This window comes from Pelobates fuscus, chromosome 10, assembly GCF_036172605.1.
Source record: "Pelobates fuscus isolate aPelFus1 chromosome 10, aPelFus1.pri, whole genome shotgun sequence".
Lineage (NCBI taxonomy): Eukaryota > Metazoa > Chordata > Amphibia > Anura > Pelobatidae > Pelobates > Pelobates fuscus.
The window spans coordinates 71,932,627-72,076,805 of NC_086326.1; the positions used below are offsets into that span (position 1 = coordinate 71,932,627).

A 144,179-nucleotide genomic window follows, 5' to 3' on the forward strand; every position below is an offset into this window, starting at 1 on the left:
TGGTATAGACCCTATCCCAGCACAGTCCCCCCTCCTATAGCTGGTATAGACCCTCTCCCAGCACAGTCCCCCCTCCTATATCTGGTGTAGACCCTCTCCCAGCACAGTCCCCCCCCTCCTATATCTGATATAGACCCTCTCCCAGCACAGTCCCCCTCCTATATCAGGCACAGTCCCCCTCCTATATCAGGTACAGCAGCACAGTGCTCCCTCCTATCTCCAGCTTTGCCCAGAGCCTCTGCCTTCTCCATGTGACAGCGTTTGTTATTGTTGACGTCACGAGGCGGCGCCGCCATTGGTGGAGGACGCGTCACGTGATGCGTTTCACTCCCTTACCATGGGCGACTCCTACTTAGGCGGTGGGAAGATGGCGGACCCAGGTCGGTTAGATTTCAACCACACCGGCGCCCCGTGCCATATCCCGAAAGGAAGCGGCGAGCCCGGCCCCAAAAGGCAACGATTGGAGGCCGGTGAGGGCGGGCCGCCGGCTGCCGCCGAGAGCGAGGCGAAGGAAGCTCTCCCCGCGGTGTCTGCCCAGCCGGGAGGAGGGGAGGCCTCTGCAGGGCTGTCTGCCAAACCCAGAGCGCACAATAGCTCCGGGCTGCAAGGCCTTCCTGGGGACCAGAGACAAATGCTGCTGCTGATGGTGCAGGGGGAGGAGGAGCAGGAGGAGGAGGAGGAGGAGGGGGCTGGAGCACTGGCGAATGGTGAGCTCACAGACCAAGCCATTGATTATGGAGGTGGGTACCTGTCACTGATATCACAGCTATTTACTAACCTGCGGCACTACAGGCGATATAAGTTGGCGTTTCAGCTGAATGCACTGACTCCTGATTTACCAGTAACAGCTGCCCTTATCACTTGCATTGCCAACACTTTAACTTCATGATGCAGGTCACTCTGTATATTGGTCTTTTTCTGTGTTGCAATAATTCACAAAATCACTCAGTCCTCCTCATTTTAATTCATAGCAATTAAAATGAGAGATGCATACACCAACTCTAAGTTTACCAAGCTGTCTATTTAAGTTCTAAGTTATTCTGCCCTTTTATTATCTTTACATACCTTATTCTATAAAAGCATGTTTATTGTATACCTTATTCTATGAAAGCATGGTGTTTTATTTTAACTTGATGCTGCAGGTCACTATACTGGTCTGGTCTTGTAAAACCCTGTTACATAGCATTCCGTTCTATTGTATGACATGAAGTTACAGGTGCATGTACAGTTGGCAAATTTAATATTGGTAGCACTTGTTTCATAATTTGGTGAGAGAGACTCTAGGGTGGTTATACATTAAGGCAAAAACAGCACTATTTGTATTTACTTTTAAAGTTGGGCTGATTGTTCTCATGACCTTTGGACAAGTTGGGATTCTTGGGCATAATGCTAAAACTTGTAACCCATTTCATCCTTCTTATTCAGGACTTATTCCTTAGAATCACAAATTGTTGTTTGTTTTTTTTTTTGCATCTGCACATCACAAGGTTACAACTACCTGTGATGCTCCTTTTAGCCACCACTGTATTAAAACACCCCTTTCGTTGTTTGAAATGATGTACGGTACGGATGCGTGACTTGACCACTTGATACAAATTGATTACAATTTTGTTACAATAGATGGCCATTACATATAAACTCACTATAAAATATTCTTTCCCAGTATGTTGCTACAGTAGCTTGTATGCAAACAAATTTACTGTGCACATTATCTGTTTCTTCATATTATTAAATATTTATTTGTGATTGTGTTTGATTTAGACTGCATTCACAGTCAATTTGTATAGCAGCAGAAATGCTGTTTACCTTTTACCATATGCACACCATATATAATAGCAAGGTCAGTACTCAGGCTGAGAATAATACAATTGTGTGTTTTTATAAAGGATTACTGTAGGGGGGGGATCTTTCTCCCTCCTAGATTTTATTGTTTAGAAATTATTCATAACTAGGGACGGTGGATTGATTCTTGCTGCACTAGGCAACAATACATTTTGCCACCCCCTCATGAATGCAACTACATTCCTCCAGAGGTTTATTAAATAAAATCTGAATTGGCGTGAAGAGACATTTAGGGAAAGAGACACACTGAGTAGACATTAAAGGGAAACTACAGTGCCAGGAAAACAAACTTCTTATCCTGGCACTATAGCTTCCCCCTCTGTCAAGCGCCCCTACCTCATGGTGCAGAAGGGGTTACAAGCCCCTTCTGTCACTTACCCGGGTTTGGCGCCGATGTCCCTCCATGCTGGCTCGGGTTCATCTTCACTCATCAATGGCCAATTAGGATTTCCCCATAGGAAAGTGCTATACAATGCTTTCCTATGGGTTTTTGCGTGACGCTGGACATCCCCATGCATAGCCACTAGAGGTGAAGTTATCCCAGTTGCAATAATTACTTTTGCAGGGTTAAGGGTCCTGGGATAGTGCATCCAGACCACTTCAATGAGCTGAAGTGGTCTGGGTGCCTATAGTGTCCCTTTAAGTGAAAGCAGATGCACGGTGAGAAATTTCAGAGAACTAAAACCACCTGGGAAGACGTTTAGGGAAAGGATAAAGAGACTGTTGATATATTTAGGAAACATAGACTGGGAGACATTTAGGAGAGGGACATAGTGAGCACACATTTAGGGAAAGAAAGACACTCTTACTAACACACACACGCACACACAGTGTCACTTGCACACTCTCATTAACGCACACACAGTGTCACTTGCACACTCTCATTAACGCACACACAGTGTCACTTGCACACTCTCATTAACGCACACACAGTGTCACTTGCACACTCTCATTAACGCACACACAGTGTCACTTGCACACTCTCATTAACGCACACACAGTGTCACTTGCACACTCTCATTAACGCACACACAGTGTCACTTGCACACTCTCATTAACGCACACACAGTGTCACTTGCACACTCTCATTAACACACACACACACACAGTGTCACTTGCACACTCTCATTAACACACGCACACACAGTGTCACTTGCACACTCTCATTAACACACACACAGTGTCACTTGCACACTCTCATTAACACACACACACACAGTGTCACTTGCACACTCTCATTAACACACACACACAGTGTCACTTGCACACTCTCATTAACACACACACACACAGAGTGTCACTTGCACACTCTCATTAACACACACACACACACAGTGTCACTTGCACACTCTCATTAACACACACACAGTGTCACTTGCACACTCTCATTAACACACACACAGTGTCACTTGCACACTCTCATTAACACACACACACACACACACAGTGTCACTTGCACACTCTCATTAACACACACACACAGTGTCACTTGCACACTCTCATTAACACACACACACACAGTGTCAATTGCACACTCTCATTAACACACACAGTGTCACTTGCACACTCTTATTAACACACACAGTGTCACTTGCACACTCTCATTAACACACACACAGTGTCACTTGCACACTCTCACTAATACACATTCTCTTACTGACATACATTGCAACTTATCCCTCTCACTAACATACACACAGTGTCACTTACACATTCTCACTAACAGTGTAACTTTCACACTGTCACCATCACACACTCTCACTTGCACACAAACTCACACCACTTTACATAAAGTCACACTTTATTTACACACAGAAATACAGCAATTTAACACACACACACACACACACACACATAAATTTACAACCATTCATACAATAAACAATCCTCCTTAGCCTACCTGGGTGATGTTAAAAAGAGAAGGGGACTAGCCTGCAGGATGTTGTTCTTCTTTATGCTGGGGGAGCAGGAGAGCCGTGCACTGTGAGCACAGGCTGCTTCCTCTTCCTCTCAGAGAGTTTCCGATGTTTACAGGCAGGAGACAGCCAGGATACCAGGTCATGTCCCGGCTTCCCCTGCCTGCAGGAAGCGGTGTGCTCTGCTCGGGTGCCTGGGTTACAGCACACCCAGTTCCCTGAGCAGGAAAGCGGGAGAGATGAGTCCAGCAGATGAATGGCTGCGCTGGGGGGTGGCTAAGGAGCCGCTCGCCCAGCACAGCATCCCCAGACAGCAGCAAAGCAGCCCACCAGGAAACTTCCCGGTGTTCGCCCACTGCAGGTCGGCGCCCCAGGCGAATGCCTTATTTGCCTTATGGTAGCGCTGGCCCTGTTCATAATGGGTATTGTACAAGCAATATTCTGAAGGTAGCTTGCATAAAACAATACAATATACAGCAACGATGACAAGAATGTAGATTTCTCCAGCTATTGCAGAACTGCAGCTTATGTGAAGCTACCATATTTTGTCGGTAAATCAACATAGAGATGCAGTTCTGCAATAGAAGGGGATTCTCTTTTTGGCCATCACTAATATAGATGCATACACCAACTCTAAGTTTACCAAGCTGTCTATTTAAGTTCTAAGTTATTCTGCCCTTTTATTATATCTTTTACATACCTTATTATATAAAAGCATGATGTTTTATTTTAGAAATTTTTGATCACTTGCACCATGCCTCATGTAAGTTTGCACAAACCTAATTCAATGAAGACTATGGCTGCTTCATTAAAATGATACTCTTGACGTACTTGTATTGCTATCCTTGTTATTGTTTATGATGGTTTGCTTTATCTGCATCTATGTTCTAAATTTTCAAGATATCTACTTATTGATTTTTTGGGGTTTTTTTTCAATCTTTTCTTCTGTCTTAAATTCAGAACATGTGTCAAGAAGAGCCAAAGCACTTTAGTTTTCCCTTGTCTCAGACTTGCTGATAACACAGTCTGTAAACCTGTTTTTTGCCTTTTTATGTCTTTTAGCAAGCATTCATCTAGATGATGATCTGGCCGGTGGCTTCCATTCTTGTGACAGTGATGATGAAGAGGATAGGGCTTCACATGCCAGCTCAAGTGACTGGACTCCAAAACCTTGCATAGGTATACATTTCAATGCCAAATCACTTTTTTGGGAAGAGCGGTGATGCCAAAGAATAAGTGAAAAGTTGACATCCACATAACACACACAATGATTTAAACTGTTTTTCTGTATACATTCTTACTGCATGTGGATTCTGTACATTAAACATTTGTGAATCTCTAGAGGTAATGTGACCCCTTGTGCTGATGAGCTCAGGGGGTTCCATTGGAAATTGATCAGAGGTTGTAATTTGCTGCAAAAGAAAAAAATAGAACATAATTTATTTTTACTTTGCTATAAACCAAGCTTCACATTTGTATGCCAGAGACTTTAGCAATAATTCTTTTATATTAAAGGGGCATTATAGGCACCCAGACCACTTCAGCTCATTGAAGTGGTTTGGGTGCACTGGCATAGGTCAATAATTACCTTTTGAGGGTTAAGTCCACCTCTAGTGGTTGTCTGGACATCACAGCTGAAATAAGATAAATGACAGAAGGGTTTTTTAACCCCTTCTGCACTATAAGGAGCTATAGTGGCACTATAGTTTCCCTTTAATATTTTGTTTATGAACAACACAGAATATTTATCTTCTCCACTCTCCCAATTAGGAAGGTCAAACTTGTCAAGAGTGTGAAAAAAATCCCATTGGTGACTCACTGTGTAATACGTTTTCTATAGTCTTATAATTCCTGTTCACTCTTAACGGGACACTATAGTGAGCAGAACAACTACAGCTTATTTTGTTCTGGTGAGTATAATCATTCCTTTTGGGCTTTTTGCAGTAAACACTGCATTTTTACAGAAAATGCAGTGTTTACATTACAGCCTACGGATACCTCCACTGACCACTCCTCCTGTGGCTGCTAAAGGTGCTTCCCTCTTCATAGAGACGCTGAACTTTCCTCATAGAGATGCACTGATTCAATACATCTCTGAGGAGATGCTGATCGACCAGGGCTGTGTTTGGTTAGAGCTGACTCTGCCGTTGATCTGACTCCTTGACCTACTCAGGCAATCCAATGCTTTCCCATGTGAAAGCATTGTGATTCACTCAGAACACCACTTCTGATTATGTCAGCCAAGCAGGCAGGTCAGGGGTAAAGCCAGCAGCAGACTGGAATAAAGTTAAGATTTTAGTATATTTAGGGGGCATGGAGAGGCTACATGGTGGTTATAACACTAGGGTCAGGAATACATGTTTGTGTTCCTATTAGGTCAAATAGCTGGACTGTGGAAGTGGCTGCACGATGCATACTCGATATTACAGTATATTACCTAGAACTTGTAGTAAATGTTTACTGCTTTGTACTGCCACTCAAAGTTCCCTAGGCTAGCAAATACTTCAAATGCATAAGTTCCTAAATTCATGACTTCTGTTGTTTGTTTTATTTTCAACACTTTTGGGAAACATGCGTGATGCTATGGAAACAAAATACACCTTAATCTGTTTTTTGTTTCCTTAGTTCAGACTTCGTGTAGTATTTATTATTATTATTATTATTATTATTATTATTATCATTATTATTATTATTATACACTGGATACCTGATATTAGAAAATTTGTCATGCAGGCCCGTACACATTCGTTCAGCGACATCTGATGATGGGAACCGATCCCAGGACAATTCTTAAGGATCTCCTACCCGATTCTGTAGCACCGCCAGATCTGGATGATATGACTTTATGGCAAATTGTTATAAACATACTGTCAGATCCCCCAAAAAGGAAAAAACGTAAAGACATCAATACTATTGAAGATGCTGTACGACTTCTACAGCAAAGCAAGAAAATAATGGTTCTTACAGGAGCTGGAGTATGTATATATTTAATTTTTTTTCAAATATTCATACTAAATTTTAACGTGGTTTTGTTATTGAGAAGGTAATACCTAGTAATGACTAACCCCTGCTACAGTACATGATCTTGAAATGCATTTCCCATGGTGCTTTGGCTGCAAGTGCAACTTGACCCATGTAGTTCAAAACCTTTTTCATGCAAAGTAGTGGTCGACTGACATTGATTTTTTTTTTTTTTTTATTTTTTTTTTAGAAACGATACCGATAGCCGATAACTTACCGATATTCTGTACATTTACCATTTAAAAAAAATAAATAAACTATTTCTACACAAATCTACTGTTAACTGAACATGTTTAGTATTCTTTATTTTTTTTGCAAATCTTTATTTATTTATGTATTTATTAAGGTAAATGCACAAAATATACATGCCAGTCAGACTTTTTCTGTTTTCAAGAATATATGTGTGTGTGTGTGTAGTGGATGCAGTGAGAGTATTTGATTAGTGGATGCAGTTTGTGTAGAGTGTGTGTGTGTATGTAATGTGTCTTAAAGGGGGGGGGGGCTTTTTTTTTTTTTTTTTAAATATTTTTTTTTTTTATTTTGTTTTAGTCCCCGTTCTCTGCTTCTTACCTGTCCAGGGAGGGGGGACATGACATTCCATGTGTGACACAGCACACTCTTACTTGCCTTCCCAGCAGCTCCCCTGTCTAACTCTTGCGGCCTGTGTGCCGCGCAGAGCGTTGCCATGGTAACCCGTGCCAACGCTCTGACAGCCGCGGGACTCACAAGAGTTAAGATAGGAAAGCTGAAGGGAGCTGCTGGGAAGGTAAGTAACAGTGTGCTGGGCCCCCCAGGACCGCCACGGGCACCCCAGGACCCTGGTGGCGGCCCTGGTCTGCATTATCGTCAATTTCGGTATCTTAATTGGCCGATACCGATATTGCACTTTGTGTAAAGTAAACCATAGCACACCATTGTCATTATGCAAACGTTTTCTTTAGTACAAACGTAGCAAAAGTAAGCCCTAATAAAGTGTATAATATGAATATAGTATCACCATTGTGTATAACGACTTGTCCAAATTTACACAATATAACTATAAATGTTAACAAAATTTAATATGTACAGAGGTGTGCAAAGGTCTTGCCACACTGCCTCTCCATGGTACTAAATATATTTGCATAAAAATAAAACACATAACAATAGCAAATAACGGAAATGTTATACCTAATTAAAGGAAATTTAATATAGACTTCAAATCTGTGTTTTTTGTGAACCATAAGTCACTGGAGAGAAAAAAAGCAAACATAACAATTCTGATCATTTTTCACTTTTTAAATCTACATTATATATTTTTATATTTCCTTTGGTCTAATTTTATATAATTTTATTTTCTATTGTTCTATATTGTTTTTTATTTCTATTCAAAGATGCTGAATTTTGCACTTCTCTGTACATACCATATAACTTATATAATTGAGCCAGGTAAGTCGGTTTTGTTTTATGCTATGATAAAAAAAATGTATAGTATGTGTACATTGTCTGATCCTATTTACTCTGCTTTGATCCTAAGAATTGCTAACACTCCTTGGTAGGAGAGAGGAAAGCTACTTCACTTTCATCTTGGGATAAGATTTTTTTATTTTATTTTTTGGTTTGTTTTTTTTTCTAACTTACAACACATACTCCTAACCTTCTTTGATATGAGCCTAAATAATACTGAATTGTTGCTGCCTGAAAAAATGAGTTGGCTTACCTCTTGTTCATAGTATTTATTGTATACACTCTTACTAGAAAACAGGTAAAAGTATAGTTTAGTGCTCTTGACACAAATGTAACCTTTCTGAGGTGTATTCTCTTAAGCCATGGGTCCTCAAACTCCAGCCCCCCAGATGTTGCTGAACTACAACTCCCATGATTCTCTGGCTATCTATGTAATTCAAAGAATCATGGGAGTTGTAGTTCAGCAACATCTGGGGGCAGGAGTTTGAAGACCCATGTCCTAAGCTATTTCACAGACTGATCTTGTAATATTTGCATTCTGTTTGTATTGTGCTATGGTTGTGCTGGCACCTTATGATTATATTTTCCTCCTTCCCTGTAGGTTTCAGTTTCATGTGGCATACCAGATTTTAGATCAAGAGATGGAATTTATGCACGCCTCGCAGTAGATTTTCCAGACCTTCCAAATCCTCAAGCCATGTTTGATATCGAATACTTCCGGAAAGACCCAAGACCATTTTTTAAATTTGCAAAGGTTTGTCCTGCCATTTGAAAGTCCATTTTAAACCTAAAACACAGGTAGTCTCAATAGAACACAAAACGTCCATGTAGGACCTTGTAGGTAATACAAATGTAACAGGGCAGGCTGTGAGTATTACAAAAAATGTCACCAAATGCATCCACTGGCTGTATAGCTAAAATTTACATTTTTATCAGGAGGGCAGTTCCTGTGAGACAGGCAGCAAAGTGTGGCAAGGCAGAATTGCATTGAATGTGCAGCATCTTGCTGTTTCTGCCTATATATGTTTTTTTTTTTTTTTTTTTTAATTCTTTATTTTTGCATGTGCATATAAGTTACAGACAAGCTTGCAGGGCCACGACAGCAACTGCAGGCATATTCATGGCATTTCAATGAGTGGCATTTTGAAACAGCACATTTTTATATGAAACAGCAAGTTTTGTTACATTCTAGGCAAGCATATGACATTCCTAGGTACTTCTAGGTTTAGTACTATATTTAGTGGATTATCATTTAATTGTCAAGCTAGGACAACAACATTACTATCATATCATTAGGCTTAGGCAGTCGCTATGAAACAATGTTAGATTAGATTAACCATGCTATTTGAGGCTGTCGCTTATAAACATGTTATGCAGTATAGTACACAAAATAGGCTATAGGACAGGGGTAGGCAACCTTTTAGCAGCACTGTGCCGAAATATGATTGTGATGTCCCATAGCGTGTCGGTCCTATTTCTTTAAATTGAGGTGTGCATGTTGCCATATACTGCTTGTGTTATTTATACTGCAGTTGCTTTGTATCGTTGTATTTGTGCGTATATGAGCTATTATATTATATATGTTCATTAATAGTTTTTGGTATCATGTATAATACCTATGAATTTGAGCTGTGTATGGGGGCTGCTTGTGGAATTGTGTGTGGATGGATATGTCACATAGTGTATTTGGTAGTGTGTGTATGTGTGGGGCTGTTTGGGGTATTGCATGTGAGAGGCTGCATGTGGGGTTGTGTGCATGTATGTGGATTGTTGGTGGTGTTGTGTTTGTGCGGACTGTGTGTGTGTTTGTATTATTTGTATGAGGGGAGGGTTATTCTGCAGCTCTGAGGCTTCCCTGGGTTCCAGTGAGGACCAGGCTGGCCAGGTACAGCTCAAGGACAGAAGCTGCAACAGGAAGCTGTGGGCTGCTTTACTGCAGTGTGGATTACCATTCATAAGTGCTGGGAGGAAGTGATCTGAGATCACTTCTTCTATGTGCTCCAATCAGGGGCGTATTAGCCGCGAGGCAAACAAGGCATTTGCCTTGGGCGGCATTTTCCAGGGGGCGGCAAAAAAAGCCGCCCCCAAATGCCCAAGGCAAATGTCTTGTTAGCCTTGCGGCTAACAGACATGCCGCCGGGCTGCTGGGCGATCGGGCGGCACTGCCGGGCGGGCGGCCGGTCGGCGAGGGAGCACTTCCCCTGAGCTGTCTGCTCAGCTCCCTCGCCAGCCGCAGAGTGAGGCTGGGAGGCGGAGCCGGAATATGACGTCATATTCCGGCTCCCAGCCTCACTCTGAGGCGCGCGAGGGAGCTGAGCAGACAGCTCAGGGGAAGTGCTCCCTCGCCGGCCGATCGCCCAGCAGCCACTGGACCACCAGGGAGGAAGAGACACCCCCCCCTCCCCAGCATTCCCAAAGGTAAGGAGGCTGGGGGGGGGGGTGTTAAATAAAAAAAAATGTGTTAAAAATAAATTTAAAAAAATGTGTTAAAAATAAATAAATAAAAAATGTGTTAAAAATAAATAAATAAAAAATGTGTTAAAAATAAATAAATAAAAAATGTGTTAATGTGGGTGGGTGAGTGTGTGTCTCTGTTAGTGTTTGTCTGTTAGTGTTTGTGTCTGTTAGTGTTTCTGTCTGTGTCTGTTAGTGTGTGTGTCTGTTAGTGTGTGTGTCTGTTAGTGTGTGTGTCTGTTAGTGTGTGTGTCTGTTAGTGTGTGTGTCTGTTAGTGTTTCTGTCTGTGTCTGTTAGTGTGTGTGTGTGTTTCTGTTAGCTAGTGTATGCGTATCTGTCAGTGAATGTGTGTGTGTGTGTGTGTATTTTGAATGCGGGGCGGGGGGAAAGGTTGGGTGGGTGTGGCGCGGGGGAGGGGGGGCGCCTGAGTTTTGTCCTGCCTAGGGCAGCACAAAACCAGGATACACCACTGGCTCCAATGCATAAATTGAGGATTGTCCATCACCACCTTTTCGTATTATAGATATCTGAAGTTTCATTGGGACTCCTGACAGGCCAGAGCCTGTTTGGCTCTTGTAGCCTTGAGTGCCGTGCAAAGGCACCTTGAGTGCCGTGCATGGCACTAGTGCCGTAGGTTGCCTACCCCTGCTATAGGAAATGCTCTGTATTGTGGGTTTAAGGGTACCAATTGGAGCCTAATCACCGTTGTACTCAGGGTTACGATTTGTTTAGCTGAAGTATGCCTGGCATATAGTAATACGTTCTAATAACAGTTTAGCATTTAGTGCTAAGGCTGGCATGAGAGAGTACATTCCTTTCAGTTATTTATGCTGTAAGTGCCTAGCTGCATAATGACAATCATTAACGTAAAATAACAATGCAATACTTAAAATAGGCATATATGTTACGGAGCAAAATCACAAATCATCGCTTGGATCTGAGCTAGTCTGGACATAGTTATTCTCATGTTACGTCTGATAGATTACCAGTGACATCTCACCCCACCAACCCCCTTGTGAATAGGCTAGGAATCTGAGAGGGAAGCAGCAATGTCGGCATACACTCGTGTGAGTCCAGTTAAAGTAGAGAAACCTTAGCGGTTGCGAGCACCCAGCCCATAGCGTCCTGGTCTCCCTATTGTCAGCCGATGCCTTTTAGGTGGTGAGTGGGAGCCCCCTGTGCCGGTCTGTGCTGCCGTGATGTGGGTTGTAGTCCCTTCAGTTCGGCAGTGTGTGGCTTGGGTGTCTCAGCGTGGTTCGGCGTCAGTGTCGGTGAGTGAGCTGAAGCTCTGATAGTGGGTCTCTTCCGACTGTGTGTTGTCATGCTGTAGCCGTAAAAGGTGCATCCAGTGGGACTCTCTTGTGAAGGTGCCGCCTCTTGCCGGATCTGCCCGCATGTACATTCTTTTCAGGGGGAGCGGTGTGGGCCGCTTCTGGGCCTCACTGCCGGTTTTGGCGCCAGCATCTATGGTCTCCGCCATCTTGACTGCTGCGCCTTGGTGTTGGATCCGGGCGGCCCTGCTGCTGCTCCCAGAATGGTCGGGGCATGCGTGGGGACCGGGATCACCCCCCCGGTCCATAGGGGGGGGGGGGGGGCAAACGGGTCCACGTTTCCACGGTAAAAACAGGAGTAATAGGCGCTCACTAAATAAACTAGAGGTGGGCAGCAGTGAACCGAGTAGGAGTTCCCAACGCCTACTCAGAATAGTGAAACAAACAAGGAAAAAAGTGGTAAACCGCGCCCAAACAGTACAAGTAATAATGAAGATGTATACATACAAACTGTCCTATAATAAGGGATGTATGGAACCTTCAATAGAAAAATACAAAACAATAATAGTGCAGTATATCAAGCAAGTGGGAGTAGTTGAAACTTATATAGAAGACTAACTCACACTTTGCAGAGCTACTCAGAGCTCTGCTGTATAGCGCCTAGACGGTACAATCCCCGTCTCAGGATGTCAAGTGATGGTGCAGTGCAGGGTCCAATCCTCCACAGTAGTATATGGAAAAAATAAAGATAGGATCCAATAGTATAGTATGTATAACAAACAGTGTTGGTAAAAAAAGGAAAAATATCCTACTTACAGATTTCAGAGCAAATATCTTGCTCTAGTATTTACAGCATATGGTGGTATAATCCCCACCAACGGATATATGCCAGGATTCAGGAAAATCAGGAACAGCAAATAAAGTAGTAAAAACTGTAACTTTATTTAAATATAAAATATGTCTATAATAGAACAAAATCTACTTAATGCGTTTCGCCCAGTCTAGGGCTTCTTCAGAAGTATCAAGTCCAAGTATGGATAAAATCCGCTTATATAGGTGTCCCTGATTGCTGAAATTTGGTCCTGGTGTGATTCCGCTTCCTACTTCCGGGTCGCGCACGTCGCCCGGAAGTGACGTCATCGCATCTTTCCGTGGCATGCTGGGACATGTAGTCTCCCTTCGTTTGTGTTGTATGCAACACGGAAGTGGCGTCAGTATAACTCCCAGTGCTCCATGGGGCATGTAGTTTGTATTGTCCTCCTTCCCATATACACGATTTCGTCACCCGGAAGTGACGTTTCGCAATACATAGTAGTATGGGAATTGTAGTTCGGCAAATTGCCGATATAGGGTACAGTATATACAGGGGAAAAATACAAATAGAGAATAAAGAATAAATAAGTAAGCATAATAATATATCAGAACCTCTGTGATATAAATTAAAAAAGTAACCAAAAAACAGAGATTATAAATATATGTATGGATATCAGGCATAAAAATATGGGCATGTATATAATTACATAAGGGGTGAACACTATTATAGTAAAAGAAACAACAGGGGCATATATCAAAAAAGTGGCCAACATATTATACATTAAGTAAAAGTAATATATTCAAATATATAAAAAAGGAGGATGATGGACATAGTTTTAGAATACCATGCATAAAGTGAACCATGCATAAGAGTTCTTAAAGTGGTACTCAAGAGGTGGTGTGTGGACAATAGAACAAGTAAAATAAAATAATATACAGAGATATATAGTAAAAAATATAAAAAAATATACAAAATATATAATAAAAATACTATAAAAAGTTAAAAAGGTCAAACTCTGCATTCATTATATCACCACCTCTCCAGTGTTGAGACAATTTCGAAATACCCATAAATTTTAGGTGACGTGGATCATTGCCATGTTGCTCAAAGTGTGAGGATACCAGGTGGGTTTTTAGCCCTTTTTCTATGTTGCGGCAATGTTCTCCAATTCTGATTTTTAATGGTCTTATCGTTCTTCCTATATATTGTAGTCCGCAAGGGCACTCTAGTAGGTAAATGACATTTTTACTCATGCATGTAATTGTGTCTTTAATATTGTAACTTTTGTTTGTATTATTTGATTTAAAATTATAAATACATCGATCGGTTTTACTAGTTTTTCTGCAGGCTACACAACAATTACATCTAAAAAATGCATTTTTGTGTTTCATAAAATTGTTTATTACTTCAGACTTTTTCTGTTTTGTGTAATTCTGTGTGAGATGCATTCTCAGATTAGGGGCTCCTCTGAATATAATTTTTGGCCGATCTGGGATGATTTTTCCTAGTATAGGGTCTTCCTTCAAAAGGTGCCAGTTATTCCGGATTAGTCTTTTTATTTGTTTGTTTTTATTATTATAGTCAAGGACAATAGGCAGTGTAAAATCTATCCCATTATTTTTAGTGTTTTCTCGACCCTTGTTTTGGGTTAGGAGATCTTTTCTATCTAAACTTGTAATATTTTCCAAAGTTTTTTCAATTTTCTCTTGGTCGTAGCCTTTTTCAATAAATTTATTCATCATCATATTCGCCTGGGTTTTGTAAGTACCAACATCTGAGCAGTTCCTTTTTAATCTAAGGAATTGGCTTTTGGGAATACTATCAAGCCAACTCCTATAGTGGCAACTGTCCCTTCCAATAAAATTGTTAACATGAACTGGTTTAAAATGAGTTTTTGTATCATGGATAAAGATATCCAAATCCAGAAAAGTTACATTTGTCTTACTAAAATCCGCTTTTAAAACTATACCATCATTGTTAGTGTTTAAAAAGTCTAAAAATAATTTGGCCATAGAAATAGGACCTTTCCAGATAAAAAAAGAGATCGTCAATATAACGGAAATAGGCGACCAGGTTCTCCACCCAGCCATGCCCGCTCCATACCATTCTCTCTTCCCACTCCGTCATGAAGAGATTGGCATAGCTGGGCGCGAACCTGGTCCCCATTGCTGTACCATTATTTTGTAAGTAAAACGAATCTTTGAACCAAAAATAGTTGTTGTTCAAAATTAAAAGGATACCTTCAATTATAAAATTTATCTGTTCTTCTTTCATCTTATTGTGTCTCTCTAAAATGGATTTTACAGCTTTGCAGCCTCTTTCATGTTCAATTATAGTATATAGGGACTGCACATCACAAGTTATGAGTGTATAGTCCTCCTCCCACTCTATTGTTTCTAATTTATTAAGTAAATCCATAGTATCCTTAAGATAGGATCGGGACAATTTAACATAGGGCTGTAACATAATGTCTATATACTCCGACATATTTGATAAGATAGAATCTATACCGGAGACGATAGGTCTTCCTGGAGTTTTTTTTAAGGTCTTTATGGATCTTTGGTAAAAAAATATATGACCGGTATTTTTTGAAATTTCTTATTTAGGTAATTGTACTCGTCTATATTAAGTATATCCTCCTCCTTGCCTTTATTTAGAAACGTTTCTAGCATATTTTTAATATCTGAGGTAGGGTCTCTTGTGAGTTTGACGTATGGTTTTTGTGTCATTCAATTGTCTAAAAGCCTCCTCTTCATACATTTCTGTAGATAAAATTACTAGCCCCCCCCCCCCCCTTATCCGCTGGTTTTATGACAATAGTATCATCTTTTTGTAAATCTTTAAGGCTTTCTCTTTCCTTCTTTGATAGATTATTTTTGTCTCCTATATGTTTATCGCTTAGATTCCTTATACCTTTAGACACCTTTTTTTCAAATATGTCTATTGCACTGGACTTAAAGTTTGACGGATAGAATTTACTTCTATTTTTTAGAGAGCTTTTGACATATTTGTCTTCTCTCGTATTAGTCGTACCTGCAGCTTGATTATTAGTCGTATTGTTTTTACTTATAAAAAACCTTTTTATAGTAGCATTTCTTACAAACTTGTTTATATCTATGTATGCTAAAAAAGGATTAAAAGTTTTTGTGGGGGCATATTTAAGACCTTTATTTAAAACTTTCAACTGTATATTCGTTAGAGGTTTGCCTGATAGATTAAAAATTCCTTTATTTTCATCCTCATGAACCTTTATTTTCATCCTTTATTTGCTGTTCCTGATTTTCCTGAATCCTGGCATATATCCGTTGGTGGGGATTATACCACCACATGCTGTACATACTAGAGCAAGATATTTGCTCTGAAATCTGTAAGTAGGATATTTTTCCTTTTTTTACCAACACTGTTTGTTATACATACTATACTATTGGATCCTATCTTTATTTTTTCCATATACTACTGTGGAGGATTGGACCCTGCACTGCACCATCACTTGACATCCTGAGACGGGGATTGTACCGTCTAGGCGCTATACGGCAGAGCTCTGATTAGCTCTGCAAAGTGTGAGTTAGTCTTCTATATAAGTTTCAACTACTCCCACTTGCTTGATATACTGCACTATTATTGTTTTGTATTTTTCTATTGAAGGTTCCATACATCCCTTATTATAGGACAGTTTGTATGTATACATCTTCATTATTACTTGTACTGTTTGGGCGCGTTTTACCACTTTTTTCCTTGTTTGTTCCACGTCTCCACGGGTCTGGCTCCTGTCTGAGCACCGATGGGCAGGATAGCGGGGCAGCGGCCGTCTGCTCCACTCACCGCCGGAGTAGGCCTCGTTGGCGCCAGTGAGGATTCATCCACCAGGGGACTGAAACCGGTCGGGCCAGCCTCACCCTGGGTCCGGTACTCTCCACCCGATGAGTTTCACCGTCTTTTGTCAGCTTTTTATTATGCCAAAATAATCAGATTTCTCGTTCTTTTCGTTAGAAGTTTCAGGAGCTGGTCTGACATGTGACCATCTCGCTCGGCGGCCTGGCCCCGCCCCCTATATATATTTTTTTATGTTGACATCCCAGCTGAATAATTGGCAAGGTTTGCGTAGAAAGCTGGAATATGGCTCCTAGGGTGGAGCCTTAGGTTAGGTGTCATTGGGTTTTGCTTTGGGCTCAAGTGCCCTGTGTTTGTGGAAGCTAATACCACTGGTCATTTCACCAGTGGAATTCAGTGTATTTCTGTAGTGCATCTATGAATCTTGAGTAAATATTGACTGAGGCCCCCTGACCTCAATAGGATTTTTTTTCTCAGGTTGGATCAGCGCACAAAAAATACTTTAGCGAAGCAGGAGGCATACAGGTAAAAATAATCCTGCAGAGTGGGCACTTGAGCTCAGAAATCCTCATTGGTGGTGTAGAAGGTCTCTAAAATTAAATAAATCACATAATTCCATGATTAGCTGGGTGTGAGGATAAAATAGCTGATGTATTGTGCGTATTATTTCTTTTTGAGAAAGCAGTTGGGAATCCTGCCACAAGGAGTTATGTCTAGAGCAGCCGTTTGGAATAAATGGGTTATAAATGCACCTTATTATTCATAATTGCTCCCAGGAAGGTAATTGCTTTGGACAGCCTTGGAAAGAGTAAGTGGAATAGGGTGGTGGAATTGATCTTTACAATGTGTGAATAAACAAGTGAGTGCTCTTCTTCTATGCATAAAATAAAAATAACCTTAACATCTCTAAATAAAATGGTAATTTGTTTTTACTTTAGTGTATATTTTTTTTTTTTTTTTTTTTAATGATAGAAGCTCTGTAGGTAATGGGTCCACTTTGCCTGACAATGCATGGAGTGCTTATAGCTGTCAATCGAATTAAAAGCTGTCATATCGGCTCATCCTCCTTGTGCAAATTAATACTGGAATATTTTATGTGACCTTTTGAATCTGTTTTGAGGGTAATCCCCCATGATTAATTTAACCTTTTACAAATTTCTCCTGCAATTAAGAAATTTGCTTTAAGCAGCGTTTGATTTTTCAGTATGTATTTGAATTAACCATCTTCAAACACAGATTTTTCTTCACTTCAGTCTGTGCAAGTCATGGTTTCAATAATTCAAAAGCATTGACTTTTTTAAAAGGGAAATTGTGGGTAAAGCATTGTATTACATAGAAAATGCATGGAAAAAAAGTGGGGGGAAATTAAAATCAAGTTGCATACCTTTTTAAGGGAACAATAACGCTATAGTGTGCTATTACACTTCGACCTTTAAAACGTTTTACTTACTGTCTGCTCCTCCTTCAGTGACATTCTCCTGTAGATGTCACTTCCACTATGAAAAACATTGCTAAATCTACTAAGCGGCAATATTTTAGATTGAAGAGCTAAAATGACCGGGCCACTGCACCCAAACCACTTAATTGAGATGAAGTGGTCTGGGTGACTTTAGTGGTTCTTTAAAGTTTCCTTATTGTTTATTACAGGGATCATCTTTGCAAAGAGTCAATGCTTCTCATATTTTATATTTTCTTATGAATCACTTACTGTTTAGAGTGGCCTTTGTAAAGCCCAATAGAGATGTTATTTGTAAACTTGTTATCCAAAAGCCATAGTTTGCAAAGCAAAAAGCCGTGGTAATCAAGGTTATACAAGTCAAAAGGAATAAGTGCCTCTCTAGCATCTTTATCTTCAGTATTTCTTCCATACAGCATGATCAAAATTTGAAAGAGTTTGTAAAGGTCTGTGACTTGGCAACAGGGCCAGTAGTGCCTGTTCTGTGGAATGACGACTGCTCTCGCTGTTGATTATGCCAAGTGCATATAAAGTGTTGCTCCTCAGTTTCATGCATAACACTGCGCAGCTACTCTGAATTCTAAGAATGCAATGTATAGAGGCATTGTTATGCTCGTTCAAAAGAGCACAAATTCCACTACAGGTATTCGCTAAGATTAAGATTGTTACTTTGCAAAGATATACAGATTGTTGTACTCAGAAGATGTTGTTGAGTATAGTTCAGATCATTTTATTATAGTGGGATACATGATATTTTAAAATGAGCAAAAAAAAAAATACAATCTGTATGTAAAAATTGAAAAATAAAAATGAATACCAAAATCCTTTACAAAAAACGGTTTAAAAATGGCACCTCACCAAAGCTCAAAATATATCATGTGATACTCCCCATAGTGGCCACTTTTGCAAATGGAATGCATTTATTGAGTAATTGAAATATGTGAGCTACTAAAATGCACCAATTTGGCATAGAAAAAAACTCGAGGGGCAGAGCCTGACCTTTTACCTGAACAGACGTGCAGTGACTGAGCTCCTCAGATTGTGGCAGAATTTGGGGCATAAACCCCAGCTACTGCACTTATACATCTTCTCACAAGCGTAATTCAGGTCAGGGGCCCCTGGGCAAGCAATTTGCTATATTTCATGTGGTTTTTTGTTATTGAATGCCCGAACAAGCCTTTTGCGGCCTACTGTGAGCAAGGCTGGGGAGAGGCGGACAATTTTCTCACCTGCTGATTCGTATCAGAGACCTGCAGCACTCCTACCCCCCCCCCCCCCCACTTGGACTGGTGGGGGTAATCCCAGTCCCCTCCGGACTGTAACCAGCGGCTGTACATACCTCTACTACAGCATAAGAGCTGATTCAGACCCGCTCTCGAGTACTCTAAGATGGCGACATCCTTGCACACTGACCCACATGGCTGTGGGTCAAAGTCTGTGGAAAACAGATGCTGGCCCTCATACAGGCATGGGGCCAGAGAGTGATCCCACTTTGGAGCTACATCTCTTAAAGGGAATCAACACAGTAAAGGAGGAGACTATTTATTTAAAAGAAGAAAAACTACCACAACAAGAGGACATCGTCTTAAATTAGAGGGACAAAGGTTTAAAAATATCAGGAAGTATTACTTTACTGAGAGGGTATTGGATGCATGGAATAGCCTTCCAGCTGAAGTGGTAGAGGTTAACACAGTAAAGGAGTTTAAGCAAGCGTGGGATAAGCATAAAGCTATTCTAGCTATAAGAAAAGGCCAGGGACTAATGAAAGTCTTTTTAAAAAAAAATTGGGCAGACTAGATGGGCCGAATGGTTCTTATCTGCCGTCACATTCTATGTTTCTATGTTAAGTGCCAAAGGATGGGGTATTGTTTTATTCAGAAGAGTTTATATATTCTATAAACAGGAAGGAATATCTAATATATTACACTCTGTGGTGACTGTAGCCAACAACGTTGTTCCTGTTACAGCACAGAATTTGATTTGAATATATTTATTTGTTGTCAAATGGGAGAATTTAAGTTTGGTGTTTTTATTAGTTTGTTTTTGTGCCTTTTCATTTATGCTTCCAAAGTCCTAAATTAAATTCTATAAGAACTTAATTGCTGATGACTATACATGCTTCATGGACATTTTATAAACCCTTTGAAGTGATTAATATTGGTAATCTTTCTGGTTTGCTATTCAGGGTGAATTATTTAGATTGATTTTAGATTGACAGAGCAATCATTTTCATCTTACTCTTTAAATATTATTACAGTGTAACTGTTTGTTAAATTGATAGCATCCAATGACTTAATCTTGTATCACAGATAAGGTAATTTTGGCAAAATGTATCCAGGCAAGATCAGTGGCGCTGTTAAACCTTTATGGTACCTATCATTCTTCATCTTTCCTGTCCAGAAGACGTTATTTCAATGCTGGGCTTTTAATGTTGACCCATATTTGGCAGGCAAATGCTTTATCTAGAACCACCTGTAGTGGTTTTGTTGTGTGTGTGTGTGTGTGTGTGTGTGTGTGTCAAACACAAATATAAGAACCTGGCCACGAAACAACCTGTTTGTCCATTTATTATCCTCTACTCAAGTAAAGGAACAATTTATAAAAGCAATAAAATTCAAAATGATTAACATTTTATTTAGGGATGTGTCCACAGAACCTTCAGTTAGTAATGTTAGTAATTTCATTTCAGATTCCAGTGGGTTAAAATTCAAACACAAAATAAATAAATTTGTGTAATTTTTCAAATCTCTATGGACTGCATTGTATGTAATGTTTTCTGATAATCGCTTTATTTTTGTGTCTTTACAGGAAATTTTCCCTGGACAGTTTCAGCCATCTCTCTGTCACAAGTTTATCGCCATGTTGGATAAGGAGGAAAAACTCCTCCGAAATTATACCCAAAATATAGATACACTGGAACAAGTTGCAGGAATTGAAAGAATTATACAGTGTCACGGTGGGTATTTTAATTCTTACACACTGTAGAAAATCCAACTGTGATGTCCCTTTTTTTCTGTCATATGGTGGCAGTAACCTCTGGCAGTAACCTCTGGGTTTTGCTCCTCCCTGTGGACAAGACCTTTAACAAGCTTTTTTAAAAGGATCCTCCCCCTTTAGGTATAAATACTGAACCCGCAAAACCTACCCCAGTCTTCTTTCTTGTCCCGATAGGGATGGACAGGACTTTCGTTGATGGTGAGGCACACGGGCTGTTGTCTGGGGGATCCGGTCCGAGAGCTGCCCGGGTGGTAGGCTGAGTGGCCCATGCTCCGTTGTCTTGCCGTTACGGAGTGAAAGAGGCTGTTGGATTTATGCCGAGAAGGTTGCCGGCAGAATGCTTCCGGGAGGCGGAGCTCGCTCTGAGCAAGCGCACAGCGGTGGAACGCACGCCCTGGTGGTGATTGCGTTCCACCTAAGCTTCCGGGTGCGCAATGACGCATGCGCAAACGGAAGCTTAAAGATATACACACACAAAAAAAAAAAAAAACGCGAAATTTGAATGTAAAAGCTGTGCTGGTACCCACTGACAGCATGGATGCAGGTCAGAAGTGGTACGCCGTGTCACCTGCCCCCCCACACGGCTCAGAGGTATTTTGAGGTAAGATTGATAAAGTAATCTTTACTTTGAAATACTTTCTGAAGAAGAGTTTGGATTCTAAGTGCCTCCATTTATTTTTTTCCAGGCTAACCCCCACGCCTAGAAAGGCTACGGTGAAGTCCAAACATATTGTTTGCAGCGAATGTGCAACTCCTCTCCCAGACGGGTCTAGGAAGAAAATATGCAGTCAGTGTACTGCAAACTCTTTGGAAAGAGAAAAGCAAAAGGATATGCAATCTTTCCTATCCTGGTTCCAGGAGAACTTGTCCCATACCTTGGACTCGATTAAAGAAAGATTAATAAAAGAGAGAATTTCTTCATCTGAATCATCTTCGGGAGAATGTTCTTCTTCTGGCGAATCAGTGGATTCAGGTTCCTCGTCAAGCGAACCAGTGGGGTTTCCCCCTGAGGCAATCCGCAAATTTATTAAAGAAGTAAATCTGACAATCCTACCTCAGGGATCGGAAAATCCAAAGAAGGGCTTTTCTGTCCAACAGAGCCTAGTTGAATTTGTATTTAGGGAATGGAAAAACCCGGAAAAACGTGCCTTTATTTCCAGACACTTCAAGGATGTCTTCAGGCTGGCTAGCGACGTTATGTGGGAAGATCTCCCAAAGGTTGATGTTCAGGTGGCACAGATTGCCAAGAGAACCACTATCCCTATAGGAGAAACTGCAGCGTTAAAGAATCCTATGGATAAAAGAGCCGAAACCTCGTGTAGGCGGGCTTATCAGACAGCTGGTTTCCAATGCAAAGCCTTACTGGCAGGAGCTGCAGTAGCCAGAGCTAATGAAGTGTGGCTAAAATTTGTGCAGGAAAATTTATCGTCTGGTCATATTGAGGATCTAAGTCACATGTTTCAGAACATGCATTTGGCGAATGAATTCCTTTTGGATATGTCGACTGAGGTGCTTAAATTGGCCTCCAGGATTATGGGTTTGTCTTCTGTAGCAAGACGTGCCCTATGGTTGAGGTCTTGGTCTGCGGATACAGCGTCAAAAGCAGTCCTTTGTGAACTTCCTTTGGAGAAGTCTAAATTATTCGGCGCCCCCTTAGAGGAAATCATAAGACAGATGTCTGAAACCAAGAAGGCACTTCCTCAAGATAGGAAGTCCTCCTGGAGACCGGGGTACAGAAATTACCAATCTAGGGGTAGGAGATCCTTTCAAGAGAGACCACATTTTTTTCAAAGAAAGGAAAAAAACCGGAAATTTGAAAGTAATGAGGTCAAAAGATCTTTCAGAGACAAGGGGAGACGTTTTTGAAGAGGTGTGGGAGGACGGCTCCAATATTTTTTTCCGGTGTGGGAACAGACCACGGAGGATCCATGGGTTCTAAAGATTATCCGAAAGGGACACAAGATTATTTTTCTGGAAAAACCAAGATCAAGGTTCCTACTTTCGACTTACCAGTCTGCAAAAAAATCTCGAGCCCTAGATTATCAGTCCAGGCTGCTTCTACACAAAGAGGTTATAGAAAGAGTTCCAAAAAAACAGGAATTTCGGGGAGTCTATTCGAGACTATTTCTAGTTCCAAAACCGGACAACTCGTTTCGGCCCATTCTGGATTTGAAGAAAATAAATCAGTTTATCCCCTATCACAGATTCCGCATGGAATCAATCGCATCGTTTTTTCCTCTATTACAAAAAGGCGATGTGATGGTAAAGATAGACTTAAAGGATGCATATCTTCATGTTCCGATAGCCACCGCTTCAAGGAAATATTTAAGATTTGCAATAAGAAGAAGAAGAGGTCACATCCTTCATTTCCAATTCAGGGCCCTGCCTTTTGGTCTGTCGTCCGCTCCAAGAATCTTTACAAAGATCCTGTCTCCTCTAACTGCTCATTTGAGGGAAAGGGGTATTTCAATTATCCCATATTTAGACGACTGGCTTCTAGTGGCTCATACCGAGGATCAACTACACAAGGATCTGCAGGTCACTATAAGGTTTCTTCAGGACCATGGCTGGATCTTGAATCTAAAGAAATCAGTTTGCATTCCGACCAGAGTTATAGAGTTTCTCGGTTTCGAGATCAATTCAGACTCCATGTCAATTTTCCTTCCCAAACGAAAGAGGAAACAGATCCGAAGAACGATTTCCAACCTCCAAAGGATGAAAACTTGTTCCTTCAGAGAGGCCATGAGTGTGTTAGGCCTTCTTACGGCCACCTTCCCGGCGGTCAAATGGGCAAGATCAAAGGTCAGGCCCTTACAATGGAACATCCTGACTTCCTGGTCAAAGAAGGTGGAAGATCTGGACACAATATTCCTGCTGTCCCCACAGGTGAAGACGCAATTAGATTGGTGGAAAACCTCAGAGTGCCTTTTAAAAGGTTTATCCTTTCTACCAAAGGTCTGGCTAATAGTCACCACAGACGCTTCAAACTCAGGTTGGGGAGCCCACTTAGGCTTCACCATGTTCCAAGGAAAATGGTCTTCCAAGGAAGCAAAGGAGTCGACAAATTTCAAAGAATTATTGGCGGTTCTGTATGCTCTTCATCACCTCAGACCTTGGCTACTGCAAAGAGCGGTCAAGATACAGTCAGACGCAGAGAAATCTAGAAGACATCGCAGCGGTTTACATAAGAGGCAGCGAAAATGTAATAGCCGACGATTTGAGCAGAGGGAAGTGGGACCAAAAGGAATGGTCTCTACACCCAGACGTATTCAGAATCTTGACTGGAAAATTCGGAGTCCCAGAAGTAGATTTGATGGCAAGAGAATCAAACAAAAAGGTTTCCCACTTCGCCTCCCTTTTCAGAACGGATCAACCCAATTGGATAGACGCTCTATCGATAAAGTGGGATTTTCAGCTGGCTTACATCTTCCCTCCTCTGCCCCTGATCCCAAAGGTCCTCCTCAAGACACGTACGGACAAGGCGAGGATATTGGCGGTAATCCCTTATTGGCCAAACAGAGTCTGGTTTGCGGCCCTAAAGAAGATGACTATCGACTATTGGGAGCTTCCCATTTCAGTTCATCTCGTTGTGAACAGGAACCTACCCTTGTAAGTACTGGAAATGTTCAGGTTGACGGCTTGGCTACTGCAAGGCTGATCCTTCGGAACAAGGGCTTGCAAGATGAGAGAATAACAGTCTTACTACACGCAACTAGAAGATCAACTTCTAGGATATACTTCAGAATTTGGTCCAAATTTCTTCACTGGGGTAGGGATCACCGGGTCTCGATATTACAACCGTCTATAGATAACATTCTTCAGTTTTTGCAAGACGGCTTTGACGCAGGCCTGGGAGTCTCCACTCTCAAGGTTCAAATCTCAGCTTTGAATTTTTTTCTTATTAAGGATTTGGCAGCCAATGTTTTCGTCAGAAGTTTTTTAGGTCCATCAGCCTCAAGAGACCTCCTAAACGATCGGTCTTTCCGACGTGGGACTTGTCCCTAGTCCTTCAGGCCCTTAGTACTAACCCGTTTGAACCCTTGGAGGAAGTTCCTTTGAAAATTTTGTCCCTTAAGGTATTGTTTTTGGTAGCCATCACGTCTGCCAAAAGAGTGGGAGAACTTCACGCCCTATCCTCCTCAGATGAATTCACCATTTTTCATGAGGACAAAGTGGTTCTTTACCCAAGACCATCTTTTCTTCCAAAGGTTTTATCTTCAAAAAATGTTAATCAGCCTATTGTTTTACCTTCCTTTTTTAGTGCGCCCTCATCTCTTCAAGAGCACAGATGGCAAAAGTTGGACGTCAGAAGAGCGTTATGTATATATTTAAACAGAACAAAGGAGTTCAGAGTTTCGGATCACCTGTTTGTTAATTTTCAGGGTCACCAAAAGGGCAAGGTGGCTTCCCGTGGGACCTTATCTCGTTGGCTTATTCAGGCTATCGATTTGGCATATTCTTCCTCAGGTCTGCAGTCTCCTGCTACAATCAAGGCCCATTCTACTCGAGCAATGGCTACCTCATGGGCAGAAAGAGCACTTGCATCTCCAGAAGTCATTTGCAAGGCGGCATGCTGGTCGTCCTTCAACACCTTTATCAAGCACTACCGGCTAGACATATTCTCTGCCTCTGAAGCTGCTTTTGGGCGTAAGGTGTTACAAGCCGTCGTGTCATAGGTCCCGCCCAGAGGGATTCTTGCTATATCCCAGAGGTTACTGCCACCATATGACAGAAAAAACAGAAATTTTTACTTACCGTAAATTCTTTTTTTCTTAATATGGTGGCAGTATTATTACCCTCCCTCTTTATTAAAGAATTTTTTGCATTGGATTGTTTGCTTGTTCTGGTTTTCTTTACTTGTTACGTACTGGGGTAGGTTTTGCGGGTTCAGTATTTATACCTAAAGGGGGAGGATCCTTTTAAAAAAGCTTGTTAAAGGTCTTGTCCACAGGGAGGAGCAAAACCCAGAGGTTACTGCCAGAGGTTACTGCCACCATATTAAGAAAAAAAGAATTTACGGTAAGTAAAAATTTCAGTTTTTTATATTTGAACTTCTTTGTTGCACCCCGAGCATATAGTTGCCCTGGATTTCTCATATCTGGGATTAATTGTATGGTTTTTGTCAGGGCTCAAAATTTCCACTCTTCACTGGCGATTTGCCATCAAGTAGAAATTCACCCCTGATGAGTGTGCATCGACCCTCAAGACTTGCAGTGGCAAATACATTTTAGAATTTTAAACCCTGGATTATGAGACTTTTTTTTTTTTTTGTATTTTGCGTGGTGAATGGGTGTGTTGTGAGGTCTGCTAGTACTGCAGCACTAACACAGAGTGGGCATTCTGGTAGGTCGATGTTTTTGTTTTTGTTTTTTGATTTTTTATTTTTTTTTTTCTAATATCAAGGAATTGGTGCAACACAACTTGACTTTCACAACTGTAGATCTCCATTAACTAGCACCAAGCCTTGAGCTATGGCAATAATTGTGCTGGATATATAAATTGCTTGGCTATATAGCAGTTTAAGAACTTGTCAATGGAACTATGTTTTCGATGTTGACACCGTTGGAAGCTGTTGGTAACCTGGCTTCATAGTGGGGCACTTTGCAATGATTTAGTGATTTTGTAATCTGGAACAAGTGTTCTCTATAGTAGACCATTGATTAAACAAATCTACATTGTAATATCCTGTATCACAAGAAAAATAAAACGCATTTCTCATTTTCATACATCTGGGGGGAAAAAGCATATAGTGCTTAATATGAATTTTGTGCCTCTAACCAAAGAACCTACCATGTGTTTTAAATTAAATACATCTACTTTTATTTTAGGTTCTTTTGCTATGGCATCTTGTCTAATATGTAAATACAAGGTTGACTGTGAAGCTGTCCGAGAAGACATTTTCAATCAGGTAAAAACACTTTCAATTATTTTGTAGAATAATTTATTTTTCTCAAATGTATAGCTTTTAGCTGCTTAATATTCAAGACAAGATATTCAAAATACAGTATAGTAAAACCATTGATGGGAAACAAGTATTTTTGCTAAACAATTTCTGAATTTTTAACAAGAGCAAGGTCCTATACTTAGAATTTGCATCTACCACATTTACAAACCACTCTTTTATTATTTATTTTTAATAATTTAACTTAAAATATTTTGCTAACTTTTTATTTTATAGATCGTTCCAAGATGCCCAAGGTGTTCAGCAGATGAGCCTCTTGCCATTATGAAACCTGATATTGTGTTTTTTGGTGAAAATTTACCAGAGCAGTTCCACCGAGCCATGAAATACGACAAAAACGAGGTTGATCTCCTTATTGTTATTGGATCTTCATTGAAAGTAAGGCCAGTCGCTTTAATACCAAGTAAGTATTGTTGAGTATTCATGAGTAACACTCAGATAATTCACTATAACAACAGTTCACACTATAACATACATAAATAACACATATGAAAGTATTGTTACTATGAATAATGGGACAAAAAAAATATCTAATTCTGAGACTGGTCATATGAGCTATTGCTATCAAATAAGTTATATATTTATGTACCAACATCATATCAGCATCTTGGATTACCCCTATATTAATCATCTGTACTTGTAATTTTTGCTGGTATGGAGAAATAAATATAAAAAATACGCCCTCCCAAACCTTTTTAAGCCAGTGTTGTTGTCTAAATGGGTTAAGTCCTAACATTTGGTGGATTTGATGTGGTACGCTATTTCCAAGAAAGAAGCTATTCACTATGCAATGTCTGTGGGTTATTCACTGTAGTATTTTATGCTTTGGTAGGCTTAAAGCTGCTCTGTCTTTTTTTTTTTTTTTATTGCTGGATCTTAATACTGGCCCCGGTGGGGGGGGGGAAAGGGGGTGTAATATGCCGCCATTGGTTTTTTTTTTTTGTTTTTTTTTTTTGGCATTAGCATGCTGGCAACAGACAACAAGGGGGTTAAATAATAATCTATAAATGCCATAGACTGGCCGCCTCCATTTTGTTATCCTTTGTCCATGAATTCTGCAGTCCTCTCGTCTGTGGGATTCTTTTAACTGTGGGTAAAATAACTTAACTGAAATTCAACTTCTCCTCCCATTGCCAAATTTTGCCGATTATCATGCTACCCATGAGCAAAAGTAGTATCTTAAACAAAAAATTAGACAAATAATTTAAAAGCAAAACCTGCAAAGTAATAGAGCCGCTTTAACACGTAGATGCCCAATCATAAAAAAACTGTTTAATTACTAACCTAAGTCAGAAACCTATATTTGCAATTCCAGTGTTTACACACTTTCAAGCCAAAAAAATCTGTATCAAAATATTTAAAAGGGGAAAAAAAAAATTCAGAATATGAAATCATATTAAAATTGTATCTAAATAATAAATTATTTCTAAAGCTTATCGAACAATGTTAAAAAGATGGAAAAAAACAGGGGCTGCAGACTATTCGGCTAAACTGAGTGGGCTGCACTCAAAGACTTAAGTATTGTAACAAATTGTTATAGCAGCTAAATTACATGAGGTATTTAGGAAGAAAGGTTAGATAACTTTGTGTATTGTTGCTATTATTATATTTTTTTCTTTCATTTTAGGTTCAATCCCTCATGAAGTGCCTCAGATTTTAATAAATAGAGAGCCATTGCCTCATCTTCATTTTGATATAGAACTGCTTGGGGATTGTGATGTTGTTATAAATGAGTTGTGTGAGAGACTAGATGGCAAATACAAACAACTTTGTTCGAGTTCTTTAAAACTTTCACAAATCACAGAAAAGCCTACTCGTCCTAACAAGATGCTTCCTGTTCTACCAGAGACTCTTCTATCTTCTTCCTTACACACGGGGTATGATTCAGGCAACTTGCTTCAACCTGATCCCTCACTGACTGAACCCAATAATAACTGCAAATTGTCAGAACCCAACAAGACCATGGAATGTTCAAAAGGCTGTGTTGTTGAAAATACTGCGACACTTAATGAAGAGAATACAGAAAGTCAAGGCACTCTTTCACAATCTGAACTTTCTGATTCCACTGAACGAGAAACGCAGCCTAGCAAAGAGGGGCAACCCGAAAAGTCTGAAAAAGAAAGTAGTGATCCATCCAAGAAGACAGTGGCAAACAAACTAGCAAAAGAGCAGATAAGCAAGCGCCTTGATGGTAAGACTGGTTTGGTTACAAAACTGAACACATTATAATTAATTGTATTTTACTGTTTGTATTATTCTTCAGCAGGCTGGGAAAGCATTTGTTCACCGTGCTTTGCTCAAAAACTGTTCTAGAGGGGACCAACAGCACCACCAGCCTGCTGAAGAACATCTTCATATTTGGACCTCTATCTGGTTCAGCTATAGAGGTTCTGTATTTTAGAACTCAGTTGTCAGATCTCTGGGCCCAATGCCTTTTTTTCCAGGCAGAAGGTAACGGAATATACCTCTGCACACTACTTGCCTCTTTGGATTACTCTCTTATACTACTTCAACCAACATAAAATTATGTGGTCAAGATCTGACAGTGTTCCAGAGTTATGAATGAACATGTGGAAGTTCCAGAATATAATCCTGTGTAAGAGACACTATTTTATTCATGTAATATTTTTTAGTAGGACTGCAAAATTCTCTCAAACACTAATGTTTGAGTTCAGTGAAATCTCCAGAGAATAACAGTACCCCCCATGTACAGGTTTTATGGTGTTTTGAACAGTTAGAGAGTCGGATATAAGGCTTGCAATTTCATTTTTTTCACATTGAAATTTGCCAGTTTGGTAATGTTGCCTTTGAGACTGTTTGTGACTAAGTGGCTACTATAAAAGACTGGACATACCCCATTTGCAATACCTTGGGTTGTCTACTTTTGCAAATAGTATGCCATCATGGGGGTAATTCTCATTCCTGGGCTACCACACTGTCTCAAAGATAACATTACTAAACTGGCAAATTTCAATGTGAAAGAAATTAAAAATGGAATGTTATATTTAACCCTGTAACTTTCCAAAACACAGTAAAACCTGTACGTGGGGGGTACTGTTCTAATCGTGAGACATTGCTGAATACAAATATATGCATTGAATGTTTTTTTGTTTATATGTATTTGTGTGTTTTATATACATTTTATATTTTCTTTTTATTTTCAGGTACACAATATTTATTTTTATCACCGAATCGCTACATTTTCCATGGGGCAGAGGTTTTTTCAGATTCTGATGACGATTTGTCATCCAGTTCTTGTGGAACAAATAGTGACAGTGAATCTTTACACAGCCCGAGTTTACAAGAGCCGGTCGAAGAAGAAAGCGAGAATGAAGATTTCTACCATGTTAAATACGATAATGACTCTGATACAGAAAATAGGGTAGGCTTCGAAGATGAAGCCGGAACAGTTGTCATTTATGATGACGATTTAGCTAATGGTGGTTCGTCTGAAAAGGTATAATAAACACTTTCCTTGACCTGTTTTGTGCTTGAGAGTTGGCACTCTGTGGTACATAGTCTCTGGCACTCTAAAAGTTATGTTCCGTTAACACCAGCATTAAACAAATTTTAAACCTGGAGATACAAAGCATGTAAACTTTGTGAAATGAGCGCATGTGAAAAAAGTTATTTAAAAAAACAAACGTCCAAGAACAGATTGTTATAAGAAATATTTGTTTTGTTTTGTTTAAAGGAAGATTTTCTATTGACACTATACCATTCTGTCATTATTTTTGTATCGTTCTGCTTGCTCTTTTTTGTTTGTTTGTTTTCACAGTGCTTTCTGGTAAAAATGCAGATACAGTATTGTGGTTTTTAATTTATGCATAGTTAAATGTTTATTTTCATTCAACGTTTCTTGTACAAGGTATTTAAAATGAGGTTCATATTAAAGGAAACAGCTATTACAGGCCAAAGACAAAGTATGTCTTTTTTTTTTCTTTTCTAACAGGATATCACACTGTGATAGAACGCATTTTTACATATATTTTTTTTTTTCTTGTTCTTCCATTTTCTTGGGGTTTATTTTTTTGTATTTTACACCTTCTACATTTTCTAATTCAGTTATTTGAATTGGTTTTCTTTTTTTATTTTATAATCTGTGTAGTAGGAGTATTAAAAATATAACATGATATTTGCTAAGATGTTTCATGATTTTCTGCCCTTTTGATAGACTGGTATCCATATGCCTCATCAATACAATTTTTAAAAGCGTAAACAATATGATTATATATAAATAAATGTATGTGTTTCCTTAATGTCAATGTGATGCAACTCTGGTATAAGGAAATTAAATTGAAATGTCAACTTTTTTGTTTGTTTGAGAAAACGTGCCTAATTTATTTTTATTTTGGTTTAGATTGTCTTTGTCGGTGGAAACCAGTGTTTTGTGGTAGAATTTGGCTCTGTTTTCATTTCAATGAAAATTCTATCATGATATTAATATGCAATTTTCTTGTAGTAAATGTTGATATATTTTTAATGTTTTGTAATTGTTATTTATAATGTTCCATTATTTTCGTGTACAGTATTACATTTGAAACTTTAATTTCTTTAGGACATTTTATTATTTAGCAAAATATAGCTCACCGACTAAATATTTCCTTTTTTTTTATATATATATATATTTTTTTTTTTATCTAGAAGAAAAGCTACAAAGTTTTATTAACTGTCATAATATATTCAAATTCTTCTAAACCATATAAAAATGTATCCTCATTTTGTATGGTTTTTCTTTAACGTGAAAAGCATGATTTTTAAACCTACAAAAATTTGTATTGTTTTAGCAATCAATAAATTAATTTATTAGAGAAAACAAATCTGTCTATACTATGGTATTCAATAGTCTGAAGATGGCATTTTGCTGTTATTCAGCTCTGTTCTTTGTAGTAGAGGACACTGTGACATTTCCCCGATCTAACATTTACCAAACGTAAAACCAATACTTCTAGTATGTTTTATACTGGTTGAACTACATTACAATACAGCTATCCACTAATTTCCTCCTATCTTATTATATAGTAGCTTTAGCACATATGCAGAACTTTAGCATCTACAGCTTATCCTGTCAATGATGTTTAGATTGGTATACGCTACATTTAAAATGAAACTTCCACCATCCATGAAAATGAAAAAGGATGACATTTCTCCTGTTATAGTTTAAGCCCAAAGCTACAAGTCGTCATGCAAAAGAAAAATAGGCTTTTCCTACCATGTTTACTATGTCACATTAAGCATGACTGCAATGGTGACGGTGGAACGGACACCTTGCATGAATTATATATGTGTAAAAAAATCAAAGCAGGTCTTAGCCTGATCCTCACGGCTGTCAAACTCTTTTCTAGGTTGCCTGTGTTTTAGTCTGACTTCACACAACTTGGACTGAGCTCTCTCACTCCCAGAATAGGGCCAGACCATGTGTGGACTGTCTATCCCAAATGAGTTAAAAATGCAGCAACAACAATGTTGTTATTTTGAGGGATTGAGTTCGTGTCCCACTGTCTTACCTTAGGGTGTCAAATATATATATTTTTTTTTTTCAATTTGTATTTTATTGGAATTTGTGCATCTAAAAAAAAAGAACAAGATTAGTGTATGAAAATATAGGACAAGTTGGTACAATATCACGACAGATCGTGGGTTCTAGGTCTCAATTGACACTATGCTAATATACGTAGTCACATGGTGAATGTGGCAGAAAAACTACTGTATGTAAGTTGCTATTATATCAAGCAGCTTATATGAACCTATTCTGCAATGGTATTAGAGAGGACAGGAATATAGTGGTATGCTAGCTCTCTCCCTATGACTTCTATTGGGCAACATAGTTTGCTCAAACTAAATATATGTACAACCAAGTAGGAATAAAAAAAACAGGTAAACAGATTTTGGACCGCACACAGTGCATATTCAGACATTGTCTGATGATATGCAATAGGCTGGTAAGAGCATTCTATATATGCTTCGTCTGAGTTCCTGGTGTCAGAGACTCCTCTCTTTGTGCAGCGGGTATGTGCAATCTTTCTAGCATTGCGCCAAGGTGAGTGTGGTATCGCCCCACAATGTTATAAGGGAGACTTTATTTCCCCAGCGGTACTTGCTCGCAGCCTCTCGTAGTCTATCAGGGGACAGTTGCTTAGTCCGCAATACAGCGAATAGGAGGTCACCATAGATTGGAATTGTGCAGCCTTAAAAGTGAATATTTCCAAGCTCTCTGTAGTGGGACATGATGGCGGAGCGCACTGCAAAATCCCTGGTCACCACTAGAGTCTCTCTGGGTGCTCCTGATTGAGTGACAGCAGCTTTGCTCACTCTAATGGTGAGGGGAGCAGCAGTGGTTGGATGGCACTCTCCTTAAGCATTCTCTGGATGAAAGGCAGCAAGGTGTCCCCTGCAACATTCTCTGGAATGCCTCTGAGTCAAATATTACGCAAACTGTACCTGGATTCCAAAGATGTGACTGTCCAGCTGAGTTTGTGGATCTGCTGAGACAGGTCATCCACCTGGCTTTGTATCCCTTGCAGCCAGCGAGCTTCTTCTCTTGACTCTACTGCATTTATCTTCTGCCTGAGCACCACCAACTATGTTTGCGCGTCTTTAAAGTCTGCTTTCCAAACCTTATACAAGTCCAGTTAGAGGTTTTTAATATTGCCTTTAGTGGCCGGAGAGGGGTCCTCATGAAAATTCCTGCTACACTTGTTAGAAGCGAGGGAAGTGCCTCGCTCTCCTCTTGGGATCCTCCTGAGGCCTCATCTTCATACCTTCAGAGCCATCATGGCGGTGGTGCTGAAGTAGGCCTCTCAAAAGAGAAACATATATAGTTTTGTGATTTCAGAGTGGCGGAGTTTAAGTATGTGCCCTATGTTGTTATCTGTTCGGACGCTTTTGGGTGCTTTTGGGTCAATTTTAATGTCTTTAGTCCATAGGCTAGGATGGAACTACTCTAGAACACATCTAGGCAGTTACAGTCAGCCACGCCCCAGGTTTTAAATTTTTTAAAGTTTTACCACCGGGCACCTGTCCATGCTCACGTGTCACTTCTCTGCTCGGCCAACAAACTGAGCAGTGAAGAGCATTGTGGAGAAGCATTAAGAACTGAGAGCATTCACTGACATACTGTTACTCTCTGTAGGCAACCAGTGAAAAATTTGATTAATTTGTTTTCATGGAAGAAAGTCCCTTTTAGATATTTGAAATGTCTTGGCATGTGTTCATACACTGCTCAGTCGCTGACTTCACTAAATAAGCTGAACTACCAGAAGAAAAGCAGCCTCTGTTAGAAGATATCTAGGCAGACCCATAGTAAGTATATAATTGCATACTTTTGCAACATTTTAAGGAAATAGTAAAACTTCTTTTTCCATCCTAATAAAAGTGTTGCTACTCTAGATATTGCAGTCATCCATGCCAGGTATACGTGCTTTAGAACGTGGTTTGATTGCTGGGGCATTTGATTAGGAGTATACACCTCTACATTTCAGGTAATTACATGCAAAGCACAAGCTATGTCATATTTCCAATAAACACAAGTAAAAATGAAAGTTGAAGCAAATATAACATGTCCTGTTTCACTATTAATTATTTTAATTTTCAGTAATTTTCATGTGTATTAAGAAACAGAAGGCTGTGTCATGTTGTGACTACTGTATACATGTGTGTTAGGGTTATAAACACCTCAGAGTATCTGAACCCAAGTAACTGCCATGGACTTTTGCTACAACCACAGATATTTTCCTCTCATATGGTGGCAGTACTGCAAACAAGTGGTTTGTGCCTTCTGCTGTGGACAAGAAGTCCCCCCCCCCCCCCCCTGTACCTCCAAGGTTACCCAGTTCTTCTTGTCCCGGCAGACGTAATGAACAGGCTTCTCCAGACATAGATGTTTAAAGATCGGTGCGTAGGCACAGGTTGGTGACTGGGTGGGTGAGTGCCTGAAAGCTCTACACGTGGGAGCTGAGCGGCAGAGGCTTCCATTGCGTTACAGAACGCAGAATAATTTTTCAGGCCACAAGTTATCAGTTAAGAGCAGAAATCTCTGGTTCTGCAATACTAAAAGCCCAAGGTATGTGGCTACAAGCCGTGTAAGAGGCCCTTATGGGAAAGTCAGAAAAAGACCCAGCTCAGGTGTTGTATCTTGGGAAACTTTCAAATGAATTTCAATCAGATGTCCCTGATGAGATACTTTGATTATCTCCACGGATAATGGGCTTCTCCTCAGTGGCCAGAAGAGCCTTGTGGCTCAGAACGTGGACTGCGGAATCAGCTTCAAAATCTGCTTTATGTGAACTACCTTTCGAGAGGAACTAATTATTTGGCACTCCTCTGGAAGAAATAATTAAACAGATGTCTGAAACCAAAAAGGCATTGCCTCAGGATTCCAAATATTCAGGATCTCATGCCAACAAAAGATCTCCGTTCAGTGGACAGCGTCCCTTTCGCTACCAAGAGAAATTAAGTAAATTTCGCAAACAGAATTGAGACGCCAGATTCAGTGATCAAATTAAAGAAAAGATATTGACGCCAAAAGAGTGGGAGGTAGTCTTCAGTTCTTTACTCAGAAATCATAGGACACGACAAACAATTGGATAATAAAGACCATATTAGAGGGATACAGAATACATTTTTCAACGGTAGCAAACCCGTTTTTTTTTTTCTTTTCTTCTTTCAAAGTATCCATTACAAAAGAAATCAGAGGCCCTCGTAGCAGATACCCTGCTTCCTTTAAGCAAGGGTGTTTTTAGAAAAAGTACCCAGACATCAAGAATTCCAGGGAGTTTTCTCTCACCTGTTTTTAGTTCAGAAGCCAGACAAGTGCTACCGTCCTATCCTGGACATCATAGATGTAAAGGTATGCATCCTTTATCAAAGGTTCCTTATGGAAAAATGTCAGTCACACACATCCTGCAGAAAGGAGAATTGATGGCAAAGTTAAACTCCATGTTCTAATGTCTGTATTTTCTCAAATTCCTAAGCTTTGCAATATAAGCTGGAAAAAGAAAGATTGTACACTTTTAGATCAGGGCCCTACCTTTTGGCCTATCATCGGCCCCTTGGATCTTTACAAAGATCTTGGCTCCTCGAGCAGCAACCTTATTCTAAGAGGTATGGCAATAATTCCTTAGCTGGACGATTGGTTCTTAAAAGCAGAATCAAAACATTGTCTTCTGTTAGACCTCAAAAACACAACGATGTTTTTTTTTAAGAGAGCACGGTTGGCTTTTTTAAACCTATAGAAATCTCAGATGATTCTTTCAACAAGGATGGAATTCCTGGGACTTCTGGTGGATTCATGGTCCCTATTTCTTTTACTTCCTATGTCAAAAAAAATAAAAATAAAAAGGCAATTTCAAGCTTGCAAAAGAAAGAAGTTTGCACCATCAGACAAGCCATGAGTGTCCTGGACCTTCTCACCTATGCGATCCCAGCAGTTGGATGAGCACAAGCAGAAATTAGACCTTTTCAATGGAACATTCTAACAGAATTTTACTTACCGTAAATTCCTTTTTCCTTAGTATTGTGGCAGTTTGCTTAGTATTGTGGCAGTTTGGCTGTTTCCCTCTTCTTGTTTTGGTATGGATTAAATTATATTCGCAGTATATGGTCCCCGTTTGGTTCTTTGAATGACTGGGGAACCTTGGAGATACAGGGATTATAAGAGCAGGCGGGATCTCAATTAAATATTTAAATTTAGAGGGGGAGCTTTTTGTCCAGAGCAGAAGACACAACCCACTTGTTTGCAGTACTGCCACTATACTAAGGAAAAGAGAATTTACGGTAAGTAAAATTACTTTTTTTGCTTTCTTTCTCAATCTCTATTCAGCGCTGGGAATACTCAATGAAGTCACACCACTCAGATGTAGTATCAATAAGCACTCAAAGGTTTTAATATATAGTAAATCGTATATATAAAACACAGTTTGTCTAGGGGTGTATACATCAACGGCAACATTAACCGATCATGCAAGTCTCAAAACTGAAAACATAATTTTTCCTATAACATTTTGCAATGTTGTTAGTTTCCTGTTCACTGATGCAAGTGACAGGATGAGATTTAGGGACCCAATTAAGAATTGCAGATGTTAAAAAAAATCCTCAATATCGTGGTCTTTTCCAGCATGTTATTTGTGTTACTTGTTTACAATATTAGAGCTATGCTACTGTCACTTCTTATGGTTGCTAATATTCATTAAAAAAATGTCATAACATAACAGATTACTGCAGTATTTACGTATTGTCATTAGTGATGTACCGAACTGTTCGCTGGCGAACATAGCGTGTTCGCGTTCGCCACGGCAGGCGAACACATGCGCGGTTCGATCCGCCCCTATTCGTCATCATTGACTAAACTTTGACCCTGTACCTCACAGTCAGCAGACACATTCCAGCTAATCAGCAGCAGACCCTCCCTTCCAGACCCTCCCACCTCCTGTACAGCATCCATTTTAGATTCATTCTGAAGCTGCATTCTTAGATAGAGGAGGGAAAGTGTAGCTGCTGCTCATTTGATAGGGAAATGTATAGCTAGGCTAGTGTATTCAGTGTCCACTACAGTCCTATATATAAAAACAAAATCTACAGAAAAGAGAATAAAAACTCATAGAGTAGTATAGTCAATATACATATATACGCCAATATTACAGGTTACACTCACAAAATTAGCTTGATAGTAGGCGTATCTCAATAGTGTAAGATGATATGAGGTCCCCAACACGAGAGCATGGGCATGTAGGAGGAAAAGTAAAAAGAAACCAAAAATAAGTGCAGATGGTAAAAACTTATTTTCTTGCGCTGTGATAAATTGCACTTACAGAAATGTAGTGATATATAAGCATATCATAAGATGTATTCCTCAACCATCCTCCTTCAATCGTATCAGTAAGAAGATGAAGAATATAAGGAATATGCTTTCAAGCTTAAAATCTATTTATTAAAGCCAAAAAACAAACAGTAACAAAATAAAAATAAATACACTCTCACTACAACAGCCCAACCCTACGCGTTTCGTCCGTCTCAACCGGACTTCCTCAGGGGTAATCACTTAAGGAATCTCCCGTGCAGTGTGACCCTTCCTTCCTCCGGCGACCTGTACTGGGTGTCCACGCTACTAGACCCCCGGTATAAGCAGAAAGTGGCTGAAATGTTACCAAATTACAACAAGTCGGAAAGAATGCAGCATTTGCAAAATAAATTAGAAAGTATGCTTTACACAGCGTATAAGGGTGATGTCACAGCACAACGGGAATCTAACAGGGGAAGAGGTGAAAGTAATCCTCCTCCCACGATCACGCCGGCAAGGACAGGACGCTTTAAAGACATGTTGTTGATGGAGGACAGGCGGAGCTTTTTAAGTCCTACGCATCGCCACAGCCCTTCGGGATCCACCCTCAGAGAACGACTCGACTGACAGGTAGCAGACTACCTCGCCTTAACTGCAGATATCGACACTCTGAGGAGCGATGAACCCCTTGACTACTGGGTGTGCAGGCTTGACCTGTGGCCTGAGCTATCCCAATTTGCGATAGAACTTCTGGCCTGCCCCGCTTCAAGTGTCCTGTCAGAAAGGACCTTCAGTGCAGCAGGAGGTATTGTCACTGAGAATAGAAGTCGCCTAGGTCAAAAAAGTCTAGATTACCTCACCTTTATTAAGATGAATGAGGGATGGATCCCGAAGGGACTGACAGTGGGCAATACATTCGACTAAAAAAGGCCTGATGAGATGAGCTGCCTTAGGCTTAAAATGGTCCACACGCTGCTGTATTTTACCTCTGAATGCCGGTTGACTTGCGTGACTTATCCGCCACCAACTAGGGTTCAAGCCGCAATGTTTTAGGGCACTTTCTGCCTGGGAAACAAACATCAATTTTTCTGGCCGCTACTACAGCAGCGGCTGCAACAATACCTAATTTTTCAGGCATGTGTACATGCCTAATTTTTCGGGCCTCTGGTGCTGCACTGTGGCTTCAAAAACCAAACCAAAAAAAAGGCACATAACAGGGATTAAACTGATAGGAGTGGTGTGTTAAGTAGTACTATTCCTATCTGGTGGCACATTAGATTGCACGCGCAGTGCCCCAAATTTGAAGTAGGAGGACCGACCAAGCATCTTTTTCCATCTCCCGGTTACTAAAATCGATGCTATATACACGTCCCCTGATAGGGTGCCATCTCGTTATTCTCTTGGGCGCCAGCTCGCTATTCTCTTTTTCACTTCACTAGGGACACGTTACTGCACTATGGGCACTTAGACCCACTCTTTGTCTTGCACAGTGTTATTCCTAGCCAGCATCTGTGATGGGAAATCAAGCAGTCATCTAAACATTTAGATTGAGCTTTAGCTTAGAACACCCTTGAAGGTGTTTAAGGAGATTAGGGCTAGTTTAGAGGATTCTGCTTAGACCTCTCTGAGTCTTTATAGCCCTTCTACCTATCCAGCATTTCTGGAAACTAGCTAAGAGAAAGGGTGTCTGTGTGTCTGTGATACATTTAACTTTATATCACCTTATTGGCACTTTTTATGACCGCATCACTCCGGTCTCCATACTCTCTGCCTATACCCATCTATTTAGAGGGAATTTCCTTGCCCCTGGCAATATTATATAATAGGTAATAGTATTACCATTATTACACAATTAGCCACTATAGGGGAATGAGTATAGTATCCCTTTGTTATTTATAAATGATACAATAAAGACTTTTGTCCATTACTCAATTTACTTTAACAAAGAGTACTAACCACGGTATTAGGAAGCATTACTCTGCTTTCCCTTTCTCCGTCTATTATACACCTATGCTCACTAGGATTTGTAGGTATCACTTTATTATAGTTGTCTAACCTTTTCCTATGACAGTTTTAGATCTCCTTCTTGGGATGTTTTTTTTGTTTTTTCAGTTTATTAGCATACCTGGGTACAAGCCCTTGGTGGGGCTGGCACCACCACCTGACCACATTTCCTTGTTTCTTCCACTCATACCGCTTTTTCCATCTTTGAAGGGGTTTGGCGAAACAAGGAAATAGTCCTCTACTCGTAACAGGGATTAAACTGATAAGAATAGTACTACTTAACACACCTTATAATAACGCAGAGAGAGGCAACGCAGAGAGAGGAGTCTGAAGAAGAGGAGTCAGAGGAGGAAGGTGGCTTTGAGGAGGTGGAAGACCAAACACAGCAGGCGTCCCAGGCGGCTTGTTGTCACCTTTCGGGGACCCTTGGTGTTGTACGTGGCTGGGTGGAGAAAGAGACCTTTAATGACATCAGTGAGGACAAGGAACGGATATGGCTAGCTTGGTATCCAACCTTGTGCAAATGGGGAGTTTGCGGTTGTGCAAATGGACTGTTTGCGGTTGTTTGCGGTGCGTTAAACGGGGAGTTTGGTCTGTCACTGTGAAGCGGGCGTAACCCTTACACTACCTGATCGATAACATCATACAGTAAGTCCCCCCCTCATTATTTTTATGCCCCCCCCCCCCCCTTATCCTTATTTACTGAATATTACCCTGTATAACAATGTTTGGCATTTAGTGAATATTCCCTATTCTGCTCTGTGTCAGTGTGTATCAGGGTCTCTGAGGACAGGTGTCAATCCATATCTGCCAAGTGACCCTATGTAGGAGGAACAGTCCCTATTCTGCTCTGTGTCAGTGTGTATCAGGGTCCCTGAGGACAGGTGTCAATCCATATCTGCCAAGTGACCCTATGTAGGGGGAACAGTCCCTATTCTGCTCTGTGTCAGTGTGTATCAGGGTCTCTGAGGACAGGTGTCAATCCATATGTCAAGGTGCCAATATGTCATATGTATGTTAGGTGATTTATGCCCTTTATGAATTAAAACCAGACTCTGCATCAACTGTGTAATTTTCCATGGGAGTTTTGCCATGGATCCCCCTCCGGCATGCCACAGTCCAGGTGTTAGTCCCCTTGAAACAACTTTTCCATCACTATTGTGGCCAGAAAGAGTCCCTGTGGGTTTTAAAATTCGCCTGCCCATTGAAGTCTATGGCGTTTTCGCGAACCGAAAATTTTTTGTTCGCAATATCACTAATTGTCATATGTTATTCTGTGAAATATTTACACATGCTTGCCTGTCCAACTATGCACTGCAAAAAAATAAAGAATTATAAAAAAATAAAACATAGACCGTTGGTTACCTTTAGGAATACTATCAATAGGCTTCACAACATAATATCAACTGTGGTACAAAGCGCCACCTCTAAAATGCACATCCTGTTGAGAGGAAGTATTCAGTACGACTTTCTGAAGAGAACAATAGGCAAAAATGATAATACTGTCCTGTCACTGGTCTCCAAATTCCAAGAGGTCAATTATAAGAGGTTAAATCATTGGTATAATACCCTCAGCTACTAAATGAGATGTCTACGGAATATTTGAACCAATGCTTTAGATGCTGAGAAGACCCAGTCTGCCTGAAGCCATATGAAGAGACAGGTCTATAATGAACCAATTCTGCTCCACAGAGACATTGTAGTGTAGTACGTTCCGTTAATGTATATTTAAATGGACATTGCAGCCGGTTTTGTGCGCATCTATTTGTTACTCTTTTTTCTATGATCATTATTGCATTTATACTGAGATTGATCATTTCTGGAAGAGAATCTATGATTAAAGTGGCAGTAACCCTATAACTAAGTGTAAAATTACTCCATTAGAACATTTACTGGTGCTAAATCTCTGGACCCTTTAATCAAAAATCTTACAAAATTTGCAGTGTTTGTGGTTGTTTTTGTTTTGTGTCATTAGAAACCGATTTAAGGCAAGTTTTTCTGGCTTCCGGTTCTTTCTTCAAGTACAAATTTAAAAAATTAGAATTTTGAGTTTAGGGTGAGTTTGGTAACCCAATAACTGCCAAAAAGATTAATCAATCGATTATTGGTGCAAGATAATATACCCCATGGTTTGGTCAACGCATTTGACGTTCCAGTTACATTTCACACTATTCACCCTGAGGTTCTAATTCTCTAATATCAATCGACTTTGTGTATGTACAAAGGTGAAAGCAAGTGCATCCTTTCCAGCTTTAGCAGATAATTCTTATGCCAGAAGCCTTTCAATGTTTTGGAAAAGCTAAAAAAAAAAAAGTACAGTTTTCTGGCACATAGTCAAGGCCAATTAATATCAATTATTATCAGTGCCAAGTCAACAGCAGTTCTCTGAACAACTCTGTGCACCAATTTAGGGACTAATTCTTAAATTCAATTTATTCTGTTAGAAAATATGAAAACACTCCAGGTGTTTAGTTCCACAGTGAGGTTTTTTTCTTTATGAAGTATTGAATATATTCAGGGTCAACATATGAATCTATCTTCTACAAGAAAGTTTTCTCTGGAGTCAAACCATTCCATCTGTCATAATTTGGAATCTGAAGCATCCTATGACTGACACACTAAAGGCTAAATTTATTTAAAGCTTAGTGACACCGTGTGGTTTATTCACTAAACAGACTGTAGTGTATTTAAAAAAAAAAAAAGTGCTGATTTTAAAAAAATCTACTAATGTCACTGGCTATTTATGTAATACAGAGTGTAATTTCAGTCTCGCAAGTGGATAATCCTTTAGCAATTTTGTGAAATGTTATTAATTCATGGTACTTCTTCAAAGAAAGCAATTGGCTTACAGGTGTGTCATGTGTTTGGGTATCATCTAGATTGGACAGTGATTTCATTACCTACCTTGTCCTGTGGAGTCATTAGGTCTGCCTTAACCGTAATATCCTAAAGAAAATTCTATGCTCTAAAACAGTGGTTCCCAACCCAGTCCTCAAGTACCCCCTAACAGTCCAGGATTCAGGGATTACCCAGTTGTATTTAAGGTGTTTTTAAAAGAAAAATTTTAGACACAACAGGGTAATTCCTAAATCCTGGACTAGTAGGGGGTAATTGAGGACTGGGTTGGAAACACCTGCTCTAAAACATTGTATAGGTTTTTTAAGTAAAGTGGCTTTAACCCCTTAAGGACACATGATATGTCTGACACGTCATGATTCCCTTTTATTCCAGAAGTTTGGTCCTTAAGGGGTTAAATAAGATGTCAAAATGCTCAAAATTGGCAGAACGGTCACACTTTATGGAGCTCCGTACTGACCGGAACGAAAAACGCAATTTTTTGGTGGAAATTACGCCCAAGACCGACCGAATCTATACACCCCTAGTAGGTGAGCACTATGGGCAGAAAAAACAAAAAACCCAAACCGGGGAAAAGCCCTACTGTCCGCGATATCGGAGAAATGCTGCGCACCACACAGCAGGCCGCACAGCAAGCCGCATGGCAAAAGATGGCGCTGGGAGAAGACAGCTCCTTCTACTCCTCGGATGGCACCCCTTCAGACATCGGTGAGGGACCATTCAAGGGCCCAGCACCGGGCTTGCCACCCGAACGCCTACTTGCACAAGCCCCGACAGGAGCACCAGTGACGGCGGATCTGCTCAAGAGTATGTTGGCAGACCTGCGTAAAGACATCGCTGCGGACATGGCGTATTTTAAGAATGCAATTGAAGGTGCTACGGCTAAGATCACCCTCCTAGAAGCCTCAACAAGCACCCATGATTCCAGGCTAACCGCTGTCGAACAGCAGATCGAAGACCTACAGAGGCAACAACTGGTCACATCCGATAGGATGGACAACATGGAGGACCAGCGGAGAAAATACAATCTGAAAATTCGTGGAATCCCAGACTCAGTCACCATCACTGACCTCCCACACTATATCAGGCGTCTGACCGCAGTCCTCCTGCCGCCTAAACAGGTGAAATCAATAAGGCTGGACGGGATGTTTCACCTTCCGAAACCGAAGACGGAACCCCCAGCGGCTACTGCAGACTTGATTATAAGATTCCAATCCATACAAGAAAAAGCCTTACTTCAGAACGCTGCTCGAGGGAAAACCCCCTTAATCTTTGAGGGATCGACGTTATCACTGTTCCCGGATCTCACACGCGCAACCATCACCTGGAGGAAATCCCTGCAGCCGCTCCTACAACAGCTACGCCTCAAGAACGTGCAGTACTGCTGGGGTACACCGAGGTCGGTTTTGCTCACCCATCAGGGGACAGCCTGCAGAGCGCACAACTATCCGGAATTGGAGGCCCTCCTGCTCAAATTGGGCATTGTCGACCAAGCTGGAACCATAACCACGGGACTTTCCCACCTAAACCCTGCCAGGATAGCAGAATTCATTCCACGCCAATCCCAACGGTCGAATGCCGCACAAGACCCAACTTGAGAAACAGAGGAGGTCGTGGACTTTCCACAACGCCTATGGAAATTCCTCCTTTCACCGTAATGGACTGACCCCAGTTGGGTAGTGTAACACCACCAAAAACCGTAACTGTTGACTTATTAGTTTCGTTTCGTTAATTATTATTTTTTATCTTTTCTCATGATTTTCACCACACTTTATCGTTCCTGATACCGTTTCACTATTGGCAGAGCAGCGCCTCTCTAAAACGATCGGCAGAGTATTCATAGCCGCTGAGGCACTAAGGTTCAGGGCTAGCTATGATCCACCCGGCCGCGCTAATGTTGGCACCATTCCCCCCCCCCCCCACACTCCAGGAGTGGATAAAACTTCTTGTTATGCACGACACCGCGGAAACACCCCCATAAGATAGAGAAAAAGCTAACACAAGGGACTGCGCTAAAGCCTCCCTCGGTGTCTACATCCAGTGTCTCCTAGCATTCACCTGATGCAGCCACTCCTCTATAAGCTTGCACCCCCGAGAATGCCTTCCTCAGCAGGTTCCTATACCTCCTAGGTCTACACACATAGCTTTGAATACGCTCTGATGTGCACCGCCATCTTTTTATTTTGACTTATCATTTTTTATTTTTAATGTTTGTTATTCTTACCCCCTTAGACTAACACATATGTATATTGTATTGGTGTACTGCAGGGGACTTGTCTTCCAACGGGCACTAAATTTCTCACGAATATGCCTCGCTCTGGCCCTGGAAGGCCCTTTACCGACATAATGTTTGATCTCTTAAACTTGCATATCTACCAAAAAAAAAAAAACCTCAATCTGCTGCCTTTTACTCTGATGTATTATAACTGTGACCTGCAATATACCTCTGACATGTTAATAACTGTTTATTGTACTTCTGATACGTGTGCAGACTGAACAAAATAAAGAATTAAAAAAAAAAATGCTCAAAATTGTTCTGGCATCTGGTGACAAAAATATTGAAAACCCTGAGACTCATAGGATTGAAATTGGGGACTTGGTGTATGAGAAGTCTATTTTGTCATAAAAATTTGACTTAATCTCTATGTCTTCAATCTGCGATAGGTATTTTATGCAAACTTTAAAGATGTAGACTTTCAGTTTAAATTAAGATTTACAATATAGAGGCGATCATTTATTTTCATTGAATTTTATTGTATTTGTTATTGTAACATTTGCTCATTTCAGCAGGTCCTTAATAAAAATACAGAAGTTCAGACTTCATTTTATAGTGTTTGCCCACCTACACTTTCGTCACAGTTTTATTTATACCTCGGAAATCTATAGACCATTCTTTTACAAAATTAATTCTAATACTTATTACCTAAAAAAAAAATGTACAATAATCCTAAAGGGACACTATAGTCACCAGCAGTGGCGTACACACAACCCATGGGGCCCCGGTGCGAAAACTGATCCGTGGGCCCCCCCGCGCGCGCACTTACGCTGCGCGGGCAGGGGCCGCAACACATGGCGGCGGGCACCGGGTCGCAGGGCTGCGACCTGTGTGACCGCGGTATGTACGCCAGTGCATGCATAAACACATACACTTTAAGGACCACTACAGACACCCAGATCACATCAGCTCAATGAAGTGGTCTGGGTGCCAGGTCTCTAGTTTTAACCCTGCAGCTGAAAACATAGCCGTTTCAGAGAAACGGCTATGTTTCACTGAGGGTTAATCCAGCCTCTAGTGGCTGTCTCATTGACAGCCGCTAGAGGATTTTCTGCGATTCTCACTGTGAAAATCACAGTGAGAAGACGCTGAACGTCCATAGGAAAGCATTGAATAATGCTTTCCTATGGGCGGTTTGAATGCGCGCGTGGCTCTTGCCACGCATGTGTATTCGGAGCTGAGAGGCGGAGAGATTCCCAGCGCCAAGGGAGTCCGGCGCTGGAGAAAGGTAAGTGCTTAAGACACACACACACAGACTCTCATGAACAGACGCACACATTTACTGACAGACACACACTCAGTGACAGACATACATACACACTCACTAACAGATGCACACAAACATACTCAGTAACAGACACACACACTAACACACACTCTAACACACACACACACACACTAACATACACTCACACACACTAACATACACTCACACTCACAAACACACACTCGCTAACACTAACATACACTCACACTCACAAACACACACTAACATACACTCACTAACACACACTCACAAACACACACTCACTAACATACACTCACACTCACAAACACACACACACTCACACTCTAACACATACTCACTAACACTAACATACACTCACACTCACAAACACACACTCACACTCTAACACACTCACTAACACTAACATACACTCACAAACACACACTCACTAACATACACTCACACTCACAAACACACACACACTCACACTCTAACACACACTCACTAACACTAACATACACTCACACTCACAAACACACACTCACACCCTAACACACACTCACTAACACTAACACACACTCACACTCTAACACATACTCACTAACACACACTCACACTCACAAACACACACTCACACTCTAACACACACTCACTAACACTAACATACACTCACAAACACACACTAACATACACTCACACTCTAACACACACTCACTAACACTAACACTCACAAACACATTTTTTTTTTAAATCCCCCCAGCCTCCTTACCTGTGGGAGAGCTGAGGGGATTCCCTGGGGTCCAGTGGTGCTGCTGGGCTCCTGGGGGGCCGGTCACCCGGTGGGCAGGCAGGCTGGCGGGCGCGCGAGGGAGCACTGTCTCCTGAGTGCTTCCTCTTCAGCTCCCTCGCGCGCCGCGTACTGATGCCGGAGCCGGAAGATGACGTCATCTTCCGGCTCCGGTATCAGTGCGGTGCGCGAGGGAGCTGAAGAGGAAGCACCCAGGAGACAGTGCTCCCTCGCGCGCCCGCAGTACCGGCCAGCCGGATGACAGCAGGGCCAGCCTCGGGGGGCCCGGAGGTGGCCGGCTCCTGGGCCCCCCAGGAGAAGAGGCTGGCCCAGTGACATACATACCGGGTCGCAGGGCGGCCGGGCCCCCTGGTGGGCCGGGCCCGGTCGCAGCCGCGACCCCTGCGACCCCGGTATGTACGCCACTGGTCACCAGAACAACTACAGCTTATTGAATTTGTTCTGGTGAGTAGAATCATTACCTTCAGGCTTTTTACTGTAAATACTGTCTTTTCAGAGAAAATGCAGTGTTTACATTCAGGGACGTATTAGCGGCGAGGCAAACAAGGCATTTGCCTTGGGCAGCACTTTCCAGGGGGTGGCAAAAAAGCCGCCCCAAATGCCCAGACAAATGACTTGTTAGCCTAGCGGCTAACTGATAATCCATGCAGGCGGGCGGTGCTGGCGAGGGAGCACTGATTAGTGAGCTCTCTGCTCAGCTCCCTCGCGCGCCTCAGAGTGATGCCAGGAGCTGGAATATGACGTCATATTTCAGCTCCCGGCATTACTCTGCGACGCGCGAGGGAGCTGAACAGGAGGATCAGTGCTCCCTCGCCGCCTGCAGTCACCGGCTAGCAGCCCAGCAGTCCCCCTGGACCCCAGGGAAACGAGAATCCAGCATTCCCAAAGGCAAGGAGGCTGGGGGGATTGAATTTAAAAAAAAAATGTTAGTGAGTGTGTTTGTGTGTGTCTGTTAGTGAGTGTGTGTCTGTTAGTGAGTGTGTGTCTGTTAGTGAGTGTGTGTGTCTGTGTCTTAGTTTGTGTGTGTCTGTTAGCTAGTGTATGTGTGTCTGTCAGTGAATGTGTGTGTGTATTTAGAAGGCGGGAAGGGGGTGAGGAGAGAGGGGAGTTTTGTCATACCTAGGGCAGCACAAAACCAGGATACACCACTGTTTACATTACAGCCTAGTGCTAACTTCACTGGCCACTCCTCAGATAGCAGTTAGAGATCCTTCCTGGGTTATGGCTTCCTAAAATGCATCCAAACATTCAGTATCTCCTCCCTCTGCATGCAGACACTGAACTTTCCTCATAGAGATTCATTGATTCAATTCATCTCTATGAGGAGATGCTGATTGGCCAGGGCTATGTTTGAATCATGCTGGCTCTGCCCATGATCTGCCTCTTTGTCAATCTCAGCCAATCCTATGGGGAAGTATTGTGATTGGATCAGGCTACCACTTCTGATGATGTCAGCAGACTGCTTGTTTTTCTGAGTCTAACAGCATGCAGAGTTAGAGCTTCAGGCTTGAATACAGTAAGATTTTTTACTATATTTATGGAGGCATGAGGGGCTCAGGGGGGCTAGATGGTGGTTTTAATACTACAGGGGCAGGAATACATGTTTGTGTTCCTGACCCTATAGTGATCCTTAAAATCATCGTATTATTTATCAGTTTTACATACAGTTACCAGAGCAGGTTATGCTATGACTGTCACAAACACAAAGGCTAACAAGTACCACAGCGTTCCTGAAATATTTTTATTATTGACCAGTGATTGTGCATGCCATCATAAAAACCTGATCTCTAAGGATCCTATCCAATGTCAAATGGATAAGGACAGCCTTATATAGAGCTGCTGATACTAAAAGAGACAAAATATGCTGGTACCCTATGTAGAGAAACTCACACTAATATAATACATGCGTGGCAACGATTATATTTTTATTACAGTATAACTCACATTATTACAGTTCCAAAAGGATGTTTTTACTGCAAAACGAGCCCATTTCTTTAATTACATCACTGTAAATTTAATGTAACGTAACTACCACTTAAATGTATCATTCACGCTTTGCTAAATCACTGTAGCAAATTATAGCAATGGTACGTAATTATAAATTGTTTAATGATCTATATTAATGAGCTGCCATTTCAATGTAAAATCCAAATGCTTATGTTAAAGTGCTTAAGGATTACAGAACAAAAGGTATATTAAAAAAAAATAATAGAGCTAGGAGGGATATATTCTAGACTTGTGCATTCAGATTCAAATGAAAATTTGATACCCATATGTAAGGATGCCAAATTAGGGAGCTGTTTAGTAGGTAACTCCCTTATTTATAGGGCAATCCCATATACGAATACCAAATTAGGGACCTATCTACTAAACAGCTAAAAAATAAAAATTAGGTACATGTTGATCTTTCAGTTGTTTAGTATATAACTCCCTAATCCGGTATCCTAATGTAGAATTAACATATTTAAGGATAACATATGGGAACTATCTACTAAACAGCTCCCTAATTTGGTATCCTTAAATATGGCTATCCCACATAAGGGTACCAAACTAGGACACTATCTACTGAAGATCAAAATTAAGAAAAGTATGAGAATGCATCATTTGATTAATCCAAATTAAGAAGTTAACCAAAAGTTTTAGGGGAAATTTGGACAAGCTGAATGAAGCAACAAACTAAATTTTATTTGTCCAAACAAAAATTTTTGTTTGGATGAACCCAATGTTTTCATCATGAAGAAGTCTAAAAATGTTGTGTTTTGATTCGTGTTGTTTTTTTTAAACATGTACTGGAGAGCATGTGTAATAAAATATTATATATTTGCATACAGAAAGTATTAAATTAATACTTAAAAATATATATTAAAAAACAGAAACATGATCAGCATAACCCAATACGTCAGGAATGGAAAGCACTCAAGGAACTACAGAAAAATAAATCTATTGTTCTAAAACCGTCTGACAAAGGTTGGTCATAATGTCCAGGGAAATGTACATTAATTAAGCCATGCGGAAACTCAACGATACAGATGTCTATGAAAAATTACCTCTTGAACCCACAACTAATATTGAACAGACTTTGTCTCAATATCTGACAAAGGGATTTGATTCAAAAATTTTAAGTAAACGTGAGCACGCCTTTTTAAATGTCACACACACCCAAAAATCCCTGTAATCTTGTTCCTGCCCAAGATCCATAAAAATGAAAAAACTCCTTGTGGCAGGCCAAATGTTTCAGTAATTGAATCACTTTTATCTAATTTATCTGAATATATAGATATTCTCCAACAACCCTCAATCAAAATGAAGTCGTACTTAATTAAAAGATTCCATGACACTCCTTTGTTTCTTAAATAATTTCTCATGATATCCCAATTTTATTTTAATAACCTGCAATGTACAATATTTGTACACTATCATTCCTCATAAGTAAGGTTGTGAAGCAGTTGTAAAAATGTTAAAAGTGGACATCACTTCCTGTCCTGCAGAATCTGCTGAACCCTGGCAGACAGCAGGGTTACCCCAGGGGGCGGGGCCTGAAAATCATGGAGGTGAGATGCATCTCGAGTGAGCTCCTCCATTACCTGGCTTAAAGACATGTCTGACAAGCGTAATCAGCCTGATTAGAAGCAAATCCTGCAACACTGGGGCCCTCCAACCTACCTGATAGGAGTAGGAGTGGATAAAGAGCCGCAGGGAGCTTTCGTACCTGCATGTGGTGGATGCGGCCTAGTGCTCGCCAGGCGGGAGAGGCGGCCGATCTCCCAGACCGGAGGGGCCCAGAGGACGCTATTTGCCAGAAACAGCCCCGTTCTCCCCCCCTTTGGACCGGTGGGGGTGATCCCGGTCCACCCCTAGGTGGTAAACCAGCACAGGAAGACTCGCAGGGTGAAGTCATCCAAGCTGACAGACACCACTACGACCAACGCAAAATGGCGGAACCCGCGTGTTTACCTAACTCCAGCACAGTATGGTTGGACGTGGGGTCCAGGATGGATAGCCTCTTTGAAAGATTCTGGCAGCGGTTGGAAAGCAGACAACTCCACCGTGCACCATTGCAGCAAAAGAACCTCCCACAAGACCTGCAGGCTCCAGATTGCCACCGTGAATCTGTCAGGGTACCTGTGGTCTCTACCTCCGAAAGAGGTAGAGACTTAGCTGTTCCTCCATCCAGACGGTCTGATGGCTCCCTTCCCCGCGGTCTATCCGGTCATGCTAGGCCGGCCGCGAGGGAGTGACTGCCTTTTACAGCATCTAGGCAGGAAGTAGTCATCAGGACACTCCCCCGGAACAACCTGTCAGTCAATGGCTGCAGGACCAATCAGGACGTCTTGGGGGCGTGGTTACTGCTCTGAACAGGGTATTTAACAGAGCTTCTTTCATTAGCTCATTGCCCTGTCGTGGTTCTAGCTTGTTCTAGTCACTCAGTGCTTGTGTATTCTATTATCCCTTTTGGTTTTGACCCGGCTTGTTTACCTTACTCTGCTTATCTCTGTTACCCTTGATTCGGCTTGTCTCTCGCTTACCTGTCTTCTGTTACCCTCGACCTCGGCTTGTCTTTGACCATTCTATACTGTACTACTTACGTTAGTCCGGCCATTCTAAGGTCCGGTATACGTATCTGGCTACTGTTTGTACTCTGCGTGTTGGATCCCTGTCCCGATCCTGACATTACGACAGGGCCAATGGATCCTGCAAGTACAAACAGTCAGCTGGCTGCTCCTGATCCTAGGTTTGAGGCCATGGATCACAGAATGGATCAGATGGCGCTTGCGCTACAGGCTCTATTAGCTTGTGCCAATAAACCACCAGAGGAGATACGTAATACCCCTGTTTCTCCTGTCGGTTCAGGTCTAGAGGTAGCCACAGTGGGTGCTTCTTCTCACATTACCCCCCCAGTACGCTATGGTGGGGCTCCTGAGAAGTGTCGTGGTTTTTTAAACCAAATTAGTATCCACTTTGAATTGCAACCTCGCTCTTATCCTACAGATAGGGCAAAAGTAGGATTTATTATCACCCTACTCATTGAGAAAGCTCTGAGATGGGCCAACCCACTATGGGAGAACGATAATCCATTAGTTTATAACTATAACGCATTTGTAGCTGCTTTTAGAAGAACATTTGACCCTCCAGGTAGAAAGGTTAATGCAGCCAGATTACTGTTGCGCCTGAGACAGGAGAACCGAACACTGGTGGATTATGCACTAGAGTTCAGGTCTCTGGCGGCAGAAATCAAGTGGAATGAGCAGGCGTATATGGATGTATTTTTGAATGGCCTATCTGATGTAATCCTTGATGAGGTTGCTACCAGAGAACTCCCTGAGAATTTAGAGGATTTAATTTCGTTCATCTCTCGTATAGATGAACGTCTAAGAGAGAGACAGAACACTCGAGAGGGGAACCAGAGACCTTCTTTTAGGTTAGCTCCCGCTGTTCCAAGTCCTGACTCCACGATATCTTTGCTTACTGAACCTATGCAGATAGGGTATACCCGCCTCTCTGAGGAGGAAAGACAGCACAGGAGAAGAGAGGGTTTGTGTATGTATTGTGGAGCCAAGGGTCATTTACTCTCGAACTGTTCTAACCGCCCGGGAAACGCTCGCACCTAAGTCTCTCTAGAGGACAGGCCTTGGGTGTTTCTATTTTGTCCTCTACTCCTGATTATAAAGATCACAGGCTTCTGCTACCAGTTTCCTTAACTTGGGGGAAGGAAGTAGTAAGGGCTATGGCATTGATAGATTCCGGTGCTGCTGAGAATTTTATCGACCAAGCCTTTGCTAGTAAGAACAATTTCCCATCCCAGCTAAGGGAGACACCTTTGGCCGTTGAGGCCATAGATGGTAGACCACTACTAGACCCTGTTATCTTTCGTGAGACCATACCCATTAATTTAAATGTGGGTATCCTACACGTGGAGAATTTATCTCTTCTGCTCATTTCGTCTCCTTCCGTTCCCATAGTTCTGGGGTACCCATGGTTGAAAAAACATAACCCTATTATCGATTGGGAGTTAGGAGAGATACTCTCGTGGGGCCAGGGCTGCCAGGATCGGTGTTTGTGCAAGGTTTCTCCATTAGCTAATATTAACATACCGGAGAATCCTACTCAGTCCACAGAAAGACAAATACCAGACCTTTACCTAGACTTAAGGGCAGTGTTTGACAAGAAGAATGCCGATTCTTTGCCTCCACACAGGTCATTTGACTGTAAGATTAAGCTTCTACCCGGCACTATGCCTCCGAGGGGCCATGTATATCCTTTGTCTGTTCAGGAAAACTCGGTTCTAGAGGAGTATATTCGGGAGAATTTAGAAAAGGGATTCATCAGGAGGTCTTCTTCTCCGGCCGGGGCTGGGTTCTTTTTCATTAAGAAGAAGGATGGCACGCTGAGACCTTGTATCGATTACCGAGGCTTGAATAAAATAACTGTCAGAAATGCCTATCCTATCCCACTGATTACCGAGTTATTTGATCGTCTTAAGGGCTCCAAAATCTTCACCAAGTTAGATCTCAGAGGGGCTTACAATTTGGTGAGAATCCAGCAAGGTCACGAGTGGATGACGGCATTCAATACCCGGTATGGCCATTACGAATACACTGTTATGCCATTTGGACTATGCAATGCTCCTGCAGTATTTCAAGATTTGATTAATGAGGTACTTAGGGAGTTTCAGCATGATTGTGTTATTGTTTACCTGGACGACATACTAATACACTCTAAGGAGATTGAGACTCACCATAGACAGGTCAGAAAGGTATTACACAAGCTGCTGCAACATGGTCTATATTGCAAATTGGAGAAGTGCAGTTTTGATCAGTCTCAGGTAGACTTTCTTGGATACGTGATTTCTGGGGAGGGTTTTAAAATGGATCCTGTAAAACTTCAATCTATTTTAGACTGGTCCTTGCCCAAAGGACTCAAGGCTATCCAAAGGTTTATTGGTTTTTCCAACTACTATAGGCGCTTCATTAAAGGATACTCCTCTATCATTGCGCCTATTACCAATATGACCAAACAAGGGGCTGATACTAAGTTCTGGTCTAAGGAAGCTCTGGGTGCTTTCAAGACTCTCAAGGAACTTTTTGCCTCGGCTCCCATTCTAGTCCATCCTGATACGACTCTGCCTTTCTTGCTCGAGGTCGATGCCTCTGAGACAGCAGTTGGGGCTGTTCTGTCTCAAAGGTTAGGGGTGGATAAACCGTTACACCCTTGTGGTTTCTTCTCTAAGAAATTTTCTGGGCCTGAGAGCAGATATGACATCGGGGAAAGGGAACTGTTAGCAGTCATTAAAGCCTTAAAGGAGTGGAGACATTTGTTGGAGGGGACCCTACACCCTATTACGATTTTGACGGACCACAAAAACTTGTCCTATATTGGGGAGGCTAAGCGCTTATCCTCTAGACAAGCTCGTTGGTCCTTATTCCTGACTCACTTCAATTATGTACTGACTTACAGACCTGGTTCTAAAAACTCTAAAGCCGATGCATTATCTCGCCAATATGAACCTTCTACTGTACCTGAACCAGTTCTTTCTTCTATAGTTCCGAAATGCAATATCATTGCTAATACGAATCTCAGGATTCATTCTCCATTACTGGCCGAGATCATTAAGTTGCAACATCTAGCACCTAAACAGACTCCTGCGGGCCGTCATTTCGTTCCTCCTGCTCTTCAACTGGAACTTTTACAGTGTTTACATAATAGCAAGATGGCGGGACATCCTGGTATCCGCAAAACTTACGCGTTGATCTCTAAGGACTTCTGGTGGCCTGCTTTACGGAGGGACATTGAGGAGTTCATCGCTGCATGTGAAGTTTGTACTAAAACCAAACAACCCCATACGCTTCCATGTGGATTCCTGCAACCCTTGGAGGTTCCAGAAAAACCATGGTCCTGTTTGGCCATGGACTTTATTGTCGATCTACCTATCTCTAAAAGACAGACTGTTATCCTCACCGTGGTTGACAGGTTTACTAAGATGGCACACTTCATTCCCCTGCCTAAACTCCCGTCTTCTCCCGAATTGGCAGAGATATTCGCTAAGGAGATTTTTCGCCTACATGGGATACCCTCTCAAATTGTATCGGACAGAGGCTCCCAATTTGTTTCCCGCTTTTGGAGGTCCTTCTGCTCTCAACTTGGTATTAAATTAAACTTTTCTTCTGCCTATCATCCTCAGTCTAACGGAGCTGCTGAACGTACCAACCAGAAAATTGAACAATATTTACGATGCTTTGTTTCTGAACACCAGGACGATTGGGTCGGTTTGATTCCTTGGGCGGAGTTTGCACACAACAATCTCGTTTGCGATTCTACTCATTCAAGCCCCTTCTTCATGAATTATGGTTTTCATCCGTCTATTCTTCCTTCGGATTCCCCTTCCCAGGGGGTGCCGTCGGTTGATGTTCATGTTGCCAATTTGAGGAAGTTGTGGGATCAAACTCGACAAATCCTTGTGCACAACTCTATGTTGGTCAAGAAACACGCTGATAAACGTAGAAGGGCGGCTCCGGTCTTTGTTCCAGGTGATAGGGTATGGCTGAGCACGAGGAACATCCGTTTAAAAGTGCCCTCCATGAAGTTCGCTCCTCGTTATATTGGTCCCTACAGGGTGCTGACCCGTATCAATCCAGTTGCGTATCGTTTAGCTCTTCCTAATACCTTACGCATCCCGAACTCGTTTCACGTTTCATTGCTGAAACCACTCATATGTAACAGATTTTCCTCCACAATAGCCCCTCCTCGCCCCGTTCAGGTGGAGGGTCAGGAGGAGTATGAGGTTAACTCTATTATTGATTCTCGAATCTCCCGGGGGAGAGTACAATATCTGGTTGATTGGAAGGGATATGGTCCTGAGGAGAGGAGTTGGGTACCTCAGGAGGATGTTCATGCTCCCCGTCTCCGCAGGGCGTATCACTCTCGCTTCCCATCTCGTCCCGGTTCATTCCGCCCGGTGGGCGTATCTGAGAGGGGGGGTACTGTCAGGGTACCTGTGGTCTCTACCTCCGAAAGAGGTAGAGACTTAGCTGTTCCTCCATCCAGACGGTCTGATGGCTCCCTTCCCCGCGGTCTATCCGGTCATGCTAGGCCGGCCGCGAGGGAGTGACTGCCTTTTACAGCATCTAGGCAGGAAGTAGTCATCAGGACACTCCCCCGGAACAACCTGTCAGTCAATGGCTGCAGGACCAATCAGGACGTCTTGGGGGCGTGGTTACTGCTCTGAACAGGGTATTTAACAGAGCTTCTTTCATTAGCTCATTGCCCTGTCGTGGTTCTAGCTTGTTCTAGTCACTCAGTGCTTGTGTATTCTATTATCCCTTTTGGTTTTGACCCGGCTTGTTTACCTTACTCTGCTTATCTCTGTTACCCTTGATTCGGCTTGTCTCTCGCTTACCTGTCTTCTGTTACCCTCGACCTCGGCTTGTCTTTGACCATTCTATACTGTACTACTTACGTTAGTCCGGCCATTCTAAGGTCCGGTATACGTATCTGGCTACTGTTTGTACTCTGCGTGTTGGATCCCTGTCCCGATCCTGACAGAATCACTCTTACCAGTGAAGAAAGCCCAAGTACGGTGGAGGCGCAAGCAACACAAGCAGCGAAGCTCACCAAAACTGAAAGGGGCACATATGCTGAAGACCGCTCAGACCAAGCCCAAGCACAGGGACAAGCCTGAAAAGCAGCGGAGAACCCGGTTCCTGATGTAAGTCCTGATCAGCCGACATTCATACCGCACCAAACGCCTGAAGCACTCCTTTGGGGAACTGGACAGTGCTCTGCCAACTAAAGGCATAGGGTGACTGGGGATCACAGCATGGTTGTAGTGGAGCAACCACTACTCTATGCATGGTTGTAGTGTAGCAACCACTGCTCTATCGTGAAGCTCCCATATCTGTCATGGCTAACTCAACAGGCCAGGAGAGCCCTCAGACCCAGCACGAACAACTTGCGGGCACGCAACTTGCGATACAGGTGTGGGTTCCCTTTGGCACTCAGTGTAACGTACCAAGGCACGGTGCACACTATCCATTCAAGATGTACCCGTATTCCTTCAAGCACTGGACTTACCATTTACACCGATACTGGTATAGCTTACCACAACTGGCACTGAAACCGCACTTACCGCAGTGCCCAAGATGGCAACAGACGCCAAAGAGAAGAAAGCCAGAACAAGCTGAGGCGACATCTAGAGCAGTTACACCAAAAGGAAGATCTGCTCTACAATACTGAACTCTAATTCCCTAAAATATCCACTGTTGGACTGACGGAGAGGAGCATACATGGCATACAAACCTGGTGACCTATTTTTGCTATAAAGATGATTTATTTTGGATTTGAGAAGGTCCTGAGTCTTTAAAATTGTTTTTAAATCATCTTAATGTTAATGATTAGAGGTATTGTTTTATATTCTGAATACAGTAAAGAAGCTGTCAGTTTTTTAGATCTACAAATTTGTATTCAAAATGGCAACATAAATGTTACAACCTTTTATTAAGAAAGTCTGTACAAAAACAGTAATAGACCCAATCTAATTGCCACTTATAGACCCTGGCTTGAAGGCATCCCAAAGAATCAAGTTCTGCAACTTCGCAGGGGTTGCTCTCATTTAAATGACTTTGAAGAACAAACCATAATTTTAAAAAATAAATGTATTGATAAAAATTACCCTTTGAATAATCTTAATACATTGCAAAATTAATTGATTGGCACTCGAATTAACATTTGCGCACCATGTGATTCATTTCAATTGTTATTTACAGTCAAATAAACTTTGGTTTTTGATAAATGTTATTTACAGTGCATTTCTTATTATTTGTATTTTATTCATAGAGATTTTGTAAATCTTCTGTTTTCATACTAATTTATGAAATACCCACAAATGTGGTCAGATGTCAATGACATCATTTTGGCGCCAAATTAGTTTTGTTTGGAAATCTTATAAACACGCTTTTATTTCACTTGATAAAGCTCTGTGTGGCAAAACGTGTTGTGGATTATTTTATGCTCTTAAAGCAATAAAGTATTTTTGGCCATTTGTCATTTAGTTGCCATATACTTTAAAATGTTTATTTTACTTCTTTTACTACCTGGTATCCTGTTTACCAACTTTGCAGACACTGGGAAAAGAATCCTAGGTGGGGATTATACCACCTGTGCCTGATTCATAGAGCCGTTCGCCTGCTCTAAATAATATAAGTAAGGTTTCTTACGAAAACCTTCCCTCTTGATACCTCACAATTTACAAAGAAAGAGATGCAAAGGAGTAAGGTTGCGCCTTATAAAAATTGGAATATTCCAAAATAGTAACAAAGATAAAATATCAATAAAAATTATAAAATGCAAATAAAAAAAGTGGATAAAAAAAATAAAAAATAAATAAAGTCTTAGAAAGAACAGCCAAGCTTAATAGAATCAGACGTTCTTGACGGTTAGGTTCTTGTAGTTCCAGAAGTACATGCAAGACATAAGAGGAAAGACTCCAATGGCACAGTATATAATGAGGTATGTATATAAAGCTGAATGGGTATTATTCTACTCACATTTACCAGAGCTATGTCCAGCTCTGGTGTGTATAGCGTGAAGTGGAATGATCCCCATTCCTCGGATATGTGTGCAGGGCCGGCGTGTCCATAAGGCGGCGCAGGCGGCCGCCTTAGGGCGCACCGGCTCTGGGGGCGCAAAATTCCAGTGACCGGCAGGAGGGAAGTGCTCCTTCCTGCCAGGTCACCTCCTGGATCCCCCGGCACGGCGTCCGGCTGAACTTGATTGCGAGGTGGCGAGGGAGCTCTGATCTCTCTGATCTGCTCCCTCGCGCGCCTTTTGCTGATGCCGCGGGAGCCGGAATATGACATCATATTCTGGCTACTGCGGCATCAGAAAACAGCCTGCGAGGGAGCAGATCAGAGAGATCAGAGCTCCCTCGCCACCTCGCAATCAAGTTCAGCCGGACGCCTCCCAGCAGCCCCACTGGACCACCAATGAGAGACCCACGCCAGCTCTCCAGGTAGGATGCCTGGGTGGGAAATTTAAATTAAATTTATATTATTAATTACTGTGATTGTGTGTGTGCATGTGTGTCTGTGAGTTTGTGTGTGTCTGTCAGTGTGTGTGTGTGTGCATGTGAGTATGTGTGTCTGTGAGTTTGTGTGTGAGTATGTGTGTCTGTGAGTTTGTGTGTGAGTATGTTTATCTGTGAGTTTGTGTGTGAGTATGTGTGTCTGTGAGTTTGTGTGTGTGTCTGTCAGTGTGTGTGAGTGAGTGTGTATGTCGGGGTGTGTGTGTGTGTAAGTATGTGTGTCTGTGAGTTTGTTTGTGTGTGTGTGTGTCTTTCAGTGTGTGTGTGTGAGTGAGTGTGTGTCTGTCAGTGTGCGTGTGTGCATGTGAGTATGTGTATCTGTCAGTGTGTGTGTGAGTATGTGTGTCTGTGAGTGTGTGTGTGTCTGTCAGTGTGTGTTTGTCAATGAGTCTGTCAGTATTTGTGTGTCTGTCAGTGTGCGTGTGAGTGTCTGTCAATAAATGAGTGTGTCAGATAAGTGAGTCTGGCTGTCAGAGACGTATGTGTGTTTGTCATTGAGTGTGTGTGACTGTCAGTGTTTATACACCCCTGACTGTAGCATGGCCAAGCGGAGTGTACCGTGGTACAGGAACTTCTGTTTACTGTACCTGGCAGGACTGACAGGTAAAGCTCACTGTACCGGGATTCGCTCCGCTCAGCCAAGCTACAAGAAAGGTTGGAGGCACACCAGGAAGGGGAGGGGACCACTATGGGGGTGGGTGGCGTACCAAGGGACAGGGAGAGGAGGAGAGAGATACCCTGAGGTACAGGAAAAGGAGGGAGGGGGAGAGGAACACTAAGGGACAGTAAAAGGAGGAGAGAGGGGATAGGAACAGTAAGGGTCAGAGAAGGGAGGGGACCATTAAGGGACGGGGAGAGGGGCTGGATGTGAAAAACACACAGCGGGGCTTGAGAAGGAAAGAGACACACACAAAGGAGCTGGGAAGAGTAAAAGACACAAAGGGGCTGGGAGAAAAGGAGTCACACAAAGGGTCTGGGAGGAGTAAGACACACAAAATGTGGGAGGATGTAAGAGTCATACAAAGAGGAGAGATAGGAGACACACCAAGGCAAAAATAGGAGATAAAATACACTAAAGGGAGTCAGATATATAAAGACGGGATAAGAAACACAAAAGGGAGGTTAAGAGGCACACAGGTGAAGATGTTTTTTGGGGGGGCAGAAAAATGCATCTTCGCCTATGTACCCAAAATTCTTTGCACCGGCCCTGTATGTGTGGTAGATAGTATCTCCAAAATTGGTAACAATTCCGGACCGGGAAGGAGAAAAATAGCAAATATAGCGCTCACTGTATCAAATAATAATAATTAAAAAATTCTGTAGAGGAGATGTACTCACATTTCTTTGAGCAGGCTTACTGCTCGATGAATAGGGCGCTGGTGGTGTAATCCCCACCTAGGATTCTTTAATCAAAGGATCTCCCCTGTCGGCCTCAGCACATGGGTAATGCTGTGGGGTCCCTATACCTGTGGGGCCACCAGGAAAGTGACCAGCGTGCCCATGCGGAAAGACGGACCTGGGCTGGTATAATGACAAAATGCTATAGGCCTGTGTTTATTTCCAGGGCTGGTGTTTATCCCCAGTCCGGCACTGATATGGTGTGATGTCCCTGTGTTATGCTTGTAAAAAAAGTGTGATTTGCCTATGTTGTACTTGCAATAAGGTGTAATGGCCTGTGTTATGCTTGTCATAGGGTGTAATGTGCCTGTGTTAGGCTTGCAATATGGTGACAAGCATTCCACTGGCACATCACCATCATCACACAAGTGTAAATATATATGTATGATTTTAGGCGGATAACAGATTCATTAGAGCAAACCCTATCATTGGCGTTATTGGGAAAGCATTGTATGAGAAGATTTGCGATTTAATGTACACTAGCTGATGGGAGTTCTCCTTGTAGTGGTTTCATATAGAGAGAAGGGGCTTTGGGTGACTGGCAGGACTCTGTTCCTAAGAAACCTCAGGAACTTTCAATTCCTCTTTATTCACTTTTTTTTTTATAGGACATGGAGGATGAGAAAACAAAATACAATGCTAGATTTATTTCTTTAGCTTCCCTTTACATGGTGGAAAACGTGGATGTTTTTTCATGATTGGGGGGGGACGCCGATACAGTTCCTCGTCAAGGGCGCTAGAGACCCTAGGTACACCTCTGCATGCAGACTGTGTCTGTCACAACAAGGAAAGATGTGGCTAGGGCTGCAACAAAAGAAAAAAAAGTTATTTAACTAAATGGCAGTGAATTGAGAAGTGAGACTTAAGAGGTATGAGTTATACACCAAAGCTACTTCATTAAACTAAAGTTGTTTTGGTGACTATAGTGTCCCTTTAAAACTGGATTGCCACCTCCATCCTGAGGATTGGTAGGTCTAAAAGAAATACACATTTATAACCAAAACTGATCGCTAAGTAACGGGTACTAGAACGCAAGTGATACACACTGCAACATTACAGAACTCGTTCCTCAAGAGTTCTAGGACTCACCCAAACCCCAGGGGTTTCCCTCCCACCATAAAATCAATACAATAACAAAGCACATACATGTTTCGACAAATGAGCTTAGTAAATGCCACATCCTATAAATCCATTCTGTCTGAATGCTGTGAAACGATTTTTTTCTGCAGCCCATCCATCTCTGCATGCTCTTTTCCAAACAGTCCCCACCCCCTATAGTTAGAGGCAGTTGGTTTGGCCCGTCAGTTATAAATACCAGTCAGTGCAGCTGCTCCTCAGCCTCCTGCGAAGTTTACCTCCAGCTGTCTGCGACGTGACAGAGAGACATGGCTTCTTCTTGGAGACTCTGCCAGCTTTTCAGCAGGGCTGCTGCTGCTCGCAGGACACTGTACCTGAGCAGACCATGCCTGAGAGCAATGAGTGTTGGGGGTGGGTATCTCTGCCTACGTGTGCTGCCTTGCTTCGTGTTACTTTGTTATTCTGGGGTTAAAGGGTTAACATGTAAGCTTTAAAATCACAGTAAGTTCATATGGTACACAGCTTGTCCTGCACTGTAAACACACTGTATCCCCCCCTGTGCTGCAATGCAGTGTGTGCCACTATGTATCCCAGTGAAGGGCAGAGCTGAGGTCAGTGCACTTGTCTACTTCTAATACTTCATGCACTCTGCACGTACTCATACTCCAATAGGCAGAGTGCTAGGGAGACACCCATTCCTTTATATGTCCCTTACAGGCTTTATGACCTTGGCCTCCAGCTCAGAGCTGTGTGTTTGTGTGTTCAGTGTGGTTTCACAATCTGCAGTGAATAAAGTGATCTGTGCCAAAATGGATTCAATCTAAAATCTGCTGCTTTTAGTTGATTTAGCCTCTGGGCCCATCCTTCTAACTATTTTGTTTCTCCTAATCTGAAGTTGGTTAGTCACGAGTCAGTGGCCACTGGCCAGCATATCATTAAAGTTTTCATAGTGCACAAACAAGTGTTGAAAAGAAAGTGATGAAATGTACAATATGCCTGCATTATCTTTGTGTACTTTTATTTAGTTTTTTTGTTTTTTGCTGTTTTTTTTTCTTTTTCAAAATAAAAAAAGTAGCATAGAAAATTGTCTGCCATTAGTTGTGCAATTTCTTCCCCCTCCGCATTATTGATGACTGGATATGCTGCTGAGAGGCTCCGCATCTGATAATGTCACGATTTTGTGACGTTATTATAAAATATAATGGATTTTTTTGTGGATATAGAACCTTCAGACATTTGTTTTATGAAATATTTTGCTAGGAAGGATACATTGAGATTTCTCTAGTACTTACGAATGTCCTTATGCTTGGTCTTGTAACTATCTTTTTTTTTTTTTTTTTTGTCAACTGGAACCCCTAAAAGACTGGCCTGCATATTGTTCTAGGGCTGTCGTTAACTGGTTCAGGAGGTGAAGTTGGATCTCCTTAAAGGGACGGTCACTGCCCAAATATGAAGAAAATATAAAAATCACTTTAGTAGATACACACCCGATGAAAACATGCATATATTTATTTGACCGTATATTGCAAAACATGTAGATTTCTTGTTTTGAAGCCTTTGTTAACCCTCCCCTTCTAATCCCGGTCAGACTTTGTGGCTGTCCAATCAGACTATCCAATGCAGCTCACTGAGAAGTCTTTGCAAGGCAGGTGCTCTGGGAAATTGCAGCCTCTTGAGTTTAGCTCCACTGAGCTATCCAAACCTGAGGTGCCAATTTCTTTTGAAATCTGCACTTTTTGTAAAATATGGGGAAAAAAGGGACACGCTCTAAACACATAAAGCACTTTAGGAAGCCAACGTGCCTCTAGCATTAATCAATGCTTTCCTATGTGGATTCCGGTGACGCTGGAAGTCCTCTTGCACAGCATGAGGATATCCAGCATCATTTAGGCAAAAGTCTTCTAAGCACCCGTAAGTCCTTCTAGTGGCTGTCTGGTAGACTGCAATAATAAAGAAATACAGAAACTGCAATAATTACCACTGTAGGGTTATGGGACATCAAGGTGGATTTCTTTTGATACCCTATTTATATTTATAAATCAATTTATAAATAAGCTATTTAAAAATGAGGTGGGAGGCGAACAAACATTGTGGTTTTTTTTTTTATTTTTAATTTCTACACAACGAGTGCAACTAAAGGAACAATACCCAAATAGATGTATTGGTCCTGATCATAAAAATATCTGATTTATATGTGGAAATTTCAGGAAAAATATTGGCTTTGAAAAGCTTAAAGGGACACTATAGTTACCAGAACTATAGCTTATTGTATTTCTTCTGTTGAGTATAATCATTCCCTTCAGGCTTTTTGCAATAAAGACTGTCTTGTTAGAGAAAATGCAGTGTTTACATTACAGCCTAGGGATAACTCCGCTGGCCGTTCCTCAGATGGCTGCTAGAGGTGCCTCCTGGGGCAATGCTGCACTGTGTGCAGCACTGACATTCAGTGTCTCCACTGCATATCGGAGGAAATGCTAATTGGCCAGGGCTGTTTTTGACTTCTGCCCCTGAACTGCCTCCTTGACGGTCTCTGCTAGAGATGTCCCGAACAGTTTGCTGGTGAACATAGCTTGTTCGCGGTCGCCGCAGTGGGCGAACATATGCGATGTTCGGTCCGCCCCCTATTCGTCATCATTGAGTAAACTTTGACCCTGTACCTCAGTCAGCAGACGCATTCCAGCCAACCAGCAGCAGACCCTCCCTCCCACCTCCATGACGAATAGGGGGCGGACCGAACATCGCATATGTTCGCCCGCCGCGGCGACCGCGAACAAGCTATGTTCGCCGGCGAACTGTTCGGGACATCTCTACTCTCTTCCAATTCAATGCTTTCCAATAGGAAAGCATTGTGATTGACTTTGATAAATACTTCTGATGATGTCAGCCAATGAGGCAGATCAGGGGCAGAGCCAGCAGATGCAGACTTGAATACAAGTAAGATTTTACTATATTTAGGGCGAAAGAGTGGGCTAGGGAGACTAGATTGTGTTTTTTACACTATAGGGTCAGGATTACATGTTTGTGTTCCTAACCCTAAAGTGTTCTTTTAAATGAGCACTCCAACAAAATTCTACACCATTTAGATTTATGCACTCCATTTATTCAATGAACCAGAATGACGCACCTTCTTTGCTGTGGCTGTCACTTCTCCCCTGATTGGGGTTATCATTACAAAAAATCGCAGCTAATCCAATGTTTCCCCACAATGTTTCGTAGAATTATAACGGAAAACGTGGTAGTAGACATAGAATGTGACAGATTCAATAATGGTCATATGAAAATATGTAGATTTGTGATTATCGTAAAAGAAATCTAGAAACATAGAATGTGACGGCAGATAAGAACCATTGGCCCATCTAGTCTGCCCAATTTTATAAATACTTTCATTAGTCCCTGGCCTTATCTTATAATTAGGATGGCCTTATGCCTATTCCACACATGCTTAAACTCCTTTACTGTATTAACCTCTACCACTTCAGCTGGAAGGCTATTCCATGCATCCACTACCCTCTCAGTAAAGTAATACTTGTGGATATTATTTTTAGACCTTTGCCCCTCTAATTCAAGACTGTCCTCTTGTTGTGGTAGTTTTTCTCCTTTTAAATATGGTCTCCTCCTTTACTGTGTTGTTTCCCTTGATGTTTTTATCATACCCCTCGTCTCGTCTTTCCTCCAAGCTATACATGTTAAGATCCTTTAACCTTTCCTGGTAAGTTTTATCCGGCAATCCATGAACCAGTTTAGTAGCCCTTCTCTGAACTCTCTCTAAAGTATCAATATCCTTCTGAAGATACGGTCTCCAGTACTGCGTACAATACTCCAAGTGAGGTCTCACCAGTGTTCTGTACAATGGCATGCGCACTTCCCTTTTTCTATTGCTAATACCTTCCCTATACAACCAAGCATTCTGCTAGCATTTCCTGCTGCTCTATTCATGCCGCCCTCTGAAGTCCTGAGCGCACTACAGGCTGGAGAGAGAAGGCGCGCACACAGTGCCTTCTCTCTCCTGCACACGTCAGACGTATTTTAATACGTCTGACGTATTATACAGGGCCTTTTTAGGGCCCTGCATGATAGGAAGTCCCTCTGGTGGCCGTCTGAGTGACGGCCACTGGAGGTATTCCTATCAATCAATGTAAACACTGTATTTTCTCTGAAAAAACAGTGTTTACATTAGATTGCATGCAGGGAGCTATAGATCATACCTGAACAACTACATTAAGCTGTAGTTGTTCAGGTGACTATAGTGTCCCTTTAAGTCATCAGAAATAATTATCCCTAAATCCCTTTCCTCAGATGTTGAGGTTAGGACTCTATCAAATATTCTGTACTCTGCCCTTGGTTTTTTTTTTTTATATTTAATATTTTTATTGTAACATAACTGGGTTATACATATAGGTATCAGCTTGGTAAGTTACATTTTTAAGTGCATACATATATGGTAGGAAAAGTGTTGTACACTTATACAGAAAAACAAGATGCATGATATAACATTATTCCTGCCTATCTTTTTATAATCTGGGATCAATTGCACAGTATGGTGCGGACTGTGGAGAGTCATCAGGTGAACTCGCATTAAATGGGAGGGAATGAGAGTCCCGAGAGAGTGGAATATACCCTGCAATTATGATCACTATAGAGCGATGTGGTGGAGTTAGAACAGAAAGATCAAAAATTAAAATTAAAAATTAAAAATATAGCAGTTCTCTGCATGGCATAAAATAGAGTATGGGTGGTCTTAGGGCCAACTTTAGCCTTAGCATTAAAGTGGTTAGGTGTACGTTCCCGCTACGGTTGCAAGCGTCTAGTGTCCTTAGGTGGTCCTGGTGTCGTGGCTCGCTTCTGCCTGTGGTAAAACGGCTGGATATTGGCAACTTCCCAAGGTGATGGGGTATGTTCCATGGAGGTAGGTGGTGTATGTCCCTGTACATTCTCCAATGCTGGCAGGTTCAGAGCTTTGAGAAAACGTCCCGCTTCTGAAGCTTGTGTGAGGTAAAATCTCTTTGCGCCGTGTTCTACCGACAGCTTTCGTCCTGGTACCCAGCTGTATCTGACTCCATTTTCTCGCAATAACTTTGTGACCGCTTGCACAGATTGCCTCCATATCATGGTGGGTCTGGAGATATCATTGAAAAAGGAGAGGCTTGCGCCTTCGAAGTGGAAGGTAGGTGAGTCTCGGCTGCTCGACTGTAGGAGCTGTTTGCTCTGAAGTAGCTGGAAGCTCAGGAGCAGGTCTCGTGGCGCTTCAGCTGGGGCCTTAGGAGACTTAGGAATCCTGTAGTAGTGGTCTAGTTGTATAGTTTTTGCTCTGGATGGTGAGAGCATTGCGCTTAAGAGCCTTCTGAGGTAATGTGGGACCTCAGTGTCTATTATGTCCTCAGGAACTCCGCTGAGCCTTGGGTTGCGCTGCCGCTTAGAGTCCTCCAGCACGGCTATTTTCTTCCATGGTGTGGGTGACCTGTTTGAGTCTGTCTATATCGGCAGACATATTGCTTTGTAGGTCTCTGGTGAGGCACCCCTCGTCCTCCAGTGACTGCAGTCTGGTGGTTATAGCCCCCATATCTTGGCGGACAAGTGCGATGTCGGACGAGAAGTAGGCCTTCATTTCAGCCAGCATGTTCTTAATGTCAGCTTTGCTGTCTAGCATGGTCTCCATGTGCTGTGTAAGGCTGGTACCTCTGTGTGCTGGGGTCAGCTCTGTGTTGGCTGTTCTCTGGCCGAGTATGCCACTGTCAGAGTGTACTGATAGACTCTCCTCCGAGCCAGATTCTGAGTCTCCCCTTGCGGGCGCCATTTTGGCAGCCCACTGGATCGGCGTGCAACGGAGCAGGGCTCCGATATCTTTGGCGGAGGACGCAGCTTCTCCTTTACGGAGTTTAGTCTTCTTCCCCATCTCTTCTGGTTCGATTTGGGAAATTTTGGAAGCGCTGTGGGTGTAAATTGTCTGGGTTTTTGTTGATCTCCCTCGGGAGCTCTCTGCATGTGCGTCCGATCAGGTCAGTGGCTAGCTCCGCCCCCCTGCCCTTGGGTTTTTACGTCTTGCATTATCTTGCACTTATCCACATTAAATGTCAGTTGCCACAACTCTGACCATTTTTCTAGTTTACCTAAATCATTTGCCATTTGGCTTATCCATCCTGGAACATCAACCCTGTTACATATCTTAGTATCATCAGCAAAAAGACACACCTTACCATCAAGACCTTCTGCAATATCACTAATAAAATATTAAAGAGAATGGGTCCAAGTACAGATCCTTGAGGTACCCCACTGGTGCCAAGCCCATGCTTTGAATATACTCCATTGACTACAACCCTCTGTTGGCTGTCACTCAGCCACTGCCTTACCCATTCAACAATAATGGAATCGAAACTTAAAGGAACACTATAGTCACCTAAATTACTTTAGCTTAATAAAGCAGTTTTAGTGTATAGATAATTCCCCTGCAACTTCACTGCTCAATTCACTGTCATTTAGGAGTTAAATCACTTTGTTTCTGTTTATGTAGCCCTAGCCACACCTCCCCTGGCTATGATTGACAGAGCCTGCATGAAAAAAAAACTGGTTTTACAGATGTAATTTACCTTAAATAATTGTATCTCAATCTCTAAATTGAACTTTAATCACATACAGGAGGCTCTTGCAGGGTCTAGCAAGCTATTAACATAGGGGATAAGAATATTAATTCTTAATTAAATCTTAATTAAACAGAACTTGCAATAAAGAAAGCCTAAATAGGGCTCTCTTTACAGGAAGTGTTTATGGAAGGCTGTGCAAGTCACATGCAGGGAGATGTGACTAGGGTTCATAAACAAAGGGATTTAACTCCTAAAATGCAGAGGATTGAGCAGTGAGGCTGCAGGGGCATGATCTATACACCAAAACTGCTTCAATAAGCTAAAGTTGTTCAGGTGACTATAGTGTCCCTTTAAAGATTGCAGTTTATTGATAAGCCTTCTATGTGCAACAGTATCAAAAGCCTTACTGAAATCTAGGTAAGCAATGTCTACTGCACCACCCTGATCTATTATTTTAGTTACCCAATCAATAAGATTAGTTTGGAATGATCTCCCTGAAGTAAACCCAGGTTGTCTCTGATCTTGAAATCCATGTGTTTTTAAATGTTCAGCAATCCTATCGTTTAACAGGATTGCTGTTTATCGTTTTACACCACTAAGCTCTTTTAATAACTTTGGGTGTAGTCCATCAGGTCCCATTGACTTATTTGTCTTTACTTTTGACAGTTGAAATAGAATTTCTTCCTCTGTAAACTCACATGTAACAAATTACTAGTTTATCCTTTTTCTTAACGGAGACCCCTTTCATTCATTTTCATCTGTAAATACTGAACATAAATATTAATTGAGGCAGTAAGCTAGACCTTTATCCTCTTCTACATATCTTCCTCCTTTAGTTTTTGTTCCAATTAATCCTTGTTTTACTTTCCTTTTCTCATTTATGGATCTAAAAATGTTTTGTCCCTTTTTTTACTGACTGTGCTATTTTCTCTTATGTGTGATTTGGAAGCTCTTATAACTTGCTTATCCTCTTTCTGCCTAATCTTATAGATCTGTCTATCTTCCTCACTGTTTTTTTTTGTTTGTTTTTTGTTTTTTATAATTACTAAATGCTAACTTTTTGTTTTTTACTATTTTGGCCACATCTGCGGAGTACCACAGTGGTTTCTTGAATTTTGTGCTTTTACTGACCAGCATAATGCAGTTTTCTGTTTCCTTCAGCAGTGCAACTTTTAAATCACATTTCTCTTGGACTCCATTCAAATTGCTCCAGTCTGATAATGACTCCCTTACACATTATAATTTTAGAAAAGTTTGTTTTTCTAAAGACTAAAACGATTTATGTGGTGACTCAGTCACTGTTCTTATATTAAACCACACTGACTGATGATCACTGGATCCTAAACCTTCACCTACAGTAATATCTGATACCAAATCTGCATTTGTTAACACTAAATCTAGTATGGCCTCCTTACGAGTTGGCTCCTCAACGACTTGTTTTAGCGACAATCCCAGTAGGGAGTTTAGATTGTGTGCTCCTGGCACAAGCAGCTATTTTGGTTTTCCAGTTTATATCGGGAAGATTAAGGTCACCCATGATGATAACTTCCCCCTTCATTGTCATTTTAGCTATTTCCTCAACTAGTGGATTATCTAACTCTTCTATTTGTGGTATATCACTCAACAAAGAGGCTTTCAAATGAAATAATCACTCTGTAGACATGTATCTCCGTAGACATGAAAAAAGTTAGCAAATGCTAAAAATAAAATATTCAATAAAAAGGAAAGAAACCCATACATAGCAAAAAGTAGGAAAGCCTGAATGTTCAAACACAGGAGCTACCTCATGCATTTCATACCTAGTGTGGTACTTGCTCATAGAGGACTCTCTCTATTTGGTGGATGCCTGTTTTTTTTTTTAGCATTTCTACAGTGGCACCAAGTGCTTTCCTGATTTTTATTTAAACTTGCATTTTTTTTTGTCATATTTAAGGCTACCTGGTTTTCTCTGTGGTTGAAGGCCTTTAGCCAGTCAATCCAAAACGTAAATGAGTTTTACCTTACACATAGGGAAGGTGTGTCTATATGTATGTAGGTATATGGGTTTCCTCCCTGCTGCCAATACTAGATAGACAAAAAACAAATATCGACATTATAAGATACTTGTAATAAAATATTTTGTGAAATACACACAATGCTATACATACTACATACCATCTTCCACAGGATAAAAAATAATCCTAAGCACTGCTTAACAGTGATAAGACAAAGTGTCACTGTCACTGTTTGGGGCTTTGCTGAAATTGCAAAGTCCCTCGACTGTGACATTTCTGCTGATGGCTGAGGGGGGCAGATAAAGGTGCTGCCATCTTGATCTGGCGCGAAGTCTTGTGAGATTTTGCGAGACAGCAGGATCCTCCATAGACACAGCCAATTCCAAGCAGCCGTCACTGATGACGCTGCAGGGATTTACTCTGTAGCTCTGCCTTGATTCAAGAAAAGTCAGGCGGAAGAGAAATTCAAAGTAGTCACTACTTTGCCTCTGTATATCGCTTGTGTTACAAATGGCTATTTGTAACTGGCCCTTTAAATGAAAAATTGCCCTGCTTCCCTGGATTGTGGAGAAGCCTATTTGCCAGCCTCCTTCCTTATGACTATGGCCCTGTGTGAGCGGTGATACCCCAGATGGCTATGCCATGGAGCCTATTCATATAATGAAAGACTATGGGAAAGACTTTAGCTCCGTGGCAATTGAACTGTGTGAATAGGATCTGCGCGCTATTTGGTAGTTTTGTGCGCTCAGATCCCAGCTATCTGGGGATATGTGAAATGTCTGTGTGTTATGTGTAAAATGTGACTTTATGTATTTTAAAGTGTTTTATGTTGTTTTGCAACCATGTGGTTAATGGAGTCTGCCTCTAGTCCTGGATAATTGAATTACTTCCCCCCATTGTCTCCAGGATAGAGGGCCCTGTAAAACCATGCTTCCAGAAGGTCAAATGCACATTTGTACTAACTTCTGAACCCCTGGTCCAATTCGTATGATTTTTGAGTATGTTGTTCCCCTGAATGGATTGATTGTGAATATGTATTTTTATGCGAATGTGATGTATATTTTGGGAGTTATGAATGTTGTGTAAAAACTGTATTTTTACTGTCTGTGATAATTATGTTAATCCCTTGTGTAGCATAATTATATCACAGACATAGGGGAGGATTTTGTGTGTAATTACTGGGAGTGGTTTTAATGATGTACGTGTATGATTGGTTGTTTTGTCCCGCCCTGTGGGTGGTCCTGTATTTTCAAAATGGTAATAAAAACCAGGCTGGGTGTTCCAGCACCTCAGACCTCTTCTGACCCTCTAACTTGCAGCCTCGACTCATGTTTGTAGGGGACAGCTATAATCACTACAGGGATTGCTATGCTCTGCATACTCCCTTAGCTACTGAGCTCTTGTAAGAGCTCTGGTTCCTGATCCTGCTTCGCTCGACAGAAGGAAGAGGTTCGCCTATTGGAACCTGGAGCCTGGTCGTAGGTCCAGGGCGCAGAGCAGACGGCGAGATACCAGCCCAGCAGCGGTGGTTCGTGGAGTTTGCAGTGCTTATGGTGGCTGCGGTGCTGATGGTCCTTGGGTGAGCGCTAGGAGCATCCTTTTCTACGGTCCAACTTCCAGCCAGCCTGGAGGCAACCGTAACAGCTTGACTGGGATGGAATTTTGGTGAAATTTCAACAAACACAATGAGTATTTAATAAAGATTCCATGTTTATGAAATACTCATTTTTCATGGTCATGAGTGTCGCTTTAAAGGGCCACTTAAGTATTTCAGACACCTTCATCTAATCTTCATTACTGCACAAGTTCCCTGTCCTTTTTTAATCCTGCAATATAAAACTTTTGTAGAAAGTGCAATGTTTATATTAGTTAAGTCCTCCTCAGTATAAACAGCCACTAGACAAGTTTCTGTGACACTGAAGTAAAACTCTTGTGTCATGAAAGCCCCTATTGAAAAAAGCATTGATTTGATGTCTTCCTATGGGGAAGCTTGGAAGCATGCATTATTCTCAGTGCATGCATATCCGGTCCCAAATACTCATCTATAAGGATCATTGGATTGCACCAATGTGGAGGAGACAATGACTTCTCAATGATGTCATGGAAGGAGGAGAGTTGAGAAGTGCAAAGGAACCATCGACACTGGAAAAAGAAGTAAAAATGTTTATTATTTTTGTGGCACGAGGTTTGGGTATACAACTAGCGAGAAGGACAGGGATGTATTTAGTATCTGTGCTGCCCTAGGCATGATGGAACTCGGGCACCCACTAATTTACATTTGCCCCACCCCTTCCTGTCAATGCCGCACCTCTTCCTGTTAAACGACTGACAGGCACACTCTGATGCACTGACATACTGATTTGACACAAATAATCACTGACATACATACACAATGATGCAGACACACACTGACAGGCATACACAATGAAGCAGACACACACTGACAAGCATACACAATCACTCAGACACTCACAGGCAGGCATACACAATCCCTCACACACTCACAGACACACACACACACACTGACACACAATCGCTCAGACACACAGATGCGCCCTTACAGACACAATCACTCAGAAACAAACACATTCACTGACACACACACGCACTCACTCACTGACAGACAGACACACACAATCACTCAGACATACACACACTGACATTAACCAATTCTTTTTCTATTTTAGATTTAATCCACCCAGCCTCCCTACCTTTGGAAGACCTGGGTGTTTTATTTTTTACCTGGGGTCCAGTGGGTCTTCTTGATGGGAGGGATGCAGGCACTTGGGCGGCTAACTAAAAATCCAAGTGGACGGGCAGCGCTGGCAAGCGAGCACCGATTTGTGAGCTATCTCTGCTCAGTTCCCTTGCGACCCGCAGTAATGCCGGGAGCCGTCATATTCCGGCTCCCGGCATTACTGCGGGTCGCGAGGGAGCTGAGCAGAGACAGCTCACAAATTGGTGCTCCCTTGCCAGTGCCGCCCGTCCACTTGGATTTTTAGTTAGCCGCCACCAAGGTAATACGGTATTTGCCTGAGCATTTCAGGGTGGCTTTTTTTCCCTCCCTCTGGAAAGTGCTGCCCATTGGCAAATACTTCCCTGGATAAGGATACTTAAGTGTTGGGAATACAGGTTTTACATTAATATAATATAAACACGTAGCACAAAATTTGCTCTGCAACAATTTATTATATGCCTTCTCTGATTTATGGCATTTTAGTTGGTATTAAATATGGAACTTTTACGTTGTTAAAGCTAGAATGATATATTCCTGCACTATAATGCTTTCTGTTCAGATTTTCCACGGCACGTGATGTTATTTCAAGTCTTCCTGTTGACATGTTAATGGTTTGCAGGATGGAATTATCACATAACTTTCTGTGCTCTGCAGCTCTCCCCACTGATGAAGAGCAAGCAACTGGCTTGGAAAAGAGAGCAATTCAGTCCCTGAGTAAAGGAAAGGTAAGAACATACTGAAGGCTTTATTATGACATTTGTACTTTACAATATGTTTCTGAAGCTACGCTTCTTACTATCCCAGAGTACCATAAACTATCAACTCAACTTCCATGCGCTTTTGTTCTTAATGCTCTTCTGTGACAGGAAAGAGTCATCCCAACAACATAAAACAAAATAGTTGTCATGTTTTTTTGGAAGAGGGTCGAGGGGTTTCAGAAAAAAAGCAGCAAGCTAGAAAACTTCCAAGCAGTTTTAGATTTTCTAGAAACCAAAAAAGTTCTATATTACGGCTGCTTTATAATGCTAGAACTGATGTGGCTTTTCAGTTACCTGAACAATGAATGAACCAATGCCAAAGTGAGAGGAAGCGTCCAGCATGTATTCACAAAACCATGAAACGGCATGGTTTTAATTCTAGCACATGGAGAAGCCACAGTAATATTTTTTCCATAGGCTTTCTTGGAAATGAAAGAACTTTCAGTCATTTGAAGTCGTATGGAAATAGCCTTGCTAATTGCTCCAAGGAAGAGTATTGGAGGCTGAGGATTGGCTAGAATAACCCAGATGGCTCCTGAATACATATATTGCTCAAGGTTAAAAAAACAAAACAAAAAACACTCGTATAAAAAGCTCCACCTTCCACACATCTGTTTCTGCAGTTGATCCAAAACACACATTAAGCATTTCCAATGGTTCCACAAAGTTGGAATGAAGCTGAACTCGATCTCATCCTGAGTAGAAGTTTTTCGCCAGCATTTTTTCCACAGCATACCTTAGACTCAATTTATAGCAGCTTTATCGCTGCCCAACTAAACATCAGTCGAGACTTGATAACTGGTGAAAGAAAGTACACTTTATTGCACAAAATGACACATTATATGGACCAGTATATCTTCTTTAGCCTGCAGGGGTAATAAAGGATCAACCCTCCCTGCCACTGTCAGGTCTGGAGTTTGTGGTCAAGCCTGGAGCAAGTGTGATCTATCACCTGCTGAGTTCTCTCCAGACAGGGCATCAGGGAAACTATAGCTCCAAACCCCCATCCCCAACAAAAAAACTCCAGCAACCAAGACATCTCCAAACAGCTCACCCTCTGTTACCCACTGTCCAAAGAGTGCCCTGATTCCACAATCGCCATCCAGTTAAAGGTTTGACCATTGAGTTCTGAACCGGTGCATACTTTCATACGGCTGCTACTTCATCCATGTCTCTACCTGGTGCTACTGTAATCGGCATCCTGGGTGCTTGGTTAGGATGGTGAAACTGGTCTTTGATGTTTTTCTGGATAGTCCATAGTCTGTAGGGAAGAGGTTGTCTCCTCAAGCCCCAGTAACGGGTACTTCCCCAAACCGCTCACCCCCTCAACTACCCACTGTCCAAAAACAGAAATAGGTGCTCACTACAATAGTGCAAAAGTGGGCAGCAGTAAATCAGCAAGGATTCCCCAAACATCGCAGACAATACAAATTATAAGAGTGATGAACTGCGCCCAAAAGGTGTAGTATAAATGTACAGCACCCTTGTGTTAATATAAATGCATATATTTACATATACCTCTTTGAGGTTGGTATATACAGCAATTTTTGTAACCTCAAAAAGAGAAAAGGACAACCAATAGTGCAATATGTAACTATATATGCAGTGCTTTCTATAGTGTATAGAGGACCAACTCACACTTTGCTGAGCTACTATGAGCTCTGCTGTAAATCGCCTGGGTGGTACAATCCCCGTCTTAGGATATGTCCAGCTTTGTTGTAGTTGCCGTCCAATATATGTAGGGAAAATAAAGCAGAAAAAGGCTTATGGTGTAGTATGTTTATACACAAAGTAGGTAGTAAATAAGTGGTATTCTACTTACAATTTCCAGAGCAATAACTCTGGTTCATCCTGCATATCCCAGGTAGGAATAATGCCACCAATGCTCTCCAAACCAGAACAAGTTATTGCTCTGAAAATTGTAAGTAGAATACCACTTATTTACTACCTACTTTGATTGTACCGTCCGGGCGATTTACGGCAGAGCTCTTGGTAGCTTAGTAAAGTGTGAGTTGGTCCTATATACACTTTATACAAAGCACTGCCTATATAGTTACATATTGTACTATTTGTTGTCCTTTATCTTCTTTTTGAGGTTACAAAATCGCTTAATACCTATATATGCATTTGTATTAACACAACGGTGCTGTATGTTTATACTACACCTTTTGGACATGGTTTGTCACTTTGTTACCCACTGTCCAAAGACTCGGACTGCCTTGATTCCATATAGTGTACAATCTCCACCCGGTTTAATGTTTGACCGGCCACTGATCCGATGTATAGTTCCATGCGGATGTCTTCTGTGCCTCCACCTCTGTAGCTCCTGCTACAGAGTGACTGACATCCTCACCACTTGCAGGAGGTGGAGGGGGAAGGCTAGGAAGACCTCTGGAACAGTGACAATAGTCCCTCTGGTACTTTTTAGCGTGTTTTTTGGCAGGGTCCTTGGTCTGTAGGGAGGAGGCTGGCCTCCAAGCCCTTTCACGAACCAGGGAAACATAGGCCTCCATTACAGGAAATAAAACCTTGATTCTGAAACAGCGAACGTTTATTATGTAGAAATGTTTTTTTACTGCACAGTATATTCTTGAACATGCAGGGTTTTTTTTTTTGGGGGGGGGGGGGGTTATCCTGACTTTTTAAAATCTCTCTACAGAATCACACAACACATCTTTATCATTCTTACTGTAAAGAATCTTTTTCGTTTCATATATGTAAAATCTCCTTCAAATTCTCAATAGATTAGATGTCCTATGCACAGTCCTGTCAATGAATAAGTTAGCAGAGAACGGTTCGTACTGACCCATTATAGGTATTTGTATAGAACTATCTTATCCCTGCTAAGACTCCTTTTTCTTGCCTGGACTGATTGCTAAATTATATTTACTATTTTTATTGCACTTTCATCGATATCCACGTAGAACACATCCACTATACGATTGTGTTGGTTTGGCATGGTCTGTTTTTCATAAACCAATGTTGATTCCTACTAATGTTATTCACAATGAATTCATGAGTATTTTCCCTTAAAAACAATTCATACACTTTGCCAATCACTGATGTTAAAAAGCACGCTCTACACTATTCTAAACATTTTGTAACAGTTTAACAGCGAAGATCCTCCCCGGTTTACTGTCCACATTAATTTTTCCATTGTGCGATGAGAAGGTAAGCATTGGGCACCACTGATTGGCTTGGAGCATCAGCTTATCCTCTCATCCTCTCGCAGTCCACCTGTTGTGTACTCAGAAAGGGCAGCCATTGATGATGTTGGATACTGTGAATTCTAGATTTGGGTAAAGCTGCCTTTTTATACGGAGCTATGGGATACCCTCTATATATGCCTCATGCTATATTAAATCAGTTTACCAGTGAAGTTAATGTTTAATTCTGAACATGATCTGTATACATTTAAATTGTAATACCATTTAAAAGTGTTTATTGGGATACTAACACGACAACTTCTCGCTAGCATCATCTCCTTCCTCTTTAACACCACTGTTAAGAAATAGAGCTTTCCTACTTACCAGGTATGAGGGCACAGAAGTTTAGGGGGGTTGAATATGTAGGAATCCAGACTTGACTCAAATCGACTATTTTAGGTATCCTCAAGTATTAAAGAAGCGGATGGCAAGCCAATAACTTTTTTCGAGAGAATGTCTTCAAATCAAAAAGGTCTTATAATATTTTCATCTAAGCTCAAACTCCAGACTAGGGGGAACTACAATACACAGACCTATGGGAGGCTGAATTCAGGGAGGTCCTGGAGGGTACCAACTGGGAAGCCAAATGGAAGCCTAATAATTCTACGTCAATTTGTAACATTGAAAGTCATACAGTCATACAAAGCCATGTATACCACCTAAGCCAAACTATTTTGCATAAACAAAAGCCTACAGAGGGATGTAAGACAACAGAACAAAAGTTCTTTAATAATCACCCCAGCTACAAGGAGAGCTTTGGTATAGTCTTGTCTACAGTTTGAGACACCACCCATGGAAATGGTGAGGCTGAAAACTAAGGATAACTATTTCTTGGATAAATTAGCTGCCCATGTTAGGGGTACTTTGAAAACTTCTTTACTAAGGTATGGGACCTACATTAAAATTTCCAGGAAGTGAGTCAAGGGCCTTTCTCTGATTGCCCATCTGTCGGCTTATCTTCTTTCTCTTCTTTTTCTTACAGTTTAATTTAATGGTTATGTACCATTTTATCAAAAAGTGGAGGGTGTGATGTTCAGTCCATATAGCTATTGTCACTGACAATGCACTGATTAGAAGTCAGTGTTTTAATTTTTTTAATTTTTTTTTTTGTTGTAGCTTCAAGCGAGATTAGAGGTCCATGAATAACAGAATGTCTCATCCAAATATTCTGAAAATATCATGGTCTTGATTTCGTATGCTTTTTGTAATGGCTTAGTGTGTCTCCTGGGTAATCTTGTGAGGTGACAGCTCTTTTGTGGAGGACCCCAGTGAGGATATTTTGGTGCTTGAACATGCCATTATTATCTTAGGTTTACTGTTATGCATTTTTTTGTTTTGTTTTGTTTTTATATATAGTTCGGGCTGTTACCTCTTTGTTATTGAAAACCCATGCTGCAATGCAATTTGTTTAAGGTCTACAAATCTGTATCGTTTGTGCAGTTTAAAATATTTTAAATTTCTTTTTTTTTTTTTAAGTGTTTACACATGCTGTCCAGAATGTCTGAAAATAAGTTGTAGATAAAATAGTTCAATTTAAAAATAAATGGCAACTATAAAAATGTATTTCATTGTTGTACTCTAGTTATTCTTGGGTAAGGTGTTTAATTTTTCTATTTAAGGACCCTTACAGCATCCTCAAACCAAAGTCCTATCTGGGAACCAAAGAAGATCCTCATATTGTGCCTTCCATCAACCAAAAACGAATCGTAGGCTGTGTTTGTAAGTACTAGGTTGTTAACAAATGGCTATTTGATTGTAATATAAAACGAAGTCTATGCTGTACAAAGCCACATAACTTGTTGACTTTTTTCCAATACAAACCTTCAAAAATCCGTGGCAGAATAAAAGAAATAAAGATGGTAAGAGCTGCTAATGCACCCAAAAAGGCAGTGTTTACATTGCTGCCTCATGACACCTAAAGGTGCTTCCTGGGTCAATGCTGCACAACTTTTCCCATAGACATGCATTGATTCAATGCATCTCTATGAGGAGATGCTGATTGGCTCGCCTCCTTGACGGAGATCATTAGAATTGATAATCTCAGCCAATCAAATGCGTTCCTGATTGGCTGATATCAATTTGCATGTCTGCCAAGGAGGTGGATTGGGGCGGGGCCAACATTGGCAGACCCGCATGTTGCTGAAATAAAGGAGAGTTTTTTGCTGTACTTAATGGAGACCAGCCACCTAAATAATGGCTTAAACACTATAGGGTCCGGGATACCCATTTGTTCCTGACTCTATAGTGTTCCTCTAAGTTTGGGTCCTGGGCTCTGTTTCTGTGAGCATATCACAACTTATTGGTATGAAAATGTGAAGGTTTTGTTGACACATTATTGCGTGGTCATTGCTGCTAGAATGGTTTGCACAATTTAAATGAGCATTGCACTTTATGGCAATTGTAGGCACTTTATTACACAAGAAAGCACTTTAAATAATTTCAAGCGCCTGGCATATTGTAATTTTTTTTTTTTTTTGTCAGTTTATCCAAATAAAGTTCCTTTTAATCCATTCCTGAAGGAATTGATTAGTCTTGGATTTAAATGTGGAGTCAATGACTAAGATTCCACATTTTGTACGGGTGTAAACTAAAAGAAATTTGATTCGGACAAACCAGTATTAGCCCTTATCCCATTTTAGATCTACATATTGGTCCAATGGAAAGCTCAGCGCTGGTCAATGAGTAAAGGACATACACATAATTGTGACAAAGTAACAAAGTGATGAGGACCCTGCTCATGAAAGTTCCCTGCTTTTGGTTTAGAAAGTTTATGCTATGATGCAATGTTCTATCTTGTGTTCTAAATGTTCCACCAAGCAGATATTGTTAAAATCTTAGTGTCTCCGAATGTTTATACATTGCTCAGGGAAGCAGTATATTGTGTATGGTTGAAGGGGTGCAGAGATTGTGTACAATTCCATTATAACAATTCTCCATATACATTTTAATGTGGGTACAAAAAGATTACTTCCAGTTTATGCATGTGTTTAAACATGTGTAAGGTACTTTTGCTTGGGAAAAATACTCAACCTATCAATGCCACCTAAATATGGAATTGATTATGCCACTTCCACATGAAGAACAGACTAACAGGTAGCCATCAGTGTTTTTGAGACACCATTTTTGCCTTGGACCGGAACCACAGGTGGTTCCACGTTATGACCCAATCTTCCTGGGCCTATTGCCAATATGTTTCTGACATGGTGGCAGTACTTGGTGGCTTGTGCTTCCTAATTTGGACACGCATCTGCAAGATAGGTGATTAAGAAAAGTCCCTCCCCTTTACCCTATAAAGGGCTTCCCCGGCAAATCCACCTCAGTTCTTCCTTGTCCCAGCAGGGGACGGATCAGGCGTCTGTTGAAGGTGAGGTACACAAGTTGCTGCCTGGGATAGGAAGCCAGATAGCCGCCCGGGTGGTAGGCTAAGCAGCATGGCTCCATCTGTGGAGGTTCCGGAGCCCTTTCTATTTAACTTTGCGCCGAGTATGTTCTGGCTTGGTGGGCAGGCCAGGGGGCGCCTTCATTATGTTGCAGGCCGCGCGCTTGCGAACATCGGTGGAACGCATGGCAGTGTGGTGTTGCGTTCCACCGAAGTTTCAGGTGCACTATTGCGCATGCGCGAACCAGGACTTCCAGGAAACCGACGAGTGCAGATCACTGTGCTGTTCCTGATAAGCTCGTCAGTTTCCTGTTTTATTTGTGATTGTCACATACTTTATATGGATTTGACTAACAAAATTTGACAATGACGGCCAAGATCATGGGTTGATCTGCTGTTTCCCTTATATCCTGGTGGCTTAAGCTTGGACAGCAGATCAGTGTCCTTTTGGTCCCCTGTTTAGTCCCATTAGGAAAAGGTGTATCTTTTATATAATGTCGAAAAAGGAAAAAAGCTCTGCCTCAAAACCAGTAGATCTTGGTCCGACAAGGGTAGGCATTTCTGACGCCAAGAAGCTTGGAGACGTAATCCTGCATTTCTATACTAAGTGTAGATAGCTCAGTGGGTTTAGACCTTGTTTAACCCTTGGGGTTTACAGGCAGGTTAATTTCCCCTGCAGGGTTGACTCAGTCCTTCATCCCTTTGAGGTAGATGACTGGAGTACCATTCAATGGAGTCACTTAACATTCCCAGGATGCATTTGGGAACTAGTATATATCTGAATGTCTGTCTCTTGCATGGCTTTTAAGTAAAACCTACTTGCAATCACTGGTTTCTTGATCTAGTTAGAGGGCACCGCTTGCTCTTTTCAAATCTGCCCAATCCATTATCCTCCGAACATCTGATACCATATTTAGTGTTCCTGTCGGATTCAAGGAGTTTGAGATATGGTTCTGTGAACCACGAAGTTTGTTGGGTTCCTTAGGAATCTCCTCATTATCAAACACTGATTCCTTTAAACTGGTTATGAAATTAAATCAATTGGTTCCTCTCCTGAGGTTTAGAATCAAAACTTCTGCTTCTGTAACTGATTCTGCAGAAAGGAATTTCATTGTGTATATAGATCAGATATATTTCCACATATCCATATTGCGTCCCCTCGAGGTTTTCTGAAAATACATGGATTGAAGAGATTTCATTGCTCTTCAAAACTCTCCCATAACAGCAAATTTTAAGGGAACGAGGCATTTCCTACATGATTTTGGCTACTTAATGCTAATTGGGACGGTTGCCATTTAAGTATGTTGCGGTAGCTAGCAGAGCGCTACAGCAACGCGCTTGGATACGGAGACGATAATGTATTTTCTTCTCCAGGGTTTTTTTGAGGTTCATGTTAACCGTAAAATGTTACCTATGCATCTACTGCACTCATGGAGGAATTTTCGTTTTATTAGTAATTGTCCTTTCCTTTATAAGGACAGGAAATGAGATTGCTAGGATGTCTGACATCTTCAATTCCTGTGGTCAACTGGGCAATATCTGGATATGGCTGCTACAGTGGAAAATTCTCCCCTCTGGATCAAAGTGTGGAAATCTTGGAATTGTCTCCTAGACTCTCTTTGAAAAAGCGGAAACTGTCCTTTCAGCCTATAGGAGTAATTTTCACCGCAGAATGCATCTAACACAGGCTGTGTCGCTCGTCTAAATTTTCTAATGTGCCAGCGTTCTTGGTCCTAAGAAAAATAGTACACTAATTTCAGAGCTCTTAAGGCAGTTCTTCACTCCCCTCACAAATTCAGATCTTGGTTGATTGAGGAACCTTGAAAAATGCAGTCAGACCATGACACTGTTTCCCTCACGTTAACAGACAGGGTGGTGCCAGAGGTCTGTTTCAGCTATGTACCAAAACGGTGTACTGGATCTCTGGGAGGTCCTCTCTTCATTCCACTCGTGTCGACAATGTCATCGCCTACAACCTCAGCAATAGAAATTGGGATCTATAGATCCCATCATGTTCACGGTCTACAGAAAGATTTGGAGTGCCCGGATAGACCTTATGGCAAAGGAGAACATGAAGATTCTCAGGTTTGCCTCTCTGTACAGGACAGTTTACGGTAAGTAGTTGGTCTATCTAAGGGTATTTCTTTGGGCTTACATTTTTCTTTTTCCCTATAGACTGTTCCCAAGACTTCTTCAAAAGAGGTGAACGGACAGAGCAGTGGTTCTGCCATTCCATACTGGCCAAACACAAGCCAGTTTTCGGCCTTGGTGGAAATTACTTTAAAGTTTGGGGATCTTCCAATCTTGAAAACACTTTTGGAAGATGGGATATCCTACTGAAAGTGTTTAATAGGTTCTTATTGACTGTAAGGCACTGCATGGTGGATCCTTCATCTCCTGAGTCTTCATGAGTCAGTCCACTTGTTGCGTATAATCTAGTCGTTCCACCTCTTTAACATGCCTTTTACATGAGGATTTGGGTAGTGTCCATTGTTGTAAGGAATGTCATGGTCTTCTAGTTCATTTGTCCGGTTGGTTCAAATTTACACTTCCTGCAGGAGATTTCCACAGGTTGGGCGTTTCCACGTTAATACCAAATGGTATTCCCGAAGTTCTTTCTGAGAAGGAATTTGGTCTTCGTATATACTGTTTAGAAGTTTCTCTAAAGTAATAGGCTTCTAAGGCCGCCCCTTTTACTTTGGAGGTCGTTCCTTTTAATATGCTAATGCTTAACCTGCATTCTTAATGGCCATTACCTCTGCCAAGAGTAATCAAACTTCTTGATATATCTTCAGTGGAATTTCTTATATTCCATCAGGGTTAACGTTTTCAACCTAAAACTTAAATTCTTTCAGAGTTATCTTTTAGAGCTGTTAATCAGCTCATCCTTCCATAATTATGCCACCTCCCCACTGGAACTAGATGGCATTTTCTAGAGTTTAAATAAAGTACATTTCAGATGTACCGATCAATATTAGCCGAATTCTGAAGATCAGATCACTTGTCAACTTCTGTGAAAGTTTTAAGGAGAATAAAGCCTCTCGTAATTTTATTTCAACAATCATAATTGCCTATGCTTCAGTAGTTTTCATTCGCCAGCGTCTTTCACAGAACATTCCACAAAGGCAATGTCCGCTTCGTGGGCTGAGAAAAGCTCTTCACCCGCAGAAATCAGCATGGCTGCTTCTTGGTCAGCTTTTAGTACCTTAAACGTCAAGCATTTTCAGGCTGGATGTGCTCTCTGCCTCTAAAACTGCATTAGGATACTTCAAGCTGTTATATCCCATACGTACTGCCACCATATGTCAGACAAAACAAATTTTTACTCACCGTAATTTTTTTAAATATTTGTTTAATATGGTGACATTACAAACCTCCCCTCTAAATTACAATTTTGTTTAGTGTGTTTGTTCTTGCTACGACTGAGGTGGGTTTGCCGGGGAAGTCCTTTATAGGGTAAATAGGAGGGACTTTTCTTAATCGCCTATCTTGCAAATGCTTGTCCCAATTGGGAAGCACAAGCCATACGTATTGCCACCATGTTAAGAAAAAATAATTTACGGTTATTTTTTTTTTATTAGAATTTCTTTTTTTTGTGTCAGTGGATATAATTATATCTGTGTAAGATTTTCATATATGCCTGTTTTTGTATAAGACATAAGTGCACTGGGGGTTTTATACACACGTGTGCCTGCATTTATTATAATAAAACATTGCCTTTGCATATTAAGTATGCTTGCCTTGCCCCTGCCTTTTACCAGAGGTTTCCTTTGTACCTTAAAGGGACACTTTATACAATAAAGTCCACAAACTTGAAAATGTAATCTTGACTGTAAATATTTTCTTTCAATGCAGGTGAGGAAGATAACTCGCAAATCATTTGGTTCTGGGTGCATGAAGGTGACCTTCATCGTTGTCCTTCTTGCGGGGCGCATTATAAACTAGTGCATCATGAACTTCCTCATTAGCCTAAATCAAGAGGCTCGAACACTGATTTTTACATTCTTTCAGAATAAAAATCTCACTTTATTGCACTTGGGGGACTTAATATAAAAAATTATGTTTTAACCACTGTCTATGTATAACAAACTCTATCCTTCAAGGTGGTGATGCTGTTATGAAATAAAGTAATATATTACATGGTTGACTGTTTTTGTGTGTGTTTTTTTTTTTTTTTTTATATAGAAAATAATAATTTTTGGACTTCAAAGTGTTTCAAAGCAGAATTTTTCTTGGTAAAGTGCAAAATTTGGAGATAAAAAAAAATAACCATGGAAACCGATGTAATCCATTTTGTATGTTCTGGGCTTTTAGCACTTGGCTATATTATGCTTTGAAAAATATCCTCTAATATATTCTACATTATACTTGTGGGAAATATGTATTGAGTTAGATAAATATTATCTAGATAGGGATATGACTGTGAATACAAATATCAATAAAGGGCTGATTTTCAAACTTTGCAGAACTTTGAGATTATGGCAACTATGATTCCTGATTACTTAAGTTAATGAGCGTGAATATTTTAAAGATCACAAGGTCATCTAGTTTGAAAACATGAGCTTTGAAATAACCTAAAAATGTGCACGAAATGCTCTAGAATGATCCACGATTAAGGCATTCCGAATTTGGTTCCAGTCAGGATAAAACCAAAACATTTACTGCTGGTGTGCCTTGAGAACTGCTTTGAGAATCATGCTGAAAGCGATGACATACAAGTATTTGTCCCCAATTTAAAATGATGCAGAATATTTTGATGCTCTAAAAGCAAGTAAATAATTACCAAAACACAAGGTGACAAGGGCTCTGCTCAAACTTGCTTACAATGGATTTATCATCCTTTGTCAGCAGTATTAGTAAATCTAAAGTGTAAAACTCTCCAAGTAGGAAGCAATTTCTACCCTTTGTGAATTTCCCTTAAAATGCAACCCTGCCTGCATTTAGCCTGACACATCTCCCAACATTACATAAAAGGATTAAACGATTTATAAAATTTTAAATTAATGGGTCTAGTTAAGAACCATAAGAATCAGTTGAAGTGTTTTTGGTGTGTAGATTATGCATCAGCATGCTGGGAGTGGCCCTTGCGTTTAGGGCAGAGGCCTGTTCTGGTGCTGCGGCCCTTTAGCAGCTCAACCTAGTCCCTGTAATAGTCAGCCTGCGCTTCTATATAGCAAGAGCCCATGGGGGAGAAGCAAGGAAGACCCAGCCCTGCACTCCTGTCTGCCTCAACCAGCAGCAGGATCCCAAGAAAGAAAAAATATTACCCAGACTGACACTTCATTTTTTTTTTTTTTTTTTTTTTATATCTGTGTCAGTGTGTTAATGGGTATGTATGTGGCAGTATATGTTCATAAATTCCAGCAATCAAATATTGTGACATGCAATCAAACTTTCTATATACACAACCCTGCTTTCAGACAAATTATATACACATGCCTTCATGCAAACACCAATACTACACACATACTCACATTTAAAAGACTACACACCCCTGCATTTCAATGGCAACAGTACATACAAATGCACTATGTATGCACCCGCTGCTTATATATGTTTATATTCAAACACGCATTGCTCACAAATATAACCCTACAAGGAAGTGTTGCATGACAAATGGCGATATATCTTTATGGCCACCCTTGCAATAGAGGGAGGGGGGGGGGAGGGGAATATTTCTGCACCAGGGCATTCTCTACACTTTCCACCACTGATCCTTGCCTCCTTGGTCAGTTGTGGAGTGTTCACAGCTCTGCTAAAATAACCCTGTAATATTTACATCACTCTAGTGCTTATGTTGCAGGAAGAGCCCTGGCATGCCCCGTCACTCCCAGACTATAGGGAGTCAAGGCAGTTTAGAACAGTGTGACTTCTTATCTGGAGTCCAGAGTAGCACTCTGCCTCCACACAAGCACAGTGAAACCTGGTGCTAGGCAATGCAGGGCTTACCTCTTCAGCTGACACGGTCAGCCAATGCACCAGCCTGAGCAGGCGCTTCAGACTATCACTGTGTTGTAGTAGAGGTGGGGAGCCACACCTGGCAAACCCCATATAAGAAGTAAAAATGTTATACATTGGTTTGACTCATTACGAGTGGTAGGGGATATACCCAATACAGATATCCATTTGGTGAAGTAAATATATGCAGATTTCTCTAAACTGCAGCATAAGTTGCTATTTATGTCAAAGATGTCAGCTGGTAGAATGTAGCTTTAAATTAGGGATTTTTTTTTTTTTTAGCAGCTCTTTAGGGCAGTGCTCCTCAACCCTCTCCTCAAGGCACACTTAACTGTCCAGGATTTAGGGATTACCTGGGTGTATCTAAGATGTTAAAGCAGGGCCGCCACCAGAAATTTTGGGGCCCCTAACTCAGCTCAGGGTCTGGGCCCCCTGAGGCCCGCCTCCAAATACCGCTCACTGGGTCCACACACAGACACAAACGCACACACTGATACATACTAAGACACACATACTGAAACAGACATACACGCATACATACTGACACACACATACTGAGACATACACACAGGCATACATAGTGACAGACAGACACACATACATACAGACACCGACATACATACATACACACACACACACATTCATACATACAGACACTGACATCCATACACACATACATTCATAATGGCATACAGACTGACATACATGCATATATACAGACATACTGACAGACATACATGCATACAGACATCCATACACACATACACACAGACCTACGTTCATAATATGCAGACATACATTCATACTGACATACAGACATACATATATACATATATAATGACATACAGAAATACATATACACATACATAGACATACATACAGACATACATGTATGCATACAGACATACACAAACATACATAGACAGACATACATACGTAGACATACGTGCATGCAGTCAGACAGACATAGACATACACACAGACATGCATCCAGACATACATACATACATACACACAGACCTACGTTCATAATAATATGCAGACATACATTCATACTGACATACAGACATACATATATAATGACATACAGACATACATATACACATACATAGACATGCATACAGACATACATACAGACAGACAGACATACATACATACATGCATACAGACAGACAGAGACATACAGACAGACATACATACAAAGACATACATGCATAGACATGCAGACAGACATACATGCATAGACATGCAGACAGACATACATACACATACATGCATCCAGACACACAGACACACACGCATACAGACAGACATAGACAGACAGACAGACATGCATGCATCCAGACAGACCTACATACATAGACATGCATGCATCCAGACAGACCTACATACATAGACATACATGCATACAGACATACACATACAGACAGACATACATGCATACAGACATGCATACACAGACATGCATACATACACACATACATACATACAGACATACACGTACATGCATACAGACACACAGACATGCATACAGACACAGACATGCATACAGACACACAGACATGCATACAGACACACAGACATGCATACAGACACACAGACATACACATACATGCATACAGACACACAGACATACACAAACATACATACATACAGACACACATACACATACATGCATACAGACACACACATACATACACATACATGCATACATACAGATACATACATTGCTGCTTGCACATCTTATGGGACATGTTTTACATTACCCAACTTTTATCAAGGAGCACAGTTTATGCTGGTGACACACCTCACCCCATAACAGCTCTATAATTACCAGCACTACCACCAGCACCCCCAGGTAATGGTCAAGGTCTAAGTTTTTGTCAAACTGCCCCAAAGTTGTTTAGGAGATGGCACCATAAAAGCCATCTCACAGACAGACAGACAGACATACACATACATGCATACAGACACAGACATACATACATACATACATACATACATACATACATACATACATACATACATACACACACACACACACACACACACACACACAGCTCATTTTCCAGCCACCCTTCTGTCTCTTACCTTTTCTTTGCAGGAGGGTGGCTGGGGATGATGGGAGTCGCGCTGCTCCCTCTTCATTGCCGGGCTCTCCCTCTTTACGGCTGGGCGGGCGGGCGCGCTCCTCCCGCGCGGAGTGAGCTGGGAGGAAGTGAGCACTTCCTCCCAGCAGCACTTGCGGCTGCTTTTTTTTTTTTTTTAAAGGGGCCCGGTCGCGCTATACAACGGCCATAGCGCTGACCGGGCCCCTGAAGGAGGGGGCTCATCGGGTGGCCCTAAGTGTGTGGGCCACCCGATGGGCCCCACACGTGGGGCCTGGGCGGCCGGGCCCCCCAGGGCCGCTGGGCCCATGACAACTGTTATGGTTGTCATGCCCTGATGGCGGCCCTGTGTTAAAGTCTTGAGTCTAAGGTTTTTTTTTGTTTTTTTGTTTTTTTTAAAACCTTAGACATGCCTGGGTAATACCTAAATCGTGGGTAATGTAAAACACAATGTATGAATTTATAGATCTGGCTTCTGAGTTAAAATAGCCTCAATGGGGTCATGGCTTAACGTTGATAAGTGATGGCCACTTGATTTTACACTTCACAGCCATCCCAAGCTGCAATAGCCCTGTTCATGAAAGTCATGACGTGCTCACACACTCGGTAGAGTCCTCCTCTACCGGATGGCTGCAGAGTGAGCTCCATCTGAGCTGTTTACAGACTCCAATGACCGTACAAACACAGGCTGTTTTCTTTTTGTGAGTTGAACACCAGCTTGCAATTTGTTTTCAAGGGGGAAAGGGACCCCATGCCCTGATGTAGCGCTTGCTTGCCAGTTATGCATGTCTATTGGCATTACATTTGAACTATTTAGGGCTCTTGATAAATTGTCTACTCTTGGTTTATTTAATCTTGTTTATTTTTGATAATGTCCTTATCTCATATACACTAGACTTGGGCATAGGTTTTTGAACAAACACGTTTTCGTCCGGAATTTGGCTCTTCGGCCATTTTCACAAAAGACCTCAAACGCACTTGTTCTTTGATGTGGCTGCAGCTAGATTGTCTATCTACTTGCCTTACTACCTGCCCCCACTGGGCTGACTGCCTGCATTTTGGTCCTGGGACTAATCAAACCAGTGGTCCTTCATTCCCAATATTAGTGGCACAATGCCCATGCTAGTGCTTGAACCCTTTTTGGTTCCCACTCTTCTCACTTGAGAGTGTGTGTGTGCGCGCGCATGTGTGAAAGATTTCAATTAGTGTCAATGGACTAATGTGACCTGCATTGCTGCCAACGAACATTGCAGGTGAACAAAATCTACAGTTGGGGGGCGAGGCCGAAACGCCATGCTGGACGCTCGCCATGCAGAGAGGGAATTGATTAAGAGTGAGGGAAAAAAAAACCAGAAGAATAGAAGCATAACTATTACTAGTATTTATAACAAAAACACACACATTGGTCTCATACCTAAGGAGGGTAAGGACCTAGCTCAATTTAGAAGATACAGGCTGATCTATCATTGCAATTACGACTTTAAAAAGATTTAAGCAATGAGACTCTACCCTCAGGAGGCCAGAGATAATACCACTAGGGTACTAAATTTAATACATGTGGTAAGGCTGTCTTCTGGCCTTTACTGATGTGTAGAATGGTCATTTCTCTCTGCTATACTCTAGGCCGGGCATAGGCAACCTTCGGTACTTCATATGTTTTGGACTACACCTCCCATGATGCTTTGCCAGCATTAGGGGTGTAAGAGCATTATGGGGTATGTAGTCCACAACATGTGGCCAGAATACGCTCACTTGGATCCCTTCTTTTATACCTAACTCCTTCAGGGACAGTTGTGGTGAATAGCTTTCTATCCTAACAATCTATGAGCAGTATTATATATTTAACCAAAAGCTAGAGATAATCATGGATAAGAAGTCTGGAAGCAACTTTTTTTAATCAACAGCAAAAACATATGTGAGGAAGGCTGAACTTGATGGGCGCAAGTCTGTTTTCAGCTATGTAACTATGTAACATCACAATCTTGCCTTGAAACATACCCATGTATGATTTAATTACATTTTGCTCATATAGTTCACCTACTTTATTAGTGGGGCTTATAGTGGTCAGGAAGACAACTTTGAAGGCCAGCATTTTGATATAAAATTTCATTTAGAGGCTCAAATTGGCTATGGCTTAGATTACGTTTTGAAGTGGCTTTAATGAAACAATGAGTTCAGGCATTTTCTACAAGCCTATATCCAAAAAGCAGCTGAGATGGAGATTTAGACTTTCTGAAGGCTGAAGCATGAATAGTCAACCTGGTCCCTACCAGTTTGGGATTTCAGGTGGGCGGTGGTGGGTTCTGCAGAAAAAACCCGATGGGCCTCAATGGCCATTGACCAAGGCCGGCAGGCAAGATCATTTCAGATCTCCCACAAAGCAGAGTCAGCCTGCAGGTTAAAGTGAACATGCCACAACTGGACAACCAGGGCTTGCAGCATTATGCCCCCCTCCCTGGTAAAAGGTAAGAAGGCAGGGGGAGACATTAAGATAGATTTTCACATCTCACCCACCTACACACAGCATATACACACACAAACACACACTACAGTGCACACTACACCCCACACACATACTGCACCCCTCACACACTCTGCACCCCTCACACACTCTGCACCCTTCACACACACTGCACCCCTCACTCACACAGCACCCCTCACACATCCTGCACCCTTTACACACTACACCTCTCACCCACACACTGCACCCTTCACACACTGCTACCCTTCACACGCAAACACACACAGCACCCTTCACACACATACTGCACTCTTTATGCAATACAGAAACCCCCACACACACAGTACCCTCCACAAACACACTGCCCCTCACATACACTGCACCTCTTTCTCTCACTCACACACACACACACACACACACACACAGCACCCTTCACACAAACAAAAGTGAATAGAAAATAGAAAAAAGGAAAAAGAAATAGATAAATTTAAGTACATATATATATATATTTTTTAAACTCCTTTCTAACACAAAAATTGGACATGCATTATTGCTTTGATTAAAAAAATAAAAAAAATAAAATAAAAGTACTTTCAAATATTTTATGTATAATTTGTTTGTAGCTAATTTTATTTTATAATATAATCAAGTTTTCTATCTGGATTATAGTTGTTTTATTCTTTTAATTTGTTTTCTAGTGAATAAAATGGCTATTATTACTCCATGGACCTTAATTTTAAGTCTGCTCAATAATTCTATAGAATGAATTTTCCCTTTTATAACTTCATCTAGTATCACAATAGCTAAATATTGGTATCTTGTGCCCCTGAAGTACCCATTGATAAGGCTGACAATTAGCTTTTGTGGAGTTGAAATGGATTATTTTGCCCTCTGTTGTATATTGTCAGTCCTAATCAATATGTTCAAGGTATAGCTCATGCATGAGGAGAGGAATAATCACACTGACACGTAAAAGTTCAGTAGGAAAATCCTTTTTTTACTGACAGCCTGAGCGTGGCTTTTATAGCCATAAATCGTCACATTCAGCACATATACATTGTATAACCTAAGCTGTAAACATTTTATTGGATAAGCTATACATTGTGTTGTAAGCTTTCCATTGGATACTTTTAGTTGCTATGTTTCTTCTCTTTTCTTCCCTTGTTGACACATGGCTCATTCTTTATGATAAGGGTGTTTGTCTCTGGGGGAGGTATCGTCATTCTGTTGAGCTCAGCAAGTTCCATGGCCATCGGTCATCTTAAAGCATAGAAAATATATCTTTTAAACACGGTATACAAAACATTGATTTTCACAGTACTTGGTTTGGGTATTTAAGATGAGGAATATAAAAGGGGCATTTCAGATCCTACACAGCCTTCCATCACAGTCCCCCCTTGAAATGACCATTTTATCTTTCCACTGTCCTAAAACACCTGGCCCTTTCTGTCTGGAACTCTTTTTACATACCATAGGGGTTGAACCTGCGGCTTGTCCGTGGGTCGTCCCAAATATGTTACAGGAGGGGCAGTCAGTTGTACCTTTCCCTCATCATAGCAAGTTGTTCATGGTCACATCGTGAGGGACTAATGACCAGAGTGGTGTGTAGGGCCCTGAGTCCTGAAATGGTTCGGGGACTTGATTCAAAAAGACGGGGGATGTCCCCTGTGTCATTTTCTGAATGTATCCTCTAATATAAGGGACAACGCAGCAGGCCAGAATCGTTATTATAATTAGGACTATGCCTATTATGGAGCCAATTTGCGCTGCAAGTTTTTTCCAACCGCTCAGCCAACTGAACCACTGATCCCACCCGTGGTCGAAGCCCGAGTTCCTTTTTAGCTCTTCTGACAGGTCCTTCAATTTCTCTATAGCTAGGGTCACGTTTGGATCTGTGTTGTCGGGGATAAACGTGCAGCAGGTGCTAGTATCAGGGAGCATTTTACACCCCCCCCCCTTTTCAGCTAAGATCATATCTAGTGCCATTTTATTTTGGAAGGTCATCCGAGATGTGGCTTCTAGTTGTTCCGCCACCCCTTGGAGGGCATCTCTGGTGTAATTCACAAATCTTTGTTGGTTGTAATATATATAGTTAATCCAATCAACGTTCTTGTTAATAGTGATAATGGGGCGTAGTGACTCGAAGCCTGCTGCTACCTGATCCCGGGCTTTAAACTCATTAGGGACCCCCTTTGGTACACCAATGGCATCTATGTAAACATGGGGATCAAAACTTCCTTTGATTTCCCTCTTACTTCGAGCACTCTCTTCAGGTGTGTTGGGCTTGTTTTTCACACTCATTATGTGTAAGGGCATAATAACCTTGGCCAAGGCACACTCTCCATCCCAGTCTATAGGCAATTTACTCCTTAACCTCATATCCCCACATAACCAATATATTTCACCCAGAGATTGTGTCTGATTCCTTACTGCACTGTATGGCACAGCAGAGTATGTCCCACAATATCCATCAGTAAAGTTACCCACTTTCATACTATTGGTTCTATTGCCTCTATGACATGTATAGTTGCCTGGGTATATAGTGACACCTTCATTTAGTCTAGTAACCTTCACCAAGATAGGATACTCCTTCTTCCAACTTTCGCATGTGCTCTGATTTGTGTCTTTGCTGGTGTACAAACTTAAGAAGCAGAGCTCCACATCGGGGGGTAGAGTGAGAGGTACGGTGCCCAGGTGTGGCTTTGCTCCCCACACACATAGCAGTTGGTTTGGTTGTGTTTATTAGCATTGTATCTCATCCATTCTAACCATATGTTAGTGTCTAAAAATCCTGTTTCTATAGCTATGGTATCTTCAAACGTTGGATCTGCTATGGCCATCATGTCCCCAAGGGTTTGAATGTGGGGTCTCAGAGGATTATCAGGGGTCTGAACAGAGGTTCGTTTAGAGATTAGATTCTCCCACTCACTTGAATTATGCATATCTTTAAGTTGGAATCTACCTTGTGGTCCTCTTGTACCCCCTCTTAGCCAGGTGGACAGTATGTACGTGCCATTGTCCATAGGCCTGGGATTTTCTATGGTTAGGGTGTATTTCATCTGACCTGGGCCTCCATGGGGGGGGGGGGGGGGGGTTAGGCATTTACCAGTACCAGTTTTAAGTAATGTCATTCTGCTTATCAGGGATTTTCCATTCAGGTCTTTCCTATTCAAGGCACTCTGTGGTCTGTATCCCCAGTCTGCGCCTGTGTTCCATCCTACTGCCCCCCAGTAGTCACAGTTCTTTCCCCAATAAATATCTGTGACACAGATATAGGTGGAACTTGAGGCATCATGTGTCATGTATAGGTGACACTGCCCGTAGATATTGGGGCATTTCACGATGCTACAATAATCAAAGGTGTAAGTGGCTACGTGTGTATTGGAAGAATTATACCAGAATGTAACCTCATCATTTGTTTTCGTTATTGTCACATGTTGGGTTATAGCTGACTTTATTGTAAAAAGGATATATATCAGGCGGATCATGGTCTCTGCTGTACTGTCTCAGCCGGAGCTTGTGTCTTTTTGCAATGAGAGGCGTGTATCCAGCTGCTTTTTCCTGCCAATTTTACAGATGTCGAGGTGGTGAGTAACACCTGGTATGGCCCCTCGAATCTGGGTTCTAGAGAGTGCTTCCACACAAACTTCTTTACCAGGACCCAATCCCCAGGGCACAGGCTGTGAGACCCTGTGTCGGCTTCAGGATCTGGAATGGAGGAAAACACTTGTGCATGGATTTTGGTTAATTGTCGAGACAATGCGATTACATAATTCATCAACGCATCTGTACTTAATTGTAATTGTTGGGGATAGTAACACCCTAACCTTGGCACTGATCCAAAGAGGATTTTGTATGGTGATAGGGCATTTTTTCCCCTTGGAGTATACCTTACACTATACAAAGCTATGGGGAGGCTCTCTGGCCATGGTAAGTTTGTTTCTTGGGCCATTTTGAGCATCCTTGTTTTTAGAGTGCCGTTCATACGTTCTACCTTCTCACTGCTCTGGGGGTGGTATGGGGTGTGGAATGCAAGGGTCACCCCTATTGCTGTCCATATTTCTTTTGTCACTGTAGCCGTGAAGGCTGGACCTTGGTCACTCTCTATCACCTCTGGGACTCCATACCTACAAACTATCTCAGTCAGTAGTCGTTTTGCTGTGGTTCTAGCAGTCATGTTAGTCACCGGGTAGGCCTCTGGCCATCCTGAAAACATGTCTACTATAACTAAGGCATATTCAAAGCGGCCACTCTTAGGTATTTGAATATGATCTATCTGGATACGCTGAAAAGGGTAGAGTGGTTTTGCCAAATGTTTGCTGGGAACGCTCTCGGTCTTTCCTGGGTTACATTTGGTACATATTACACAAGATTTACAGTAGTTGTTTGTCAAGGTAGTGATGCCGGGTGCCTCGTAATACTTGGTTATTACTGAATTCATCAAGGTTTTTGACAGATGGGAAGCTCCATGTGCCCACTGTACGACTGCTGGGTATAATGCTCGAGGTAAGCATATTCTTCTTCTGTTGAGGTACAGACCATCCTTTTGTATGGCTTCTTTTTTCTTCCATTGTTCAATTTCTTCGGGATCTGCATCTGTTTGCAACTTTTTTAGCAAGCCTTCATTGGTAGGCAGATTCATCATGGTGTGTGTAGGATGTTCCATGATGTCTATCCTTTTATCCATTTCCTGTTTGCCTGCAGCTTGTTTGGCCGCTTGGTCTGCTAGGTGGTTGCCTTTTGCTTCCTCTGAGGTTAATTTGTCATGGGCTTTTACTTTTAGTATTGCCACTTCCTTTGGTAATAGTAGTGCGTCAATGAGCTTTCTGATGGCTTCGCTATTTTTTATGGGAGTGCCAGCGGTGGTGAGAAATCCTCTGGTTTTCCAGATTAGTCCAAAGTCATGGGCCACTCCTAGAGCGTAGCGAGAGTCTGTATATATGTTGGCCCGTTGTCCTCCCGATAGTTCACATGCTATGGTGAGTGCATGTAACTCGGCCTCCTGAGCAGACTTATGTGCTGGGAGTGGTAATGCCCGAAGCACTCGGTCAGCAGTGGTAACGGCGAAACCAGTGTGGAATGTTCCTTGGGTATCCGCGTATCGGGATCCATCCACATATAGGGTGAGGTCTGGGTTCTGTAGCGGAACATCATATACGGTGGGGAGGTGTGTGGTCTCAAGGGTCATCTGCTCTATGCAATCGTGTGGTGGTTCATCCTCCGGCATGGGTTTTGTTATTTCTTGACCCTTGTGTACCTGGAATTGGCAGGTCATTGCCCAGTGTGTGTTTTGTGATGTTTCTGTCCTTCAGCCATTCTTCTTTCTTGGTGTCCCACAAGTTTACAAGAGGTCCAAGAGTTTTCCATTTTCCGTAGTTAGGTTTTGTCAAGGATATGTGTGGTATTGTAGATTCCCAATGGCGGTAAAAGGGCTCAGCCTGTCAGGGTACCTGTGGTCTCTACCTCCAAAAGAGGTAGAGACTTAGCTGTTCCACCATCCAGACGGTCTGATGACTCCCTTCCCCGCGGTCTATCCGGTCATGCAAGGCCGGCCGCGAGGGAGTGACTGCCTTTTACCCCATCTAGGCAGGAAGTCATCATCAGGACACTCCCCCGGATCGACCTGTCAGTCAATTGCTGCAGGACCAATCAGGACGTCTCGGAGGTGTGGTTACTGCTCTGAACAGGGTATTTAACAGAGCTTCCTTCATTAGCTCATTGCCCTGTCGTGGTTCTAGCTTGTTCTAGTCACTCAGTGCTTGTGTATTCTATTATCCCTTTTGGTTTTGACCCGGCTTGTTTACCTTACTCTGCTTATCTCTGTTACCCTTGATTCGGCTTGTCTCTCGCTTACCTGTCTTCTGTTACCCTCGACCTCGGCTTGTCTTTGACCATTCTATACGGTACTACTTACGTTAGTCCGGCCATTCTAAGGTCCGGTATACGTATCTGGCTACTGTTTGTACTCTGCGTGTTGGATCCCTGTCCCGATCCTGACATTACGACAGGGCCAATGGATCCTGCAAGTACAAACAGTCAGCTGGCTTCTCCTGATCCTAGGTTTGAAGCCATGGATCACAGAATGGATCAGATGGCGCTTGCGCTACAGGCTCTATTATCTCATGCCAATAACCCACCAGAGGAGATACGTAATACCCCTGTTTCTCCTGTCAGTTTAGGTCTAGAGGTAGCCACAGTGGGTGCTTCTTCTCGCATTACCCCCCCAGTACGCTATGGTGGGGCTCCTGAGAAGTGTTGTGGTTTTTTAAACCAAATTAGTATCCACTTTGAATTGCAACCCCGCTCTTATCCTACAGATAGGGCAAAGGTAGGATTTATTATCACCCTACTTATTGAGAAAGCTCTGAGATGGGCCAACCCACTATGGTAGAACGATAACCCATTAGTGTATAACTATAACGCATTTGTAGCTGCTTTTAGAAGAACATTTGATCCTCCAGGTAGAAAGGTTAATGCAGCCAGATTACTGTTGCACCTGAGACAGGAGAACCGAACACTGGTGGATTATGCACTAGAGTTCAGGTCTCTGGCGTCAGAAGTCAAGTGGAATGAGCAGGCGTATATGGATGTATTTTTGAATGGCCTATCTGAAGTAATCCTTGATGAGGTTGCTACCAGAGAACTCCCTGAGAATTTAGAAGATTTAATTTTGTTCATCTCTCGTATAGATGAACGTTTAAGAGAGAGACAGAACACTCGAGAGAGGAACCGGAGACCTTCTTTTAGGTTAGCCCCCGCTTTTCCAAGTCCTGACTCCACGGTATCTTTGCTTCCTGAACCTATGCAGATAGGTTATACCCGCCTCTCTGAGGAGGAAAGACAGTACAGGAGAAGAGAGGGTTTGTGTATGTATTGTGGAGCCAAGGGTCATTTACTCTCGAACTGTCCTAACCGTCCGGGAAACGCTCGCACCTAAGTCTCTCTAGAGGACAAGCCTTGGGTGTTTCTATTTTGTCCTCTACTCCTAATTATAAAGATCACAGGCTTCTGCTACCAGTTTCCTTAACTTGGGAGAAGGAAGTAGTAAGGGCTATGGCATTGATAGATTCCGGTGCTGCTGAGAATTTTATCGACCAAGCCTTTGCTATTAAGAACAATTTCCCATCCCAGCTAAGGGAGACACCCTTGGCCGTTGAGGCCATAGATGGTAGACCACTACTAGACCCTGTTATCTTTCGTGAAACCATACCCATTAGTTTAAATGTTGGTATCCTACACGTGGAGAATTTATCTCTTTTGCTCATTTCATCCCCTTCCGTTCCCATAGTTCTGGGGTACCCATGGTTGAAGAAACATAACCCTATTATCGATTGGGAGTTAGGGGAGATACTCTCGTGGGGCCAGGGTTGCCAGGATAGGTGTTTATGCAAGGTTTCTCCATTAGCTAATGTTAACATACCTGAGACTCCTATTCAGTCCACAGAAAGACAGATACCAGACCTTTACCTAGACTTAAAGGCAGTATTTGACAAGAAGAATGCCGATTCTTCGCCGCCACACAGGCCATTTGATTGTAAAATTAAGCTTCTACCTGGGACTATGCCTCCGAGGGGCCATGTATATGCTTTGTCTGTTCAGGAAAACTTGGTTCTAGAGGAGTATATTCGGGAGAATTTAGAAAAGGGATTCATTAGGAGGTCTTCTTCCCCGGCCGGGGCTGGGTTCTTTTTCGTTAAGAAAAAGGATGGCATGCTGAGACCTTGTATCGATTACCGAGGCTTGAATAAAATAACTGTCAGAAATGCCTATCCTATTCCACTTATTACCGAGTTATTTGATCGTCTTAAGGGCTCCAAAATCTTCACCAAGTTAGATCTCAGAGGGGCATATAATTTGGTGAGAGTCCAGCAGGGACACGAGTGGATGACGGCGTTCAATACTCGGTACGGTCACTATGAATACACAGTTATGCCGTTTGGACTTTGCAATGCTCCTGCAGTATTTCAGGATCTGATTAATGAGGTACTTAGGGAGTTTCAACATGATTGTGTCATTGTCTACCTAGACGACATACTGATACACTCTAGGGAGATTGAAACTCACCATAGACAGGTCAGAGCGGTATTACAGAAACTTCTGCAACATGGTCTATACTGTAAATTGGAAAAATGCAGCTTTGATCAGTCTCAGATAGATTTTCTTGGTTACGTGATTTCTGGGGAAGGTTTTAAGATGGACCCTGACAAACTCCAGTCTATTTTAGATTGCCCATTACCTAAGGGACTCAAGGCTATTCAGAGGTTTATTGGTTTCTCCAATTATTATAGGCGCTTCATTAAGGGTTACTCGTCTATTATTGCGCCCATTACCAATATGACCAAACAGGGGGCAGTAACTAAGACGTGGTCTCCTGAAGCTCTCACTGCTTTCAAGAGGCTCAAATAACTTTTTGCTTCTGCTCCAATATTAGTCCATCCTGATACGACTTTGCCGTTTCTACTCGAGGTCGATGCCTCTGAGACAGGAGTAGGTGCGGTTCTGTCACAAAGATTAGCGGTAGATAAACCATTACACCCGTGTGGTTTTTTTTCCAGGAAACTTTCTGGGGCTGAGAGCAGATATGACATCGGAGACAGGGAACTGTTAGCAGTCATTAAAGCCTTAAAGGAGTGGAGACATTTGTTGGAGGGGACCCTACACCCTATTACGATTTTGACAGACCACAAAAACTTGTCATATATTGGGGAGGCTAAGCGCTTATCCTCTAGACAAGCTCGTTGGTCCTTATTCCTGACTCACTTCAATTATGTACTGACTTACAGACCTGGTTTTAAAAACTCTAAAGCCGATGCATTATCTCGCCAATATGAACCTTCTACTGTACCTGAACCAGTTCTTTCTTCTATAGTTCCGAAGTGCAATATCATTGCTAATACGAATCTCAGGATTCATTCTCCATTACTGGCCAAGATCATTAAGTTGCAACATCTCGCACCTAAACAGACCCCTGCGGGTCGTCATTTCGTTCCTCCTGCTTTTCAACTGGAACTTTTACAGTGTTTACATAATAGCAAGATGGCGGGACATCCTGGTATTCGCAAAACTTACGCCTTGATCTCTAAGGACTTCTGGTGGTCTACTTTACGGAGGGATGTTGAGGAGTTCATCGCTGCATGTGAAGTTTGTACTAAAACCAAACAACCCCATACGCTTCCATGTGGACTCCTGCAACCCTTGGAGGTTCCAGAGAAACCATGGTCCTGTTTGGCCATGGACTTTATTGTCGATCTACCTATCTCTAAAAGACAGACTGTTATCCTCACCGTGGTTGACAGGTTTACTAGGATGGCACACTTCATTCCCCTGCCTAAACTTCCGTCTTCTCCCGAATTGGCAGAGATATTCGCCAAGGAGATTTTTCGCCTACATGGGATACCCTCTCAAATTGTATCGGACAGAGGCTCCCAATTTGTTTCCCGCTTTTGGAGGTCCTTCTGCGCTCAACTTGGTATTAAATTAAACTTTTCTTCTGCCTATCATCCTCAGTCTAACGGAGCTGCTGAACGTACCAACCAGAAAATTGAACAATATTTACGATGCTTTGTTTCTGAACACCAGGATGATTGGGTCTGTTTGATTCCTTGGGCGGAGTTTGCACACAACAATCTCGTTTGCGATTCTACTCATTCAAGCCCCTTCTTCATGAATTATGGTTTTCATCCGTCTATTCTTCCTTCGGATTCTCCTTCCCAGGGGGTGCCGTCGGTTGATGTTCATGTTGCCAATTTGAGGAAGTTGTGGGATCAAACTCGACAAATCCTTGTGCACAACTCTATGTTGGTCAAGAAACACGCTGATAAACGTAGAAGGGCGGCTCCGGTCTTTGTTCCAGGTGATAGGGTATGGCTGAGCACGAGGAACATCCGTTTAAAAGTGCCCTCCATGAAGTTCGCTCCTCGTTATATTGGACCCTACAGGGTGCTGACCCGTATCAATCCGGTTGCGTATCGTTTAGCTCTTCCTAATACCTTACGCATTCCGAACTCGTTTCACGTTTCATTGCTGAAACCACTCATATGTAACAGATTTTCCTCCACAATAGCCCCTCCTCGCTCCGTTCAGGTGGAGGGTCAGGAGGAGTATGAGGTCAACTCTATTATTGATTCTCGAATCTCCCGGGGGAGAGTACAATATCTGGTTGATTGGAAGGGATATGGTCCTGAGGAGAGGAGTTGGGTACCTCAGGAGGATGTTCATGCTCCCCGTCTCCGCAGGGCGTATCACTCTCGCTTCCCATCTCGTCCCGGTTCATTCCGCCCGGTGGGCGTATCTGAGAGGGGGGGTACTGTCAGGGTACCTGTGGTCTCTACCTCCAAAAGAGGTAGAGACTTAGCTGTTCCACCATCCAGACGGTCTGATGACTCCCTTCCCCGCGGTCTATCCGGTCATGCAAGGCCGGCCGCGAGGGAGTGACTGCCTTTTACCCCATCTAGGCAGGAAGTCATCATCAGGACACTCCCCCGGATCGACCTGTCAGTCAATTGCTGCAGGACCAATCAGGACATCTCGGAGGTGTGGTTACTGCTCTGAACAGGGTATTTAACAGAGCTTCCTTCATTAGCTCATTGCCCTGTCGTGGTTCTAGCTTGTTCTAGTCACTCAGTGCTTGTGTATTCTATTATCCCTTTTGGTTTTGACCCGGCTTGTTTACCTTACTCTGCTTATCTCTGTTACCCTTGATTCGGCTTGTCTCTCGCTTACCTGTCTTCTGTTACCCTCGACCTCGGCTTGTCTTTGACCATTCTATACAGTACTACTTACGTTAGTCCGGCCATTCTAAGGTCCGGTATACGTATCTGGCTACTGTTTGTACTCTGCGTGTTGGATCCCTGTCCCGATCCTGACACAGCCTCGGGCGGTAGTTTGACTGTTGCCACGGCGTTTCCCATTTGGTCATAGTACAGGTTGACCACTATGATATTTATTTCTCCCAGCTTTAAGAACTGTTCTTCATACTGAGGATCTGGCACATGGGTTGTGTCATACCACATTGTGCAGTGTGGTGTTGTTGACCTGGTAGTCTCTTGTTCTTTTGGTATTTTCTCAAGCAATGCTGTGAAGCTGGGAGATAGCGGGTTGATGTCCAGGCCGTACCATGTGGGGTCTCCCCCCTCAGGAAATGGTAGAAGGGTAGACGGATTGAGGACGTAGCATCTTTTCAGGGAGATGTTATCGGGTATAAGAATGGAACATAGGTGACGTGCCATGGTAAGGTGTTTGGGTTGGACTTGGTTGATGATGTGGGCTATATCATGAGGAGCCAGGATAGTAAGGTCATGCCCCAGAACAATATCACATGTTTTATCAATCAGGGCCTGTGCTGCAAACACAGCTCTCATGCAGGATGGGCTGCCTTTCGCTACTGTGTCTAGTTGACAAGAGTAGTATCCGATAGGTCTTTGTCTGGACCCATGTTGTTGTGTAAGCACGCCAGTGGCATGACCTTGTTTCTCCGTCCCAAACAACTGGAAGGGTTTCTCATAGTCCGGGAGGCCGAGTGCCGGTGCTGAGGAGATAGCCTGTTGAAGAGAGTAAAAGCAGGACAAGGCCTCCTCAGAGAGCGAGAAAGGTTCTGTCTTCAGGGCGTCATAAAGGGGCTGCATCAGGAGAGAGGCCTCTGGGATCCAGGCCCTGCAGTAGGAGATCAGTCCCAAAAATGCGTGGAGGGGCTTGTGTGCTGTCGGTGGTTTGATAGCCGATATCGCTTTCACTCTATCGCGAGTTAGGTGTCTGGTGCCATGTGAAATGCAATGTCCAAGGAAAACAACCATGGGGCTGCACCATTGAAGTTTCTGTTTAGATGCTTTGCAACCCTGGTCAGCAAGAAAACATAATAAGCTCAAGGAGGTGGATTCCACCACTGGTTTGGAATCGGCACATAGGAGTAAGTCATCCACATATTGAAGTAGTACAATTTCTGGATGTTCCTTCTGCCATGGAATTAAGATTGAGGCCATGGCCTTTGCAAATTGACTGGGGGAATTCTGTGCTCCTTGAAACATGACTGTCCAGGTGTACTGCTGACCCTCATGTGTGAAGGCAAAAAGGTAACGGCAGGATGGGTCCAGGGGAACGCTGAAGAAAGCGTTGGCCAGGTCAATAACTGTAAAATATTGTGCTGAGGGAGGGATGCCGGACAGTAGGGTATGCGGGTTCGGGACAATAGGGGTGTCTAGAACAGTGGCCTCATTGACAGCGCGTAAGTCCTGGACCATCCGATATTTGACAGGCTCACCCGGGCAGATTTCTTTTTCACAGGAAATAACGGTGTATTACAAGGTGACACGTAGGGTATGAGGGCTCCGTTCCGGAGTAGGGTTTCTACTTGTCTGGAAAGGGCATCAACTTGAGCTGGCTTAAGAGGGTATTGGGGGCGACCTGGTAGGGAGGCACCCGGTATCAATTGAACCAGCACAGATGGGACTTTCAGTTTCCCAAAGTCATCTGGGCCCGTGGACCAGAGGTGTGGAGGCACTAGGTCTATAACTTCAGGGGGAGGGGCAGAGGTGTCGGGGATTAAATGTAGTGTATCCAGATGTAGCAGCAAAGGCAACGCACAGAGTGCAGAGGCATCAGTCAGAGATAGTGGGGAAGAGAGTCGGACATGTCCGTCTGGAGTGAAGGTAATGGTAGCCTGTAAACGGGAGAGTATGTCTGCACCTAGAAGGTTGAGAGGGCAAGTGGCGGAGACTACAAAACGGGCTAGGAGGTCCGGGAAGGCACCTACTTGTAAGGGTTCTGAGAGAGGGCAGGAACGTGGTGCACCATCAACACCTACACAGGAGATGTCTATATTGGAGAGGTATGATGGGTCTGGTAATTCTTGTTGTCTGATTACACTTCTGGCTGCACCTGTGTCTATCAGGAATTTAGTTGGCTTCCCAGCTATGGGTAAAACTATAGTTGACAAGGGGCCCTCACATTTGGTTGTGAGGGCAGACAAGTGCATAGCCGGGCAGGGCGACACAGGCTTGCCAGTATCCTAGTACTCCTGACTAGGAGGCGGGGGAGGGGGAGAGTATGTGTTGAAATTCTCCTCGCGGGGTCTGCGTGGTTCCCTGCATTGGCGGCGATAGTGTCCGGGTTTATGACAATTAAAACACAGCCGCTGGCCTTTGGGTGGGTAAGGAACGTAGGGGTAGTTATCAGGGTACTCTGGGGGGCCAGGGGCGTTTATGAATCCCGTAGTCGTGTCTGAATACATGAGTTTGGTAGTTGTTTTTTTGCATAGTTGTGCCGTCTCTAGTCCTTTTGCCACTAATAAGAGAGTATCAAGGGGCAGGACCCTATATTCCGGTCGTGATAATAGGAGGCCTCTTTTTATAGTTTCCCTGAGTCCGTCTACAAAGGCGGCGGACAACATTTGGCTGTGTGCTTTATTGTAGATGGTGAAACCTAAATCATTAAAAACTTGGGACAGCCGTACATAGTATTTTTCTACGGACTCGGTCTTATCCTGTTTGATATCCTGTATGCTCGTAGCTTGATCTGCCAATTTTTCTTGTGCCCACGCCTTTAGCTGGTAGCAAAACTCTACCCCAGAGTGGTAGTCAGTGTCAATACTGAGGAGGTCAGTATTAAAAGCTTTTTCTAAAATTGGCCAATAAGAGTCTCCAGCCTTAATTTCACACAAACTAATCAAATCCCTCCAGGCTGCGGAGTATGTTTTTTGTATCTGTGCGATTCTCCTATAGAAAGGCATCGGTTGGCGCTCAGGGTCAGGTAACGAGTTAACTAAGGTACTGGCTTGGGGTGGGCTGAACGCCACGTACATTAATGGGGCATCTTTAACTTGTGTGGGTGGGGAAGGAAGAGCGGAAGGGAGAGTGGGTGGTGGAGGTTCATTGTTGTCAAGGATGGGGGGTGAATGTTCGTTCATGTATCTATGTGAACCGGTCGTGTCCCAAGATCCAGACTGGGTGGGGGCGGAAACATGGTTGGACCAGGCCGGGGAAAGGGCGGGCATGTGAGGGGTATGTTGAACAGGATTCAACACAGGGGTGGAGTCTGGAGCTACGGTAACTGGCATCAGGGTAGTGGCTGGAAGAGGGGTTGGGGAAGTAGGGAGAAGAGGAGGAGGAGGAACAGGGGAGGGGATAGTCGGGGTGAGGGGAGGAGGAGAGGGAGGAGGTAGGCTGGTGGAAGGATAGATGGGCGTGGTGGGGTGAAAGGGTGGGGAAATTGGAGTGGTATTTGGATACGGAAGAGGGGTTGTTGGGGAAGGGGTGGGGTCGGGCACGTAATATCGCCCATTAGTTTGCAACACCGGATATAATTTAGTTTGTGGATTGGTAACATCGTAAGGAGGGGGTTTCACAGTTTTTGGAGGCTTATAGTACACATAAATGGATTGTTTGCCACAGTCTATCTTTTGTTCAGCCCATCCCTCACTATGGATAAGTTTTGCAACTCGAAACCATGCTTCCGCTGTATCTAACAGCTTTTTGTCTGTTAACTTGCCCCGTATCTCTGTGAGTAGTAATCGCCATTCTTCTGGTTGTAACCTTCCCCCCGTCCTTATATCTATCCCACACATCTTAGCAATTTTTCCTGCAGACTTTACTGCCTTTTTGCCCTCCCTCTGCATTACAATGTCTACTGCTAGGTTGCCCCCGGCAGGGATCGAACATTCTTGACCCATTGTCACAGACAAGAAGAGAAAAAAGAGAGAGAAATATAGAGCCGAGAAACAAACAGAACGTCTACTGTGCTCGACTGCCACGGGTAACTTCAATCCCGGGGTCCAAAAGGGAGACCTGCCCCTGCACAGACGCACTTATGGGCTCCTCACCTTTATATAGTTTGTCCCTGCACTCACGCACTTGTAGACTCCTTCCCCTCTGTTATGAAGTACTCATTATAAAACCATCTGTGAATTTTTTTCGGAAATATCTACAAGTGTCTGGAACAGTTCTCACATAGGGAGCAAGAGACAAAACACTGTCCTGATTTAACCTAACATAGTGACAACATACAACAGGCAGGTAATGGGTTCTGTAAATAACTGGACCGTAGCCAAGATATACCTGTCTTTGGTGTCCGCCGGAGCCGACCTTGGGAGTCGTGGACTTACTTGCAAAGGACAGACAACGGCTGAATAAGACACAAAGGGGGTTATTCTTACCGTGTCACGGAGGTGATCAGTCTCCTATTCTGTCCTTCGCAGCTTGTCCCGCTCCTCTCTTGTTCGGCCTCGACCAACACAGGCTACGGCCCCACGTTGGGCTCCAAGCTGAAGTGGATTATTTTGCCCTCTGTTGTATATTGTCAGTCCTAATCAATATGTTCAAGGTATAGCTCATGCATGAGGAGAGGAATAATCACACTGACACGTAAAAGTTCAGTAGGAAAATCCTTTTTTTACTGACAGCCTGAGCGTGGCTTTTATAGCCATAAATCGTCACATTCAGCACATATACATTGTATAACCTAAGCTGTAAACATTTTATTGGATAAGCTATACATTGTGTTGTAAGCTTTCCATTGGATACTTTTAGTTGCTTTGTTTCTTCTCTTTTCTTCCCTTGTTGACACATGGCTCATTCTTTATGATAAGGGTGTTTGTCTCTGAGGGAGGTATCGTCATTCTGTTGAGCTCAGCAAGTTCCATGGCCATCGGTCATCTTAAAGCATAGAAAAATATATCTTTTAAACACGGTATACAAAACATTGATTTTCACAGTACTTGGTTTGGGTATTTAAGATGAGGAATATAAAACGGGCATTTCAGATCCTACACAGCCTTCCATCACAGAGTCATAAATTATAATGTGTTATTTAACAAAAAAAATACCCAATGTGAAAGCCAAGAGCTCAAGGTGAATTTATGGTAGAACAATTGTAACATTGAATGTCTAATGTACTGCATGCATTTAGAATTATTAAATAAGACCATAATTAGCCATTAATAGTTCTGCACATGGCTTCATATGCAACAAATGCTGTCTTATATTGGACCCTCTTTGTCATGATATTCCTGTGCAGTTTGCTAGAAGAATTGCGTAGCAGAAAAAGTTGTTCAAACGCTAGCATTCTAAAATCTAGTTGCAAATGCTCTCTTTATAAGTATCCTCTAAACCAGGGGTTCTCATCCCAGTCCTCAAGGACCCCGGAACTGTCCAGGATTTAGGGATTACCCTGCTGTGTCTAAAGTGTTTTTAGGGGGGGACGGGGACGGGGACGACAAAATCTTTAGACACAACAGGATAATCCCTAAATCCTGTACTGGTAGGGGGTCCTTGAGTACTGGGTTGAGAACCCCTGATCTAGACCATTCATTTTTACAGGACTCCTGTCCCAATTTACTGTGCTATTAAACAATAGGTATTCAGCAGATCTTTTTAGAAAAGAGATGATGTGATGGTGATCACCATCACTGGGAGCAAATGGACACTTTACAAAAGTTCCTAAATTCATCCTATGTCTCAGTCAGCCTGTGCCCATTATTGGTGCAGAGTGTGTATAATGTGTTTGTATATTGTTAATTGTTTTGGGTGCTCTCCTGCCCTGCTGATGCTTGTTACTAACTATGTGGATTTGCCTATGGAGCCTGTATAGCGCCCTCTGTTGGTAGAAACAGCTGTATGCACAACCTGAATAGCAAGACTTGCTAATTTGCAAATTCAAGGTAGATTTCTATATTGCAAATTCTGCAGGCAGGAGAGATATTGTGTGCTAATTATTGTCTTCCCCACCCCTTTATAAAAGCCATTCTGCTATAATAAGTTGTTGTATGTTGTCTGATATGATTTGGTTATTTGTATTTTATTGAAGTTGTCACGGCAATCTAAGTTTAATGAGCATATGGGCTAGTCCCGAGTAAAAATAAAGCTGTGTATGTTAGTTCCTTTTGGAACTGTCTGTACTGCGTGGATTTTTAGGGATCCTAGTGACAGACGTCAGACCTGAAGTTGGCTGACTGTACAATCCCTCTAGCTCTGGGGCAAATCTAAAGCTAGGCTTGAGAGCTGCAAATGTTTTTGTAAAGACCAGAGCAATCACTATGAGCATAGCTGCAGTGGTATAGGCAGAGGGGATGATACCTGCCTGGAAGTAACTGAAGAGGAATAGGCAGAGGGGACAATACCTGCCTGGGAGAAGAGTCTTATCTGGTGGAAGAATTCCAGAGGAACTCCAGGCTCCCTCCCCAGGAAGCGATTTGGGAGGAGGTACTCGGTCGGAGTGCAGGAGCTTCGTCACAGGTATCAACCTACGCAACAGGTTAATTAAGTACTCTATCATGTTAAGCAAATTAATTTAAGCAGACCTTTCATTTTATTATTTCTACAGTATCTGTCAACACACACAACTGAACAAACATTTAAGGAGCTTTCTCAATAAAGGCATAAACACTTTATTATCTCATATGGTTATAGGCCAAAATAAATATGGTAATCCCAATAATATGATACAATTTTATTTGGTTAAAAGTTATATTTTCAGGAGGTTTGAGTTTTTATAATGAATGAGGATGAAGTTCTTGTCAAAATAGTTTAATATATAACAGGGTAGATGCAAACTACCTTTAATACAAATTTAATCTCCAAATATAAGAAGATAAATAACTGGCTTGGTCTAGAACATCTTAAGTTCAATTGAGTGAGCTACTCCGATTTTTCCCCAAGAATGTTTTTTTACATGGATACATTTTATTAATGCCTTTTTTACATCCTTATTTCTAAAGCTGTAAATCAGAGGATTCAGTGCTGGTGTAACAACGGAATAAAACACTGAAATGACTTTGTCAATTTCATAGTTTTCACCAGAAGATGGACGAAGGTACATGAATATAACGGTTCCAAAGAAAATGGTCACAACTGAAAAATGTGATGCACAAGTGGAGAAAGCTTTGTGGCGGCCAGATCTTGAAGATATCCTTAGTATGGCTGAAATTATGAAAATGTAGGATACAGTAACAAGAGATAAGGATCCAAGAACCACTACAGCTGACACCAGTAAAACTATGATGTCTAAGAATAACGTGTCTGAAGAAGACAATTTTACCAAAGGGCCAACATCACAGAAGAAATGGTTAATAGTTTTTGAGCCACAAAAGGGTTTATGAGAAAGGACAATAGTAGGTACAGTTGGCACCATACATCCACTTATCCAAGACCCAATGACGAGTTTGTAGTATAATGATCTGTTCATGATGTTAACATAGTGAAGTGGGTGGCAGATGGCCAGATAACGATCAAATCCCATTAAAGCCAGAATAAAGAATTCTGTGGTGCCAAAAAGGAAAAAGAAATACATTTGAGTAAGGCAACAGTTAAATGAGATAGCCATGTTTCCAGTCAACAAAGCGTCAAGCATTTTGGGTACAGTGACTGTGGTGTAACCTATCTCAAGGAAAGAGAAGTTATTAAGGAAAAAATACATAGGTGTTCTTAGAGAGGAGTCAATTCTAGTGAGTGAAATTATGGTTATGTTTCCCAGGAGGGTCAACACATAGACCATCATAAAAAACATGAAAAGTGCGATGCTTGTATCTCTTTGTTTAGGGAATCCAAGAAGCATAAATTCAGCTGACCAACTTCTATTCTCCAATTCACAACTTGCAATAGGGTCAGACTGCAAAGTGATAGAAAGGTTATAAAATTCAAAAAAACATATACACAGTGCTATACATATTTGTGACTGTATCCATGACAGGATTTTAGGCTAAATGTATCAAGTTTAATAATAACAGGAATCGGTGATCAGTTGTTTGATTCAGTTATTCTTGTATAAAAGCTTTTGAAAGGCTCTGCTTCTAAGTATTATCAATACTGCCGTATTTGCCTTGCAACACATACATGTGGTGGCAGCCTTGCTGCAGCTTTGAGGAAGATGGATTAAATAGGCATACATTATAGCAGGGGTCCTCAAACCTCGGCCCCCCATATGTTGCTGAACTACAACTCCCATGATTCTTTGAATTACATAGATAGCCAGAGAATCATGGGAGTTGTAGTTCAGCAACATCTGGGGGGCCGGAGTTTGAGGACCCCTGCATTATAGGGTGGACATGTCTGAACCACTAACCTCATACCAGTGTTCCCAAAATGTTAAATGAACGATCCAAGCACCATAACTACTGTAAAGCATTTAAGAATGGTTTGAAAACATACCTGCAGTTGCCTCATCCCCTGGAGTTGGAAGTCCTTGCAAGGAGCTCCGTTAGCTACTGAGCCATGGAGGCCTGCAGTTCCTATGATGCTTGGAGTGTTCCTTTAATGTTATTTTCTGGGGTAAATTTCTTTATCACAAAAAAATTATGAATTATGCTCCTGTATATACATATTCAGATATTGTGCTGTTGAAACTCCCAAGTTTTCACCCACAAAAAATTGCCATGACAAGGTTTCAGTAACTTTGTTGATGGCTTCCATTTCTGAATCATTCGAACTTCACAATAAAACTCCCACGTTTCAAGGATCATTGGCTATATTGCAAACTGAAAGATAATGGGGAACCAGAGCAAGGGACATAGTGCAGAAGTAGATTATATAAAACTAAAGGGTTGCAAAAGAGTTCTAAGTAAAAGCCATGTGTTTGGATATCATGCGAGAACAGCTGAATTAATATTAGTGGATCCTTAGCAAGCTCTGAAATAAATGGTCATTTTCCCTAATACTAACTAATACTAATGAATTCCAATATTAGCAAAATGAAAACATAGTTAGGCTATTGTGGCTTAAATTTGAAATTCTGTTTGAATGAACTTTTTATTCCCAACATCTCACACTTTACAGACTAACCCTGTAGTGATCAGACAAGAAGGAGACTAGTGAGAAAAGCCACAATGAGGTTTTTGAAGGAACCTCATTATTCCATTATCTGAAAGGTTCTGTATGCCAATTTATCTTTAAACGGAATAAAACACTTCACACTCACAGCCATCACTTTAAAAATTGTAACATTAATCTATAAAATCTATAAAAGAGATGCATTAAAAATGGGTATGGATTGGCAGTATGGGAATTACCCTCGAAATTCCAGATTGTAGTTAAAGGAACACGCTAAGATTAAAGGATCACTATAGGGTCAGGAACACAAACATGTATTCCTGACCCTATAGTGTTAACACCAAAATCTAGCCCCCCTGGGCCCCTCATGCCTCCATACATATAGTAAAAATCTTACTGTATTCAAGCCTGAAGCTGTAAATCTGCATGCTGTTAGACTCAGAAAAACAAGCAGTCTGCTGACATGTGGTAGCCTGATCCAATCACAGTGCTCCCACATAGGATTGGTTGAGACTGACAAAGAGGCAGATCAGGAGCAGAGCCAGCATGATTTAAACACAGCCCTGGCCAATCAGCATCTCCTCATAGAGATGAATTGAATCAATGAATCTCTATGAGGAAAGTTCAGTGGCTGCATGCATAGGGAGGAGATACTGAATCTCATGATGCTGTGCACAGTGGTGCCCTGTGCTCTGCTGACAGCAGATCTGAGTGGATGGAGGCATATTATGCCTCCATCAACTCCGAAGTCCCTCTGGTTCACTCTGAGTGACTGCAACTGGAGGTGTTCCTAGCTTTCAATGTAAACATTGCATTTTCTCAGAAAATACGTGAGAAAGGCTGCAGGAAGCTATAGTTCTCACCTGAACAACCTCATTAAGCTGAAGTTGTTCAGGTGACTATAGTATCCCTTTAAAAAGAAATACTCCTCAAGCTGTGTCTAGAGGTCTGGAAAGAGTGTATTTTTCCTGATCAGCTATTGTCCCTAAATAATGCAATTCAAATTTTAATTATCTAAATTTCAGAGTTTAGTAGATTATGTAAAACCTTAATGTAAATAATAACCTCTGTTGAGCTCCGGGAGAATAGCTGCTTTGAGCCCACTCTGAGGCGTGCAGAGAGCCTACAACGGAGCCCGGTTGATACCTACCACCTCCGGCCAGCGTGGGGAAAAACACCTTCAAGTCCCAGCAAGAACGGAGCGAGGGATCTTGTGATATCGGGGATCTGCTCCGCACTAGGCCGCAACCCAAGATGGCGGCCCGGCTGCAAAGATCGCCTTTCTGCTCCTCGGGTGAATTGGAGTATGATGCCCCAAAGTGGCAGCTCTAGACTTTGTGAGGCCTTAGACGAAACTCAAACATGAGGCTCCCACTAACACCTAAAGTTAAAAATAGGGGTTGCATTGTGTGTATAAGGTGCTGTTGTTGTATTTAAGGACGAGCTTGCAGCGCTGGATACAGAGAGCTAGTCTCTATATTCATTGTTCAGAGGCTTGCTGTGTTGCGGCTCCCTGTGCCACTGCATTGTGATCTCTCTGACTGTAGTTATGGCATAATATGCAAACTAACTTAATTTGCAATAAACAAATTTAATTAGCAATTATGCCAATTGTTTATACATGACTGAGGGGTATGGTTACATAGCCTTGCAGTTGTGAATACATAAGTGCTGGTGTGTGTATTTCTGAGTGTATCTGGCATTGTCTACCTATGTGTGACAGGGTTTGGGGTGAGTGTTGCACAGTTGGAGTACAGGATTGTAAGGGTTTATGTAATAGGGTGAGTGTGGGACGGACTGATAGAGGATGAGTGACAGGGTTGGGAGGTGAGTGTGACAGTGCAAGAGAAGGTGAGTCTGACTGGGTTGATGGGGGGGGGGTTAATGTGATAGGGTAGGTGTGGCAAAGCAAGGATTTTGGTATGGTTGCAGTGGGTGAGAGTGATAGGATTAGGAGGGGTTATGTGAGTTTAGCTGAGTTTAGGGGCGACAGTGTGTGGGGACTGAAAGTGTATGTGGTGACAGTGTGTGAAGGGGGTGTCAGTGTGTGTGGTAATGATAGGGTATGGGTGGGGAATGACAAGGTGTGCGGTGGAAGGCTGTGACAGCATGTGTGTGTAGGAAGGCTGTTATTGGGTGGGTGTGGGGTGACAGGTTAGGGAAGCTGTGACATAGGGGGAGCTGTGAGGGGGGCTTTGACAGGGTAGGGGGTTGTAGGGGGGCTTTGACAGGGTATGGGGTGGTAGGGGGGCTTTGAAAGGGTAGAGGTGGTAGGGGGGCTTTGAAATGGTAGGGGGTGGTAAGGGGGCTTTGACAGTAGGGTGGTAGGGTGGCTGGGGCAGTAAGGTGGTAGAGTGGCTGGGGCAGAGGGTGTTGGGGTGGGGTGACTGGGGCAGAGGGTGGTAGGAGGGCAGGGTAGGGGGTGGGGAGCTGAAATATAAATACCTTTTGATAAACTTGTTCCCTGGTGGTCCACTGGGTGGCCAGAGCTGCAGACCACATGGTAAGTCTAGTCTCGCAATCTCAGCCAGTCAGAGCGATTGGCTGAGATTGCGAGACCCACTCAGTCTGCAGCTCTGCACTCGGTGGAGCTGCAGACAGGCTGGCTCTACCGGGCAGGCATAGGAGGGGCCTCGCACCCGGCGGCATAAAGGGCAAGCCGCTGGGCCCCCTCCTGTGGGGCGATTTAGGCGGCCGCCTAAATCGCCTAATTAGAGAGCCGCCTCTGATGCCCCAGACCCCATCCCAGAAGCCAGAGCTAAGAAGGAGAGAAGAGCTACAAAGGTAGACACACATAGTGCCCCAGCTACCAAGGGCAACCTTAAACTTCTCCTGCAGGAACTACACACCATGTTCCAAGCAGACTGCGCACTGATCCGGGAGAATTTGCATACCCTCTCCGGTCGCATAAAGTCAGTCGAAGATGAAGCTGGAAGATACACAGCGCCGATGCAACCTGAAGATCAGGGGGGTGAGCAGCGATATAGGCACTGAAGAATTGCCTCAGTATGTCAGACGCCTACTCTCCTTACTACTCCCAACCAAGCAGGTGAAATCGATGCCCATTGAGGGGATATACCGAGTGGCCCGTTCCCGCGGACCCACAACAGCTCTTCTGCAGGACGTGACCCTTGCTGACAAACGGGCCGCGATGTCTGTCGTTCAAGACAGACAACCACTGAACTTTGAAAGTTCCACTTTATCTTTTTATGAAGACCTCAGCAGAGCCACCCTCACATGGAGAGCATCACTACGTCCCGTTACCCAACGTCTACAGGCAGCCAGGATTCGCTACAGATGGGGCTTACCATGCATGCTGTGCGCCTACCGAGACGGCAAGGAACACAGACTGGAGGACAACACCGGAGCACCCGGCTTTTTTCAAGACCTCGGTCTACCCGACCAACCAGCCCCAGAAACAGCTCTCCCATCCTCCTCACAATGGGACATAGATAACGTGGTGCCATTCATGCCTAGGAACGTACCAGGCAATGGGTGAAGAGAACTCTGATATCCCAGTGTAAACCCAGGATGTTAAAATACTCCTGCAGTGCCCCATGCTGCAATCTGACACCCTGTGCACTAAACTTTAGTTTTATTATTCTATCGTTATGTTCTTATCTCCGTTCTCCTTCAATGCACAACCTCAATTAATGAGGATCTATCAGTAATGTCTCCCTCCTAAGCAACCCACTATGGCCATGAGCGCCTATAATACAACCCTCCCTCCCCTGCCATCCTCCCCCAGGGTAATGGGGCTCTGATGCAAGCCAGTCAGCTACCACAATAGATCGATACCCCTATAATTTGTTCACCCACCGGTACAAGCCTAAACTTAACACCAGACTTAACTTGTCTTATACATCCTCCCATTAATGTGCCTAGGTAACTACTTATATGGATGCATTAAATAATAATACATAAAAAATTAGAGATAAAACCATAGGAATTGTAATTTAAAATTAAATCCTAGCTCTTGTCAAATGATGTTTCAATTTCTTTTTTTTACACATTGTGACTTCATGGTCAAACTTGATAGCACCAATTACTCAAAAAGCTATACCTGATCTCCAACTATGTTTCATATGAATACATTTTGTTTTCTGGCTTTTTCCCAGTTTTATCTTTGAATAAAACGTCAGATACAGCCAGGGGCAGATCCAGAGCACAAACCCGGAAGAGGCACTGCCAGGTTTTGTGACAAATTCTACCTACATCCACACACAAACAGATTCACTCATTTACAAATATCCATACAATGACAAAACCTACACACATTTACCCATACAGCTTATGCTATGACAGTGAGATTGATGCCTTGACTCCTGCTTGACAAATCAAATGCCCCTTTTTCTCCTATATGTGAAGAAGGTTTAACAAGTGGTGGCCCTGGCAATTTTCTTAATAATTTGGATTTAAGAGTTTAGGGGACAGAGATTGAGTGACCTGTCAGCCACCACTGACAAACATGAAGGAACTGGCTTTTCTGGGTGGCATTTGCCCTGGTGCTCCCCTCAGCGATTGGATACAGTATGTTAATTTCTTAAATCTTTAAAGATATCATGCATAAGGAGGACACAATTATGGGCGTAATCTATGGAACAGAGGAAATATTATACATTAAAACAATATGACAATATGGTTAAAACTCACCTGGCTCAAATCCATTATGATAAGGACTGCAGGGTTATTTTAATGGCCTACATTTAAGGAAACAAATTGTCAGTTTTGTAATTTGACAAATTAATACCTTACATTCAGTGAATCCAACAGAGTTCCATATTCTAAAGGCTATTAACATCTCATCAAGATGGTTTTACTAGTCTTTTATATAATAAAACTGACATACTACCATAACACAAGTGGGGTAAATATCAAATCACCAATCGACAGCCTTTTAGTTACATAGTACATCGTTAGACTCAACTTCATCAAGTTCAACCTTTTTAACACATGTTTTTATGCTGTTAATCAAAAAGAAGGCAAAATAACCCTGTTTTTCTGGTTTTAATGTTACAAAAAGGTTTGAATTTCAGACATAAACAGGTAATGAATGCCGTAGGAGAATGTTGTCTTTATAGATGTTTTTTTTAGACAGTTTGGTTACAGCTTTAATTGAATTTACAATCAGCGGCTACATTGCTGGTAGAACCCCATCTGCTCTATAACGCAGATTTAAAATAGCATATATTTAAGTTCCATACGTTTTAAATGTAGCTACATAGCTAAAAGGAACATGTGTCCATCAAGTTCAGGCTTTCTCACATCTGTTTTCGCTGTTCCAGTTTGAAGCACTTTCCAATTTTGCAACAAACTTGGGGGGAAAAATTCCTTCCTGACCCCAGAATTATTATTATTATTATTTTATTATTCCAAATTCCGTAGCGCTTTTTGGCAGTCAGACCTCTCCTTGGATCAAAAAGTGATGCATTTGTAAGAAGTGACATTCTAAAACTGTACCATTGTTTATTTGATAATAATGATGTTTTTAATGTGTGTTTATATAACAGTAAGTTTATTTGTGGCATTACTGTGTTTTAACACAGAAATTGAGAGACACAAAGTATTGTATTGTCTCAACCAGTACTGATTTTGGCTTAATTTCTTATTGTCTTTCTCTTCTTCTGGATGAGCGGACTATGGAGGCCACCGGTGTGTTATTTTATTCATCGCCTTATACTGTAAATACTCTTAGTACTCTACTGTAAATAAAAAAATAAAATCTCATGTAGAGCACTTTACAAAATGTTAACAATCAACAATAGGTATTCTTAAAGACAAAGACATTCGGGCACAAAAAAAGCCCAAGGTATTATGGTGTAAGACTTGCCTGTGAGCATACTATCCAAAGTGCAAATGCCCTATTACATGAAAGGGAACAGAGTAGGCAAATAATATGAAGGTGCCCAAGGGAAAAGCGATTTCAGATGTTGGCAACTTTGTGAAATTATTATTTGGTAACTAAGACCAAGATTTCTAGCACCTGGGGCTGGTGCAGGATATCACTCTAGGTGGGTGAAAAGTCTATGTTGCACTTTAAGATTTCAGTCTTGGGAGCAGGTGTGTGCGGAAAATATATGTTGTTCCATAGGATTTCAGCCCTCGATACAGGCCTGGAGCGTCTGGTGCAAGATGGTGCCTTGTGTGGCGGAAAAGTCTACATAAAAAAAGTCAATACTTGGGTAATATGTGTGGGACCCACAAACCCTGTGCATTATAATAGTTAACCATAGACTTGGAATCTAGTGCTTTTTTATGGTATTTTGGTATTTAATTTATTTCCTGTTATCTTTACATTTAGCTTAGCTGTTAGGAGCAAACACATGCTTTATAAAAGTACTGTGTCTACTTTTAAATTGACAATACTGTCATCAAGACCAATAATTACAGCAAAACATAAATATAACTGATCTATCGTCCGAGCTGATTTGTCATTTTAAGACATCTTTCTATTGTTCCTTATATTAGAAACATATTTTTTGCTTTCGTAAGAAAGACACTCAACACAAATTATTCACTCTCCAAAGTGTTAAATATTTAGTATTTTCTATTGAAAAAACATGCAAACATTTTTTTTTGCCAAAGAAAATTGATAAATTAAGATAAAATAAATTTGGTGTAATATTTTAAACATCTATTTGAACAATAAATATTTATATAATTAAACTCTCAGTTTTTCTTATGCGTTTGATATTGCATGCTGTATTTATTTAATTTATTTTTCTGCTTTATTTTATTTTAAAAAAACTAGTTTTCTTATAACTGAAAAAATACTTGACCATTACAAATTCTGCAATTTTAGATATATAAATGCAGATTGTGATCTATAAATATATAATACGATTCAACAATGAACTGGAAAGGGAGACATGGCTGAAATTCAATTCTTCTACATAAAAAACGTAATTCAGGTTGATGTGGTATGCCATGCTTGTCAGTTCAGATTTCTTAAGTCAAAATAACAGAAAATAAAAAGTCATTTGAAATTAGTAAAAGTCTCTGTTTTACCTCAAAGGTGAAATTGAGCACTGTTCGTTATTTAGAATATTCTTGTCTGAGCTTTAAATACTTAACTAAGCCCTCGGTGTCTCTCTTCTGTAAAGCACACACATAAATAAAAATAAATTATAGCAACCATAGGCTTGTAAAATTGCTAATTATATTGTTCAAATAGGGAATATGATGTAGTCCCTATAGATCATAAAATGTATTTGTGTTTTCTTTTTTTAAATAATGGATTCACCTGTGCCAACATAATGCCTTTAGGAGATATGTCTCTGAGCAGAGATTACTCTCTAGAGAAAGCGTAGATAAGCTGTTTATGACACCTGGAAATAATAATATGCAACATATTTATGTTTAAATAATAATAGGCCTCAATTTGATCGTTTTGAATACGTTTTACAAATTATTTATTCTTTTGGGATAAACTTTAAAAGTTCAAAATATAAAAATATAAAAATATATCATATATAAATATATGAAAAATATCAAAATGTTATTTAAAATATATATATATTTCATAATAGTAAATTAACTTACAATGTGTGCAGATCACACTATTAAAATACTACAATTACCTCTTGCTTTTACAGTAAAATTCAGACTGCGTAAGTGCTTGTGCTCTTCTGTGTTCTATGACCAGTGACCTTCTCAGTAAAATTACAACTTAACAACCTGCTTAATGAACTTTTACAGTCTTATTATTGACACTTGCTGAGTTATAACACTCTATATTCCAATTGCTAAAAATATGTATATTCTTGCAATGTCAAATATATTGATGATATCACTTTATATACAGGAGTTCTCTATTTTCCTGAGCTATATTCTATTCACTAAAGAATGGTAATAATTTAGATATATCTGATAATCAGTACTCTTTATGTATGCGGTGGCCATAATCATGCAATCAGTATTCAGTATTTTTGTTTGTCTTTGTTGAAATGTCTGAGCTTGACAAGCGTGTGAAGGTAGACTAGGGGAAATCGTCACAGGCATAAGTTGGGAAGCCAATTCTAGTAACTTTGTCACTCCAACAATGAAAGATATACATTAGTTCCAATCGAACCTTCATCTTGACCTTTCAGATTTCACGATTCTAAGTGTAGTAATTAATTCAATTATTATTTAATTTATTATTATTGCAGTGGAGCTTTCTAATACACTCATACACACCAACCAACAGGAGCTCCTAAAAAAGAGGGTAACTAGAACTACAAAGAGGGACTGAGGGATTTGGGACCAAAAAGGGTATATCCCTCCTAAATATGGACACCTGGGAGGTATGCATTTTCAAGTAAATACTGATCATATTTTTTTTAAGAAAAAAATGTTTTTCTCTTTGATTGGACACATTTGACCTTGTTGTAAACTTGGACAATTTAAGGTTCTTTGTCAATCAGTTGTTCATTGGTTGTTGTTTTAGAAAACCCTTGGGTTTTCTTCTACAATTATCAATTTAGCTTTTTCCCCTTTAGTGAATAAAAATAAACACAAAAGTCCAAATTTATGCATCTGGTATAAAAAAATACACTGGCTTCTGATCAGACCCAACTTGGATCTAGGATACTTATATGCAAATCCATCCTGTGGGTTGTTTCTCCTTGCTTTTGGCTTCATCTGGAGCAGTAATGGAACATTTCCCTAACTACCTGCATCACATTGTGCACTTTTCTGTTGCCCTTGTCATCTGTAGACACCAATTTCGGGAGTATTTTTTGTACAATTTTTATCTTACTTTGGTCTCACGCTGGTTTCAGGATGTTATGTTGTCTTAGACATCACTGTGCTTCATTTTGTACTTCATATACAGTTGTAATCAAAATTATTCCACCCCATTGGAAATCAGGTGTATTGTTGAAATGTACTGACTTTCAGCTGTTTGCAATGAACAAATCAAACAAAAGCAATTAAAATAGATCAACACAACAAATGCTTCCAGTGGTTTCCCCAAATGCAACGTATATTGACTTCTTCAGTCTAAAATTATTCAAGCCCCTGAATAGAATCCCTCACAACAGCACAAATATGCAAAACAGGTGTTGCTTCAAGCACACCTGTTGCAAGTAATCAAGGGCTTTATTAGTTGCACCAAGTGAGCTTGAGCTGGAACACTTGAAATACATGAACTGGGTAGGGGTTTGTTGAGTGTCGCGTTTGACATGTTAGAAATATGGCTGAGTTAACAGAATGGTCCACAAAGTTAAGAGAAGAAATCATAGACCTGCACAAACAAGGAACAGGATACAAAAAGATAGCAAACGCACTGGAAGCATAGTGCCCAAGTTCAAAGTGGAAGGAACAGTGGTTACACTACCTAGACGGGGGAAAAAAGAAAGCTCTCAATGGCTGCAACCAGATTTCTGGGAAATGTAAACGAAAAGCAGAAATACACTGTCCTATACTAGAGATAAATCATAAAACATAACCTTTAAGAGTAGTTAATAATAAAAGACACACACACACACACTAAACCACGTAGACAAAAAAAATAAATAAAGTGAGGGAACGTGAGTTAAATAATAAAGTCTGTAATCTCCCCTTTGAAGAGCCACTTACCGGCGAAACGCGCGTCGGGGCTCATTTTTTCCGATAGCTTCAGCCTCCTACTTTGATAGCGTCAGCAACTTTGGTGGATGAAATCTATCCTGATAAATCTACTTTTATGAAATTAGGCTATTATGGTTTTTCGGCATATTGGTCTCCTTCATGTTGTATTAGACTCAGACCTATCACAGCAGCAGTTATTACTATTGCGGGAGCCTGTGTTAACATCTAGGCAGTTAGACTAGCTCTTTAATTTAACAGGTGCCCTTGAAGGCTTAGATTTATCTTTCTTACTTTATACTAGTCTGTTAGCTGCAAGGTAGTTAGACTAGTCATTTAATTTGATAGGTGCCCCCGAAGGCACAGAGTTTATCTTTCTACTCCTGACTAGTCTCCCCTTGCTCTTATGTTTTTTCGTTTATTATTTAAGTTCAGTATTTCTTTCCATCACCTTCCATTTAGGTAGCACTATTAGACTCACTACAATCTAGATCTTGTATATATCGCTGCAGCAGTTATTAGCATTCTTCAAACAGCTGTTCAGGCGATATTCCCTTTTATTTCATATTGTTACAAATCTCTGATGCTATTAATTTCAACATCCAATTGCAACAGTATCCTTTTCACAGAGTTAAAGGGACACAAGAGTCACCCAAACAACTTTAGCTTAATGAAGCAGTTTTGGTATATAGATCATGCACCTGCAGTCTCACTGCTCAATTCTCTGCCATTTAGGAGTTTAATCACTTTGTTTATGAACCCTAGTTACACCTCCCTGCATGACTTGCACAGCCTTCCTAAACACTTCCTGTAAAAAGTCACCTAATGTTTATCCTTCCTTTATTGCAAGTTCTGTTTTATTTAGATTGTATTATCCCCTGCTATGTTAATAGCTTGCTAGACCCTGCAAGAGCCTCCTGTATGTGATTAAAGTTCAATTTACAGAGCAAGAGATAAAATTGTTTAAGATAGATGAAAATGGATCCATACTTACCGTAATTTTCCTTTCCTGGTCATAGGCCATGGCAGCACAACAATGGGTTAGCTCCTCCCTATCCCTAATTAGACAGGAACAAAATTAAAATCAGGGGTAGAAATACCCCCTCCCACCAATAGTCCCTTAGTCTTGTTAACAGCAATATCCCAGGGCAGGATCTAAGTGCTGCCATGGCCTATGACCAGGAAAGGAAAATTACGGTAAGTATGGATACATTTTCATCTTTCCTGGCCATATCCATGGCAGCACAACAATGGGTGATACCCAAGCAATAACCAAGGGAGGGAATAAAGAAAAACCACAGACTCAAGAATTTTTTAGATGCTGGTATTAGAAATCACATGTGCAAATAGAAATTAATCAAGATGAGTTGACTGCGGATAAAACTGATTTGCCAAAAGAGTCTGACTGGCTGGCTTTAACGTTAATCTGGTAATGCTTTATAAACGTGTTTGGAGAAGACCAAGTGGCTGCTTTGCAAATCAGTTCTGGTGATAAATTAGCCGCTGCTGCCCAAGATGAGGAAAGGGACCTCGTAGAGTGAGCCTTGAGTCCGTCTGGAATTTTCATATTCGATGCTTGGTAAGCCAGAATGATGGCGGCAACAATCCATCTACTGATGGCTATCTTAGAAGCCTGAAGCCCTCTTCTGGGACCGTTGGGGATGACGAATAGCCTTTGAGAGATCTGCCAAGCTGAAGATCTTTGTAGATAGACAGACAGACATCTAACAAGATGTAACGGAGGAGGCAGAGGTTCAGCATCCTCAGTAGAAGATTCCGAATGAAGAGCTGGGAGTACTATTTCTTCGTTGATGTGAAAAGCTGAAACAACTTTAGGACGAAATTCGGGAACAGTCCGCAAAATAACTCTGTCCTTATGAAAAACTGTAAAGGGCTCCTTTGATGATAAGGCATGGAGTTCAGACACTCGTCTCCCTGAGGCTAAGGCCACCAATAGAACAGTCTTAATGGTGAGTAACTGAGGAGAGATGGATTCAAGAGGCTCGAAAGGAGAATTTCCCAGAGCCTTTAACACCAAGGGAAGATCCCATGGTGGGGCGAAGGGCTTGATAGGAGGCTTGATTTTCAAAACTGCTGCCATAAATCTGATCACATCCGTGTTCAAGGCCCATCGTTGATCCGTAAGGGCCGAAAGAGCCGAAATATGCACTTTCAGGGTATTGTAACTTAAACCCTTGTCAAGACCGGATTGTAGAAATTCCAGGATCTCTTTGGTGGAGATAGACTGAATATTCCTGTGGTTGGATGCAGCCCAGGAGGAAAAAACGTCCCAGATTCTGTAGTAAGTGGAAGTAGAGCGTTTTCTTGCTTGCAGAAGAGTCTCAATGACAGAATGAGAAAACCCCTTGCAGTTCAACCTTTCTCTTTCAATTTCCATGCCATCAGCTTGAGGGAGGCAGGGTCTGGGTGGAGGACAGGACCCTGATGTAGAAGGGAAGGAATGTTTGGAAGCTGCCAGGGGTCTGCACTGCAAAGGCTTAATAACAGAGGAAACCATGGCCTGCGAGGCCAAAAGGGTGCTATGAGGATGATGGATACCTTCTCCTGCCTTAATCGTCTCAGAAGAGGAAAGATGAGGGGTGTAGGAGGGAATGCGTAACCTAGGTGAAATTCCCAATTGATTGAAAGAGCATCTCTTCCCGATGCCTGGGGATCAATGTTTTTTGAAAAGAAGTGCTTCACCTTCCTGTTCTTGTGTGTTGCCATAAGGTCGACTTGTGGCACGCCCCATACTTGTGAGATGTCCTCGAACACCTTGTTTGACAGACTCCATTCCCCTGGATCTAATTCCACTCTGCTCAGGAAATCCGCTATGGAATTCTGGACTCCCGGAAGATGAATGGCCGATAGGCCCGCTAGATGTTTCTGGGAGAAGGACATTAGAGGCTTCATGATAGACATCATTTTCTGACTCCTTGTTCCCCCTTGATGGTTTATGTAGGCAACTACAGTGGAATTGTCCGATCTGATCTTGATCCACTTGAAGCGTATGAGAGGAAGGAGAACTTCTAGAGCTTTTAGAACTGCCAAAAGCTCTACTTGGTTGGAGGGAGTCCCTGTTGCTGGAAAGGACCATTTCCCTTGGATAAACTGTTCTTGTAGGTGAGCACCCCATCCCCACTGGCTTGCGTCCGTGGTAATATCCGTCCATGCAACGTTCCCCAACAGAAACCCTCTGAACAGGGATTTCTTCTGTAACCACCAAATCAGGGATTGATGGACCTGAGGGGGAATCTTGATAGGCTGAAGTGGATTTCTCGTTCTGAATTGGAGGATGAAATTCTTCTGGAAAATCCTCATCCTCCATTGGGCCCATCTCGTCAGTCCGATGGTGGAGGACATCGAGCCTAACAGGCTCATGCATTTTACTGCTGAGGTCACATTGGATGCCAACATGTCTTTGACCTTGTTCATCAACTTCGTACCTCTTTCTGGAGACAGTTGTACTGTGCCTGCTAGTGTGTTGAATATGGCCCCCAAATATTTCATCTCCTGAGCCGGCTGTAATTGGCTCTTGTTCTCGTTTATCTTCCAACCATGACGGCGTAGGAAACGTAGACAAACATGCCCATGGGTCTGAAGGGTATCTGTGTCTTCTGCCAGGATGAGGATGTCGTCTAGGTAATGGTAAATGGCTATGCCCTTTTTCCTGAGCTCCGCAATAAAAAACAACCAAGACCTTGGAGAAAGTTCTTGGAGCTGTGCTGAGACCGAACGGTAGGGCTCGGAATTGAAAATGCCCTTGTTCCACCGCAAACCGAAGGAATTTCTGATGTTCTGGAGCAATGGGGATGTGGAAATAAGCGTCTGCCAAGTCTATAGAAATCATCCATTGGTGTGGAAAAACAACCTTTATGATGGATTGAATAGACTCCATCTTGAACTTCCGGATGAGGAGGTGCTGATTTAGTCTGCTTAAGTCTAAGATAGGCCTCCAACCACCTGAAGCCTTTCTGGTGAGAAACATGTGAGAGTAGAACCCTTGACCTTGCTGTCGCTGAGGAACTAGAATGATGACATTTCCTTCCTGGAGTGTATAGATGAAATCTTTTAAGGCCTGTCTTTTTTCTGCTTCTCCTGGCCATCTGGTCGTCTGAAAGGAGTAAGCTGGAGGGGGTCTGAAGAATTCTAAACGATATCCTCTTCTTATGATATCCAACACCCATTTGTCTGTGGTGGATTGTTCCCATACGTCTTGGAAGAGAGACAGACGTGCCCCCACTCCTGGAGACTGGGGGGGGGAACCCGTCATAAAGATCTGGGATTCTTGTGGAACGAGGCGCCTCTAGATTTACCGCCTCTGGTAGATGACTGACTACCTCTCCAAGGATGGGATCTTCCATGCTCTCTACCTGGCTTGTAAGATCTGGCCTCTCGGAAGGAAAAATAGTCTGGATATCGTTTGGATCGAAAGGAACCTCTGGGTTTACGATCCTGCGGGAGAAAAGCTCTTTTGCCTTCAGCTGCTCTTTTAATACAATCATCCAAGTTCTTCCCAAACAACATGTCTCTGTGGAAAGGTAAGGCACATAAACTAGATTTAGAAGAGGTATCTGCTATCCAGGACCTTAACCATAAAGCCCTTCTGGCTGAAATGGAGAGGGACATATTTCTGGCAAAGGCCTTAACCAGATCCACCGAAGCGTCAGAAGTAAAGTCTACTGCAAGCGTTATATCTTTGAGACTGTCAAGAAGACTGGATCTGCTCCTGCCTCTTTGGAGGTCTGCCTCTAGATTTTCCATCCAGATTTTTAAAGCTCTGGAAACTGAAGTAAGAGCGACTGCTGGATGTAGGCCTGTGCCTGCAGCCACGTAAGCCTTGACGAGGTTTAGATCCATTTTTCTATCCATAGGATCTCTAAATGAGCCTGCGTCGTCAACCGGTAGGGTAGTGTGTTTGGCCAGTCTTACTACGGCCGCATCTACCTTAGGAGCCGAATCCCAACAGCTGGAGTCTTTTCTCTCAAATGGATAAAGACAAGCAACTCTGCCTTGAGATGTCAGTTTTTTGCGAGTATTAGACCATTCGTCTTCAATCAGCTCCTTGATTGTCTCATGAGCTGGAAATGTGGCTCTCTTTTTCTTTAGATCTGCAAAATATCTACTGGAAGTAGAAGGTTGCTCCGAGGGTACTTCCTTGAGGCTCAAGGATTTACGAACTCTATTAAATGATCTACTTGAGCAGGCTCCATGAATTCCGGGACATAAGATTCTTCTTCTGAAGAGGACAGCCCTTCCCTGTAGGAGTCCATGGACTCATCTGAGGATTCCTCCTGAGAAAACCCCAAGGATTCAGTGAATCTGGGCCTCTTGTGGGATTTCCCAGCTTCTCTGATGCTCTGGGAGACCGCATGCTTGATAAACTCCATCATATCCGGAGTAGGAGCAGTAGTAGAAGCTCCAGCGGCTGTAGACAGGCAATCCGCACAGAGACGTTTCCCTTCTAGCGGTTTATTGCTGCAGGCTTCGCATCTCTTCTTCATAGGCGACTTGCCTTTGGAAGTTCTGGATGCTTTAATTCCCGTAGAGCTGTCATGATAGGGAAATACAATTAATCCAGGCACTCTTTTGTTTGGTATAAAAATAGAGAGAGAAAAAAAATAATGGCTTACCTATAACCTTTGGATTGTGACCTTTGTTTATGAACAGATGCCTCAGAGTCTGATGAGAAAGATTTATCCATCTTCCCTGTTATAATATAGGAAGGAATTGAGATATTTATACCCAAAAAAGTATAAAATTTCAATTTTGAAAGAAAAGGGGATGCTTGAAAATAAACCAACAAAACTGGAACCAAAGATGCTGCAAGAACTCCCAGATGTCCAGGCAACCTGAAACAGGTAAAGGAATTTAAATTTGGCGCCTTTTTAAAGGCGGCGAATGACGTCACCGATGACGTCACCGAGAACCCGGAAGAAAGTGCCCCGCGCATGCGCGCAATTACTCCCGCATGCACGGAAGTGCGCATGACGCGCCCCCCGATCCGCGCATGCGCGGAAATGTCTACAGACGCAGTCACCAGTCCGCGCATGCGCGGAAGACACCATGACGCGGCCTCCGGACCGCACATGCGTGGGACCGAGGATGACGCGCCCGCAGGCCAGCGCAGGCGCAGAGCACCGAAAGGACACCGCCAAGATGGCGGCCGACCAGAAAAAAGCCAGGTAAAATCAAATTTTTTAAATGGAAAAAGGAAAGAAAAAAATATAGAAATTATATGGTACATACAAAGTCTTCATTTGGAAGGGGGAATATATGGCACATACAAAGAAGTGGAAGGGGGAGACCTGACAGCCATGTAATAATACATGAATATGTATTTAAACTTACTGTGCCTGCCAGGTAGAGATAAGAAGAATCTTCTGAAGATGAGGTTCTTCTGCCACTTCCTGCTACCGCTTGGTTACTGCAGGGAATGTTCCTTATTGGCAATATTTTTTCTTGCTACCCCTAGGGTCACTGCAAGCGGCTCCCGGTCACTAAAGGAGCATCTCCAGGGGGTTATCCTTTGCGCAGGGCCACGTACTGGAGACTTCCCAAGGAAGAGAGGCTGAACTCCCTTGGGGCTGAAGGTAAAAACCCAAGCCAAAAAATAAAAAAGTGTGTTCACAGTCTATACTGACTGGAGTCCTATAGGGATAGGACAGGAAAAAAAAGACTAAGGGACTATTGGTGGGAGGGGGTATTTATACCCCTGATTTTAATTTTGTTCCTGTCTAATTAGGGATAGGGAGGAGCTAACCCATTGTTGTGCTGCCATGGATATGGCCAGGAAAAATTACATCTGATTGAAAGTGAAACCAGTTTTTTTTGTGTGCAGGCTGTGTCAGTCAGAGTCATCATGGATGAAGACTTTTCCATTTTTACATATCCAGTTGAGGAAGCTGACAGAGCGAAACGCGTCCTGGGAACTTGGAGATTACTTGTCTTCATGGAATTGGACTTTTTAATGCCTAGTAAAGTGTTTTTATAATGTTATATATTTTTATGTAAATAAAGTATTTATATATATTTTTTAACACTACTGGCATTGTTCCTGCTACTTTTACAAAGAAGGATTGTGGTCCTTAACCACATATACTCCTGATCAGAGCCGATTTGGATGGCTCTGGGTTTGTAAGTACCCCTTTTGCTTTACCCTTTTATAGATTTTATATCAAAGGTACTGCACCATATACCTCTCCTGATTTTAGAGACCAAGGAAGAGGAAGAACTCCCACCAAAAGAAGGGACTAGGATCGCCTTTACGGATCCTACAAGCGATTTTATTGAGCTATATCTATTAGCTCTTAAAAGTGTGAGTGGTTAATGTATTTCATTCTATACCAATTTATTTATATCACAGGATACACTATTTTTGTTTTTACTTTTAAGGTACTATATGCCACATATGGACTTTTGTGTATGAAATGAAGGTATTATCCTATTTTTTATATTTCACATTGTTTAAAATATACAGCGCTTCACCTTTGTATCCACTACTTCACTATTGTTTAAAGATAAGAATTTGGTGTTATATCAGCTGATTCACTCATATCACATCTATTAAATAAGCGCTAGTACTACCCCCTTTTTCTACACAGTAAGGCTCATACTGAACGCATACCAGGTTTCCATACCAGAACTCCAAGATGTATTTTGTATTTTGTCCGATACCTTCCGCCTCCTACTTTGATAGCGTCAGCAACTTTGGTGGATGAAATCTATCCTGATAATTCTACTTCGATGAAATTAGGCTCTTATGGTTTTTCGGCATATCAGTCTCACCCCAGTACTGACCCAAAAGAACAAGAAAAGTCGATTCCACTATGCTCAAAATCATATATTTAAGCCACAAAAGTATTGTGATTCTGTACTGTGGAGCGATGAAACAGGACTCTAACTTTTCAGCCCAACAGATCAGCGGTATGTCTGGAAGAACAATGAAGCATACGCTGAAAAGAACACTCTGCCAACAGTTAAGCATGCTGGTGGTGGCTCGGTGATGCTCTGGGGCTGCTTTGCATCCTCTGGCACTGGAAACCTGCAGCAAGTGGAAGGCAAGATGGAGTCATTAAGGTATCAGGAAATCCTAGGAGAAAACATCATACCGTCTGTGAGGAGGCTGAAGCTTCAGCATCATTGGACCTTCCATCAAGACAAATACCTCAAATACCTAAAATTCCACCAAGGCTTGGTTGCAGAAGAAGTCCAGGAAAATTCTACAGTGGCCACCTGACTTGAACCCCATAGAAAATCTCTGGTGGGATTTGAAGAAGACGGTTGCAGCGCGCAAACCCAAGAATATTACTGAACTAGAGGCTATTGCTCATGAGTAATGGGCTAAGATTCCCCAGGAACGCTGTCAAAAGCCGATGTCTGGCTATGCATCCCGTTTGCAACAGGTCATAACTGCAAAAGGGTGCTCTACTAAGTACTAAAGATCAATAGACAAAAATGCCATATACTGTGGGTCACTGAGGTTTAGGATCTATGAAAGGGGGGTTAATAAATTGGATGTATCAGTAACAAAACAAGTTAAAAATGGTCTTTATTACACCTGGACCAATCAGATATGTGCTTATGATAATACATACAGATACAAAATGTATAACTGAAAAGTTGTATTTGATGAGCTCTCCAGGGAAATCTATATGTCTAATGAAAAGCATGCATACAGCATTGCATATCAAATCCAATATATCATTAACCCCTTAAGGACCAAACTTCTGGAATAAAAGGGAATCATGACATGTCACATATGTCATGTGTCCTTAAGGTGTTAAAGGTATAAGAAGGAACAGCTATATATGGTGTAAGCAACCTGTGGCAGCAGCAGCCACTTTAAAACTGTATTTTCTTGAATATGGATGTACCACTTTAAGAAGCAAGGGTATGCGTGTGTAATATGTGTTTTAGGTCTATGGCGTTCGTATGCTGGCGGTATAAAAACCCGTCGGCATTCATGTAATCATTCCACGAACAGTGAATTCTCTGTTCGTGAAATGAACAAACTGCCGAAGGGAGACCACACTCAGGAGGTCGTGTGGCTCTCATTAAGGATTGCAACATTGTTGCAATCGGTAAATTAAGAGGATTCAGGGTGGCCGTCGTTCGGCTACCGACCACGCGGCAGTCGGCCATCTTGGATCCTTTGTTAGCCCAGCGGTATTTGGTTGTTGAGCGCCTGGAACTAAAATCGGCTACTCGGCGGCACGAATGCCGCTGGACTTCCAAGACGTTCGGGAGCCCCGGTGCTTCGGTAAAGTGGTTCCCTACAGTTAATCGGTAGTTTGAATGTAACTTGAATGTAATGTTGATTTCGTGCGGCGTTCGGTTATTTATGCTGGGATCTGAGCGGTACTTTCACGAAATGTGCGCTCAGACCCCAGCTATCTGCCGAATGCCCATTCGTTTGAATCAGACAAATATTATAAGAGTTATGCATTTTATTGTAAATTGTATGTTCTGCTGCACCGAGGGATAATCCACTTAACTGTATATTGTAGTGGGAGTATCCCTCGTGTGCAGCAGGGGCTGCTGGGGGAAATATCCAGATTGTTCAGTTACCCATGTAGTCCCCTACTGTATAACCCCTGAATTGTCTGTAGGGAGACCCCTTGCATGGGAAATCCCATAAATACTGGAAGTGTGTGATTAAAGCCTCAGTTGACCTCCAAGCTATGTGTCGTCTAGTTCTTGGAGGGAAGGGATTGTAACTACGCTACCTGTCTTGTACCTGTTTGGATTGCCTTTCCTGTCTACCAGCGGAGATACCTTGGATAATACCTTTACTTCGCTACACAACACATAAATAATATAGGCTGAACAAGGGAGTTGCAAGGATACAGGTGGATAAAAAATAAATATATTCTCTAAACTTCTCGCTGTCCCTAGGTAAACACAATATCCCATATCCACAAATAGCTGCCTGTCTCTCAGCATACCGAAGATCTGGGTGCCAAGGAAAAGATGATAAACCTCTACAAACAAAGAAAATAAATGTAAAATTAATAATAAAGGCAGTTATATATAGCAGAAAGAGTAGTTCGTATAGGATCTATAACCAATCCCCAAAAAACTGTTAATTGTATGTATTATAATTAGCAGACCTCTGCACACCTAAAAGTAATTAATCTGCTAATGATAATACATACAGATACAAATGATATGTCTCACTCCTATGTAGACTAAACAGCTATATAAGGTGTAGGAGACCCATAAATAGTAAAGGCTGAATAGGGGATTAGTAGGGATACAGGTGTATAAAAGTAAGGAAAAGACAAAAAAAAAAAGAGGGGAGTATTCACTAAGCCTCTTGCAGTCTCTAGGTAAACACAATAACCCAGAAACACTGATACCTGCCTATATAACAACACACCTAAGGTCTGAGTGCCAAGTTAAATAGAATGAACCTCTATAAACAATGGAAATAAAAAATTATAATAATAAAATCAGGAATAAATAACCGAGCATTTCATAGATCGTAAACCTCAGCGACCCACGGGCAACTGTGGTTTCAGGGTTACCCCCTGTGTGAGGGTTTTACTTAACCCACAGGTTCTTTTTCACTATATACAGTTACCATTAAGTACTAAAGACGCTTGCCATGAAGGGGTTGAATCATTTTGAGACTGGAAAAGTTGCATTTTCAGATGGATTTGAGGTAAACCACTTGAAGCATTTGTTGTGTTGAGCTTTTACAATTTCTTTTGTTTGCAAAGAGCTGGAAGTCTGTAAATTTTGACAATAAACCGAATTTCCATGGGGGGTTGAATCATTTTGATTATAATTGTATTTAATATTGATTTTTCTTTTATAAAGTTTTTTACTTTTATGGCATATTCATTAGAAATGTCAGAGTGTTTTCTGTCCCTTATTTAAAAAAAAAAAAGTGTATATATATATATATATATATATATATATATATATAGATGGATGGTACTGGTATACCTAATGTAATACCCAGGGGAGAGGGAGTCCGACTAACAGTAGGTCGCTCAAAAACTGGAAAAAATAGGGATTCACTAAAACCTATACAAAAAATGGAACACTCTGCTATAGTATGCAGAAACCAGGAGCTAACCTATGATACTGGCTGAGTATGGTAAATGGTAAGGGATTGCAAATATAAAAAAGTGGACTATGCCTTTAAGGTATGGGAAATATGTGCTGTGCCTTTAAATCTCACATAATGTGCGTGGTAGGTCTGCTGGTAAAAGAGAAAATAAAACAAATCCCATCCCTTTCTCAATTCCTTGATCACCAACCACAGATCATATTCACCAGAGCACCCAATCTCCAACTTATGTTGGCACCTACCATCAAACCCCCACACACTATTAGGAGTTGAAACCCTGCTCATGGATTTACAAAGTGTAAGAAATGTCTGGCATGTAAAAACAATTCCACTATGAGAGAAACTACTACCGGATTCACTTCACTGATCAGCCAAGAGGAATATGACTTGAAAAGCAGAATGGACTGTAACACCTCAGGAGTCATATACCTCATCACCTGTCCGTGCCCAAAGCAATATGTGGGACGCACGAAAAGACCTCTGAAAGTACGCATTGCCGAACACATCAGAAACATCAAAAAGGGACTTTTAACACACAACCTCTCAAAGCATTTTAAAGAGAAACATGGGGGAGACCCTATAGGTTTGGAATTTCTACCTATAGAAAAAGTTAATGTACATTGGAGAGGTGGCAGCATTGACAAACTATTAGATCAGACTGAAGCAAAATGGATCTTTGAGTTAGACACCCTAGCTCCTAAAGGATTAAACATAGATTTTGAGCTACATGCTTTCCTATAATTCGATTCCTCCAATTTGATACCATATACTTGGTCATTCTCTTCACTCACTCCTTATCCGATATGCACACATCACTTTTTCACTAATGGCACTTTAATCGTTGCCCCTTTAATAGATTTATTTTACTTAATGTATTTTTTATGAGTCCACTTCCAGTCTTGGATCTTACATTTATTTATTGATTACTAATCAATGTGTTTCCCTTTTAGATAAGAAGAATATGTATATTATACTCCATACTCCCTATGTATAATATTATTGTACAGCAATCTGTATCATCTCTCAGTTAATCATGTACATAGGATTACATATTTATATGTCCCTGTTTTATATAATCTTCCAATATATGACATCAAGTAGTTCTATTTACCATTATGCCTAAACTGGTATTGCCATTTTTCAACTGTGTGTCACATTTATTGTCCTATTTATTTTATTAATATTATTTTATTATGAGGTAGCCATACATTCATTTATATACCCTCATATCCATTCCTAGTCTATTTAATCCATCACATTTTATTCTATTTATTCTACTATCGTATTCCTCCTGTACCATTTTTTGTACATTGAGTAATTATATATTGTAACAATATTAAGTTATTAATAACATCACTTTGTATACCTGTATAACTATTAAGTATCAAGAATTATATTGTTTAATTACCAATTTGGTTCGGATTCCCATACAATTGTGTTATAATTTGTATCTTTATACATATCATATATGAAATTTATGTGAGGTTTATGTACTGCATGCAGACCGATGAATCCTGCAAATCCTCAAATTAATGAAAATGTAATATATGATTATAAGTTTTTATTAGCAATTACAAACATGTATATTTAAGCAACTAGATAGCAATGGTCAACATCCCGTCTCTGAAGAAGTAGGGCACCCTCCTACGAAACGCGTTAGACAAGCACAGCAATCTATCAGGACTGAGTTCCAGTGCGCAGAGCGCTTACCAGCAGAGAACAGTATTCGCACAGGACCTTTTGTGTATTTGCCGAGTGGAGCCGTTTACAGAGCACGTCCCCTGGAGTGAGATCCTTATCGGGACGCACACCGAAAAGCCCGCCGTCCTCACCGGCAGCAGGATTTTTTGAAGCTCAACAGCCCAAGTCAATCCACATCAATCCCAGCCAAATCCAAGGGTTCCTGCACTTTTCTGAAACTCATTAGACTGGTAACCACTGTATGAACTGTTCCTGTATTATATTATTACATATTTTTATATATTTTTATAATTTTACCAATAAACTGGTTTATGTTATTTACATCCAGTTTGTACCATTGCTTTCTATATCGAGTGCTACTTTTTAAATAGACAACTACCTTAGCATCCAGTTCCACATACTGTATTGCTATCATAATTTGAACCAGATCTTTGATATATACAAAGTATAATATTTGGAGCAGATACCAACTACCCTATACCCCATTAGGGATAGAGTTATCTGCACTGCACATATCATCGGCTGCGTTATCCACTATTCATCTATTTATTTTCATTACTTATTTTTATTTTCTATACTCTATTTCATTTTACTTTCTCCTTCTATTTATCCTTCTTCCTCCCATTTTCTCATCTCTCTTTCTCCATTCTTTTTGCGATTTATTGGACCCTCTTTTTGTTTTATTTTCTCTTTTACCAGCAGACCTACCACGCACATTATGTGAGATTTAAAGGCACAGCACATATTTCCCATACCTTAAAGGCATAGTCCACTTTTTTATATTTGCAATCCCTTACCATTTACCATACTCAGCCAGTATCATAGGTTAGCTCCTGGTTTCTGCATACTATAGAAGAGTGTTCCATATATATATATATATATATATATATATATATATATATACATATATACGAAACATGGGGGGATGGTTGCACTCACCTAAACATGCTTAAATGGGGTGCTGCTGGGGGCCATATTATACAATAAACAATACACAAGATCCAGCGCACTCTCCTATCTACTAAACAGCAACTTCAGTGTTGACAGATTTTATTAGTTTGTACAAGTTTTTTTTAAAAACACCTAATCTAGGCAAAAAAATGGGGATTTAGTTACGTTATATGATCATACATTGCATAAGCCTGCCACAACGTCAATGTACCCCATCTTTGGCAGGTCCTACTCTCACAGTCTAATGTCTGCTCTTATGAGATTAACCACTTACTTGGGAAAAAAATTCCATCTGAGGCTCTCTGCAGTACAAGGCTAAATAGGGACCTGAGATGAGGCACCTGTAACAGGGAGGGGTGCAAAACCAAGGAGTTGGCTAGACTCCCAAATATATATAGGAAACATGGGGGGATGGTTGCACTCACCTAAACATGCTTAAATGGGGTGCTGCTGGGGGCCATATTATACAATAAACAATACACAAGATCCAGCGCACTCTCCTATCTACTAAACAGCAACTTCAGTGTTGACAGATTTTATTAGTTTGTAAAAGTTTTACAAACTAATAAAATCTGTCAACACTGAAGTTGCAAAAATTAAGTAATCAAATTTATTACAGACAACCAATACAGATACATTTATCAACCAGACATGTTTTTGAAAGCATCCCTTAATTCTTGTGCTGGGTTCGGTATGTACCGTGAGTAAGCGGATGACTTCCAGCGCTCCAGTGTTTTGATAACATGAGTTGAGATGTTGACACTGGAGGCTGTGGACGCGGCTCCTATATGAAAGGAGTGCCCTGAGTAGTTGGCTGCGTTGAGGCCCAGTTGTGTGAGCAAGGACCTGACGTAGGTCATGAAGGTTGTAGTGGTGAGTACTGAACCTTGTAACTGTAGTAATGGTTGTGAGGGCAGTAAGTTATGATGCTGTGTGTATGCATCAAGAACCCTGACGGGACACCATCTGTTGTGCGTGGGATAGTATGGAATGTTTACGGGTATGTGCTGACTGGTTTTAAAGTCAGGATGTAATGATCCATATGTTTTGTCAAGTGGGAATAGAGAAGGAAAGGAGTAGTTTGGGTCGTGGTGGTTGTAGTGAATTATCTAGGTCTTAGAAATCCATAGATAGCTATGTATATTGCTGTTTTGATGATAGAATTTGTATTGGTGTCAAACGGTTTTAAGTCAAGCAGGTTAGACAATGCTTTGAAGATATGGTTATCTATGGGTAGCCTCTGGGCTGTATGTGTGGGTTCTGATTTCTGAATACCTCTGAGTATGGTCTTAATCTGTTGAGAGGTCATGAAACTGTTGTTATTTGGGTGTAGGATTAGCATGTGGTGTTGAATGCCAGTGAGATAGAGTTTGATGGTGTTATATGACATTTTAAGTTTAAGGTGGCAAAAAGAAGCAAATCCCAAAAAAGATGTCATAACAAATGGTTGCATGATGTTATGTTCCAGAAGGAATCTTTTGAATAGTGTGAAAGCCCTGTTGTATGTTTTGTGTGTATTGTTTGAAAGTGCCAATTGGGACAATGTCCTGCTATGCTGCATGATGGTTTCTAGTCCAGTATGAGTTGTTGAAATGTTGGAGTGATGGTGGCTGTGGGCGCAGCTGACGGGAGTGCTTGATGAAACGCCTGAAATTTAAAGCGAGACAAATTGTCAGCAGCTGTGTTACATACACCTGGAACATGGAAACAACATAGGAAAAAATTATGACAAGCTGCCAACCAAGTGAGTTTTCTCAGAAATCTCATGATCGTAAGGGATTTGGAACGACCTTTGTTGATGATGTGACAGGTTGCCTGGTTGTCTGAGTAACAACGCACTGGCATATTAGCCCATAAATGACCCCCTGCTACAGCAGCCGCCACGATGGGATAGATCTCAAAAAGAGCTGAGGTAGTGGAAAAACCTTCCAATCCTGAACTGCTGAAGGCCAGCTGCCCCAAAGCCATTTGTTCCCAAAAATTGCTGCAAAACCAGTGGTAGATGCCGCATCTGACCAAATGGTAGGAGATGAGTCAGTCAATTGAGGGAGGAACATACTTTTACCATTCCAAGTGGTTAAAAATCTCTTCCACATGTTTAGATCTGCTTGGGTATCAAAGTACAACCTGTGTGTGTCATGTAGGAAAAGTGGGAAAAGATGCAATAGTCGTGATATAAAGGAGCGGCCTTGAGGTATGATGCACATAGCAAAATTTAGTGATCCCAGCAGGGACTGTAGCTCTTTGCGGTTGCAAGTACCGAGCTGAAGGTAGCTGTTTATGTAAGTGAGAATATTCTCTATCTTATCGTTACATAGTTACATAGTTACATATTACATAGTTACATAGTTACATAGCTGAAAAGAGACTTGCGTCCATCAAGTTCAGCCTTCCTCACATAAGTTTTTTGCCGTTGATCCAAAAGAAGGCAAAAAAAACCCAGTTTGAAGCACTTCCAATTTTGCAACAAGCTAGGAAAAAAATCCTTCTTGACCCCAGAATGGCAGTCAGATTTATCCTTGGATCAAGCAGTTATTACCCTACATTATATCCTTGAATATTCTGTTTTTGCAAGTATGCATCTAGTAGCTGTTTGAACATCTGTATGGACTCTGATAAAACCACTTCTTCAGGCAGAGAATTCCACATCCTGATTGTTCTTACAGTAAAAAAAAACCTTTCCTTTGCCTTAGATGAAATCTTCTTTCTTCTAGTCTAAACGCATGACCTCGTGTCCTATGTAAAGTCCGGTTTGTGTTCGTGTGGTAGGCTCGCTTGCATTGTGGCGGAGTCTAATTGGATACCCAGAAAAGTGATAACCATGTCTGGCCCCTCTGTTTTCTTAGGGGAAATAGGTACACCTAGTTGCTCAAATAGCTTAGTGGTAGCTTTGAGACTAGTAGGAGGGGAAGTATTCTCCTCGACCAGTAGGAAATCGTCCAGGTAATGTAATACCATAGGGCCATCTGGCTATGTTCAATAGTAACCAGCACAATGCTTCGGCAAATGTGTCGAAAATAGCTGGGCTACTTTTGGACCCAAAAGTTAACCGGGAGAAAAAATAGTAGTTCCCGGACCACTTGATGCCATGCAGGTGCCACAGTGTGGGGTGGATTGGTAGTAATTTAAAGGTGTTAGTAATGTCGGTCTTACTAAGTCAGACTCCAACCCCTGCTTGTATGATAGCGGTAATGGCGTGATCTATGGTGGTGTATTGCAGGGAGAATTCCTCAGAGGGGATGAGGGAGTTAAGACTGGGGTTGACCGATAAGTGGGGTGCCGATAAATCAATGATGAGTCTCTGTTTTTGGGAAGAATTCCCTGTGACAATACCAATGGGGTTAGTGCGCCATTCTATGAATGGGGGAGTTTTTAAAGGCCCCAATATGAAGCCCTCAGCCACTTCTTGGGCTATGAGGGTGTCAACCGCTGTAGGGTTGTGTTGTGCAGATTGTAGATTAGGGCATTCCAGAGTTCCGGCTGGTATGTGTAGGATACCTGTATGGAAGCCTTCTGTTAAACCAGAGATAAGAAAGTCTACTAGGTGTCTAGATGGGTGCTGAGACATAAATGTAGTAAATACTGGCATATTAATGGACGTTAGGTAAGGCTTGGAATACATTTTATTTGGACACATGGTCTTTGCATGTGCCCTAAAACATTTTGAACAGACATGCAATAGTCTACATCCACTATAATTACAAGACCCAACATTGAAATTATTACATATCTGGGACTTGCCCAGAAACTTGATTGGGCGTCCCAGTTTGTCTCCTGACAACTTCTCTGGAGCACCAGAGGAACTAGCTCCTTGCATGGAGGCATGTTCGCCGTGTTGGGACAAAAATTTGTAGTATGGGCTGTGGAGGAGCAGTATGCACAAGCCGGTGTTCTTAGACCTGCAAAGTGTCTGCAAAATATGACGGTATCAATCCTTCCCCAGTTGGACCGTGTTCCATACTGGGAGAAGGCTCCAGACACTTTTGCAGAAAAAGACCTATGGTAGTCATAGAAAGCTGAACCACCATATTTGTTGCCCAGGTCTACCAGCTTGAGCATATAGAGATCAAACTCCTCTCTTCTGTTGGAATAGACCGCACAGATGACATCCCTGTAAATACCAAAGGCTAGTACAAATTCAGGGATAGTCAGTTTCCTGTTCAGGCAGGCTAGATCTGACAACAACAGATACATCATCATAAGCATATGTCTTATTCTCAACAATATCCTGTGAGGCAATCAACAGGGAAGCAAGGTTGACGTCTTTACCTTCCAGGATATCCCTTTTTATGTGCTCAGGTATCATATGAGCCGGGCTAACTTCCTGGTCATCCAGGGTGATGGCTGGAGCAACTAATGGCAAGTCGGCTGGTGCTTGTGAAGCAGCAGCGGGTGGCCCTGCTAGAGTAAGGGCCGTGGTGACTGACTCAAGTTTCTCCAGCCTGGAGTTGACCTTGCTCATGGACGCCATGAGTGAGGACAACATGGCATGTATGTCTCCTGGGTTGGACTGGCTAGGTCCTTCCCCGGCATCCATGTTATTTGTAGATGTACGTAGCAGGGTGCTAGGCAGGGAGAAATCCTCTATCCCTTCCTGAGACATACTATAAACAAAACAATTAATTAGTGTATGAAACCACCAAATTGTACTGGCAGGCTAGCTAGGCCGAATGGCGAAACATTATACTTGTTTGGTGACAGATGAGGCCCTGATAATTGCCAAGCGGCTTGAGAGGCTCTATCTATGCGTTGGCGCGAGGGGTTATTGAGGCCACTTGTCGTAGTGGCAGGAGTTTTAGGCCTCTTGGTGACTGTAAGACAGAAAACAGGGGAAGGGAGTGACATGTGAGGCCCTCTCTCGGCAACATGCGAGGCGGCTAGCTAACGGCCTCGCGGGACCACTAACTGATGGCGACTGCCAAAATGGGATAAAAACCTATTGGGAAGCCTGTGACCCTATTGCCAGTACTCTCACCTAGGGGGAAGAAATGAAATGTATGGTAGAATGCCATATGAGCAGGTGTACGTACCTGGTAGTATGACAAATTCACAGTAAAAAAACATGTGGAGCAAATATATATAAGCTTGACAGCCTGAAATGGGTAAAAGAGAGTAGTATGATGAGTGTGGATGGTTGGAAAGAAAACAGACTTGTATCCTGTAGCGGCAATGTTTTTATGGTTTGCTGGAGTACGATTGAAAATAAAATGTTGTGATATACCATGGGAATAGAAATGTGTTACTCAGAAAAATGATGTCATGGCTTTAATAAGACATCTGAGGGAGGCCGTGGCCTATGTACAAACAACATATGTGTTATATAATAATGGTGTTTAAGGGAAACATAAAATGTAAGTTATATATATATGTATATTACTGTGCAGGAAACGTATGATTGGTTGGATCAGTACGTGTGATTCAACCCGAGTATGCATGAAAAAGGAATGATAGCCTTATGTGTCATGGTTAACAACAAAGAAATAAGGGCCTGTAACGTAGGCCATTTGTAATGAAATGGATAATTTATGAAAACTCCTGGAAGCGTGGGAGTCCAATGATCCGTACAGAAATGTTAGCTGGTTTCATGCCCTTGATGTAATAAGTGATAACTTTAAATAGCAATGAAAATGGTCTGTCTATTAAAACAATCAACTATTTAACCGAATGTATATACATGAAATGATGAAATGTAACTCACGAAACAGATCTATGTGAATACATAGCAGAATAACCGAATCTAGTATGAAGGGAACCAGAAGTTAGCACGAATAGCTTAAACGTATGCACTTTAATGCGAACAGCAATCGTACATGAATATAACATGAATAAGTGCTGAACGGAAAACACAACCGAAATGATAATCGTTAAATGAAGCAAGGGAAAACAGTTGTGCGAAATGATCGCTTCTCTTAATACACATGATTTAGCCGAACAATTTGTACGAAATGAAGCCGCGAGAAAGGCTGTGTAATGCGACTGTGCAGAGAAAACCATAAAGCGAGGACCCGTGCTGTACCGTGCGCCATGGGAACCGATCCTGGCGTGACAGGTAGGTCTAACTTACGGTTTAGGAGTCCCTGGGATGCAATCCACGACGAAGACCCGGGTAAGAAGCTGGACGGACGGAAAAGGCCTACAAGAGGATTCCTGGACACAGCTTGCCGCGGAGAAACTCGTGGGTAAGAAAACCAAGATGGCGTCTGAGAGAACCCGGAAGTGGATCCTCATTCAACGCTGACCTCGAACGGTAAGGAGCAAGGTAAGGGGAGTGCCTTAAGTAGGCTAGGGGTAGCAAACCAGCACCTCCCACAAATCCAGGCAAAATTGCCTTAATACATATATACATAATCAAGGCCGGTGCTTGGATTTTTAGGTACATAGGCGAAGATGCATTTTTCCGCCCCCCCTCCCCCCAAAAAACATCTTCACCTATGTGCCTCTTAACCAGCCCCTCTCCCCTCCTCGACCATTAGTGGTCCCTTCCCTTCCCTGTCCCTTAGTGTTCTTCTCCCCTTCCCCCTCTTTTCCCTGTCTCTTGGTGTTTCTCTCCCATTCCCTCCCTGTCCCTTGGTGCACCCCACACTCCACCCTTTAGTGGTCACACTGCCCTTCCTGGTGTGCCTCCTACATTTACTGTTGCATTGCCGAGCAGAGCAGATCCCCTAAAGGAGCTTCAGTTTTCTGTACCCGGCCTGACTGACAGGGAGTGCTCTCTCTGTGAGCACCTCCTGTCAGTCTGGCCAGGTACAGGAAACAGAAGCTCCTGTACCGCGCTCCGCTACACTCTGTACACACTGACAGTCACACACTCAATGACAAACACACAGACGTCACTGACAGACACAGACTCATTGATCTGACACACACTCATTCATTGACATTGACAGACCCACACTCATTGACACTCATTGACAGACACACTGATAGTCACACACAGACTCAATGACAAACATACTCTCACTGATTTTACAGACACACACTCATACACTGACAGACACACTCATCATACACTGACAGAAACACTCATACACTCACATGCACACACACTCATACAATCACTCACAGACACACACACAGACGCACTCACTCACACACACACACTCAGTCACTCACAGACACACGCTGTCACTCAAGACACACGCTGTCACTCAAGACACACGCTGTCACTCAAGACACACGCTGTCACTCACAGACACACGCTGTCACTCACAGACACACGCTGTCACTCACAGACAGACGCTGTCACTCACAGACACACACTCTGTCACACACAGACACACACGCTGTCACTCACAGACGCACACTCTGTCACTCACAGACACACACTCTGTCACTCACAGACGCACACTCTGTCACTCACAGACGCACACTCTGTCACTCACAGACACACACACTGTCACTCACAGACATAGACACTCACACACAGACACATCACATACATTCACTAAGTATTTTAGAAATACACATTTTCCACCCAGCCTCCCTACCTGGAGAGCTGGTGTGGCTGGTGAATCATTCCCTGGGGGCTGGGGTCCAGTGGGGCTGCTGGGCGGCATGCAGCAGTGCTGTGATCAGGCGCGGCTAGGGAGCTCTACTCTCACCGCTCTGCTCCCTCGCGGGCTGTCTGCTGATGCCGCGGGAGCCGGAATATGACGTCATATTCCGGATCCCGCGGCATCAGCAGACAGCGCGTGAGGGAGCAGAGCGGTGAGATTAGAGCTCCCTCGCCGTGCCTGATCACAGCACTGCCGCGCCGGGGGTCGAGATGGTGGCCTGGCAGGAGGGAGAGCTTCCCTCCTGCCGTTCACTGAAATATTGCGCCCCCAGAGCCCGTGCGCCCTAAGGCGGCCACCTGTGCCGCCTTATGGACGTGCCGGCCCTGTACATAATGCAAAATATGTTTTTTAATAGATTCAAAAAGTTAACATCAAACTGTTTGCCATGTTAAGTGATGCTTAGTTTTGAATATGTTGTTTGTTGCACAGTGTTCCAGCAGGGGGAGCTCTAATGTTTAGTGAATGTCAATTCTTATAAATGGATTTGGCAGGTTATGTGATAACATGTGGCTATATATGGATAATGGAGACACAGTACACAAAATATTGGTCATGTATACATATTGGAAATGCAAGGCAATAGGAAAAACAGCAATCTATGAAGGAGACAAGAATAGCAATCTATTCTAGACAAAGTAACAGAAACCTTGTCTGTCTGTCAGTAGCTAGGAGGATATTCAAATTAGCAAGAAAAAGACATTAACACACAAAATAAGACCATAAAAAATATAATACATCGTAGAGCTGTCTACAAACAATGGATGGTACAATGTTTGACTTATTTTGTTTCTGCGCGATCGATCATTTAATAATCTATGTATTTATATATAAAATATTTTACCATTAATGATACATTGACTTTTATTTAATTTTCATGTATGTACTGGATATAATACATGTACACAGTGAAAGAATTATACCATACCAGGGACCAGAATAGTCTTGGGTCTATTATGGCACCTTTCAATGTTAAAGGGACACTATAGACGTGTTGGTGCATATTCCCAGGTCCCTTAAACCTGCAATGGTAATTATTGCAGTTTTTAACAAACTACAATAATTACCTTTGAGGGTTATCTCCACCTCTGTTAGGCAGCCACTAGAGGGTCTTCCGGGTGGTTAGGCAACTCTTGATGCTGGCCGACATCACGCTATGCATGAGTACATCCAGTGTCATGTAAACCCCCAAAGGAAAGCATTATAGTACGAGTGCAGCCTTTGCCACATGTGCATTAGGTCTCCCCGATGGCTGACGTTGGCGGGGGAGGGGCAGAGGCGGAGCTTGAACCAGTGCCAATGGTAAGTGACAGAAGGGGGCTATAGTGCCAGGAAACAACAACTTTATTTTACTGGCACTATAGTTTCCCTTTAACTACAAGTACACTGTAATGTTGATAGAGAAATAACATCTCCAATTATATAACTTGTGAACGTGCCATTGGAATGTACCATGTTTATAGTTATTTATATAGCACAATATGGGGGATTGTTGTCGGTGCAGGGTTGTAATACAATTTGTGCATATAATGTTGCAAGTCTGGAGTTAATGCTGCCGGTTCGTGAAACAGAATAATTTTCCTTTGGGCTGAAGCTGCTGAAGAAGCATCATCAGATGTGAAACACGTCCAGTTATGCTTTGGTCTTTGGTTTGGAATGGAATGGCTGTATAATGTATTAGATACTTCATAAGTGCGGTTACAGTTTTTTGCTTGACTTAATGAATTATCGCGTGGACGGATAGACATTGATGCGGACCCCAAGACAAATTATAACCTGTGATATGTTGAAGAAGAGTGGTCATTTTGTAGTTGGTAAATCTTAGAAATTGTTCCAGTTATAAACAAGAGAGTACAGGGAGTCTAGAGACAGGGAGGTTGCTTGCATCCACAACTATACAAGGAACATATTATTATGATGTTTGGTGCTAGCCCTTAATTTAATATTACATAAACCTGTGACGGTAGCTATCGATTTACAAACTATTCAGATAGTGTGATAACTCTGCAGCGCCCTCTGTTGTTGACTGAATGGAAATGTGTCAAATTTACATATGAATGTATAAAAATAGGGGTTATCCTGTCAGAGAAGAAATGGCACAACAATGCAAAACTCAAAGATAAAGCACCGCGCTTACAGCAGCAGTAGCTTAGTATCCAACAGCTTAAAATACATAGTAAAAACAAAGAGAATGTTACCTGCACTCTGACCTAAATCCCCATGTGCATTTAAACAAAATGGAGGCTCTTTAGTTTTATTCTAATGGCCATTTGAATATATAAGCTCACCAGCCACGTCAAGGCAAGCCTCAATAGGTGAGTTCCTACACTAGCCATTAGATATGCTGATATCAGCCAAGAATCTCCAGTGAGACAGGAAGGGGTATTTTATAAACCCTTTAACATTTAACCCTTTATAGGGCTTCTACACATACAATAAACTTTGCTGATATCAGACAAAGTGAGTCAGAAAGGGCTGTTTTATAAACCCTTTAACATTTAACCCTTTATAGGGCTTCTAAACATTCAATAAACTTTGCTGTTATCAGACAAAGTTTAAACGTCTCTAATGAGACATGAAGGGGTGTTTTCTAAACCCCTACATACTTTACCCTGAATAGGGCTATAACACATACAAATCACCTTGCTGGTATCATATATAGTGCAAAACTGTTTGATCATATTATAAAAAATATGCATCAAATAGCCACTCACAATTTGACATATTAGAGAGCTATGACCAGCTCTAGGTAAAACAGCGTCTAGTAATATAAAACTCCCCACTTGAAGGATAATGAGCACAATTCCTCCGCTCCTAGCGTCTCAGCCAGCTCTGCCCAGTGCACACTGATCAGGAATTGTGCTTATTAGAAAATATTTTTCCTAAAAAGTAGACTCTGAGAAGTAGC

The 144,179-nt window shown here is 41.9% G+C and overlaps 3 protein-coding genes across 3 annotated transcripts; 2 read left to right on the forward strand and 1 right to left on the reverse strand.

Moving 5' to 3' along the window:
- Positions 1-309: 309 nt before the first annotated feature.
- On the forward strand, positions 310-31,592 carry SIRT1 (sirtuin 1). Its single transcript, XM_063434962.1, has 9 exons — positions 310-740; positions 4,821-4,937; positions 6,492-6,733; positions 8,824-8,976; positions 20,858-21,005; positions 26,875-26,954; positions 27,225-27,411; positions 28,636-29,199; positions 30,173-31,592. The coding sequence occupies exons 1-9, from the start codon at positions 338-340 to the stop codon at positions 30,469-30,471; spliced, it is 2,193 nt and encodes a 730-aa protein (XP_063291032.1). The 5' UTR covers positions 310-337; the 3' UTR covers positions 30,472-31,592.
- A 30,165-nt stretch (positions 31,593-61,757) lies between these two features.
- Positions 61,758-84,306, forward strand: LOC134574478 (cytochrome c oxidase subunit 5B, mitochondrial-like). The gene is made up of 4 exons (XM_063433574.1): positions 61,758-61,918; positions 73,471-73,541; positions 78,400-78,499; positions 84,015-84,306. The coding sequence occupies exons 1-4, from the start codon at positions 61,816-61,818 to the stop codon at positions 84,125-84,127; spliced, it is 387 nt and encodes a 128-aa protein (XP_063289644.1). The 5' UTR covers positions 61,758-61,815; the 3' UTR covers positions 84,128-84,306.
- Positions 84,307-108,281: 23,975 nt separating this feature from the next.
- LOC134574754 (olfactory receptor 6F1-like) lies at positions 108,282-109,834 on the reverse strand. Its single transcript, XM_063433846.1, has 2 exons — positions 109,820-109,834; positions 108,282-109,280 (listed from the first exon to the last, which is right to left on the reverse strand). The coding sequence occupies exons 1-2, from the start codon at positions 109,832-109,834 to the stop codon at positions 108,282-108,284; spliced, it is 1,014 nt and encodes a 337-aa protein (XP_063289916.1).
- Between the last annotated feature and the right edge of the window lie 34,345 nt (positions 109,835-144,179).

What these genes read in the sequence shown, in the direction of transcription:
- SIRT1 (XM_063434962.1), top strand. Translation starts at nt 338, where the DNA reads ATGGGCGACTCCTACTTAGGCGGTGGGAAGATGGCGGACCCAGGTCGG. An exon ending in GACTCCAAAACCTTGCATAG is followed by an intron (nt 4,938 to 6,491) that starts GTATACATTTCA and finishes TTTGTCATGCAG; the next exon opens with GCCCGTACACATTCGTTCAG. An exon ending in GATAAGCAAGCGCCTTGATG is followed by an intron (nt 29,200 to 30,172) that starts GTAAGACTGGTT and finishes TTTTATTTTCAG; the next exon opens with GTACACAATATTTATTTTTA.
- LOC134574478 (XM_063433574.1), top strand. Translation starts at nt 61,816, where the DNA reads ATGGCTTCTTCTTGGAGACTCTGCCAGCTTTTCAGCAGGGCTGCTGCT. An exon ending in AGTCCCTGAGTAAAGGAAAG is followed by an intron (nt 73,542 to 78,399) that starts GTAAGAACATAC and finishes TTTCTATTTAAG; the next exon opens with GACCCTTACAGCATCCTCAA. An exon ending in ACGAATCGTAGGCTGTGTTT is followed by an intron (nt 78,500 to 84,014) that starts GTAAGTACTAGG and finishes CTTTCAATGCAG; the next exon opens with GTGAGGAAGATAACTCGCAA.